At 36.9% G+C, this 128,663-nt stretch overlaps 11 protein-coding genes and 1 pseudogene across 11 annotated transcripts; 3 read left to right on the top strand and 9 right to left on the bottom strand.

Annotated features, from left to right (window-relative positions):
• Positions 1-13,591: 13,591 nt before the first annotated feature.
• LOC106401632 (probable polygalacturonase) lies at positions 13,592-16,722 on the top strand. Its single transcript, XM_013842173.3, has 5 exons — positions 13,592-14,109; positions 14,816-15,133; positions 15,213-15,333; positions 15,402-15,647; positions 15,799-16,722. The coding sequence occupies exons 1-5, from the start codon at positions 14,098-14,100 to the stop codon at positions 16,467-16,469; spliced, it is 1,368 nt and encodes a 455-aa protein (XP_013697627.2). The 5' UTR covers positions 13,592-14,097; the 3' UTR covers positions 16,470-16,722.
• A 5,078-nt stretch (positions 16,723-21,800) lies between these two features.
• On the bottom strand, positions 21,801-22,960 carry LOC125587313. Its single transcript, XM_048757560.1, has 2 exons — positions 22,415-22,960; positions 21,801-21,812 (listed from the first exon to the last, which is right to left on the bottom strand). The coding sequence occupies exons 1-2, from the start codon at positions 22,958-22,960 to the stop codon at positions 21,801-21,803; spliced, it is 558 nt and encodes a 185-aa protein (XP_048613517.1).
• Positions 22,961-29,055: 6,095 nt separating this feature from the next.
• Positions 29,056-32,956, top strand: LOC106401571 (two-component response regulator ARR1-like). The gene is made up of 6 exons (XM_022703347.2): positions 29,056-29,534; positions 30,017-30,169; positions 30,253-30,672; positions 30,761-30,837; positions 31,206-32,345; positions 32,669-32,956. Exons 1-6 carry the CDS (start codon positions 29,354-29,356, stop codon positions 32,738-32,740), a joined length of 2,043 nt encoding a protein of 680 aa, XP_022559068.2. The 5' UTR covers positions 29,056-29,353; the 3' UTR covers positions 32,741-32,956.
• Positions 32,957-32,974: 18 nt separating this feature from the next.
• On the bottom strand, positions 32,975-33,792 carry LOC106401572 (GATA transcription factor 17-like). The gene is made up of 2 exons (XM_013842111.3): positions 33,539-33,792; positions 32,975-33,450 (listed from the first exon to the last, which is right to left on the bottom strand). Exons 1-2 carry the CDS (start codon positions 33,722-33,724, stop codon positions 33,142-33,144), a joined length of 495 nt encoding a protein of 164 aa, XP_013697565.2. The 5' UTR covers positions 33,725-33,792; the 3' UTR covers positions 32,975-33,141.
• A 1,075-nt stretch (positions 33,793-34,867) lies between these two features.
• LOC106401277 (acetate/butyrate--CoA ligase AAE7, peroxisomal) lies at positions 34,868-37,847 on the bottom strand. The gene is made up of 3 exons (XM_013841762.3): positions 37,267-37,847; positions 36,033-36,623; positions 34,868-35,953 (listed from the first exon to the last, which is right to left on the bottom strand). Exons 1-3 carry the CDS (start codon positions 37,486-37,488, stop codon positions 35,057-35,059), a joined length of 1,710 nt encoding a protein of 569 aa, XP_013697216.2. The 5' UTR covers positions 37,489-37,847; the 3' UTR covers positions 34,868-35,056.
• On the bottom strand, positions 37,771-41,892 carry LOC125587312. Its single transcript, XM_048757559.1, has 4 exons — positions 41,208-41,892; positions 40,067-40,912; positions 38,600-39,968; positions 37,771-38,425 (listed from the first exon to the last, which is right to left on the bottom strand). Exons 1-4 carry the CDS (start codon positions 41,890-41,892, stop codon positions 37,771-37,773), a joined length of 3,555 nt encoding a protein of 1,184 aa, XP_048613516.1.
• Positions 41,893-45,004: 3,112 nt separating this feature from the next.
• Positions 45,005-47,082, bottom strand: LOC106398947 (annotated as a pseudogene).
• A 19,629-nt stretch (positions 47,083-66,711) lies between these two features.
• On the bottom strand, positions 66,712-69,173 carry LOC106398948 (zinc finger BED domain-containing protein DAYSLEEPER-like). The gene is made up of 4 exons (XM_048757558.1): positions 68,754-69,173; positions 68,339-68,666; positions 66,935-67,629; positions 66,712-66,858 (listed from the first exon to the last, which is right to left on the bottom strand). Exons 1-4 carry the CDS (start codon positions 69,171-69,173, stop codon positions 66,712-66,714), a joined length of 1,590 nt encoding a protein of 529 aa, XP_048613515.1.
• Positions 69,174-97,436: 28,263 nt separating this feature from the next.
• On the top strand, positions 97,437-102,181 carry LOC106401017 (calmodulin-binding transcription activator 6). The gene is made up of 12 exons (XM_013841435.3): positions 97,437-97,693; positions 97,967-98,092; positions 98,177-98,292; positions 98,392-98,480; positions 98,572-98,617; positions 98,765-98,870; positions 98,992-99,111; positions 99,192-99,511; positions 99,669-100,369; positions 100,911-101,460; positions 101,553-101,843; positions 101,942-102,181. The coding sequence occupies exons 1-12, from the start codon at positions 97,627-97,629 to the stop codon at positions 101,969-101,971; spliced, it is 2,562 nt and encodes an 853-aa protein (XP_013696889.2). The 5' UTR covers positions 97,437-97,626; the 3' UTR covers positions 101,972-102,181.
• A 1,047-nt stretch (positions 102,182-103,228) lies between these two features.
• Positions 103,229-105,127, bottom strand: LOC125587311. Its single transcript, XM_048757557.1, has 5 exons — positions 105,040-105,127; positions 104,773-104,858; positions 104,419-104,534; positions 103,515-104,349; positions 103,229-103,246 (listed from the first exon to the last, which is right to left on the bottom strand). Exons 1-5 carry the CDS (start codon positions 105,125-105,127, stop codon positions 103,229-103,231), a joined length of 1,143 nt encoding a protein of 380 aa, XP_048613514.1.
• A 1,831-nt stretch (positions 105,128-106,958) lies between these two features.
• On the bottom strand, positions 106,959-107,333 carry LOC125587310. The gene has a single exon (XM_048757555.1). The coding sequence runs from the start codon at positions 107,331-107,333 to the stop codon at positions 106,959-106,961; it is 375 nt and encodes a 124-aa protein (XP_048613512.1).
• Positions 107,334-114,357: 7,024 nt separating this feature from the next.
• On the bottom strand, positions 114,358-117,141 carry LOC106393753. Its single transcript, XM_048757554.1, has 4 exons — positions 116,279-117,141; positions 115,565-116,050; positions 115,211-115,495; positions 114,358-114,673 (listed from the first exon to the last, which is right to left on the bottom strand). Exons 1-4 carry the CDS (start codon positions 117,139-117,141, stop codon positions 114,358-114,360), a joined length of 1,950 nt encoding a protein of 649 aa, XP_048613511.1.
• Positions 117,142-128,663: the final 11,522 nt, after the last annotated feature.

The raw sequence follows: 128,663 nt of genomic DNA, 5'->3' as shown, positions 1-128,663 counted from the left end.
TTTGCATTGATTTTATAATTTTTGTTATAAAAAGATACAAATGATAAAAAAACAATATAAGTAGACAAAATTATTTAATAAATATCGATATTAAAATATACTATATATCTATGTTAATCTCATTTAATTTAGTTATAGAACATATAAAATAGAAAAAGTGTTTGTTAGGATAAATAAATTTTATTTATATGTTCACATCAATTTAATAATATACGCAATAGTTACTGATTTTATAAAATATTTATTATATATTTATTATTTCATAATATGTAAAAAAAATATATAACAAGTAAAAATAATGTATATATAATATTCATCTCGTGTAAGGCGCATGTCTTAACTTAGTGTATATATTTGTTACTGTTAAAAGCAGTGCTGTACTTCTACTTACCATGGGGACCCTTAATGCCATAAGCCAAAAATATAGTTTCATGTTAAACACTTTCTAATAAATAAATTATACATTTGGAACATTTTCAAAGCATTTTAAACTATTTAATAATAGTAAATTATAAAAATTCGAAGAAATTAATGTGTTAATTAAATTTTGATTGGCTAAAACTTATGATATATAGTTAAACACAAAATCATGTATTTATAACTAAAATTTAATTTATTTTATTAATATGTGTGAAAACTCAAAAACATACCTTGTTTACGGATGGAGTAAATTGTAAATATGCCATGTAAGTTTTATATGCCCTAAACCATGGTTTTTTTGGTTAATATGCACGGCTTGCTCAAATCCCTTAGACTGAAGAACTGATATCCATATTTTTCTTTTTACTTCAAGATTTCGAATGACAAGATTGCTCTGATTTTCAGTCTTTTCACATGCATTCCAAGGTTAGTTTGGTTATGAGTATAAAGTATTTATATTAGTATTGTATGCAAACGCCTTTCATAAAGCGTAAACGGTATTTAGAATGTCTTGTTTAAGTATTTTAGTTCAAGTATATTTGTTAATACTAGAGATGGATTCGGATACCGGTTCTTACATTTTTATGTATTGATAGTTTTTTCGTAATTAGTGTTATATATTTTAGATGGATCGTAATATAACTAATTGTATTCAAAAGACCTAGATTGAATCAGGTTTATTTTTGGTACAAATATCATAATCCGTTTCAGATACATTTGTTATTTAGATATTTTTTGGTTCCTATACATCAGAACCGAACTCATCCAGACCCAGAAAGACCAAACTCAAAACCTACACATAAATTTATAATATTCAACCGAGCCAAATTTCAAAACAAAAAAAAAACGATACCAGAAAAGAACAATTCATACCTAAATGGATAGCCAATATTTTGCCTAACTGATTTTATAAATTAATAAAAATGACTATTTATATGTGTTTGGCTAAATCAAATGAAATCGAAAGAGTTTTTTATTTAATAAAATAATTATATGAAGTGGAAAATTTAGTGACAATAAATATAATACATTTTTATTATTTTGATTAACTTATATTTTTTTACAAAACATGTATTTGAATTACGTTTTTGGCTGCGTAATTTTTCACCGATTGAAACTAAAATAAAAAAATAAAAAGTTTTAGTAAAACAAACTAAACCAAACGTTTAACCACATGCAAAATCCAGTTATTTTACATTTTTGATTATATAATTGGCACAAAGTTAATATTGTTTAACTAATAAATAAAAATATGCACTATTATTATTATGGTAATATAATTAATGATGTGATGTATTATTAAAGTAATATAATTAATGAAATTGTTAAACTGAGTTAAATATGAAAAGATAATTAATGTAATTATTTTAATAAAATTACAATATATTTTTTTATACTGTTATCTATGTTTTCAAAAAAATTTCGTTTATACTACTATTCATGTTTTCAAACATTACCAAAATATATTTTAATTTTAATAATATAGATAACTCTTTTTGGGCAGAAGAACATGTCATATTGTCATATGATATACTATCTCACACATTTGAGGCGTTAATTAATGCATGCAATTAGGACTGGACATTTTATCCGTTAAATTTGATTCGATTCGTTATTCGTTTCGATTCGATCCAAAAATTCTGGATATCCGTAAACCTTCGAAGCAAAGCAAATACTAAAAATTAATATCCGTTAAAATCGAAGCAAATCACAAATATTAAAATTTTGGGAAGCGGATATCTGATCCGATCCGACAATATATAAATACATGTATATCTTGATTATATTTAAAGTTTTAAATGTATAAATTATATAATTATTATTCTAACATATGATTTGACAAATTATATTCACATTATTACTTATATAAAAGTATTATATGAAAGGAAGTGAAAAAATTTATGACAACTATAACTTTTTTTTAAGTTTTGTCTTATTATAATTGTTAACTAAGTTTAAAAAATTTACAAAATATGTAGCTTCATTACTTCTTTTAATTTTTATATTATATATCATGCAAAAAAATATTTTACAAAACAAATTTGTATACAAATTTTTAAGATTATTTGTATAAATCAAAACATATGAGATATTCGTAAGTATTCGTAAATATCCGCAAATATCTATTTATTTTTCGGATATCCGTTTTTCCGAATATCCGTATTTTTCTGGAGCAAAGCAAATCGAAAAATTAGATATCCGTGACATACAAAGCAAATTACAAATACCTTCAAAAACCTGGATATCCGATATTTTTTGTATATGCAATGACTGAGTTTGTAAGAGTAAAGTCGGGAACAAGTGGTAAGAAAAAATATTACAGAAGTATTACATTATTGTTTTGAAATTTAGACAGCTAAGGTTGCATCCAAGAAGGCAAAAAGAATGATAAATTTATCAACTGATAATATCGGAAAATTAAAATTCCAAATTGTTATGGAAGCGCCGTATTGCAAACGGGGGAGGCGCAGAATTTGTTGACTTTAATATCATTATGGATCCCGCTGTCACTATGCATGCACAGTAACTTTACTTTTTCATTTCTATATAAACGATCGTTTCGATCGTTTGTAAAACACACCATCCTTCTCCTTCTAATAACACATCCTCTCTTCTTATCAGTGTTATCTTCTTCGTACGGGTATAAAATTTTGCCCTTATTTAAATTTCTGCGATACAATAAAATTCCAGTTCTTTTTATAACACGTTATCAGCACGATCACTCTGCGATTCGGTAAAATTTATTTGTATCATTTATATCCTGTTATAATGGTCGGTATACCGCCTCTACTATTATTTATATCATGTTATAATGGCCGGAATACCGCCTATATTATTTACTAGTAATTTAATTTATTTATTGGTCGGCCGAGCCGCCTTATATTCTGTTTATTATTTATTGGTCGGCCGAGCCGCCTTATATTCTGTTTATTATTTATTGGTCGGCCGAGCCGCCTTATATTCTGTTTTTTATTAATTGGTCGGCCGAGCCGCCGTATAATTTATTTATTACTCTGCATTGATCGGCTGAGCCGTCGCATGATTTGTTGTCATAACATAAATATTTCATTGCCATAATTTTTACTTTTATGAAATTTTATAGATTTGATTGACTGTTTAATACGATATTTTCAGACTGATTTTTAGTGCACTCGATTTAACCCCAACGGTCACAAAGAAATTTTTTCAAAATTTCTCCTTTCTCCAACGGTCATGAACAGTAATTTTCATCTATAAATACAACTCATTTTCACTCCATTTCATCATCCAAAACATTTCATCTTCTCTCAAAAAAAAAAAATTCAAATCGCTCTCCTCCGATTTCTCATTTCAAGAAAGATGATTCGCGCACTTTTGTTTTTATGTGCCATTTTTATTTGTGTTTCTATTTATGGTTTATTCGTTGGAGAATTTACTCCGAGTGAATTTAAGATGAATATCGGTTTAATTTTCTTTACATCGCTTCTCCTTGTAATTGCTTGCATGATTAATGTAAACGGTTCCTTTTAATATTAATAATATTCTAATAATTTTGTGCTTCAGAAATTCAAATGGCAAAAATCGAGAAACTTCAGTTTCCGGCATTGGAAGTGACTGGGACAAACTACACGGCATGGTTTACAAATATGGAGCTTCATCTAGATTCCGAGGAAATACTCGGAACAATAAAAGACGGCAATACATCAACCTCTCATGAAAAGGCTAAGGCCGTGATATTTCTGAGAAGGCATCTAGATGAAAATCTTACGCATGATTATGCGAGAACCAAAGATCCCTTAGATCTTTGGAAAGCTCTGAAGGAGAGGTTTGATAACCAAAAGAAAATTACTCTCCCCCATGCACTCGATGAGTGGAAAAATCTACGATTTCAAGATTTTGAAAAAGTGGAAACGTACAATTCCGCTATATTGAGAATAGCGGCGCAATTAGATTATTGCGGTAAGCCTGTCTCGGAAGCAGAAATGCTCGAGCAAACTTACCAAACGTTCCACAAAAATCATTATGTTCTACAAGAACAATATAGAAATTGTGGGTATACGAGGTTCTCTGAACTCGTTGTGGCGCTTATAATAGCGGAGAGAAATAATGAACTCCTCATCAAAAACCACAATGTCCGACCCACGGGAACCAAAGCATTTCCTGAGGTAAATGCAACGGATATAAAAAATCCGGAAAAAGGAAATTATTCCTATCGTGGGCGTGGTCGTGGCCGTGGTCACAATCGTGGTTTTGGTCGTGGTCGTGGTCGTGGTTATCGATTTAACCGCAACCATGAAAGGAGTAACAACCCAAGAGGAAGGGGATCCAACACATGGAATCGATCTGATCGGGTAAAAGGAAAAGAAACCCAAGAAAACTCTACTCATAAAAATGAGAACGTCTGTTACAGATGTGGATCGAAGGGACACTGGTCTCAAGTATGTCGAACTCCTCGGCATCTATGCCAATTGTACCAAGAATCTATTAAAGGCAAGGCAAAGGAAGTAAATCTCAATGAACACCTTGTGGGTACAACATCGACATACCTCGAATCCTCTGACTTTATGGGAGATTTCGACGAGGCCACTCATCAAAATAATTGAAGTGCTTGTACTGATCAAGCTTAATAATGCCTAGTGATGCCATAAAATATTATGTATTTCACTTTCAAAATAATGTTGTATTTCAAAATATCTAATGTATAATTATTGTGTACTTGTTATTGATGCATAATATGTTTACTTATGAAAGTTTATTTTCTTTATTGATATTAACTGTGTGTTACAGAAATGGATAAGAAAGCAAATGGAACAACAACTAAGCAAATTGGTAGAGAAGTTTGCATACCAGATAGTGGCACAACGCACACTATACTGAAGGATAAGAGATATTTCTCTACTTTAAAGTCAGTAAAAATGACTATAAACACAATATCAGGTCCTACAGACCTGATCGAAGGAATTGGCAAGGCGAACTTTATGTTGCCTAATGGAACAAAGTTTTCCATAGATAATGTCTTATATTCTCCAAATTCCAAGAGAAATTTGTTGAGTTTCAAAGATATGTTGAGTTTCAAAGATATATACCGTCAAGCGTATAACACTCAGTCTGCAACTGAGAATGGAAAGAAGTATTTGTATATAACTTCTGAAAAATCAGGCAAAGGCCTTGTACTGGAAAAATTTCCAGAGCTTCATTCTGGATTGCATCACACTTATATTGATGCTATAGAATCACATCTTGTGATAAAAAGAAATCCAGAAGATGTTACATTATGGCATGATCGCCTTGGTCATCCAGGCACTACAATGATGCGAAAAATCATTGAAAGCTCACATGGTCATTCAATAAAAACCCAAGATATATACCAAAGTAATAAAATGACATGTGATGCGTGTGCTCTTGGGAAATTAATCATAAGACCATCACCAACCAAAATTGACAAAGAATCACCAAAGTTTTTGGAAAGAATCCAAGGTGATATTTGTGGACCAATACATCCACCGTGTGGACCATTCTACTACTTTATGGTATTAATCGATGCATCGAGTAGATGGTCACATGTTTGTTTGTTATCATCTCGAAATATGGCATTTGCGAGATTTCTAACTCAGATAATCAAATTAAGAGCACAGTTCTCAGATTATCCAATTAAAAGAGTTAGATTAGATAACGCTGGTGAATTCACATCCCAAGCTTTTAATGATTATTGTATGGTATCAGGGATTGAAGTAGAGCATTCTGTTGCTCATGTTCATACACAAAATGGTTTGGCAGAATCATTAATTAAACGGCTGCAACTAATTGCAAGGCCATTGATCATGAGATCAAAACTCCCAACCTCTGTATGGGGACATGCTATTTTGCATGCAGAAGCACTAATTCGGATAAGACCAAGTGCATACCATAGATATTCCCCATTACAGTTAGCATTTGGAAAAGAACCAAATATCTCTCATCTAAAAATCTTTGGTTGTGCGGTTTATATTCCAATAGCACCACCGCAACGTACAAAGATGGGACCGCAAAGACGGTTGGAAATATATATTGGCTATGATTCTCCATCAATAATAAGATACCTAGAACCACAAACTGGTGATGTGTTTACGGCACGATTTGCCGATTGTCATTTCAATGAGAAAGAATTCCCAACTCTAGGGGGAGACAATAAACAAGTAGGAAAAGAGATCAAATGGAGTGTACCATCGTTATTACACCTTGATCCTCCTACGAAACAGTCAGAACTAGAAGTTCGACGTATCATGCATTTACAAAATATAGCAAATCAGCTACCTGATGCATTTGCTGATACCAAAATGGTAACTAAATCACATATACCCGCTGCAAATACTCCTGCTCGTATTGAAATACCACAAAATGGTGGAACGGCAGTTGATACACGTGAATCAGGAACACGTTTAAAGCGCGGTAGACCTATTGGTTCAAAGGATAAACTTCCTAGAAAACGTAAGGAATGTGAAAAGCATGATACTCCCAAAATAACAGAAAATATTTTGGACGAAGAAAATTGTGAATCTAACGACAATATAAAGCATCTTGAATCTGAAGGAAATCATGAGATTTCTATCAATTACATCCATAATGGAAAGATATGGAAACGAAATGAGATGGATGATATTGATGACGTTTTCTCATACCTTTTAGCAAAGGAAATAAATGAAGAAAACGAAGATCCAGAACCAAAGTCTGTATATGAATGTCAAAAGAGACATGACTGGATAAAATGGAAAGATGCAATTCAAGTCGAATTAGATTCGCTTAACAAACGAAATGTATTCGGACCTATTGTGCTCACACCCAAAGATGTAAAACCTGTTGGGTACAAATGGGTGTTTGTCCGAAAAAGAAATGAGAAAAACGAGATTACAAGATACAAAGCTCGTCTCGTAGCCCAAGGTTTCTCTCAAAGGCCAGGAATTGATTATGAGGAAACTTATTCTCCTGTCATGGACGCAATCACATTTAGATTCCTGATGAGCCTAGCGGCCAATGAAAATTTAGAAATGCGTCTCATGGATGTCGTTACGGCATATTTATATGGATCATTAGATACTGATATCTATATGAGAATCCCAGATGGATTTAAAATGCCAGAAACGTTAAGTTCCAAACCTAAAGAGTTATGTGCAATAAAATTGCAAAGATCATTATATGGGTTAAAACAATCTGGACGAATGTGGTATAATCGTCTCAGCGAACACTTAACAAAAGAAGGATACACGAATGATCCTATATGCCCTTGTGTTTTCATAAAAAAAACAACATCCGGATTTGTGATAATCGCGGTGTACGTTGATGATCTTAATATTATTGGAACTCAAAACGAAATCCAAAAGGCATCAAACTATCTGAAAGGAGAATTTGAGATGAAAGATCTCGGCCAGACAAAATATTGTCTAGGATTACAAATTGAGCATTCTCGAAAGGGTATATTTGTACACCAGTCTACATATACCAAACGAGTATTGAAACGCTTTAACATGGATAAAGCAACTCCTCTTAGCACCCCGATGGTCGTTAGATCACTTAATGTTGAAAATGATCCGTTTCGACCATCTGAGGAAAATGAAGAAATACTTGGTCCTGAAACTCCATACTTAAGTGCAATTGGAGCTCTTATGTATCTTGCAAATTGTACTCGACCTGACATATCTTTTGCCATTAATCTTTTAGCGAGATTCAGTTCGTCTCCTACGCGAAGACATTGGAATGGAATTAAACATGTCTTTCGTTACCTTCAAGGAACAACTGATTTAGGCTTGTTTTATCCTAAAAGTTCAAAAGGTCAAATGATTGGTTTTGCAGATGCAGGTTATTTGTCAGATCCACACAAAGCTCGATCCCAGACAGGATATGTTTTTACAATTGGAGGCACCGCCATATCTTGGCGTTCTCAGAAGCAGACACTTGTTGCTACTTCTTCAAATCACGCTGAGATCATTGCACTCCATGAAGCAAGTAGAGAATGTGTATGGCTAAGATCAATAAGCCGACACATCTGTTCAAGCAGTGGGATTGACGAAAATACGGAGCCAACTATTCTATATGAAGATAACGCGGCATGTGTTGCTCAAACGAAGGAAGGATATATCAAAAGCGATAGAACCAAACATATACCTCCGAAGTTCTTCTCATATACTCAAGAGCTCGAGAAGAATAAAGAGATTGAAGTAAGATATGTTCGATCATGCGACAATGCAGCCGACCTCTTCACAAAATCACTCCCTACCTCGGTATTCAGAAAACACATCCATAACATTGGAATGCGTCATCAGAAGGATCTATGACTGCTTATTCGAGGGGAAGCTTACGTAGTTGTACTCTTTTTACCTTACTATAGTTTTTCCCATTGGGTTTTCCTGGAAAGGTTTTTAACGAGGCAACAAAGACGTTAAGCGAGAGTGGATAGTGACACCGGTCCCCAAGGGGGAGTGTTATGGAAGCGCCGTATTGCAAACGGGGGAGGCGCAGAATTTGTTGACTTTAATATCATTATGGATTCCGCTGTCACTATGCATGCACAGTAACTTTACTTTTTCATTTCTATATAAACGATCGTTTCGATCGTTTGTAAAACACACCATCCTTCTCCTTCTAATAACACATCCTCTCTTCTTATCAGTGTTATCTTCTTCGTACGGATATAAAATTTTGCTCTTATTTAAATTTCTGCGATACAATAAAATTTCAGTTCCTTTTATAACACAAATTGATATTTAGTAATATTAGTTGCTTTTTTGGAACTTATTGATCACGGGAAAATGGCCTGGCACAATTATAGTGACCACACGACGTAAAACTAAAAGATAATAATTTTGTTTCTTAGATATTGACATAAGTATAACCCGGCATAAGTATATGACCCGCCTCGTTTCATAAGATTCCAACAAATATGACAGAGACCTTGTAACTGATTACTAATTGATAACTTATAATATATGATGAAGACGTGTTTTTGAACTTAAAAACTTTAAAATTCTACGTGGTTTAATTTGTAAATACTAAATAGAGTAAACGTGAAGACCATTATTTCATACTCGGGAAGATTCTCTATACCTTTTTTATAATCCAAATCAATTAAGAAAATATAACAACATACTATTAGTGATGTATATTTATAGTCAACAGAAAATCTAATCAAATCATATCTTAACAAGTGCAATTAATCTGGTATTCCCCTCGATTATTTTTGTTTCCTAAAAATAGAAAAATGTTTGTTTGATTTGATACAAATGTATTAAAATTTTAAATCTTGTAATAAAAATAGGTGTGGAAATTAAAATTAAAATGTGTGGAAGCAGCATTAGCATATGTGGTTTTGTGGAAAATGATCTGTCAAAACCAGGCTGGCACTTCCCTCCGATGATTGCTTGTGGGTCCCGTTGTCTCACTGTCTTAGTTAAAGCACATGCGCTACTGCTTACGTGTCTTCTTTACATAGTGAGATTCTTAAATTAAAAAATTGTTTCTTAATTTTTAATTAAAAAAATTAAGAAATTCATCCTAAGAATCTGAATTAATCATGCTCTTATATACTAAATCATAAGTTACCTATCAAATTAAATACCGACACATGAAATTTATTTACAAGAAAATAATGCCCATTTAAGAAAAAAAAATTCAGGTCTCGATTTTAAAAACCGCAAATACCTAAATTCCTAAATTTTCTCACAATATCACCACTATGTTTAAGATAAAATCACGATCAGAAACTGCTTTATTTTCTATTTACCTTTTAATTTTATTTATTTTACTTTTTTTTAACCTAGATTCTATTCTCTTCTTCATATCTTCATTCTCCTTCCGTCGACTTCTTTTCCTTCTCCTTCTCTACAGTTCTTCCTCTGAACAAAAACAAATTTCACACATATTTATTACTACACTTATTTTAATAATTTTTAAATAATTATTTTACATGTTTTCTTATAAAAGAGTGTATTAGAGGATTTTAAAAACTTTTGTAAGTCTATTATAAAAAAACAACTGTTTTATATACATGTTTAGTTTCATGGTTTTTATTACATTAATTTTAAGTAAATTTATTTTAAGAAGACTTAATTACAAAATAAACACATATAAAACTGATGAATCAGATATAATATTTCTAGGTGGTATGCAGCTCCAAAAAATGTGTTTAAATAAGTTCAATTATTATTAACCAAAAAATAAAACTATTACGATTTTTTAAAGATAAGTTAAATAGCAGAAAAGTTTTCCAATGCTTTAGCACAGGGTGATAATACTAGTTTACACTAAATCATAGTAATATAATTTTTGAATAAGCCTAACTGTTCTTCTTTTATATATAAAACAAAATTGATTAGTTTGTAGTGTAAACCCACATCTCCTTTTTACGAAAATAATAATTTTAATTTATTGTTAGGATAAATAACTAGAAAGTTTGGAAATACTTGTCTGTGCTTAACTTACTTACTCTCATGTCAGTGAATCTCATGTCTATTATTAATAGAAAAACATTTAAAAAGTTATAACACGTAATTTGTATTAATTAAAAAAATATTACGTTGAGTTAACACGTAACTAAAATGCTAATTTTTTTTACGTGGCGGCTTGAAAATCAATTGATAATTTTATTAGTCTAAAATTAAATTGCTAAGGAATGTTATATTATATAGTATGTCTATTATGGACCACTCATTTATCAAATTAAATTATCTCCTTAAATAAAACCTACGGAATTACCTAATGTGATTAAAATATATATGACAATTAATGATTTTAAATAATAAAAATTTGCTAACAATCTGTATACTTTCTATAATTCTTGTTTAATTATTTATTATTAAATAAATTACATAATTACATTAATCATATAATAAATGTTTAGATTTTTTTTATATGTTGTATTTTGAATTTTTCAAAACGAGTATAAATTACTAAAATTGTTAAAAGTCTCACATAAACTTTTGTGATCAATGTTTAATTTTTTTTCTATAATAAGATACAGTGATTATAAAATCATATGAATAAATAATTTTATTTTAATACGTGTTTATGTTAATATATATTTCATATCGTTTAAATTAAACGATATACATCATATGAAAATACATACTTATATTTTGATATATACGTTGAACATATATTGAAAAGTTTATATTTTAATTTTGAAATCTTCATTGTTTTTTAAATAATTATAAATTATTGAAACCACTAAACATTCCACACTAAAAAAAAATCATTGGGGTAAAATTTTATCACACAAATATGCAAATAATCATAAGATCATATAAGTAGAAACCTTATTTAATAAATATCCATATTAAAAGTATACTATATATCTAGGTTAATATCATTTTAATTTAATTATATATCATATACGATAGATAAGATTGATTGTTTTGATTTATTTACCCTAAAAAAATTGCGAATAGACAAGAGCGATCGTTTGATTTATATGGGCACGCCAATTTATTACATAATAGTAACTGTTTTCTTAGTTATTTAATATATAATTATTATTTTATTATTTCATAATACGCAGAAAAACATAATATAAGTAATAAATATAAAATATTTATTATGTTCAAGGAGCGGATCTTAACCTAAGTATGTATCTATTTAATAATTTTAAATCTGAAACATTTTCTAAATATCAAACTAAAACAAAATAACGAAATGGGAATAAACTCAAAAATCAATATTTATTTCGAGCAATAACCAAAATGAAAAAAACGACACAAAATTAGAAAATATTGAAGATATTTACGATATTTACGATTGACACGTGAACATAAACTTCTTATAACCATAATTAACTTTTAAATTGCTAAATCATGATATAAAACCGAACTCTTATATTTTCATTGTAATCTAATAGTAGGTCTGCGATTTTTCGGCCTAAATGTTAGGTTCTTATGCGATAAATGATTTTTTGACCTAAAATATTTTTAAAATGGAATGAGCTCATTAGTGAACAAATTATATAATTAACAAAAAAAAATTAAGGGCCAAGAATATTTATTCGATTAAGAATATAAATTTTATTTTTATATACGATATTTTTTAAATAATTTTTATATAAATTCGTCATGCGCAAGGCAAGGCAAGGCAATGCGAATGTAGTAACCTTTGTAAAACTAGATTAACAAGGTTTCGTATCTTGGTTGTAAACTAGTACTATTATATACTACGACTTCCTAATCCTTTATTACATGAACCAGCTTGCCAAATTATACTTATTTCAGTTGCCGTCTCTAATACAAAAATATACTTAATTTCTTATTTTTCTAAACAGTAAATCCAGACGGTTGTTTGCTCAAATCAAAACAGACCACATGAACTCCATGTGTCATTTTAACACATCATATACTTCTTCTTCTCTCCTCTTGTCTCTCTCCTTCTGATTAAATAATACTCTATTTATATTTATTTAATTTAAATTTTTGTTTATTTCAGTATTAACTATTCACACTTCATATTTTATCAAAGTCAAATAACATCAAAATTTTAAAAATATAAAAACTGAAACTGAAACATCAATCATTTAAATTGATAGAGAATATATTTTAATAATATTTTGAGAAAAAAAACTACTTAGAACATCTCCTTCAGCATCACTCTATTTTTCTAATTCCAAAATATAATTTGGATTATTTTTTTGAATTCTACTATATTTTTCCATAATAGAGAGAAATAAAATTATTCTAAAATCAGAAAATAAATTTAATCATAATCATTACTCTCTTTTAAACTATAAATTGGAATAAGGTTTGAGTGAAATTCAACTACAATATAGATTTGCTCTATTTTGGAAAAGTATATGAAAATGTTAGTAACATCTAAATTTACTTATTTTCTTATCAATTACTTGGTATTTTTCAAAAAAAAATCGTTAAATAAATCACAGTACGTATTCGTTATTTTAGTTTCTTAGCATTTAATAATGTGTATAGGTAGAGCAGAATCAAGACAAAACCAGTAATGTTTATAGACAATTGTACTAGCAATTCTTACTTTTCAACTAGTTTTAGACTTAAAATAGCCATTCAAAATGTAGAATAGTAGTGTCGGCAAGATATGCTGCTCCAATCGTTCAAGACAAAAAAAAAAAATACTCATCACTAGAAAATTTATGTAATTTACATAAGAAATTAGTTTAAATTATAATTATATAATAACGATTGGATTAGCTTCTTCTTATTTGGGCATGGATTGAACACGCTAGTAGAAGTGTCTTTTAGAATTTAGATCAACTGTAGTTGTAATTCCAAAGCTATATACAGTATCTTGGTTTGCTTTTTTTCTTTTGTTGTTGTTTCCTGACTCCCACATCTTAATTTGAATTTCTGGATCCTAAAAATTATAAATATAACAGTCATTCATGTATGTTATAACATTAATTAAATTTTACTTTAGGGGAAGAAGGCCGAAATATCAGTCCATGATTTTGGTGAATTATATTGTCTGGTCCTTTTATGTAAATATTAATGTTAAATACTCGGATCAATAACACTAATAAATGATTTATTATTATTACTAATATTGATTTGATAGCAATTCCAACAAACAGTGCGGTTAAACACATGTAAGTGCTTGGCTTCGGACTCTCTCTTGCTTCCTTCTCCTCTCATCTTCTCTGCTCTATTTTTTTGTTGGGTTCTGTCCTCGCCGAGACTTTTCTCCTTTCCTCAGGAACTTTAAGTTTCTGAGTTCATGAAGATGCCAGTAAGTACGTTTCTCCCTTTTCTTGTTGTCTTTTTTTTTTTTTTAAATTGAAACTCTTTTGCTTTTGTTTTAATTGTCCATCATCTCCAATTCCAAAAGTATGAATTTTTGCAGACGAATCTCTTACGGGTTGTACTTCAATCCTATGATTCTATCACTTGTCTCTATGAATCTTGGTTGTTTTTCTCCAACTCCAGCAAATGAAATTTAAATACTTTCTGAGCTTTTCTTCTTTCAGCAGAGCGAAATCTGGAAGCCTGTCTAGATTTTTCGATTTATTTCCTCTGTTTTCTACTAACTTGTTCTGTTTTCACCTGCTTGGATCTTCATATGAGTGATTTTCTGATTGATGCTTCTGTTTGTTTATATAGTTGCAAGTTTATGATCCTATTTTCCAAGAGAATTACATCTGATTTTCGCCATCAAATACTGATCAGAGAAGTTTAGTTTTTCTCGGAACTTCCTATGTTGTTGACACCAAGAAAGGAATAGAGTTCATGTTTTACATTCTTAGGATTATTTTTCTTACTTTCCCGGAATTTTCTCTAGACAAAACGTTTTTATTTGTCTCCCGTCACATAAAATTCTCGTTATTCAGCATCACATGAATCACATCCATGTTTTGCTAACATTTATTTGACAGTTTTCATCACTTTTCGATATTAATCAAAATTGTAAGCTGATTATCTCAAGTTGTATAATGCAGGTGGCATTGGTCTGGCTACTGGCATTCACCAATCTATTATTGATCAAAGTAGAAAGCAATAATGCCGTATGCAAGAAGACTTTCAATTTAGACCCTAGACCTCACAGCGTCTCCATCCTCGAGTTTGGAGCGGTTGGAGACGGCAAGTCCCTCAACACGATTGCTTTCCAAAACGCTATTTTCTACCTCAAGTCCTTTGCGGATAAAGGCGGTGCTCAGCTTTATGTTCCACCTGGGAAATGGCTCACCGGAAGCTTCAATCTCACTAGCCATCTCACACTCTTTTTAGAGAAAGGAGCTACCATTCTTGCTTCACCGGTATGAAGAGTGTTTAGCTTTAGCTTCTTTTGTTGGTTATAGTGGTGACATTGTTTCTATTTGTTCCTAACGTGGTTAGGATCCATCGCATTGGGACATTGTCAGTCCTCTACCGTCATATGGTCGTGGAATTGAACTTCCGGGGAAACGGTACAGAAGTTTGATCAACGGAGACAATCTACTAGACGTAGTCATCACTGGTAAATCACAATCATTACCTATTATTTGACTTGACGACATTGATACTTTAACTTTTTATATATGGCAGGTGATAACGGGACATTTGATGGTCAAGGTGCGGCCTGGTGGAAGTGGCTAGAGTCAGGAACTTTGAACTATAGCCGACCTCATATCATCGAATTCGTCTCATCCAAAAACATCCTTATATCGAACCTAACCTTCTTAAACGCACCATCCGTCAACATTCACCCTGTTTATTGCAGTCACGTTCATATCAAAAAAGTTTTGATCGAAACAAGCGTTGATTCTCCCTACGTTCTTGGAGTTGTCCCAGGTAAAAATCACTTCGGTCTGGAAGATTTACTAGTTTCGGCCTCGAACATCATGATATTCAAATAATAATAATAATAATATTCTTTTTATTTGCTAAAAAATAATAACAAAATTCACTAGCTAAGTTATTTTATTTTATTTTTTTCTTTCAGATTCTTCGGACAATGTTTGTATCGAGGACTCAACGATCAACGTTGGACACGACACGGTCTCTCTCAAAAGTGGTTGGGACCAATACGGCATAAACTACGGCCGTCCAACCACCACCGTTCACATCCGTAACCTCGTCTTAAAATCTCCCACCGGCGCCGGAATCTCCTTCGGGAGCGAGATGTCAAGCGGAATCTCCGACATCACCGTGGAGCGTCTCACCATACACAGCTCACGCGTAGGCGTCGCGTTCAGAACCACCAGAGGCAGAGGAGGGTATATCCGTAATATCACAATCTCCGGCGTTGTTCTCTCCGGTGTAGACACAGCCATCGTGGCCGACGGACACACCGGGGCGCACGCGGATGATAAATACGACCGGGACGCGCTCCCGGTCGTGACGCGTATCGTCCTGAGGAATTTCACCGGAGATGGTATAGGATTGGCTGGGAACTTCACCGGTATCGGAGAGTCTCCGTTCACGTCGATATGTCTAAAGGATATTCATTTACAAACGAGTTCAGAATCTTGGTTATGCTCCAACGTCTCTGGTTACGCGGAGGACGTTTCGCCGGAGCCTTGTAAAGAGCTCGTGAGTTTTCCCTCGTCGTGTTTAGCCGGTGGAAGGATATACGGCGGAGAAACGGCGGCAGAGTCGTACTACAGCTGGTAATGCTAGTAAATTCAATAAATGGTGATGAAGAAAAGAGTGGTGGTGGTGGTGGAGTTTGGTTTATGATACGATTGAATTTTCAATTTTTTTTGGTCAGTGAAGTCATAAAATTTGTTGTCAGAGCGAGCGAGAACGTGAGTATCAAGAAACAGAGTATATGTTGTATTATTTATGTACAGCTTCCCATTTCTTCATTCATGTTGTAAGATATAATTCATCTTTCTTTCTTGTTCTATCAAAGAATTGTGAAAAAGTGAGAATATCCAGATTTGACCAATGCAGTAACGTAGCAGTTAAAGAGAATGGTACTAATCTATTAGGGCTAACAATGAATCACCGATTCGTATTTGTAGTATTAGCTTCTCATTATATTCAGAAGTGAAGACAATCTAAAATAGTATTAGCTTGTCAGACTGTTATAGTAGTACTTAAATTTGGTCAATCATAATAGTGTTTGTGTCCGAGCCTTTTGTCCGTGTAGTAACTCATGTCTTTCTGGCTTTTAGACTTATAAATTATAGGATGATGCATACTGTAGATGCTCTGACTTCAACATGTTGTTCTCTACTATGGAAAATAATATTTGTTCAGATGACCAAAACACAAGTCTCAAATAAAGTAGCATTGGGATGTTAAAATCTATCTTTGTGTTTGAAGAAACTGTGCTGCCTGAGTGTGGAGACATTCTCATAGCTTTGGAAGATATATCCATCACTTGTCCACGAGTTTGAAGGCAAGTAATTATTTTTTACCAGACTATAACTTCCAATAACCTTGCTGTTATCTTTCCACCGAAGTGTATCATTTAGATAATCTGTCAGGGTTGAAAATGAAGATCTCGAACCTATCAATACAGTTGCCGGCTCTCTGTTACTGGATACAATCGATAACCATCCTCTCACTCTCACATGCAACAATGTTCCAAGTTTCTCCCTCTTTCTCATATATTCTCCAAAATGAACATACCCTCTCACACACAACAATCACTTTGCTGAATGCTAAGTGGTTCGACAGACGAGAGAGGAAATGACACGTGTCACAATATTACTCTAGTTCATTCATCATATCCCTATGGCCGCCAGCATCTTTTATTTGCCCAAACAGACACGTGGCTATTCTTTTGGCCGTTGACCTCCACTGTTCCCCATACTTTTTAGGTTGCTTCCACTCAATGTATTCATTACTCTTTTACACCCATCAGATGATATGTCTTTCTGGGTTGTTAAAAAAAAATGATATGTCTTTCTGTTTGATTTTTAAAAAATTGGTGAGGTTTTATATGATAATTAGTAAACAAAATTAGCTGAATAAAAAATTAATCGAACAAGTATATTTTAGATATATTCAATGCAATTCCCTGTTATATAGTTGTTCATATTTCAGATTCAATAACAAATTTGTACATCTTAAACATTAAAGAGTCAAATTTCAGCGACATGTAAAGTAATATTTTAGTATAAACTAATTTTTAACCATTGCACCCATGTGGCTTTTACCATTTTAAAATATTATCGTTTCGGTTCATTGTAATTTTTTCAACGTATTCATTGTACGTAGTCACGTGAAAATGGTCAATTTGAATGAAGATAAAAGAAATATTGATCAGTTGATAAATATTGGTAGTAAGATATAAAACTCCCTACCAAAAGTTATGGGCACAAGATAGGACAACTAGCAAGAAGATGAATACATAAGTTATGTGACATAACTCCAATTCATTTTTAGGTTTAAACATAAGTTCACATCCTATCGGCCGGGCCGCATAAATAAATATTTGGTTTTCAAATATAGTTTTAAAATCCATATGGATTCATTTTTGAACCGGAAAGAAACAATATTCAGCGGAGAGCGAGCGAGAAGTAATATATGATAAAACAATAACTGTTATAAATTAAGCATTGAAATGATCATCCACTTCTTTACCAAAACTCAAGCACTATGATCATCCACTCTTTTACCAACTCAAGCACTATGATCATCTACTCATCAAACACTATGATCACCCACTCATTTACCAAATTAAGCACTATCTTTGTTATTTTATGTATTGTTGTTCACTATAAATACCATCACTCATCTCACTCTTTTGTACACCATAAACAAGAACAAGAGTAATTCATCAAAAAATCATTACATTTTCTTCTTCCTTCTTATAATAAACTCTCTCCCTTATACTAGTGTTATTTGCTTCCTACGGGTATTAAATTCTACTATTATTTAAATTTCTTGATACTATAAATTATAAGTTATTTCATAACACGTTATCAGCACGATCACTCTGCGATTCGGTAAAATTTATTTGTATCATTTATACCCTGTTATAATGGTCGGCATACCGCCTCTACTATTATTTATATCATGTTATAATGGCCGGAATACCGCCTATATTATTTACTAGTAATTTAATTTATTTATTGGTCGGCCGAGCCGCCTTATATTTTGTTTATTATTAATTGGTCGGCCGAGCTGCCGTATAATTTATTTATTATTCTGCATTGATCGGCTGAGCCGTCGCATGATTTGTTGTCATATAACATAAATATTTCATTGTCATAATTTTTCACTTTTATGAAATTTTATAGATTTGATTGACCGTTTAATACGATGTTTTCAGACTAATTTTTGGTGCACTCGATTTAACCCCAACGGTCACAAAGAAATTTTTTCAAAAATTTCCCCTTTCTCCAACGGTCATGAACAGTAATTTTCATCTATAAATACAACTCATTTTCACTCCATTTCATCATCCAAAACATTTCATCTTCTCTCAAAAATTTCAAATCGCTCTCCTCCGATTTTTCATTTCAAGAAAGATGATTCGCGCACTTTTGTTTTTATGTGCCATTTTTATTTGTGTTTCTATTTATGGTTTATTCGTTGGAGAATTTACTCCGAGTGAATTTAAGATGAATATCGGTTTAATTTTATTTACATCGCTTCTCCTTGTAATTTCTTGTATGATTAATGTAAACGGTTTTTAAATTATGAAGTTCATAATAAATGATTCATTTTAAAATTGCGAAATTCTAAAAAAAAAACAAAATATATATATATATATAGTCATTTTAGACGATGATATATATATATATATATATATCAACGCTTGTCTATATGTAAGAATAATAGTTATTTATGAATTAAATTTTGCTTATTATACTTTAATATGCTTCATGATTTAATGGTATTAAGGAAACATACTTTATGATTCATGGTCTAACATCATAAAAGAAATTATTTGTAATCGGTTAGTTTTGTTGTCGATTAGTCTTTGGTCTAATATCATAAAAGAATTTGGATTATATGTTGATATTTACTAATGTAATGGCCATGTTTATATGAGCAAAAATTTAAAGTTTTCAGGATTGTGTATTCTCTCGGAAAGATATGTACAAGTTATCAGCCAATTCAGAAACGTGAACAGCTGAAACTTTCATCGCCGATATACTTATGTTTATAAGATAAGTATTTTTATGCTTTATATACAAGTTTAACAAACTTGATTAGATAAATCAATTTGCATGAAGTTGGCAGTGATATAAATTTGTTCATTAAATTGATTGATAGGTTAAACTTTGTTAAAAAGCATGAGAGTAATAATATAGTCTATATAATAATTACTATGAAAGTTTTATTTATTTTCTGATATAATAAGACACCTTTGTTAATACATATTTATATATATTTGAAATATTTTGATTTTATTACCATTTATATTGAAGATTTTAAGTTTAAAGCTTGACTCTAAAAGATCCATAAGTTTTGGAAGATAATATATATAAAAAAGGTATTATCACCTGAAGTGATTACCTAAAGCTCATTTTGTATTTTGCATTTAAAGATTACAAGACCTGAAGTCGGTAAATAAAGCCAACTATGTTGGATGTTAAGTTTAAAAGTAAAATTTCTTCAAGAAATTGTTTTATGATGCATATATATTGAAAAAATATCTATTGATAAATCACGTCTAGTTGATTATGATTCATTCTCCTGAAGAGAATATGACATTTAAAAACTCATAAATTGTGGTTTTAGACGTGAGCATAAATGAGGTCAAGGTCCAAAGAGTTTCTTTATAGAACTCATACTCTCACTTAAAGTTGAGAAAATAAACATGGTAATAAAGAAAAGAAATTATGAATTCATTTGAAGATGAAAGAAAATTTATTGTGTGTACAATACAAGGTAGTAAAACTTATAGAATGCTTAAAAAGAGGATATATATGATGCTCCAGAAGTATATATAGTGTTACTGCACATAAAAATTTAATTTAAAGTTCTTAAGAATGCAATTTAAAGTTCTTAAGGTATTGTACTTTTATAAGTATCAAAAGTTAAAAGGATCTACGAAAAATACATAACCCATGTAGGATATGTTGTTGATTAAGAAAATGAGATACATTCGAGATTGATAAACCTGTAGTATTATACTCTCGAGGGGAAGAGTTAAAGAATCTCACTTTTTATGATAAGTCAAACATCCAGAAGATTATGTTTACACTAAAACTAAGATTAATGAATTTTTCTCAAAGTAAATCCGTAAGATTTTGAGACACTTATGTTGAGACAATAAGCAAACGAAATGATATATACATTTCAATCAGAAATAATTCTCAAAGCAGTATAAGTATTTTAGAGAAAATATCTACAGCCTCTTATATATTGTACTACACAAAGAGTAGTATAATGAAGATAAATGTATAGTAAACTAGAAGTTTACATTTGGCATGAATCAGTTAGACCATTTTGGTTCATTAATAATGCGAATATATACTTAAAGGTCATATGCATAGTCATATAAGAACCAGAAGATTCTTCCAAATGATTTGACATATGTTGCTTACCCATAAGATAAAAGGGTAATATGGTTTTCACCAGCCAAAATAAGATATTGGCATAAATAACGAAGATGTTAGTGGACTGATCACCCACTATGCATTTTTATAATATTGGTGAATTCACTTCTTAAAGTCTTTAACGACTATAGCACATTCACTGAGATAAGTGCTAAACATTTTGAGCAACAATGGTTCGCATCAAGCCAATAAATATTCACTAGTTCTCCCCATCATTGGTATAGATTCAGAAACCAATCATTTTCATCTAAGAATGTTGGATGTTGCTCCGCCACAGAGCTTCAAATGAAGATGTGTTTTCAAATGAGGTTGGAAATATATGTTGGATATAAATCTCTATTGACACTTAAGAATCCAGAGCCATCCCCGAAAAATATAAGTAAGGCTATACATGAATTCTAAAAGTGAGTTAGTACTTCCAACATAAGGGAGAGAAAATAAACAGCTGGAAAAGAAAATAAGTTGAAATGAATTATCATTAATCCTCTGGCTAAACACAATGTGAAATACAAGTCCAAAAGATAATTCATTTCAAAACTTACTAAAGCAGTTGCCAGACACGACCCATATAAATATAGTGATCAAGTCACATATACCAGCTGTAAATGCTCCAATAAGAATAAATGTTCTACAAGAACAATATCAAACTGCTAGTCACGCCTGCAGCGTGGTAGACAGATTGGTTCCAAAGATAAATCCTCGTAAATGAAAAAGGAGCATATATTGATAATGGTCAAAACGAGGCAATATAGTTTTGTATGATCTCCAGAAGAGAAATTAAACATGACTGACGAAAATTCAGGTACCTGAGACAAATGAAGAGATTTCAATAAGTTATGTCATGTATGAAACAAAATGGAACCGATAAGAAAATTGACGTCGATGATATTATACATGCAAAGTAGCAGTTGATATAATAAATGAGAAAGAAGATCATGAAAGAAAGTCTATTGAAAAGTGTACACAAAGAAATGATTGGCCAAATCAGAAAGATGCAATATACAAAGATATAAACTTCTTGTGAAATAAAGAAGTATTTGGACCAGTAGTCCATACACTAAAAGGTGTAAAACAAGTGAGATGTAAATGAACCGTTGAAAAAGCTTCCTTTGCTATCCTATCTGCCGTTTTGTTACCGTCTCTAGAGAAAAACTCTACTCTGTAGCTCCGGTTCTTCTGAAGGGATTGGGTGATGTCTTGGATGATCGGTTGTATCTTTGGCCATGTCTCTGCTGAACCTTCGATCATCCTTGCCAGTACCTGCGAGTCTGTTTCGAATATCACCTGTGAGTAGCCCAAGCGGGCCATTGACCTTATTGCCCAGTTCAAAGCGGTTGCTTCAGTTTCCACAGGTGAGCTCAAACCTTCGAACCTTTGTGCTCCTGCCCACAACAGTCGTCCCGCATAGTCTCTAGAGACCCATCCAATACCTTGTTGTTGATGGTCTGTGTTGCATTTGATCCAGTTCTGAGTTGGTGGCGTCCATTTGAGATGTTGCGTACTGCTAGTGGGTTTTTTAACCTCTGTTTTATCTTCCTCTTGTCTCCTCATCCACTCTGCTGTGTCCTCTATAGCTTTATTGACTGTGTCTGGTGCTGGATAGTCTTTGCCTTGGAAGAGGAAGTTTACATTTGGCATGAATCAGTTAGACCATTTTGGTTCATTAATAATGCGAATATATACTTAAAGGTCATATGCATAGTCATATAAGAACCAGAAGATTCTTCCAAATGATTTGACATATGTTGCTTACCCATAAGATAAAAGGGTAATATGGTTTTCACCAGCCAAAATAAGATATTGGCATAAATAACGAAGATGTTAGTGGACTGATCACCCACTATGCATTTTTATAATATTGGTGAATTCACTTCTTAAAGTCTTTAACGACTATAGCACATTCACTGAGATAAGTGCTAAACATTTTGAGCAACAATGGTTCGCATCAAGCCAATAAATATTCACTAGTTCTCCCCATCATTGGTATAGATTCAGAAACCAATCATTTTCATCTAAGAATGTTGGATGTTGCTCCGCCACAGAGCTTCAAATGAAGATGTGTTTTCAAATGAGGTTGGAAATATATGTTGGATATAAATCTCTATTGACACTTAAGAATCCAGAGCCATCCCCGAAAAATATAAGTAAGGCTATACATGAATTCTAAAAGTGAGTTAGTACTTCCAACATAAGGGAGAGAAAATAAACAGCTGGAAAAGAAAATAAGTTGAAATGAATTATCATTAATCCTCTGGCTAAACACAATGTGAAATACAAGTCCAAAAGATAATTCATTTCAAAACTTACTAAAGCAGTTGCCAGACACGACCCATATAAATATAGTGATCAAGTCACATATACCAGCTGTAAATGCTCCAATAAGAATAAATGTTCTACAAGAACAATATCAAACTGCTAGTCACGCCTGCAGCGTGGTAGACAGATTGGTTCCAAAGATAAATCCTCGTAAATGAAAAAGGAGCATATATTGATAATGGTCAAAACGAGGCAATATAGTTTTGTATGATCTCCAGAAGAGAAATTAAACATGACTGACGAAAATTCAGGTACCTGAGACAAATGAAGAGATTTCAATAAGTTATGTCATGTATGAAACAAAATGGAACCGATAAGAAAATTGACGTCGATGATATTATACATGCAAAGTAGCAGTTGATATAATAAATGAGAAAGAGGATCATGAAAGAAAGTCTATTGAAAAGTGTACACAAAGAAATGATTGGCCAAATCAGAAAGATGCAATATACAAAGATATAAACTTCTTGTGAAATAAAGAAGTATTTGGACCAGTAGTCCATACACTAAAAGGTGTAAAACAAGTGAGATGTAAATGAACCGTTGCACACAAAGAAGGATCAATATGAAATTAATTGTGAAGAGACATAATTTCATGTGGTAGATGCAACTAGTTTCAAGTTCCTTATAGTCTGGTAATAAAGGAAGAACTTGAATGAAACAATCCACTTGAAAAATGTTAATCCCTGAAAGTATAATCCATGAAGGATTGATGATATCAAAATCATGTTCCCGGGAACTCTGCATATTCGATCGAATTGAAACAAACTATTTTATGGAATATATGAAATATTATAAGGTTAACAAATGTATCCATTTGTATTTATCAAGAGATTATAAATCAATAGAATCATGATTTGAATATAATCAAAACTCCTGAAGAGTTATAGAAAAACTATATTTTTGGAAGAAAACTCTTGACAATACTATATTGTTTTATGTATTCTAAACTGGAGATCTAAAAGTAAGATGTTATCATAAAGATCCTTAAAGTATTTTATTTAAGACGCTCGTATATGTTTGGTCCTGAAATACCATACGTAAGAGTGTTATTTAAGAAAATTATTAATCTTTTTCATTACTGAAAGATGTAATTTCATATGAAAAGAAAGAAAATCATAATAGTAACTTCTATAGTTACAAATGAATAATTCGTATGTACGAGACGAATTTCTATACAATTATATGTAAGAAATTTGGTTTGAAATCCAAATAGACCAATAAACTATTGTCTAAGTCAAAAGAGAATTATGGACAAGAAGTCTAAAGGCCCTAGATATCATAATAGAAATGAATAGAGTTTATTCTCTTAAGCTTAATTCTCTGAAGAGAGTTGATTGGAATGCATATCCTGAAGATATTATTTCCAGAGAAAGAAATATGATAGTAAGTGTGGTTGTACTCTTTTTCCTTATCATGGTTTTTTTTTTCCCATTGGGTTTTTCCATGACAAGGTTTTAACGAGGCAACAAAGAACATACAAAAGATAGACAACCAAAGAGAATGTTACAATTTGAGAGATGAAAATCTATCATTGTTCTAAAGGTTCTATGACTACTCATTCGAGGGGGAGCTTACGTAGTTGTACTCTTTTTACTTTTACTACAGTTTTTCCCATTGGGTTTTCCATGACTAGGTTTTTAACGAGGCACCACGTAATACAAGATGGATGATCAAGGGGGAGTGTTATAAATTAAGCATTGAAATGATCATCCACTTCTTTACCAAACTCAAGCACTATGATCATCCACTCCTTTACCAACTCAAGCACTATGATCATCTACTCATCAAACACTATGATCACCCACTCATTTACCAAATTAAGCACTATCTTTGTTATTTTATGTATTGTTGTTCACTATAAATACCATCACTCATCTCACTCTTTTGTACACCATAAATAAGAACAAGAGTAATTCATCAAAGAATCATTACATTTTCTTCTTCCTTCTTATAATAAACTCTCTCCCTTATACTAGTGTTATTTGCTTCCTACGGGTATTAAATTCTACTTTTATTTAAATTTCTCGATACTATAAATTATAAGCTATTTCATAACAATAACATATTTCTATTGGAAGCTATCCGTTTTGAAACATTCACATATGATGATGGTGGGTGCATTTTCCACCAAGAGCTTCAGCAACTTTTCAGTCGTTTTATATAATATATAAATCCCTTAATTAGTATAAAAGCTATTTGGGTGTGCATATTATAGTGATTTTAAAGTTTTTGGTTCTGCCTACAAAGCTGATACATTTGTGTTCTACAAAACCTTTTTCTGGTGACATGGACCTTAAGCTGATAAATATAAGTGACATGTCTGTCTAAGCAGCACGAAAGTAAGAAAATATACATTAAAAACGCAAAAAGCTCATCGTAAGAGTAAAAAGTTTTTAACAGAGAATATACGGTTCAGCGGGTTTCTTTCTTGGGAACTTCTCCATTTTAGCTTTTGGCGCAGTAAATTTTTGTTTTTTTTATAATCAGGCATTCTTGTTTTCTTAGTTATTAATATTTAATATAATAATATCATATGTACAGAATATAAACAAAAGAAAAAGAAAGCGATTGAAACTAGGCCTAATTGAAACACTCCATGACAATAGAGCATATATTTGCCTATTTTCTATTTAAAGCTAGATAGGATCACTTTTTAGATAAAAGGGTAGAACACTTATAAAACTATAAATCTACGATGCCAAGCTCTCGTAGTAACAAGTAATTTTGATGATAGAAAGCTAGATACTTTTACTTTTTTTTTTTTACCTTATAATAGTTTTATTAGGTCTGAGCACGGATCAGATATCCAGATTTTTGAAGGTATTTGTGATTTATTTCGTATGTCACAGATATCTAATTTTTCTATTTGTTTTGCTTCGTAAAAATATGGATATTCGGAAAAACGGATATCCGGAAAATAAATAAATATTTACGGATATTTACGAATACTTACGAATATCTCATATGTTTTGATTAATACAAATAATCTTAAAATTTTGATACAAATTTGTTTTGTAAAATATTATTTTGCATGATATATATGATAAAAATTAAAAGAAGCAGTAAATCTACATATTTTTTCATGATATGTCACAGATATCTAATTTTTCGATTTGTTTTGCTTCGTAAAAATATGGATATTCGGAAAAACGGATATCCGGAAAATAAATAAATATTTACGGATATTTACGAATACTTACGAATATCTCATATTATTTTGCATGATATGTCACAGATATCTAATTTTCGATTTGTTTTGCTTCGTAAAAATATGGATATTCGGAAAAACAAATATTCGGAAAATAAATAAATATTTATGGATATTTACGAATACTTACGAATATCTCATATGTTTTGATTAATACAAATAATCTTAAAATTTTGATACAAATTTGTTTTGTAAAATATTATTTTGCATGATATATATGATAAAAATTAAAAGAAGCAGTAAATCTACATATTTTGTAATTTTTTGAACTTAGTTAACAATTATAATAGCACAAAATTTGAGAAACAAATTAAAATTGTCATTTCCTTTTATGTAATACTTTTATATAATTAACAATGTGAATAGATTTTATCCAAGCATATGTTAGAATAATAATTATATAATTTTATACATTAAAAACTTTAAATATAATCAAGATATACATGTATTTACATATTTGACGGATCAGATCGGATATCCGTTTTCCGAAATTTTAATATTTGTGATTTGCTTCGATTTTAACGGATATTGATTTTAAGTATTTGCTTTGCTTCGAAAGTTTACGGATATCCGAAAATTTCGGATTAAATCAAAATAAATAACGAATCGAACCAAATTTAATGGTTAAAATGTTAAGTCCCAACTTGCTACCGGGGCGAAAGAGGGGGAAAACGAACGAAGACAACGATAGATGTTAGAGGTGAATGTAAAAGGTGCTAGTGATCTTATCCATTTCACGTGGACACGTGTCGCAGTGGGGAAAGCTTCTCGGTAACGTGATTTATATGTTTTTTTCATTAAATGCTTTTTTTTTCATTATCTATGTTTATAAGAAGAAAAATTAAATTCGACCAAGAGATTAGCCAAATAAGTTGTACTGATATAAATATATAACGCAAGGTATAAGTCGCTGCATATGAAATGTCTTATGAAACCAACTCTATACTTAGTTTTAAAATACGAGACATGTCGGCAGTGCTAAACACCTGTTTAAGCAAAGTATATACACTGAACTTGGATAACTTAAAAATATTTACGTTGAGGTTGACAAATTTGTACATTTATAGCAGACCAGAAATAAGCCAAAAGTAACTATTTGATAGAATAGTTACTGGTTTGTGCTGTTTTTATAACAGTACGTATAATACGACGCAGCACAATCGAATAGTCAAATGTGTGTTTGTCATCTGTACTATATTTAAAATTTTGTTTCGAGGTAATAGGCGATTGGTGGGTAGCATATGATGCTGTTAATCATTCAAACGAACCACTTGAGTTATTTATTTATTATCCAACGTTTTAATAGGTATGCATGTTATGTGTATACCAAATAAAACTGTAATTATCTTTTTGTTTTAAGAAAACTGACTTGTTTTTAAAATAATTAGAGCTTAGCTCAACATGTACGTAATGATAGAAAATGCTTAGGTGTATTTTGGTACCCTTAATCATATGCTTGAATGTGCGTAGATCGTATTGTTTTGTTTTATTTAATGATGTTTATATTTGTTTACCATTTAGTTTAATACATGTAGGCCCATAATACAGGAAGCATGGGTTCTCAATTACATAAATTTAAAGGGTAATTTTGTAAAAAAAATTGAACTAAGAAAATAAAGTAGTGTATATGCAGTTCTTTATTTTAGGCAATTTCATTTTCTTGAACTAATAGGGGATACAAAAATAAAGTTAAAAAACCGGGCAAATAACCCTGAGAATAGTTTTTGATCAAAAAAAAAAAAGAAAAAACCCTGAGAATAGTAAAGATAATCTGTTAAGGTTGAGTTTACAACTTTAGATAACGAGTTAATTAAACTTGTACATGCATGAGCTGGATCCACGCATCAAGGGTGTTTGGACCCACTTTCTTCCAATTATACTTTCATACCCAATATTTTCAAAAAATGAATCTCAAGCCCTTATATTTAACTACCTTACAAAATAGCCAGTAAGTTAGCTCAATTGGGGCAACATCCAAATGCTCATTACAATTGAAAAAAACTTTTATTTTATATATAATTTAGTTGTATTTTTTTAATTAAAACGTTGTTACCTCAAACCATAATTGATTAATATTTTAAAATGGGTCTAAGATTAACATTTATGTATAACTGATTTAAATGTAGAGAAAGAAGAAAAATAAAGGGCATGTAAGCTCCGCATACACAGACAGAAAGACATGTATGTATCTGATATCATATAAGACATGTTTTTTTTTTAATTTTATTCTTGGGTTCCATCTTTTGTAATAAGCTTTACTCTACTGATTAAAATAACGGAGAAGCTGCGAAGGTGAGACAAGCCTCATGTCTTCTTCTTCAACTCCCTAAGTCTCATCTCTCCTTCTCTCTCTCTCTCTCTACACTTTTTTACCTTCAAATTTATTTTCACTATCTCCAATTCTTATTCTCTTTTTTTTTCGTTTCAGCCGAAATCGAATAAATTTCCCTTATTTCTGGGTATATATTCCTTTGTTGCTTTTCTTTTTTTACTTTCCGAGAGAGATGATGAATCCGAGTCAGGGAAGAGGACTCGGATCGGGTGGTGGGTCGAGCTCCGGTAGAAACAAAGGAGGTGAAGCCGTGGTGGAGATGTTTCCGTCGGGACTTAGAGTACTAGTGGTTGACGATGACCCGACTTGTCTCATGATCTTGGAGAGGATGCTCAGAACTTGTCTCTACGAAGGTTCGAATTCACAAAAACAAAGACAAGATCTTCTCTTTTAGTTTAGTTTTTTTTGTTTTGGGTTTAGTAATTTTTGATGATTAATATCACGAGTTTATGTGTCTCTCTGTCCTAATGATTTATTGTGGTCCATTCTCGCAATAACAAAAAAAAAAGAAAAGATGTTATTTTGAGGGATAATTATGGTTTTGAGTTTAGGTTGTTGACTAACTCTGCTCTCCCAAATATAGAAACTTTTTAAGATTCACAATATTAATCTTCTTCACTTCCTTGGTTTATAGATCACATGTTTTTTCCTTAACTTAAGGTTTAAAAGGATTCAAATCTGAGTCTCTCATGTTGTTGAGCTTTTGACTTGAGTTTGGTTTAGATCATGTCAATTCAGGAGATCCTTGGAACACTTGTGTCTCTCTTCGATCTAAGTGTAATTAATAGAAGAGATCTCTCTTTTTTCTTTCTTGTGTGTGTTTGTGACAATTCAGTAACGAAGTGCAACAGAGCAGAGATGGCATTGTCTCTGCTCAGAAAGAACAAACACGGATTCGATATTGTCATCAGCGATGTTCATATGCCTGACATGGACGGCTTCAAGCTTCTTGAACATGTTGGTCTTGAGATGGACTTACCTGTTATCAGTACGTTTCATTAAAAATTCCAAAAGCTTGAATCTTTTATATATGGTTTCTAATTACTGATCTTTGTTTTAATTTAAACACAGTGATGTCTGCGGATGATTCAAAGAGTGTGGTTCTAAAAGGAGTCACTCACGGTGCGGTTGATTACCTCATCAAACCGGTGCGTATGGAGGCGCTCAAGAACATATGGCAGCACGTGGTTCGTAAGAGGAGGAGCGAGTGGAGCGTGCCTGAGCATTCTGGGAGCATTGAGGAGACCGGACAGCAGCAGCAACAGAGAGGTCCAGCTGTTTCTGAGGATGCGGCAGATGATAACGCTTCCTCTGTTAACAACGAAGGGAACAACTGGAGGAGCAGCAGCAATAACTCGCGGAAACGGAAAGAAGAGGAAGGGGATGAGCAAGGGGACGAAGATGCCTCCAATCTGAAGAAACCGCGTGTTGTCTGGTCTGTTGAGTTGCATCAGCAGTTTGTTGCTGCTGTTAATCAGCTCGGCGTTGAAAGTAAAGACTTTTAAAGCTTCTTTATTACATTTGCATTTGTGAGATATGTTTTGGGATCTAATTGTTTTTTTTTTTTTTTATGACGCAGAGGCGGTTCCAAAGAAGATCTTAGAGCTGATGAATGTTCCTGGTCTAACCCGTGAGAATGTAGCCAGTCACCTCCAGGTATAAACCGCAAACCGGAACGTATAACCGTATCTGAAATTTTGGGAGCTATAAACATTTCTTAAGAACTTTAATTATTATTAGAAAAAATATGTGTTTCTAAAAGATACAATTTTACATTTTAAATGCAGTTTTTATCAAGTAAATTGTGTTTATTGAATTTCTATTGGAAAATAGCATTTATGTGAAATTTTGAAACGAAGAGTATTTTGAAACAGAAAGTATATTTTTAATAATTTATGGGCTTTTACCACTTCAAAAAATTCGGGGTGAAAGTCAATGTTTCATTGGGATGTGTGCCATGCTGGAACGACCAGTTGTATTTTATCATACAGTATATTCTTAACCGGTGCTGTGTTGGCTTGCAGAAATACAGGATATATCTAAGACGCCTCGGGGGAGTCTCACAGCACCAAGGAAACTTAAACAACTCGTTTATGACGGGTCAGGACGCGAGCTTTGGACCTCTTTCTTCACTGAACGGGTTCGATCTTCAAGCGTTAGCAGTCACAGGCCAGCTCCCTGCTCAGAGCCTTGCGCAGCTTCAAGCCGCTGGTTTAGGCCGGCCTGCGATGGTCTCCAAGTCGGGGCTGCCTGTTTCCTCGGTGGTGGACGAGAGAAGCATCTTCAGCTTCGACAACTCGAAACCAAGATTCGGAGATGGGATTGGCGGTCTTCAAACACAACAACCGCAGATGAACTTGCTTCACGGTGTCCCCACGGGTATGGAACCGAGACAGCTCGCGGGGTTGCAACAGCAGCTTCCTGTTGGTGGTAATAGAATGAGCATTCAGCAACAGATTGCTGCTGTTCGAGCCGGACATAGCGGAATGCTGATGCCTCAGCAGCAGCCATTCCCGCGAGGGCCACCCTCCATCAGGCAGCCTATGTTACCAAACCGTATAACTGAGAGAAGCGGCTTCTCGGGAAGGAGCAGTGTCGCCGAGAGCAGCCGTGTGTTACCTACAAGCTACACCAACCTCGCAACGCAACAGCACTCATCAACTTCTGTAGCCTTCAACAGCTTCCAACAAGAGCTCCCCGTGAACAGCTTCCCGCTTCCGAGTGCACCAGGCTTATCAGTTCCGACTCAGGTTCGGAAACCACATTCTTCCTCTTCTTCTTACCAAGAAGAGGTTAACAGCTCGGAAGCGGGCTTCGCCACCCCAAGCTACGACATGTTCTCCAACAGACATAACGATTGGGATCTGCGGAGTATCGCTTTCGACGCGCATCAAGACGCGGAATCCGTAGCCTTCTCCAACTCAGAAGCCTACTCTTCTTCCTCCATGTCGAGAAACAACAACAACGCAACGGTTGCAGCCACCGATCTTGGCCGGAACCAGCAGCTAACACAGCCAATCATGGTACCGCATCATCAGGTTTATAGCAACGGAGGCGGTGGTGGCAGTTCAGTGAGGGTGAAGTCGGAGAGAGATACAGCAGCGATGGCGTTCCACGAGCAGTATAGTAATCAAGAAGATCTTATGAGTGCACTTCTTAAGCAGGTTTGATTTTTTTTTTGGTTTCTCTCTTATAAACGTTTAGCATTTAGAGTTTTGCGTTTTCAATATATAACGGTTTCAGACGCTTTCTCACCACTGGTTGCGTGTACCTTTCATGATTACGCAAACTACCACTAGCCAAAATAATGAATCTAGAATCTTTTTTCTTCCTCACGAGAAGTGGATAATAAGTTAACTTTAAAGAGCTTCTTGGGCACTTTTTGTAATAATGGTTGTGTTCAAATTCCGACAGAAGAGCAAATAGAAAGAAACGTTGACTTAATAACAGAAGTTGAACAAACAATCATGTGTTGTTGTTGATACAGGAAGGAGTGGCACCGGTTGTTGATACCGAGTTCGACTTTGACGCATATTCAATCGATGATATCCCGGTTTGATTGGATTAAACCGAAGGAGACAGATTTGTAATGTATCATTTAGACGACCATCTGCTAATTACGCAGTAACATCGTTGGTGAAAATTTGTTTGATATCTATTTATATAATAATCTGCGTGAAATTTTGAAAGGCAGATTATATTTGTTTGTATTATTGTAAAATTATTTTGTAGGAGTTACTCTCTCTTTAATGCATAGAAAAACGCCTTTGAATAATTTTGTATTGCTGCTCTCTTAAAAAAATAGAAATTCATTAGGCTAATGAATACATAACATTAGTGGAAACCAAACGTGTTCATACATATATATATATATATCTCTCTCTCTAGTTTAAACAAACCTAACTGTCACACAAAAAGAAAACGAAGAAGAAGAAAGCTTTTATTATTCTTCATCGTTTTTTAAGCATAAACGGAGGCACAAGAGAGAGCCATGAGAAGCAAGGCGGCTCTCTCTTCCTCGCCGAGTTTACTCCACAGCCTCTTCTTCTTCTCGACCGATGATCTCTTCATCACTGGAACCTTAAACCCTAAATCCAAAAACCTACTCATCCCTTTGCTGCTGCAAGTTTTGTGATCATCATCATCTTCCAGGCTTAGATCACTGGAATCACTGGTAATGATACTGTTTCTGATTTTCTTCTCTGGTTTGATTCCGAGAGCAGCTTGCGTCTTCTTCCTGCTCTTGATCCCACACGCATTGCACAACGACTGCGTAAAAAAAGAAACGTACATGCCGATCATGAGAGACTAGTGATCCAGAAGATTGAAAAGTTAATGAGTATAGAGTAGTTCTCACCTTAGGTCCGGCGGGGCCACCGCGCCAAAGGGGAGTTCGGAATGTTCCGCAATCAACGCAAGTCCGCTTCGTCTCGCCACTACTTCCACCTCCACTTCCACTGCTAATGCAGTTCTCGTTATCGACGTCCGATGACTCTCCGGCGGAATCAAGCTTTGTTTTCGTTTCTTCTGATCCCTCGGACATCTTTGATCGTTAGCTACTTTTGATGATAAGGAAGGGAGAGAGAGAGACGGCGAATGGTAAAGTAACGGATATTATTAACAAACTGAGAGTGCTTTTATAGTAGCTGAGGAACGCGGGGGCGGAAGCCCTAGTATTTCGGGGTTGTTACAATTACCAAATTACCCTCGGGCGGGGGATTTTATTACGTTTGAAACCACCACACGCTTAACCTCTTGGAAGATACTACAATTCACAAGAGGAGGGAATCAGGATATTAGAAGGTCTGAGCAGGCAATCTGGTGAAACTTGAGGTAAGCCAAGTCAAGGGAGTTAGACTTCACCAACGCATCGAAAGCCTCGTGCTTGGTTTCATCCAAAAGGAAAGATATATCTACGCAAAGACATGGTTACAGTATTTAGCTGCCTAAACCTAACATCAAAACGCACATCAACTCGTCGGTAATTCGATACCTTGAGTCCTCTAATATCTTTAAGAAGCTCCTTAGAGAGCAATAAAGGGCGTCTCTAGAACGGTTTTCAAAGACTGGTCGTTGGAGTAAACCGGGTTTGTGTTGGAGAACCAGGGGTGGAAATGGAATGTGTAGTGGGGTTCTGCAAAACACTGATATGATGAATCGAGGGTTTAGAGCGATTCGATGAGAAGTAAGCTCCTGTTTCAGGAGTAAGAATCACCAATCCTTTCTCTCCATGATTTGTGAAATGTGACGCTGGTCGATGGGATTGGTGGTTTTACCTGAGGAGAGTAGGTGTTTGAAGGTTTTGGAAGCTGAAGAAGGGGAGGAAGCCTCTCGTGTCACGAACTCACTCCAACGACGGAGCTGAGCGGAAGTGAAACTAAATGTTTTTTGTTCACTTTTTTTTTCTCATGTAAATTTCTTGGTGCTATGAATTGAAATTGCTCATGAATAAATAAAAGTTTATAAAAAGGGTTCAAAAAAAATCTTGGAGTTTATGTATTATTATCTATAGATTATAGGAAAATACTAACAAAACACATAAATTAAGAGAATTGCCCTATATAATATCAAATTAATAACGTTAGAAGCTGTAAACATAGTCTTAATAGTAAGTCCGGCTCACTAGAAATCTAACGCATTGTATTAATCCACCTGATAAACGAGTGAATGATTTTTTTCTTTCTAATTTGGTAGCAACAGCTCTTCTTTTTTCTTTCTTCATTCCATGTAAAAGTTTGAACGAGAATTACATGTATAGAAAGACCATACAAGATATTACAAAATGAAAATACCTTATCTGTTATCATTTGGAAACACAAGTTACACACAGGAACGTAGAAACGTATTATTTTTAAAACGATGCCACTTCGGCTTTCTACAACCTGCTTCTTGGTACTGGTCCCATCTCTTTCGCCTTAGTCCTCAATACATGCTTCTGAATCTTTCCAGTAGCCGTCTTCGGTAATGGCCCAAACACCACCGACTTTGGGACCCAGTACGCCGGCAGCTTCTCCTTGCAGAATTTCATTATATCCTGAGCCAACTTTTTCTGGTCTTGCTTCTCGTAACCGCTTTTGACCGTCACAAAAGCACACGGAGATTCCTGCCACCGCTCGTCTGGCCTGGCCACAACAGAGGCTTCAAGAACCGCCGGGTGATGGTAAACAACGTTTTCGACCTCCACGCTGCTGATGTTCTCACCGCCGGAGATTATAATGTCCTTCGACCTGTCCTTGATCTCGATGTAGTTGTCTGGATGTTTCACCGCGATATCCCCTGAATGGAACCACCCACCAGCGAAAGTCTCCTCGTTAGCTTTAGGATTCTTTAAGTATCCTTTCATCACCATGTTCCCTCGGAAAACAATCTCTCCGGCGGTTTTACCGTCTGCAGGAACAGGTTTTCCTGTCTGAGTGTCGATGACATCAAGCTGCTCCATGCAGATGTAGCGGACACCTTGGCGAGCATTGAGCTTGGCCTGCGTCTCAGGAGGGAGGGAGTCCCACTCGGGCTTCCAGGCGGCTACGGTGGAAGGACCGTACGTCTCGGATAGCCCATAGGTGTGAGTGACTCGGAAGCCCTTCTGGTTCATGGAGAAGAGAACAGAAGGTGGAGGAGCAGCTCCTGCGGTCATGACGTGGACAGTATGGGGAAGGGGGAGGATAGTGTCCTCTTGAGGAGCATTGACAATAGTGTTGAGGACCACAGGAGCCGCACAGAAATGGGTAACGTTATACTTGGCTATGCTCGAATACACTTCTTTCGCCGTGACCTGAAACAAACAGATTAACAAAATCATCTAAGTATGTCAACTTCTTCTAAAAGTGAAGATTAAAGCTCTCAAGCAGTACCTGACGGAGACAGATGTTAGTACCGGAGAGCGCAGCAAGAGCCCAAGTGAAACACCAACCATTGCAATGAAACATAGGGAGAGTCCACAAGTAAACAGAGCCTTCTTGCATCCCCCAAATAAGAGGATTGCTTAAAGCCATTAGATACGCTCCTCGATGATGAAGCACCACACCTTTCGGGCTAGCGGTTGTTCCCGAGGTGTAACCAAGAGCAATACTCTGCCACTCATCAGCTGGTGTCTCCCACGCATAGTTAGGATCTCCACTTCCAAGAAAATCCTCGTATTCTACAACTCCTTTCGACAAAGCCCGGTGAAGCGACTCTGGAGGACAGGTGTGATCACCTATGACGATTAGGAGCGGGCGTTTGAAGCTGCTCCCAGCTTTCTCCTCCATAAGTCTCAAAGACTCCTCTGCAAGAGTGAAGAACTCTTGATCCACCATGATAACAGCGCTCTGAGAGTGTCCGAGAAGGAAAGCGATAGTGGGGGCGTTGAGACGGATGTTGACGGCGTTCAAGACGGCTCCACACATTGGTATTCCGAAATGAGCTTCGTACATTGCTGGAGTGTTGGGTGCAATTACAGCCACCTGCAATGATAAAAATTGCAATGATTCAGATAACAATAAGAACCAAAGCAACCAGTTCTTGTTCATGAAAAAAGTAACATCAACACAACCACAGTGTATCCATGAACAAGATTCATGCGAGAGCAACCATACCTACGAACTATAGAAGTTAAGATACAGAACACTATGGTTATTCCATGATTCCATAAAATTATTATTAATATGAAAAAAATGCAATTATTCAGATTACAATAAGACCAAAGCTTCACATCCAAAGGTAAGATAGCAATCATAGGATCAAATCAGTGTATATCGTTTGAACAAGATTCATATGAGAGCAATCGTTAATCCGAACAGTTATGGTTTTAATCTGTAATTATTTTATGAAATCGTTTTGTTTTTTTTTGCCAACAACATATATTCTAACCAAACCAAAACGGTTAACCGGTGGTACAGAATTAATATCAATCGGCACGTTTTCGAACCGAGACAATAATAGAAATTCGATTTTAATTGGGGACGAAATAAAATGAATTAATGTTCCCATCAAAACTGGAGGAAACGAAAAAGAACTTTTCAGCCAGTCAACACGGATTCAGACGATATTCATGAAAATCAATTTTAATTAATGATTCTTTAAAAAGGGAAGATCAAGAGCGATTACCGTGGAACCAGGGCCAATCGAACGATCCGCGAGAGCGGAAGCGAGGCGGCGACATCGCTCGTAAGTCTGCCGCCACGTGTACTCCCGCGATCCGTGAATCAGCGATTTCCTCGTCGGATGAACCGCCGCAGCCCTGTCTAAGAACCAGAGCGGCGTCAACGCGGTGTAGTTCGCCTGAATTTTCGGAAGGTCGTCGATGTCACGAGACTTTGTCGCCGCCATCTCTCTCTCTCTCTTTGTCTCCTGTTTCTGAAGTGAGAGGAGGAACAATCACACGTTGGTGAAGTTGAAAAGGTGGGAGAGGAAGGCTTATATGGAGTGTGTGTGTGAGGTACAACTGCCACGTGGCGTTCTCTGAGTTTTCCGGTTTGATTTTGTTAGCGGACCGGGAAAATGGCCAAAATAATCTGAACCGAACAAATTTTGTAAGGTCGTCGATGCAAATTGAGGATCAGACTGTCACTGTATCTTTTTTTTTTTTTTTTCTCAACATCAAACTTTCCATTAACCAATATTGTTCAGACCTACATCATAGTTCAATCCTACAGAAGGCATATCAGCCTCTAACACTGGTTTCAACCAACTTGGCACCATAGAATACAACTTAAGAACATGATTCAAAAGAGAAAAAGCTTCCTTTGCTATCCTATCTGCCGTTTTGTTACCGTCTCTAGAGAAAAACTCTACTCTGTAGCTCCGGTTCTTCTGAAGGGATTGGGTGATGTCTTGGATGATCGGTTGTATCTTTGGCCATGTCTCTGCTGAACCTTCGATCATCCTTGCCAGTACCTGCGAGTCTGTTTCGAATATCACCTGTGAGTAGCCCAAGCGGGCCATTGACCTTATTGCCCAGTTCAAAGCGGTTGCTTCAGTTTCCACAGGTGAGCTCAAACCTTCGAACCTTTGTGCTCCTGCCCACAACAGTCGTCCCGCATAGTCTCTAGAGACCCATCCAATACCTTGTTGTTGATGGTCTGTGTTGCATTTGATCCAGTTCTGAGTTGGTGGCGTCCATTTGAGATGTTGCGTACTGCTAGTGGGTTTTTTAACCTCTGTTTTATCTTCCTCTTGTCTCCTCATCCACTCTGCTGTGTCCTCTATAGCTTTATTGACTGTGTCTGGTGCTGGATAGTCTTTGCCTTGGAAGAGGAAGTCATTCCTGTTTTTCCAAAGGCGTCAGAGTAGCCAAGGGACGAGCTCCGCGTGTGCCTCTTCTGAAGTGTATCTTTCTTGTAGATTCAGCACTCGGTGGAGATTTGAGTAGAGGGAATCAGACATTATACCATGGGGTGGTGCGTGAATGGGAGAGGTAGCCCATATCAGTCGTGCATACGGGCATTGGAATAGAATATGGTTGACTGTTTCGCTCTCCATACCGCAACGAGAGCAACTCCTATCTTTAGAGATATGTTTGCTTCTCATATTTGCTGCTGTTGGGAGGGAGTTGCTGATGCATCGCCAAAGGAAGTGGCGCACTTTTGGGCTGGTGTTGTACTTCCAAACCCGCTGATATAAGTCGTCGAGGCTTGGCTGATCTACTGTTCCTCGTTGGTTGGCCGCTGCGATGATGTTTGTCTGCACCCAGTACCCAGATTTTACACTATAGTGCCCTGATTTCGAGTATTCCCAGCTGCAGGTGTCCTCTCCTATGGGACCTTGTGGGTGTATGGAGAGGATTTTGCGTCGAGTTCCTTCGGGGAATATACTGTTGATCAGGTTACAATTCCACTCTCTTCTACATGGCATCATCAGATCTGCAACCTTCATATCCATAGAGAGTAGGTGCCTAATAGGCTCTGGAACTGTGCTTGTTTGGGTGATTGGTGACGCAGGTGAGCTTCCAAGCCATCTCTCTCTCCATATGTTTGTGTTTTCACCGTTTCCAATGATCACCTTAGCGCTTTGTTTGATCAGATGCTGAGCTGAGTGGATATTTCTCCTCGCATATGAGGGCCGGGATCCTAGTGGGGCATTGAGAGGGTCAGAGGATCTAAAGTATCTGCTTTTGAAGATTCTGGCTAGCAATGAGTCTGGTTGGGTGATAATGCGCCAGAGTTGCTTCCCAAGCAGAGCCGTGTTGAAAGCTTCTAGATCTTTAAAACTGAGTCCTCCTTTGTCCTTTGGGGAGCATAGGCTCTCCCAACTTCTCCAATGCATTCCTTTTGACGCCGTGTTGCTCTTCCACCAATAATCTGACATTATAGCCATAATTTTCTTGCATATCGTCTTTGGCACCAGGAAACACGACATTGTGTAGGTTGGAAGAGCTAAAGCAATTGCTTTGAGAAGCACTTCTTTGCCTGCTGGAGAAAGGAACCTATTTTGCCAGCCACCGATTCTTTGCTCGAGTCTTTCTTTGAGGAAGCTCAAAATGGATACTCTAGAGCCTCCAAAAGATTCAGGGAGGCCTAGGTATATACCATCACCCCCTTCCTGCTCCATTCCAAGTTTCAGCTTGATTTCTTCTCTCCTCTCGCTTGGAATGTTTTTGCCAAAGTAAATGCTTGACTTTTGGTAGTTTATTCTCTGACCAGAGGCAAGACTGTACTCTTGTAATATTGCAGTTAGGCGGCTGAGCTCTTCATCTGACTGTTTGCAGTAGAACATGCTATCGTCAGCATATAAGAGATGGGAGACTGCAGGAGCTCCACGGGCCACCTTTAGGCCTGTGATCTCTCCTGAGTTTTCAGCTTGGATTAGTTCTGGACCAGCATTTCAGTGCATATTACAAAGAGATATGGGGAGAGCGGGTCTCCTTGCCTAATGCCTCTCGTGGGTCTGATGTCTCCGTGAGGAGTACCGTTGATAAGCACCTGGTAGCTTACTGATGTGACGCATTCCATGATTGTTCTGCACCAGGCGTCTGAGAAGCCCAAAGCCCGCATCGCTTTCTCTAGGAACGACCATTCTACTCGGTCAAAGGCCTTGGAGAGGTCAGTTTTCACTGCAATGTACTCTCTGGAACAGCTGTTGTTGGAATTCAAAGCGTGCAATAACTCATGGGCAATCAAGATATTATCAGAGATGAGTCTGTCTTCGACAAAAGCTGCTTGAGTTTCTGTTATTATCCAAGGTAGTACAGACTTCAATCGCTTACTAAGTACTTTTGAGACAATCTTATAGGCGACATTACACAAACTTATGGGGCGAAATTCCACTAGCCTCTTTGCCTCCAGCTTTTTTGGAACCAAACAGATGTTTGTTTTGTTGATTCCCTCTTCAAGTTTCCCTGTTCTGAGGAATTCTTGCGCCATAGTTGTGAGATCATCTCCCATTGTGTCCCAAAATTGTTGAAAGAAGAACCCATTCATGCCGTCCGGGCCTGGGCACTTGTGTGGGTTGATATCGAACACTGCCTCTCTCACTTCCTCTCTGGATATCTGTGCCATTAGCTGAGCGTTCTGTTCTTCTGTGACTATCGCTGGTATGCTGTTCCAGTCTTCTAGGGTGATTCCCACGTCTTCTGAAGAATACAGTAGCTTGAAGTGAGAGTCTGCAAGTCTTCCAAGGTCTTCTCCCGCAAACCACTCCTTATCATCATCATCAATGAGACTGAGGATCCTGTTTTGTGCTCTACGGTTTTTTGTGACTGCGTGAAAGAATTTGGTGTTCCTGTCCCCGGACTGAGCCAATTGAGTCGGCTTTTCTGCATCCAGAAGATCTCTTCGTTATGGTACTCCTCATTTAGCTCAGATCTTAAGAGGCTCAGCTCCTCTCCCTTGTTGAAACAGCTTCGTGTTGCCTCGTCTATCTTGGAGTGGAGCTCATGGATTCTGAGAGGGAGTTTGGTTTTGCTGCTCTCTTCCAGATGGAGATGTCTTTCCTGCATTGAGAGATTTTGCGTAGGAGTCCCGTTTGTCCTGCACTGTGTCGCTTCCACGATTGAGAGACTGCAGTGATGAAACCATCGCGTTTTATCCAGCGCTGGTCGTACTTGAAACCTGCTTGCTGTCTCCACATTTGCTCAATGAGGTTAGTCATGACTGGACTGTGGTCTGAGCAGACTTTCTGTAAATAGGTTGCTGACGCTTGGGGGAACATATCTAGCCAGGCTTGATTTGCGACTATTCTGTCCAATCTACATTGGACATTTTCGTTATTCCTGGTTCCTGCCCATGAGAATTGGTAGCCGACATGTTTTATGTTCCAAAGCCCACAAGCATGCAACATTTTCCGAAAGTCTTTGCCTTCTTCTGCACTCCTTGCTGCTCCGCCTATCTTTTCTGAAGGATCAATAAGCTCATTGAAATCGCCAGTCATTACCCATGCTCCATTTCTGGTTGTACCAATTCTTGTGATCCTTTCCCAAACGTCACCTCTTTTGCCCTTGATTGGCTCTCCGTATACGCAGGTGAGAAAGAACATTTTGTCTTGCCACTGAATCTTTAAATCTATTACTCTGCGGCTGGCCTGCAGTACCTCAACCTTGCAACTTTCTTTCCACATTACTGCAAGACCACCGCCTTTTCCCACCGGTTCCACTGTTTTCAAGTTGCTGAAACCGAACTTTTCTACCAAACCTTCTATGTACCTTCTTCTGTTTTTGGTCTCACTGAGGAATAACAGCTCAGGATGATGCTGACCAAGCAACTCCTGTAGGTGTCGAACTGTCGGGGTATTCCCCATCCCCTGACAGTTCCAGCTGAGTATTCTCATATTGACTTTGAAGGATTGGAATTATCCATCAACCCTTCTTCCAAGATTTTGCCACTCCCCAATACTATCCTACGGACAGAATGGCGAGGGCGTGTAGCTGCTACTTGAGCAGAATGAACTGGAACTTCTACTGATTTCTCTCCAGATCCGCTTCCTGTTAACAAAATATGACAGTTCGACACTGTATCTGTTTAGCTAGATCGATGATAACAAAATATGACAAAATAAATATTCATAAATATATGGAATGTTGCTATTTTCTACTAATTATTTTCTCTAAGTTTTATGATTTATGAATTTTGCAATTGAGTAAAATAAAATAAATTTTCAAGAGTTATCGATTCTTACTAACCTTATCTAATCCTCAACTGCAAAAATAGTTGATTGTATAATTTAAAATCACTAAAACAAGATAAAAAGGATAAAAGTTCAATAAATAACACATCTTTCTAATAATATGAAAAAAGGTTTTTACCAAAAAAAAATATATATGAAAAAAGGTTAACAAGTGAAAGCAACTTTTTCTTCTTCTTAAGATTCCTATTTAACTAGGGTTAAGAATATTTAAGAGGATCGGAAGTTAAAACAAATTTACCTGGTGGTGTTCTTTATGACGGCAGCAACCTTTTTCAAGAATATTTCTCTCTGAACTTAATAGCAACACAAACTTTTTTTTTTTTTTTTTTTTTAAAGAATAGCAACACAAACTTGACAATTTATATTTGAATTTGTTTTCTGAATCTATGTTTTAATAGCAAAATGTGTCTTTTAAAAAATAGAAGACTACCCTGTTTTAGTAATTTGGCTGCGGTCTTTGCTGACTTGAACGTTTTCTTCTTCTTTTTTTGGTAAGAGATAACACAGATCTTCTTCTTTTTTCATCAAAAAGAGATAACACAGATCACAATCATAATGTTAGGAGATCAAATTCAAAACATAAATAGATTTTTTTTTATAAAATAACAAAAATATTATCCTACAAGTCAGAAAACCAAATAAGGAATCTATTTAAACTAAATAAGGAATCTATTTAAACTAAATAAAGCTTCCAATTCGATGTCAAAAAAAAAAAACAAAAAATAGAGCTTCCAATTAAATAATAAATTATTAGACAACCTTTAAAAGAAACTATCCAAATTATTTTCTCTCAAATGTTTAAAAAAGAACGTCAGGCTATAAATTACATTAGTTATTTTCTAATTTATTATGTGACATTTTCATCGTACTTTGGTTACAAAATTAACAGAAAACAACGATATTTTATAATTTACTATCAGTTTTATTGTTCATTAGATTAATGCATCTTCTAATCTATTAAAAGAGAAAGTATAAATTTAGATTATACCTTAGTTTTCCGCTATATTTATAATGACATGCCACTGAAGTTATTAATTAACCTATTTTTTAGGATCTTTGTTTTTTCTCTTCAATTAGTGCGTTTTCAAAATCAAATTTTAACTAAAAAATCATGGCAACAATAATTAATAAACATAGCTTTCAATATTCTTTGTTTTTCCTATTTAATATGTGTGTTTTAAAATAATTAATTTCATATATACATTTCACAATTAAATGCATACTTTATATGGTAATTATTTTACTAATTCCATATATACATAATAATTAATTCCATATTAACTAACCTACCTTATATGATTTTTTCTCTTATTAATTCTCTATCTAACTTTAAATAGTTAATGAAAAATATTGTTTTAAAATCTATATAATTGTATTTTTATTATTTATAAGTAATAACTAAAAAAAGTTACAAAAAAAACATTTATATAATATATAGATTAATATATAAATATATTATGCTACATATATTTTCATATAAATAATAGTCCAATGTAAATTCAGTATGATAAATGTTAAAAAGTAGAAAATATATAAGACCATATATTTTAAACAATATATACAACCATTTAGTTATGCATTATCATAAAATTTTGATTCATAAAAATAAAAATACATTTGTGTGGATATACATATCATATTTTTAGAATATGGATGATACAATTGATGGTTTACAAAATAAAACAAAATTACTCAATATAAACTATAAAATTATTGTGTTTAGAAATGTTATATTAAACCATTATTTTTTTTTTAACGCTGATTTATTACGATCTTACAATTATGATATAGGAAAGATTACATAGACGATTCGACAACCGACAATACTACCTGCCTTATGAAGACCTACGCCTAACTGCATCACATGAGCCGTCCTATGAAGATCCACGCCTGACCAGATTTACTTGCACCATGTTGAAGATCCCTTGCAAGTCTTTCCTCTGTAGTCTGCATAATTGTTTAATAAACCGCTCTCTCCGGGACTTGAAACCTGGATTTTCTACAATCTGCAATAAATTGCATAGTCTGGGATTCGAACCCCAGACCTGAGTGTAGAAGCCTTTAAACCTTAACCAATAGGTTACGGTGCTTCCACATATTAAACCATTATTTAAACGGGTAAATTTTAAAACATATTATCATTTATAAAAAATAAAAACAAACGTCCGCCCGATCAAGCTGTAGTTTACTATGGTTGAATGACCTCATTTTCTTCTTTATCATTATCCATCCCATTAAAGAGTTGTTTACACTCTGACCCGACGCGTAAATAAACTTACATAAATAATGACGTACGTTGACCAAACAATTTATTACTTGCTTATGACATGATCTATCTTATCCACCGATAACATGATTGCTCTTGACGCCTTCGAATGGTAATTTGGTGGTAAGTTCCTAGATAATCACAATTTGATTTTTTTTTTTGGAGCAAATCACTATTTAAAATTATGGCAGATTAGTTACCAAAACAAAAGCTATTACACTGATTTATTGATTATGGTTATTAGTGTTACAAGTTTAATGTGTCACACCATCAAGAACTGATATCAGTTGTTGTTCTTTTTTGTCAATTTTGTTATATATTAGTTATTTATGCACGTAGAAAATTTACGAAGTTCATGCATTACATAATATGATAATACATACCCATTACACAACTCACAGTTTTTTCTTAACATCAAAATCCACAAAACCCATACTCTTGCGCGGATATATCTCGCATTCAAGATGAGGATCGAGTGCTCGGAGGAGAAGATGAGGAGGAAGAAGAGAAAGGCTCTTGATCAGCGCACGATATCACGAGGACCAGCTCCTTCTCTTCCAACTCCCATAAGATCTAAATGATACAAGTAGTGAGAGATAATGTTATCATCTCATCGTTATCAAACCCCGTGTTGCACATCTGCTCGCCGTACAGGACGTTTATGGTGGTTCCAAAGCCAGGAGACCGATTTGCCGCCGTGTTATTCTTCTTCGTTTTCCATTTTCCGACGAACACATTATGCGCCGACAGTACATGCTTCCTCGGCGGCGTCATCCACCGCCAGATAGCAGCTTGAAACGCCAACGTTGAGTCGTTAAATCTCGTGATACTCTGGATGACTCCGTAGGTCCACTTTCAACGCCTCCCCGGTTTGACCAAATTGTAATTTCTAAACCAGACCAACAAAATCGAAATTGTGTTAAGAAATTAAAAGTTAGACTGAACCGGAAGTCGTTTTGATTGCCATAGTGGCGGATCTACAGCATGAGTAGGAGGGGCAACTGTCCACCATAAAATTTTAAAATTAGTGTATTTTGATACTGATTTTTATGATGTCCCGATTGATAATTCAAAATTATAAATGTATTAGACTGTATTTTATAGTTCTGCCCTGTAGTAGTAGACCGTGGTAGTACGAAACTCCAGGGGTACATGGATACGTTAATTTATAGTAGTCGTCACAATAAAATTGATCAGGACTCATCTCCTTGTTGTAACACAACCCCCAAGCCAATGGTCCACCCGTCGCAACACCGTACCCGCCTTTAAACCGAAATAACAATACCGGTTAATTACTAGCGGTTCAGTTACCCGATAACATTTAATAAAACGGTTTAGCTATAATTTTCATGAAGTTTTGCTTCCAACGTGACCAAGAAAGGCAGCGACTTCCTTCATTCCTTGAAGTTTATCACCGGCGGTATCCAAGCCAAGAGGCTGATACTCAGCAGCGGCGTTGATGAATGATCGGTAATCCCAAAAACCGACAGCGTGAGCGACTGCCGACAGGGCTGTTTTGTTTGGAGATTAGATTCTCGAACCGATATGTCTCAAAAAAGTCGAAGATTGTATGGTTACAACAAAACTCGGACCATCCTTTACATTCCCATCATTTGTCGCATAAATGTGTTCCTTCTACGATCTTTAATTTACTAGAGGCCTTTTAGATGAGCTCGAAGAATCGGAGTCTTCGGCATTGGCTAAGAAGCAGCAGGAATAGTTGGTTGATCAAAATTTTGTCTTTATCTTCTTATACTTCAGTCATTTAGATTCTCGTTTGTATAAATATAACAAAAAAGTTTATTTAGAGTGGTTTCGTGTTCGTTTTAGGTGGAACTGGGTTACGATCGAGAGTTTGGTGGTAGGAGAAGAGTTTCTTTTGGTGGGTTTTTTTTTGCTTGGTATAATTTGAAGTTTCTTAATTAGAGTGGAAGGTGAAGATGTAAGATGTCTGCTCTGAAGTAGTCGCTGACGTAGTTGCTGAAGCAGACGTCGGGTTAAGTGGTGAAGACCATGTGGAGTCAAGATGCTGAGCTGGAGTCGTGTAGACTTGGAGAGCAAGGGAGTATCTTGGAGATATGGAAAGAAGAATAAACTTGAGGAGCAAGTTTATGACTTAAAGAAAGATGAATAAGTGCATTCCAAGAAAAGGAAAGTTGCACTTATTGTTATGGAAGATGTCCATACATGTTGCCTTGGAGACTAGGGTTTCGGGAACATGGAGAATAACTATAAGATAGCGATGGGTCGTCTGTATAGAGACAGAGACACAGAGGCTGATCTTATAGAGAGAGAGAAGCTCTTGGAAGTGTTCTGGGTCGTGCTGAAGCAGTGGCTGAAGTACTTGACGGAGAAGAGACATAAGCGGGTAGCTTAGGATCTTTCAGTAGCGTGTGTTAGGGTGTTAACACTGACGTGTAAAAGCTGAATTAAGCAGATCTTGTAATAAATTGTTTAAGGAGATTCTAATAAAGCTTTGGTGTGCTTGTGTGATTTGTCTCTTGAGTTATCTTCTGCATTATCAATTGTGGTGTCATCTTTGCACTAACAAGTGGTATCAGAGCGGGACACCTAAGTTATCGGTGTAATCCTGAAGGTGAAGATGGACACGATTATTTCTGTGCAGAAGGCGACCGTGTTGAATGCGGACCAGTATGATCATTGGAAGGATCACATGAAGCAGATGATTCGAGGAATCAATGAAGATGCTTGGACAGCTGTGGAGATTGGTTGGGAGGAGCCTACCATAGTCACATGAGGTGAGAAGAAACCTAAGCCAAAAGAGGATTGGTCAGAGGCAGAACGCAATGCATCAAAATTTAATGCAAAGGCGTTGTCGGTGATTTTTGAAGCTGTTGGAGCAGAGCAGTTTCAGCTGATTCATGGGAGTACTTCGGCTAAAGAGGCGTGGGAGATCCTGCTGAATTCGTTTGAAGGAGATGAGAGTGTCAAGAGGACATATCTAGATCATCTTGGTTCGCAGTTTGAGAATCTCAGGTGGTCTGATAATGATTCTGTAGCGAGCTTCAGTGCCAAACTCAGTGCTATGGCGCATGAAGCATTTGTACTTGGGAAGAAGTACAAAGATAAGAAGCTTGTAAAGAAGTTACAACGCTGTCTTCCAACAAAATTTGGAGCTCACAAGGCAGTCTTACAGATGACTACAAACACGGATGAGCTCAAGTTTGACAAGCTTGTGGGTATGCTGAAGGCACAAGAGATGGAGACAGACAGTAGTTCAGTCTCTACATCAAGCAGTGCGCCAAGGAGTGTGGCACTTGTAGCTGACAAAGATACTAATAGGTTTCAGATGATTGAAGATGACATTGGTATGCTGGTCAGAAATTTTGGTAAGATGAATTCTTCTGGTGGGAGGAATCAGTATGGTCGCCAGGGAGGTGATCGTGACAATGACAGAAGGAGAGAAAATCTCAAGTGCTATGAGTGTGGAGGCGTTGGTCATATAAGGGCTGACTGTCCTGTAGCACAACAAAGAGAACTTAAGTGTTCTGAGTGCAAAGGTGTTGGACACACACGACGTGAATGTCCAAACTCAAAGAAGGAGAAAGGAGTTCCATTGTTGTCGTCTGATGATTCAGAGTCTGAAGAAGATGGAAAGGTGATAAAGAACCTTGTTGCATTTGGTGCACGCAAGGAGGGATCTATTAAGTCCTCTGATTCAGATCTCAGCACAGATGATGAGGAGTATCATGTGCTGCTTAACAAGTGGTTGAGGGTCAAGGATCAGAATCTGAGATTGGAGGATATGGCTCAGAAGCAGAACGAGTTGCTTGAAGAACTTCATGAAGAACTTGTGGCTGTGAATGAGAAGAATGAGTCTCTTGAGCAGGAAAATAACAAGCTGAGGAAAGTTGCTATTGGTGAACAAGAGAGAGCAAGGATGCTGGAACGTGATTTGGCTGACAATCACAAACAGATCAGGATGCTCAACAGTGGATCTAAGGAGTTGGATAAGATACTCTCGATGGGTCAACCAGCCAAGGCGAATTGGGGACTGAGATATCGAGGAGCTGAGAGTACTAAGGAAGTACAACAGAAGGGGCTATCACATTTCGTGCATGGGAGCACATCAAAAAGTGGAGCCAAAGGAGCTTGTCAGGAAGTACGTCGGGACGTACGACATGAAGTAAGGCAGAAAGTTCTACAGCGCGCAGCTGTGAGTAACAAGCCGAAAGTAGTACATCAGTGCAACAACATGAAGGTCAGACAGGAGGTTCTGAAGCATGGTTGTGCAGCTGGTACAAGGAAGGAGACTGATCGGTGCATCAGCAACTGTGTCAGGCCAAGCAAGAAGCAACATCAGATGTGCTGTTGGTTCTATGGGAAGGTTGGACACAAGAAGGTGAAGTGTTTTGCTCGTGAGAAGAGCATAAACATGGCCAAGAAGGTGAACAAGACGTTCACTAAGCCCATGAGGGTTGAAGAGGTGTCCTTAGCCAAGAGTGGCTTACTTGATGAGATCAAGGATGAGACATCAGAAGATGGATGCAGCTCTGTTAGGAGTGATCTTCAGGAAGATCAAGAAGCATCAAGCGTGGAGTCAGGACATGGAGTTGTCTGTGGCACAAAGGGGAAGGAGATCGAAGTGCGTCAGGAAGTGGTGCGAGATGATCTTCAGGGGTGTGAAATCACTCCAAGACAATATCAACGAGTGCAGAGGGCACTCGGTGCGGATGGGGAAGGGCTCATGGTCAAGGAGACGACACATGAAGGTAGCCAGGTCCTCAACAGAAGTGGGTCGAGAGGTAGCTCGACAGGTGCGTCAGATCGTGATGCAGTACTTGTTATTCCGCTACAGCAGGGGCTGTGTCATGATTATACATGAAGAAACAGATGGTAGCTCTGTAAAGCTTGACATCTAAGTATCTGTTTTAGCTTAGTATGCAATCAAGCAGGGGGAGAATGGTGATATTCTGATACAGAGGATGCATATCTCATGGGGGAGAAAAGCATGGTGTGGTGCACATCTCGTGGGGGAGAAAAGCACATTTGGTATGAAAGTTTCCAGGTGAGGAACGTGGTTGCTGAACCAGAAGAGTGTTGTGCTTGATCGGCACACAAAGCTAAAAGGGGGAGATTGAAGATGTAAGATGCCTGCCCTGAAGTAGTCGCTGACGTAGTTGCTGAAGCAGACGTTGGGTTAAGTGGTGAAGACCATGTGGAGTCAAGATGCTGAGCTGGAGTCGTGTAGACTTGAAGAGCAAGGGAGTATCTTGGAGATATGGAAAGAGGAATAAACTTGAGGAGCAAGTTTATGACTTAAAGAAAGAGGAATAAGTGCATTCCAAGAAAAGGAAAGTTGCACTTATTGTTATGGAAGATGTCCATACATGTTGCCTTGGAGACTAGGGTTTCGGAAACATGGAGAATAACTATAAGATAGCTATGGGGTCGTCTGTATAGAGACAGAGACACAGAGGCTGATCTTATAGAAAGAGAGAAGCTCTTGGAAGTGTTCTGGGTCGTGCTGAAGCAGTGGCTGAAGTACTTGACGGAGAAGAGACATAAGCGGGTAGCTTAGGATCTTTCAGTAGCGTATGTTAGGGTGTTAACATTGACGTGTAAAAGCTGAATTAAACAGATCTTGTAATAGATTGTTTAAGGAGATTCTAATAAAGCTTTGGTGTGGTTGTGTGATTTGTCTCTTGAGTTATCTTCTGTATTATCAATTGTGGTCTCATCTTTGCACTAACAGAAGGTACGCTGTGAGTGAAAGTTTTTAAAATATGCATATACTTCTCAATGTGCATATGTGCATATCTTAGCTTATTGCATTGGTCTCCATTTAAGTTCTCATTTTTCTATAAGGTAAAACCTTGATCTTGAATCAAATTAAGGGAGGCTATGTCTCTTCCTACTCTTTTGGTGATTATTATTAGTTTGGGGGCTTCTCTTCCGATAAGTTTGGGGACTCCACTTTGGCTGCTTGCTGATGTCACGCTTTGTTTCACTTGTCCGGCTAGAGTTAGGTAAGTAGTAGGTTTGGCTATAATAATATACCACAAACAAAAGTTGTACAAGTTGTAATTTCGATGGTTTTATAAAAGAGACAACAACTCAAGTGGTAACTCCCTCGTTGTCCCATGCATGTACTCAAGTTCAACCCAACTTCATCTATATTTCTTTTGTTATTTTATATGATTATGTCCCATGTGATAATATGTTTTAGGCCCAAATATGTTTAGATCCACCCATGCACGTACCTATGGTTTACTTATTGGAAGGTGTAAAATGATTTCCCACAGATGATGCATATATTTTAATATTCTATTTTGTATCCTCTCATTTTTAAAATACATAATTATACGTACTCGCAATACCAGATTTAATATGAGAAATTTTATTTTATGAGCATATATGTTATAACTATTTTTCTAACCAAAATGAAATAACAAATAATTTCCACTTTTTAAAAAAATATTAAATATTTATTCGAATGTATGTATACTTTTTTCATTTTGAAAAGTGTAGTTTGAGTGGAAGCCTCCACTACAAGAAAACAACAAGGATACTGAGGGAAAACATCGTCGGAATTTCGTCGGAATAACGTTATTCCGACGACATACCGACGAAACAAGTCCTCGGAAATAATTCCTCGGAATTTTTTCTTTCCTCGGAAATCCCTCGAAATTTTCCGACGGAATTCCGAGGAAACAAATTTCCGAGGAAATTCCGAGGATCACTAGTTTGTCGGAAATCTCCTCGGAATATACCGAGGGAGAACTTCGTCGGGATATTTCCTCGGAACTTCATCGATCGATGCTTTTTTGGACATATACTCATCGATCGATCCGTTTATAAAAAAACGTTCGGAATATACCGAGGGACATCTTCCTCGGAATATTCCGAGGAACATGTTCCTCGGTATATTCCGAGGAACGTGTCCCTCGGTATATTCCGAGGAAAAGTGTCCCTCGGTATATTCCGAGGAAGATGTCCCTCGGTATATTCCGAGGAAGATGTCCCTCGGTATATTCCGAACATTATTTTACAAACAGATCGATCGATGGATGTATGTTCAAAAACGCATCGATCGATCGAGTAAAAAATATAATTAATTTCCTCGGAATGCAAAAAATATTATTTTTTTTAAAAAAATAAAATTTTTGAAATTTAAATTCGAAAATATAAAATTAAAATTAAAATTGAAATCATATTAATTAATATACAAAGTTTCACAAATAAAAATAAAACATTCCGAGTTTTTGGAAAAAAAAAAAAACTACGGGTCTGGCACGTCCGGGAACACCTCGTTCGGGTACATCCTCTGCATCATCTCCATCATTTGCTGGTTCAGCCTCCTCTGTGCCTCATAGCCCGCCTGCTGAGCCGCCATCTGGGTCTCCAACAAAGATATGCGGTCATCCTTGTCCTTCAACTGAGCCGTAAGTACTTCTGGATCAACAAAGGGCGGTGGTGCAGAAGAAGGAGGAACCGACCGGGTGCGACGACCCAAACCGACCAAACGTCCCTTCTTCTTTGGAACCGACTGAATAGAAAATAGCCAAATTTACAAATTTAAACCAAAAAATAAATGAATTGAACTTTAAAAAAAAGAACTTAGGACCAGGACAAGTTGGTCGAAGCCGTCGAAGCGTCATCCTCGGTTTGAAGCTGAGACACTTTGTCTACCACCTGAGTTTGGACCAGGTCGACCACGTCACTCACAAGACCGTCATCAATCTGGCCGGTCTTCTTGTTGGTATAAGCCCTCCTCATTAGGGCGAGATCATCAACCGGCTCGCCATCATTTTCTTCCGCCTTGAAAAAAAAACATAAATTAAAGAAACATTAGAAATTAGAAGAAATGCACAATAAATTAAAATTCTGAAACTCAAATAATTGAAGAAAAAGCGGTTGAACTTACCATGCGATCTCCCAGAGTGGCAATAGATTGAGCACCCAAGTTATGCTTGTAGATGCCCTTCCCTTTACGGTCGCTCCTGCGGTTGGTGGAGTTGGTGGAAGAAGTTTCTTTCGTCTCTTCCTTATCCCAATGCGCACACAACTCCTTCCAGACCGTGTCGTTCATCGACTTTGGGACCTTTTAATAAAAAAGAAAAAAAAATAGTTTAATAAATAAAAAAATAGTTTAATAAATTAAAAAATTGTTTAATAACTTAAATCGAACCTTATTGATTTCCCACTTCTTCTTCCACTCGTGGATCTGTTTCCCATAGTTGTCCATAACTTTATGGACGAAATGATGATAGATAAAGAGCGTCTCATCGGAATTCCAGTTGAACTCTTGCTGGAAAAAAAACACAATTAGTAGAAAATTTATATTAAAGATTAAAAATATAAGTAAAAAATTAGAATACTTACCGCTAACTGACGAAACCACAGAACCTGTTTGTTGGTAGGGAAGTGAGTGAAAGTCGGATGTCCCCTGTCGAGGGCCGAGTACATCATACGGTTGATCCATGCGCTGATCCCGTTCCCGGATCGGTTGAACCTAATAAAAAGAACAAACGGTTAATAATGAATACAAATTTAAAGAAAAAAAAATTATTAATTACTATGTTTGACCCCGTCCATGTGGATACGGAGTGAGATACGGAAGATGGTCACGACCGGGCTGTTGATCCAACTCCGCAACACTCATCACTCCCGGAGGATCCGGAGGAACAGGAGCGGATGCAGCAGCGGGAGCAAGAGGAGCAGGAGCGGGTGCAGCAGAGGGAGATGTATGGTTGGAGCTGTGGGGCGAAGGGGATCCTGAAAATGGCTGGAATCCCGAGACTGGCTCCCCGTACCACCACGACCACGACGCTGTCGAGGCCGGGTCTGATCATCATGAGACCTGTAAATTAAAAATATATATTTAATAAATACAGAAATATATAAACTAATTTTTTTTAAAAAAAATCCCAAATAATAGTTTTTAATCACAAAAAAAGATTTATAGATATTAAAAATATTTAATAAATATATAAAAATAGTTCTAATAAACAAAAATAGTTTTAATAAATAAAAAATAGTTTAATAATTACAAAAAATAGTTTTAATAATATATATATATATATTTTTTTTTTTTTAAATCCCAAATAATAGTTTTTAATCACAAAAAAGTTTTATAGATATTAAAAATGTTTTGTAAAATCCAAAAAATCGAATTTATATACAAAAAAGATTTTGTAAAATCCAAAAAATCGAATTTATATACAAAAATTGTTTTGTAAAATACAAAAATCGATTTTATAAATACAAAAAAATAAAAAAATTATAAGAAAATTCTAAATCAATTCAACAAAACAAATTATTCAACCAAATCACAATTCTAAACCTATTATACAACCAAATCACAATCCTAACCAATCACCCTAACAAAAATCTATCAAAACTACACAAAAACCTAACAAATAGAACCTAAAAGAGTGAGATAGAGTCCTTACATGATTTGTGTATGAGAAGGGGGAGATCGCCGGAGATATCGTCGGATTTCAGGGGGAAATCGCCGGAGAGAAGAGAGGAGTCGCGCAGAGGAAGAAGAGAGAAATGGGGAAGAAGAAGCGGCTCGTGGTTATAAAACCTAGGGTCCGACGGACATTATCCGTCGGAATTCCGTCGGAATTCTAATTTCAATTTTCGCGAAATATTTGCCCGGTAAAATGAAAATATTCCGAGGAAATTCCGACGGATAGTAAAATATCCGTCGGAACTTCCTCGGAATATTCCGAGGAAATACCGAGGAACTAGTGTTTGGGGTTTCAAAACATCAATTTTTTTTGCCGTATTTCATTTCTTACACAATTGTAATGCATACCATTGAGGATTCTTTGTATAGATGAGCATAAACCATGAAATAACAAATTTCAAAACTAATTGAAAGTATTCCCTTTACCGTTCATTAAAAGGTATAAGTATTTCTCTTATGTTGTGGGATTTCGTTCATACAATCGGAAAATTATTAATTATACGGTAAGCTGAATGAATTTTTGACTTCATAATGAACGTAAAACACTTAATAAGGGTTATATAGGTGTTATTCAAACCGCAAAACGTTGTTTTCGGTTTAAAAACCCTATTTCCTCGGAATTTCCTCGGAATATTCCGAGGACATTCCGAGGAAACCCTTTGCTTCCTCGAAATTCCGTCGGAATATTCCGAGGAAATTCCGAGGAACTAGTGTTTGGGGTTTCAATACGTCAATTTTTTTTTAACAGATCGATTGATGGATATATGTAGAAAAACGCATCGATCGATAGAGTATATCAGGTGTTCCTCGGAATTTCCTCGGAATATTTCGAGGCTTTTCCGAGTAAACAGGGTTTGGGGTAACAAAATCTCGAACGTTTTTTTATAAACGGATCGATCGATGGATATATGTCCAAAAACGCATCGATCGATCACTAAGATGGACCTAATTAGCTAATCAACCAATCAGAATCTTCAAAGCTTAAGGGCCACTACAAGAAAACAGCAGTATTCTGACGGACATTCCGATATAGCATCATTATCCCTAAGATACACTTAGGGGCTCTTAAGCTTTTTTTAATAAATTTTAGTTGGAAAAGTGAGTTTAAGAGACTTTGTTAAGAGATGTGTATATTTGTGTGGTCCATTGCAAGTCTCTTATATAAGAGTTCTTAAAAAAAATATTTTTTATTAAACTTCAAATTTATTGATAAAATTATTAAACATAACATTTTAAACATAGATTTTTAAATAAAAACAAAAATAAAAAAATTATATTAAGGTATAGTTAAATAGGTTCAAAGTTAATTAAGTACATTTGTTTGAAGGGGAAAGTGAGCCAAAGAATCCTAATTAGCTAATCAACCAATCAGAATCTTCAAAGCTCCAACACTTGTTTGAGCTAATCAACCAATCAGAATCTTCAAATACTTAAAAGTTAAAGCTATCTTATAGCCTCAACAACAGATGCCACAAAGAACCATGCCTATACATATGAAACTACAATCTGAAACAAATCAGTTTCAACTACGTTTATAAACTATAATGAATCAAATCAATGTTGATACAATATCACAGAGAATCACAACAAGCAATGAGTGTAATCACAATACGTACTCCTCAGGTTGACCGAAACTATCTATGGAAGCAAACACACAGATGGCGAGAAACAGATAGAGAGAATCGAATCGAATCGATCAAAAGCCAATCTCACGAAGTCCACATGAATCAACAAAGAACGTTAGCTCGTTATCTAGATTGGAAGATGGGCCAATAGTATCACCGAAACGTTCACGGTCGATTGATAAACCCTAGCTGCTCCGTCGCCTCTCGATGATGGAATCACAATGATCAACACGTTCTTCTCCTTCTCCTGCAAGAAAGGTTTCAAACCACCACCGTCGCGACAACAACTACCAACACACCTCCTGCAACAAGTGTCGTCCTCATCAGTCCCACCGAGACAAATTCTCCGTCGTCCCTCTCGAAAGCCACCACAACAACAACCCTTCCTTCATCTCCAGCCCCAACCTCATAATCAAATTCATCTTCCAATCACTCACACGCAATGGCCCCAAACCCTGATCCTCAGCCGTGTCGTGAAGGATAGATAGGGAAACAGAGAGATCTACGAGGAAAACAGAGAGATGAGAAGGTTTGAAGAAGATAAGATGAAACCATGGGATATTGGAAAGATCGAGAGGATGGGATTCGTGAAGGAGGAGATGAGTCGGAGAGAGAGATGCAAGAGATGCTTCTTCTGAACCTTAATTTACAAACGTCTCTTAATTTAATAGCTAACTAGGTGTTTTCCTGCATAAATATTTTTTAAATCTAACTTATATTTAAAAATAAAATTTATTAAATATTATAGATTTTACTATTTTCTTACTAATATTTAATATAGATTTGATATATATTAAATCAATTTGTATAAAACTAATAAAAATAATATAAAATTGTATAATTATCAAATATTTAACCTAAACAATATTATAAAATTTGTAGATATATAAGACTAATGATCTTACGATTAGATATTTAAATTTTAAAAAAATTGTCGAAATTTTTGAAAACTTTAGTATTACAAATTGTATAAGTATACAAAATAATAATATTTCGAAATTTGAAATGTTATATATCAATATATTTATTTTATAGATGATGTATGAGCTATTACCATATTTTAAAAAAGTACCAAAAAAAAAATATCAATATTAAATGTAATATATGAATTATTACTATATTCTAATAAGTTTGCCAAAAATACAAATCAACATTAAATGAAATTATCCATGTCATATTTTTCCGGATCATTTTCAGTAGCCATGTCATATTTGTTTTGTGAAATTGACTGTAAAAAAGACATGTGGTAAAGATGGCCTTTGAGCAGCTCCTTTGATAAGTTCCAGATAAAATATCTAAGATAAAAAGAAAATCAAAAATACAGAAAACATAAAAGAAGAGAGAGGCAAGATCTGCGAGAAGCTCTTGCACACTTACAAGAAGAAAACATTTACACTCTAGGTCACTTTTCTAGTTTAATATTACACTATAAGACACTTCTTTCTACTAAAGTAGTTTTCTTTAACCAAAACCAAATAAGACAATGATTTGTTGGGCTGTCCATGGGCCTCCTACGCCCACTTAATGTAAACAACATTATTTCAGTTTTAGAGATGTAAAGTATCTTAAATTTTCAGTTTTAAAGATGTTATAGACTTCAACTTCATGTTTTAAACTTCATGTTTCAACACAAGTTTAAAAATGCAAAAATTCTTAAAGTTTCAATTTTGAAAATACATAGTCTCAAAGACAATCCTGTAATCTCATAAACAAACGTTTTGGATCTCTTTGAAAACGAAGCACACACTAACACAAACCCATAAAAACAATAGCAAGTTTGAAACAAACGATTATAAGTTCACAAGATAGACTTCATAGACTTCAACTTCACTTGGTCACCAGTAGTACAAGTTAAGTACTCACCACCTTCTTCCACCTTCTTCTTCTTCTTCTTCTTCTTCTTCTTCTTCATCTTCAGAATCACCTAGCACATCAAGAACTGATGTTAGCAAACAGACTCAATACATGATGAGCATATCAGACTCGATACAAAAGATGGGACTCAATACATAACAGACTCAATAAGACAATACATACCAGACTTAATAGAAACAAGCAAAGATCTCATAACCTAGGCATTTCACATAACATAAATAAGCAAAGATCTCATAACAGAAACAAGCAAAGATCTCATAACCTAGGTGTAAGACCCGATCCCGGCCGACTAGGCCGCGGTCGATGCCTCACGTCGCTCAGTCCATACCCAGACCGAACCTCTAAAAATTTTGCCCTTTATTTAAAATATCGCCCATTAGCGAGGGCTAACTCAGATCCTAGCTCAAGACTACCTTAGTCATTCCCTAGCTAGATCAATACAACACATACGCAGCGGAATAATATCTACTTAACCATTCTATCTAGATCTATGCAACATTGCTAGATCATACCTTTGCCACATCCACGGAGCTTGTTAGCTCATCGGCCCAGCTACACTAGCTGAATGAACTCATAAACCAGCTGATCGAGCTGCGAGGTAGCCTTGCCCAGCTCCCCGTCCACTCGTCCAACTCCCTTATACCTTCATAAACTCTTCTCTTGGGTACTTAGTCATTCAGCCAACCATCCCCACAGACATAAGTAACCCTTGAGAAGTCTTCAAACAGCTAAGGACATGCATCTGGCCCTTACCGGCTCATGCACTGTCCCACATCCTTTTTGCCTTATCAACTTATGATACCAATTCCAGCTCATGGACTAACAATGCCCATCAGAACCTGAGTCAATCAACCAACCACCCCACATGACTCAGAACTGATGAGTCTTCACACTTCCTAATCAGTCATGGAACCATGTCCCACTGAACCTGATTAGTGTTGCTCTTACCACCGGTGCATCCTTTGATCAATCAGATCAGACACCTTGATCCATCATCCAAGGATCAGGTCGTCCATCCTTACCCATGATCAGATCACACACGGCCTACCTTATCAACACCAAGGTTGATAACCAGCAATTCCTTATGATCAATATCATAAGTGACAATATGTTCCAGCACACAAACATATGATCAAATATCCTAACACAAGGATCTGACCCCAATATGCCCTCAGGTGCAATTTCGACCGCAAGCAAACCTGCTCCAAAAACATAGCCATTGCTTTGCACATAGCTTACCAACCCAAGGTTGATAACTAACATTCCTTATGATCAATAATCATAAGTGACAAACATTTCACAATACACAAGCATATGATCCGATAACCTAACACAAGGATCTATCATTGCATGGCTGGTTCCATAACTAACCGATCATTTTCTCATTAAACCCAAATCTGGCCGATTTCAAATGTGATCCAAAAATCAATTAAAATTCATGAAAATTCATAATAAATCATAACTAAGAGAATGGTCCAATCGGATTTCCCAGAACCGGCCTCCAGCCCCTAGATCTCGGCCAAGATCAGCCAAACCGGCCCAAGGGACCCTCTCTAAATCAATCCCTAAAAACTCATTAGGATTCATGATAATTCATGATAAATCTTAACTGAGAGAATGGTCAAGTCAGAATTCCAAGAACCGATCTCGATCCTATAGATCTTGACCTAGAACAGCCCCACCGGCCACCTTGACCATCTCGAAATCAATTAGATAAAAATCCCCAAATACCATGATAATTCATTATAAATACCCACTAAGAAGAATCAATCATCAGATCCCCTCAAGCCCTTCAGGAACTATGAGATCCGATCATACCTTCCAAACCAAGGCCATGGAGGATTTCTCCTAACCGGCCAAGGCCATGGTTTAGTGTCATCAAGTCTGATCCAACAGACTACACCATAATCATTCATAATATATATATTCCTCAAGGACGTGCCATACTTGGCCATGATCAATTTCTCAGTCAACAGAATTGGAATTCAAAAGGTAATCATAAAACCGGTTACCTTATGCATGATATGATTAGATCATGTGTCACTCCTTATTATGTTCGGCCATGCTCCTCCAGTGCATGCCTCTATCAATCCTTATCATATACTTCCAGTATTGATAAGTTCCATTCATGGGTCGCACCCATCAGTCATTCCATGGAACTTCCATGAAACCACTTTCTACACTGCATCTACCTTCAAGGCTGTCTTGGCCTGTAAGAGTGGAGTCTGGCCTTCTCCCTTCTCTCCTGGTTATCTGCGTGTGTTCCCAAGACACAGAGGAAGCCCAGGATGTGATCATCCATGATCAAACATCATCACAGGGTCGACCATCACTTCCCCTTTCAGTGCCCATGAAACTGCCTTTCTACACACATCTGCCCTTAAGGCTGTTCATGCCATTGAGAGTGGAGTCCGGCCTTCTCCCTTCCCTCCTGACCATTTGAGTGTGTTCCCAGGGCACAGAGGAAGCCTAGGACATGATCATCCATGATCAATCACCATCAAAGGGTCGTTCTCAACTCCCCTTGTGATTGCCCACAAAACTGCCTCTTTGCTGCCTTCACACCACTCTTGATCTTGGATGGAGCAATCCGACTCTCTCTCTCTTTTTCTCTGGTTTTCTTTGTGTTTCAGGGTGTAGAAGGAAGCCCCTGGTGTGCCTCCAAAGGCACGGACTTGCCTGCCTTCTATAGAAGAAGGGGTGGTTACTTTTTGGTGGTTACTTTTTAACCATCCCTTTGGTTTCAATCCTGGCCATTGATTTAATCAATGGTCCAGATCACAACATTTCGCCTCTGGCAGTTACCACACGCCCTGGAACTGCCAATCCACTCCTGGACAAGGCCAAACAAGGCCCAAACTGATTGCCCACGCCCCTGGTTCAATCCCAAGAGCCTACCAGCCCATCGGCACACACGGGTCACCCACATGGCCCGGCCACTGTCTAGACCCGGCCCAACTGCCCATGACTTGAACACTCAGTCCAGCTGAGTTGAGCTGATCCCCAGCTGTCCCAGCTGAGTGAGCTAGTCCATCTAGCTCAGGGAGCTAACACACTCTTCAGTGAGCTACACTGAGCTGCACTACACTTCACCTAGCTGGTCGAGCTTGCTTACTGCATCGCCCAGCTGTTATACATTGTGTCCAGCTTGTTTCCTTTATGTTCTTCAATCCTTCTAAGTCCATTGGTCAATTTCCAGACCTAGACTTAGTTTTCCCATGATCCATTCTGATCACTCACTTCATCGAGCTTCACCTGGATCTTGTCCAGCTACCAGCTCGCTTGTCCAGCTCCTTTGAGCTTGTCTCCTTCTTGGATTAGCTATGCCTTAGCTTCCTGATGCCCTTAACCTTACTTCCAGGCTATGACACGCTTGTCTTTGGGCCATATGACCATACTGGTGCATTTCTACGCACCGCAGTCCGTCCGGACGATCCTATCCAGAATCGGGGACATGACAAGTCTCCCCCACTCACGAAGGATTCGTCCTCGAATCCAGTGGTGTTAACCTCTTGTCTCATGACAAAGGTTCCATCCAAACTCCTTTGTACCTGGAACATGAAGCATGCTCGATTGGTTCTTTCTAACCAATTCGTTGCATCTCCCACCTTGTTCCTTCTCACTGACCATTTCCTGGTCATCATATACACAACAAGTCTCCCCCACATGACAGATATTTAACCCAAAATCTTATCAAGTGGTCCATCAAGCACCCATACAATACCTGACTTGTGTCTCAGACCCAACTCTCCAGGTTGCGGTCCTTGTAGACACCAAGTCTCTTACTCTCTGACCCTAGTCCATGACTAGATCATCTTCAGTCCCTAAAAACTTACTGCATACCCGAGTCTTAGTAGATCTACCCAATCTCCAAGCCACTCAATGTATCAGTGAAGTCTTAATGAACTCGTTCCAATCTTTAGGCCGCTTGTTGTACCACAAGTCCTAACAGATTGTTTTGTTTCCTTATGTCCTTACAGACATCAAGGGTTCATGATCCCAGCCTAATCGTACTGGATCATCCCTTAACCGACCACAGCCTTTTCCAGCTTGGCCATATTGCGATCTTAGTCCCTACTAGACTAAACCACCTTAACTTTACTTCTGTCCATCACTGGACTTTGTCATATTTCGATCCTGGTCCATTTAGGACGTGATCATATTCCGGTCCTGGTCCACTCAAGGACTCGACCGTGCATTCCGACCATAGGTCCATCTCCGAGTAGGTCGTGTCCTGATCCTCGTCCCTTACCGGACTTGATCATATTACGGTTCTGGTCCACTCAGGGACTCAACCGTCTCAATCAATACACAGCCTGAAGCTACCATCTTTCTGTTTCACAAAAAGAACTGGTGCTCCCCAAGGCAATACACTAGGGCGTATGAACCCCTTCTCAAGCAACTCCTCAAGTTGCTTCTTCAGCTCTGCCATCTGAGCTGGTGCCATTCTATATGGACTTTTAGATAATGGGGCCGTTCCAGGTTCCAATTCAATGATGAATGGGTCAGCCCTATCAGGGGGAATGCCCTGTAGTGCCCCAAACACATTCTGAAATTCCCGAACCAACGGTATACCCTCTGGGTCACAGGCCCCTACAACCTCATCAGTGTAAATGGTAGCCAAAAGGCCTCACAACCATTTCCAAGCATCCGTTCTATTGGACTGCTGAAACCACCAAACTACAAGAGGTTGGCTTGATTCCTTGGTACTTAATCGGGGTCCAAACTCGTTCTCAAGTTGCACCCTTCCCAGGTGACAATCTAGAGTTGCCCGATACTTTCCCAACCAGTCCATGCCCAAGATCACTCCATGATGCTTGAGGGGGGCCACAATCAGATCTATAGGCATCGGCCTATCCAAGATCACCACAATCAGATCTATAGGCATCGGCCTATCCAAGATCACCACAATCAGATCTATAGGCATCGGCCTATCCAAGATCACCACAATCAGATCTATAGGCATCGGCCTATCCAAGATCACCACAATCAGATCTATAGGCATCAGCCTATCCAAGATCACCACAATCAGATCTATAGGCATCGGCCTATCCAAGATCACCACCGATCATTAAGTACTTAGATGAGTAGGATCTCGGTTTGATCACACATTTGGAAAATGTCCCATACCATTCTCCAAAGCATCACACATTTGTGAACGTCCCATACCATTCACAAAAGTGTTTATAGTATACCTCAATCCTCATCATACTAAGATACTTAACATCGTGTTTCCAATTCCTCTTGGAATTGATCCATTCCATTCATTCAATCTTAAGGAATCCTACCTTGACTTACACTGAGTCCAAGCTGATCCATCTGATCACAAGCCCACTCATGTACTAGCCATGTAGCGTCTCCCTTAGACTAACATGAACATTGCATATGCTCACTTGTTTTGAACGGCCACCAAGGGATAACATTTACCTCCAAGAGAGTGCTGCACGTTTCTTTCAACCTAAGCCACTCTCTGGTCCATGTTACTTCCTTTGTCCAGGTCGTCCATACAAAGATCTTGCATTGCTCCATCATCCAATCCGTCCATTATTCCCAAATAACTAGATAAACTAACCTTTATGTTTTCAGGGTCTTGCCGTGGAAGAGTGTATCTTGGCTAAGCCGGCTCATCTTGGAACTTCCCCGTTCACAAGCATGAAACCCAAACTTACCTCAACTCTCACTTGGCTCACCACAACTAAGGTTCCAAGTCATCTCAGTTTTCAGAAATAATTTCGGTTTGGAACTCAACATCTTTGAGCACTGTCCGTAACAGGATCAAGCATGCTCTGATACCAACTTGTAAGACCCGATCCCGGCCGACTAGGCCGCGGTCGATGCCTCACGTCGCTCAGTCCATACCCAGACCGAACCTCTAAAAATTTTGCCCTTTATTTAAAATATCGCCCATTGGCGAGGGCTAACTCAGATCCTAGCTCAAGACTACCTTAGTCATTCCCTAGCTAGATCAATACAACACATACGCAGCGGAATAATATCTACGTAACCATTCTATCTAGATCTATGCAACATTGCTAGATCATACCTTTGCCACATCCACGGAGCTTGTTAGCTCATCGGCCCAGCTACACTAGCTGAATGAACTCATAAACCAGCTGATCGAGCTGCGAGGTAGCCTTGCCCAGCTCCCCGTCCACTCGTCCAACTCCCTTATACCTTCATAAACTCTTCTCTTGGGTACTTAGTCATTCAGCCAACCATCCCCACAGACATAAGTAACCCTTGAGAAGTCTTCAAACAGCTAAGGACATGCATCTGGCCCTTACCGGCTCATGCACTGTCCCACATCCTTTTTGCCTTATCAACTTATGATACCAAGTCCAGCTCATGGACTAACAATGCCCATCAGATCCTGAGTCAATCAACCAACCACCCCACATGACTCAGAACTGATGAGTCTTCACACTTCCTAATCAGTCATGGAACCATGTCCCACTGAACCTGATTAGTGTTGCTCTTACCACCGGTGCATCCTTTGATCAATCAGATCAGACACCTTGATCCATCATCCAAGGATCAGGTCGTCCATCCTTACCCATGATCAGATCACACACGGCCTGCCTTACCAACACCAAGGTTGATAACCAGCAATTCCTTATGATCAATATCATAAGTGACAATATGTTCCAGCACACAAACATATGATCAGATATCCTAACACAAGGATCTGACCCCAATATGCCCTCAGGTGCAATTTCGACCGCAAGCAAACCTGCTCCAAAAACATAGCCAATGCTTTGCACATAGCTTACCAACCCAAGGTTGATAACTAACATTCCTTATGATCAATAATCATAAGTGACAAACATTTCACAATACACAAGCATATGATCCGATAACCTAACACAAGGATCTATCATTGCATGGCTGGTTCCATAACTAACCGATCATTTTCTCATTAAACCCAAATCTGGCCGATTTCAAATGTGATCCAAAAATCAATTAAAATTCATGAAAATTCATGATAAATCATAACTAAGAGAATGGTCCAATCGGATTTCCCAGAACCGGCCTCCAGCCCCTAGATCTCGGCCAAGATCAGCCAAACCGGCCCAAGGGACCCTCTCTAAATCAATCCCTAAAAACTCATTAGGATTCATGATAATTCATGATAAATCTTAACTGAGAGAATGGTCAAGTCAGAATTCCAAGAACCGATCTCGATCCTATAGATCTTGACCTAGAACAGCCCCACCGGCCACCTTGACCATCTCGAAATCAATTAGATAAAAATCCCCAAATACCATGATAATTCATTATAAATACCCACTAAGAAGAATCAATCATCAGATCCCCTCAAGCCCTTCAGGAACTATGAGATCCGATCATACCTTCCAAACCAAGGCCATGGAGGATTTCTCCTAACCGGCCAAGGCCATGGTTTAGTGTCATCAAGTCTGATCCAACAGACTACACCATAATCATTCATAATATATATATTCCTCAAGGACGTGCCATACTTGGCCATGATCAATTTCTCAGTCAACAGAATTGGAATTCAAAAGGTAATCATAAAACCGGTTACCTTATACATGATCTGATTAGATCATGTGTCACTCCTTATTATGTTCGGCCATGCTCCTCCAGTGCATGCCTCTATCAATCCTTATCATATACTTCCAGTATTGATAAGTTCCATTCATGGGTCGCACCCATCAGTCATTCCATGGAACTTCCATGAAACCACTTTCTACACTGCATCTACCTTCAAGGCTGTCTTGGCCTGTAAGAGTGGAGTCTGGCCTTCTCCCTTCTCTCCTGGTTATCTGCGTGTGTTCCCAAGACACAGAGGAAGCCCAGGATGTGATCATCCATGATCAAACATCATCACAGGGTCGACCATCACTTCCCCCTTCAGTGCCCATGAAACTGCCTTTCTACACACATCTGCCCTTAAGGCTGTTCATGCCATTGAGAGTGGAGTCCGGCCTTCTCCCTTCCCTCCTGACCATTTGAGTGTGTTCCCAGGGCACAGAGGAAGCCTAGGACATGATCATCCATGATCAATCACCATCAAAGGGTCGTTCTCAACTCCCCTTGTGATTGCCCACAAAACTGCCTCTTTGCTGCCTTCACACCACTCTTGATCTTGGATGGAGCAATCCGACTCTCTCTCTCTTTTTCTCTGGTTTTCTTTGTGTTTCAGGGTGTAGAAGGAAGCCCCTGGTGTGCCTGCAAAGGCACGGACTTGCCTGCCTTCTATAGAAGAAGGGGTGGTTACTTTTTGGTGGTTACTTTTTAACCATCCCTTTGGTTTCAATCCTGGCCATTGATTTAATCAATGGTCCAGATCACACCCTTTCGCCTCTGGCAGTTACCACACGCCCTGGAACTGCCAATCCACTCCTGGACAAGGCCAAACAAGGCCCAACTGATTGCCCACGCCCCTGGCTCAATCCCAAGAGCCCACCAGCCCATCGGCACACACGGGTCACCCACATGGCCCGGCCACTGTCCAGACCCGGCCCAACTGCCCATGACTTGAACACTCAGTCCAGCTGAGTTGAGCTGATCCCCAGCTGTCCCAGCTGAGTGAGCTAGTCCATCTAGCTCAGGGAGCTGACACACTCTTCAGTGAGCTACACTGAGCTGCACTACACTTCACCTAGCTGGTCGAGCTTGCTTACTGCATCGCCCAGCTGTTATACATTGTGTCCAGCTTGTTTCCTTTATGTTCTTCAATCCTTCTAAGTCCATTGGTCAATTTCCAGACCTAGACTTAGTTTTCCCATGATCCATTCTGATCACTCACTTCATCGAGCTTCACCTGGATCTTGTCCAGCTACCAGCTCGCTTGTCCAGCTCCTTTGAGCTTGTCTCCTTCTTGGATTAGCTATGCCTTAGCTTCCTGATGCCCTTAACCTTACTTCCAGGCTATGACACGCTTGTCTTTGGGCCATATGACCATACTGGTGCATTTCCACGCACCGCAGTCCGTCCGGACGATCCTATCCAGAATCGGGGACATGACACTAGGCATTTCACATAACATAAACAAGCAAAGATCTCATAACAGAAGCAAGCAAAGACAACTTACTCATCGGTTCAAACCCACGAATCCAGTTTCTTGTACAGACGAGAGCTTGTACATTGGATGGTAGTAGTCGGCTTCTGTACCTGGTAAGGACCCGACTTCCAGCACTAAAAGAAGACTCTGAAGATACAGTTGTAATAGGGATACAAAGCACATCAAACGCCATACGAGACAACTACTTAAACCGGGATTTATTGTTTTTCCAGTATTTTAAGTCATCTAGCTTCGAAAAGGCAGAGTAATCCATGGGCGGTTCAGCCAAGTAGACATCTAAAGCTGATTTCCCTTCTCCTGCATTTTGAGTAATGAATGCATAAAACCCCTGCAATATAAACATTAAAAAAGTGATTAATAGCAAACCAATGAGCAAAACAAGTGACTATTGATTGACAACTTACACCATATCCGACTGGTAGACTGTTCTCCATTGTTGTTGCTGAAGCGGTTGTAGTAGTGGCCTTAGTATTCTTCTTATACACTCCAAACAGCTTTTCCATCTTCTTACGGATGTGATCCATTTTAGCTTTGCTTGTAGATGGGTTTAAAGTGGTATAGCAATATTCTAAGCACTTGAACTTCAACCTCGGATCCAAGACCGCAACAATTGCTAATATATCACTGTAGTCATCCCAGTATTTATCGAATTTTACCCTCATGATCTTCACTATCTCACATATTGTATCATCTTCTGAAGTCGCATGATGTCTCAGCCAACTCTCTATTTTCCACACCTGCATGAAGTAGAGGTTCGCTGTAGGGTATTTGGAGCCTGAAACCAGTTTTGTCATCTTAGCAAATGGAAACAAAAACTCTTTGATGAGTGCTCCTCTTGACCATTCCAAATCTGAAGGATTACACTTGTAGCTTGGCTCAACTTCAGAGAGATTGCGCAATGCATCCTTAAACTCAATAGCTCTAGACAACATGTTGAAGGTCGAGTTCCACCTCGTTGACACATCCAAAATAAGACCAGCCTTATTCTGATTCTGAATCCCAACAGTTTCCACACAAGTTTCAAACATCTTTTCCATAGTCTCTGAACTTTTTACAAACTTCACACTGTCCCTAATCTTCTCTAAAGCTTCACCAATCACTGATAATCCATCTTGAACAATAAGGTTCAAGATCAGGGGCGGACCTACGTTGAACAAGGTGGGGGCAGTTGCCACCAGAAAAAAATTACAAATATTTTTATTTGCACAAACAGTAGTGAAACTTCAGCGGCAAAATTGGTCCCATCCCTCATTATGCACCCACTAAACCACCGATCAAATTCCCATCAAAACGTTTTACCCGATTTTATTAGTTTTTTCTAATTTCCCTTTTTGGTTACTTATTATATTCTCTTTTTCCTTACCTTGCTTTCTTTTAGTTTTTTTTGTTCATCGATTTTACTGTTTTTAATTTATTTTTTTGATTCTTTGGGCCAGCTATCATATTATTATTACTTTTCTTACGTTGCATTCTTATAGTTTTTTTTAATTCATTGGTTCTTTGGTTCTTTTCAATTCAAAATCAGTTTTGTATTTAGTAATTTTTTACCAAATAGTTTTAGTAGCTTGATACATCATTTCTCTTCCTTTAATATATTTTTGTGTATCATTTTATTAGTTTCTTTTCTTATTTTGAAATATATAAAATTTATATAACATTATCAAATATAAAAAATATACACATATATATATTTTATTAAAAATATATTAATTAATTAATTATTTTTTGCCTCCATTCAAAATATTTTCTAGATCCGCCACTGTTCAAGATGTGTGCCACACATCTTATATGCATAAATTCACCATTACACGCCAGATTTTTGCGAAGCTGTCTCTTTAGAAACACTTGCATGTTATCATTGGCGGTAGCGTTGTCCACCGTTACTGTAAACGCCTTCTTTTCTAAGCCCCATTCTTTCAGTATCTCCATTAACTTCATAGCAATGCTTGCACCAGTGTGAGGTGGAGGAAACGCACAAAACTCCACTATCTTCGCGTGTAGCTTCCCGTTTGCATCAAGATAGTGAGCTGTCAGACACAAGTAACCCTCTACCGTGATTGCTCTCCAAAGATCAGTAGTGAAGCTGATCCTACCAGGAACTTCACTCAACACCTTCCTAAGATTGGCTTTCTCCTTCTAAAAAATCCTAAGCACATCAGTTACAACCGCGTTCCTACACCAGAATTCAATGCTTGAATTCGCATAAGCAAGAGCATCTCTCACCCTTCTATACTCAACAAACTGGCACGACAGATTATGCTCAACTATTGCAATCGTCATCATTTCACGGAAGGAAATCATATCCAGCTTCTTATTACTTCCAGGTGTACATCCAGGAGTCTTCGAACACCGTTTCGAATGTCGCAGCATAGTATTAGTTCCATTCCTACTTAGATCTAAGTTGTAGGGTTGATTGCAATGATTGCACTTAACATTATGAGTTCCATCCGGCAACCTATCTCCTACAATACTAAAATTCTTCCAACATGTCGAGTGTCTACGTTTGTTACCTCTGGTCTTAGCAGGACTGGTTACATAATCACCTTGTGCATCCTGAATCTCCTGATGATCTTCATTCTCAGCCATCATGTCTTCAACACTCAAATAGTCATCATCGTACAGGTTCAAAGTATTTGCTTCCATCTACACAAAAGAGAACAAAAGAGAAAACATCAGTTATCATCGTACATGTTCAAAGTATCCGTAAGAAGTGAATGACTTAAGGATGCATTACTCAATTGTTAAAGGAAACAAAGCTCATGACAAATAAGATAAAGGTAAATCACCACAACCCAAAACAGATATATACCAATCGAAGGCAGCAAAGCTATGAAAAAACGAAGGCATCAAAGCTATGAAAAAATAAAATACAGAGCATTTCTCATAACAATACAAGATGCTTGTCACAAAATTAATACACGAATGTACAGAATTATACAGCAAAGCAGTACACAAGACACCACAAGAACACTGACAAAAAACATAAAAGAAGAGAGAGTAAGATCTGCGAGAAGCTCTTACACACTTACAAGAAGGAAACATTTACATTCAAATATTGCAAATTTAAAATGTATAACAAATAAGAAGACTCACAGCTTGTCAGTTGTCATAGACTCAAATATATTCAACTGCAAAAAGCAACAAGAGGACTCACCTTGATTGTGTCAATCAGATGCAATAGGGAAGTGGAGGTGCAACAGGAACAACAGTAACAGCTTCAAACCAAAAGATCATCAAAGAGTACATTCACGAGAAGATCATCTAAACAGCAACAAATAACATTCACGAGCTTTCACCGATCTGTTTTATAATCAAAGGAGAAAGAGAAGATTTAGCATGAATCACCAACGTCCGAGAGGACCGAGACTCAACATCAACAATCCCTTTTTGCTTTCACCGATCCAATTGAGTATCTAACACAAAACACAAATCCATTGAATAAGTAGCTAATAATGAAAACCCACAACACAAATCAATGAAATCACAAATAAAAAGTCGAAGAAGTGAAAAAAATCATGACGAAATCAAACCTTCAAAGATGAAAAAATCAGAAGAATCGAAGAAGGAAGAGAGGAATCGAAGAAGGATCAACGAAGAATCGAAGAAGGAGGAGAAGAATCGAAGAAGGAGAACCAGAATCGAAGAAGGATCGTGTTTCCCCCAAATCGCAAAACCCTAGACATTTAAATATATTGGACCGTCCATTGTTCAAGTGGTTAAGCCCAAATTTGACCATTGATGTATTTGGGTTCGTCCGTTTGGACAAAATTTAATTGTGGTCCAATATGGGTCTGTCCATTTGGGTCTATATAGATTTGAACACGGACCACCCATTAATAGCTTGCCCAATTGACATGTCTACATGTGGACACCGAAATGTTTGTGTACACCATGACATGTAAATAAAGATATTCAAGAATAATTGTACGTGTTAAATAGTATTGTTGAATTCTGTCAAATGGTACGAAGATATCATGTCTATCATTGAATAGATTTTTTCTTTGTTCAATAAAGTTATATTTTCTAAATATTTACTGTATTTTTAATATGTGTAAATACTTTAGCGAATCCTTATTTTGGGAACAAATTAAGTATTTTCAGTTTTAGCTAAAATAAATATTTTTATTTTTTGAAGCAAAAATTAAGTTTCTGGTTAAGTTACAAAATAAAATTTATGGTTTTGAACCAAAAATACAATATATGGTTTTGATGATTTTTTTTTTTACAATGCGTACATGTGAATCCTTGCCAAATTAACTAATGTACATGTAATTTTTGTACATACGGGTAAAGAAAATTTGTGTACATAGTATCATGTACATATGACTATATACAAATATCATTAGAAACAATGTACACAAGAAATGATTTATACAGCGTTGATATGTTATCATTTTACAGATATTTATCATTTCATTTTGCTCATATTAATCATTATTAATCATTTTTATGATGCATGTAAACGTATATATATATATGCACATTTGGAATATGAGACCAAATAAAATGATTTATATGAAAATTAGAGACATCTATGGCAGAAACAAAATAAAACAAAATGGCAGGGACCAATGTTGTCAAATCAAAGTATTCTTTTGGTATGGATTGCAATTAAAAGTTTAAAGGCAAATTCGTGAACAAATTTAAGACAAATAAAAAAATAAACAAAAGTTGAAGGATAGATGTGCAAATAATCAAAAGTACACCATTGTTGCTCCTGTGAAGCTATCTCTTTCATCTACGACCAAAACGACGATGATTTCGGCGGCCACAACTCTGTTCCCGACTATGGCGACCTCGGTGAGGAGGAGACAATTTGAATTTGACACGGATTGTTGTAGAGATCTATAAGGGTGGAGCCGCAGTTTTAGGTTGCCGAGAACGGAGCTCTCCTGACTGCTCCATCACGTCGCTCCATCACGTCGCTCCTTATTCACGGATTAAGCTTGAGCATAGCTGAAGATTCAAGGATTAAATGTGTATCTATTTTGGAAGATTCTATAAATGAAGAAGTGAGAAACAAAAATTAAAAGAAAAAATGTGCATTTATGATTGAGAGAAACGTGTCAAGTGGGCATTTAATCTATAATTAGTGGGTCCTACTGGTTACCATTTAGTTCTGTTTTAGTTAGTAAATGAAGATAAAGTTAAAAGAAAGTATCTGAGGAGTTGAAAGTGTCTTAGAGTGTTATTAAAACTCATAAAGTGACTTATTATGTAAATCACTCTACAAGAAGCTCATATCCCACATGTCTTTCATCTATTGGATTAACTTTAACAAATAAAACAAAAATTAAACTTTAAATAAAAACAGAATAAACTAATAATACTTTTTGGTCGGAGATACCCAAATTCAAGATCAACCGATAAGACCACCATTAATGGGGGCTTTTAAAAGGGGTCCTTAGTGTGTTTTAAAGGTGTAGACCCCACAAATAGGAGAATAATCGGTCACATAAATGGTGAAATAAGGATCGCTTGTGGAGGGTTTTTTGTACTGTTCGCGGGCCCCACCGACACGTGGCAGTCCGCAATTGGTTCTCTTTTAAATTTATTTATTTTCATACTAAAAGAAAAAAAACAAAAAAAAGTTTTTTAAGAAATCCTACTGATAACCATGCTCTAAGGTTGCTAATGGTTACTTTAGTTCTATAGTTGACTAATGGTTACTTGATACTTTAGTTCTATACAAAAAATTAAACTTTAGTTCTATAGTTCACCAATGGTTACTTAATACTTCTATACCAAAAGGTTTTGGGTTAATAAAACGCAATGCAAATTAAAGAAGATAAAACTTATATAAAAGTTTTCATCATAGTACAATGTTATCGTTCATGAGGGGTAATCCACCTATCCACATATAGATTGTAGTTACTGTAGTCTTTTGTGGAGTTGATAAATTGCATCTCGAAATTTTTCCGTTATAAATGATTAAAAACGTAGTAAAAAGTATTTTAGACAGATCAAGGTATAGTTCAAATGCTAGAAGATTTAATGTTAAAAGCGCAATTAACATTTTTAGCCAAAACAATTGTTAACAAACATATCTAAAAATTAGTAAAATACATTTCTTCTTCACAAGATTTATATATCATAACTTAGAATGAAACCCACAAATCATTTAAAAATTTCATGGATATACTTTAACGCCTGTCAATAAATCTTGAGTGCGTTACCTTCTCAAGACACATTGTTCTCTTTTTTGACATGATAAGACACTTCCCACTAGAGGGATACATTGTCCTCTTCCATCCTATGTGGTTTTACAGCAGTACCCCTCACGCTTGATTAAGGGAAACTAGAGGATGGTTGCATTTTTTTATATTTTAAAATGTTGTCTATATTGTGGGGACCAATATTTACTTTAGTTAGTTTTTTTAGATGATTAAGTTTAATTCTAAGCCACTAGATGATATCTAAAACAAAAAAATCTAAAGATTGAAATATATATTAAAATTAAATATTTTTTGTTAAAAAATGGTTTTGTATTTACCAACATATTTTTTTTGGTCATTATTACAAATTATAATGTATGAAATCTATATTAATGTATAAAATAAGTTATAACTTTTTCTATATCAAAATGTATATATTTTTTTTGTAAATTTATAATAAATTTTGATGTCCATGTGAACGAGTTCTTGTGGACGAGGTTTTGTGGACACTATTTTGTGGATATACATATTTCTATATATCATATAGGATTGTGTGGACACCGTTTTATGGACATGCATATTTTTATAGAGCATTTCGTCGAACATCCACTACAAGAAAACATAATCTTAACGAGGGCGGTTTTCCTCGTGAGTTCGTCGTAAAAGAGGCTTTACGACGAATTAGCGAGGAACCACGTTTGCTCGTTACTTATCCGTCGTAACACATATTTCCTCGCTAATTCGTCGTAACTTAGCGAGGAATATATTTCGTCGTAAAGACGAAGTAGATAATTTCGTCGTAAAGACCACGTCAATATTCCACGTAAGGAGGTCGCTATATTTCCTCGTAAATACCTCTAAACGAGTTCCTCGTAAACTACACGTAAATACCTTGAAAGTGTTTCCTAGCTAAATACACGTAACGACCACGAAAGTATTTCCTCGTAAAATACTCGTTTATCTTTCCTCGTTATTTTCTCGTAAATGTTTTCTCGTAAAATACTCGTTTATTATTTCTCGTCATTTCCTCGTAAGTTTTCCAAGTAAATAGGTCGTACATTAGCTACGAATTTACTTCGTTTTTATTATTTTACATAATTTAAAAATATAAATAAAAAAATAATTAAAATTATTTAATTTATTAATAAAATAATAATTTAAAATAAAAATAAATCAATACGAAAATATTTTATATATAAATAAGTTTTGAATTTATAATACAACAACCGAAAAAAAAACTAAGGGTCGTTCATCGCCTGGTAGAATTCATCACTCCTCCTCGTAACATCCGCCTCGTTATGTACGTCGGATGACTCGCCTCGAATGGGATGTTGTTGTCGCATGTTCCTCAACATGGACTCCCATTCCGGATTTGTGGCCGCTATAACATCCAAGAAGCCCTCGACTCCACCCATACTAGATTTTGTCGCGGCCAACTCGTTACGCAGCTCAGTGACTTCATCATCCCGTCGCTGACCATAAGACGATGTCGCTCTCGGAACATCGTTGACGGAACCAATCCCCAACGTCCGTCCCTTTTTTTAGGGACAACCTTAAAAACAAAAAATAAATATTGTTAGTAAAAATTTAAAGTTATATTAAATGAATAATAAAAAATTAATTTTTTTGAAAATTTACCTCCTCGTAAATCTTATCCACTTCAAGTGTGGATAAGGTGACGGGTAATCCGTCGGTAGACTGCTGGGTCAGCTGGGTCTGGAGGTCTTCAACCCGAGCAACCACGTCGTTGTAGATTTGCTCGGACTTGCCATCTACAAATACGCCCGCCTTGTTCTTGTGGGTCCTCTCGTAAAGTTCCATAAGAGATGGGAGATGTCCCGTCTCTTTGTCCTAAAAAACATTTAAGAAAGTTAGAATAAAAATATATATATTAAAAAATTTATTTAATAAAATATTTAATTACCATTTCCAAACGGACACCGGCGTGGGGTTTTTGGCCCGTAGTGTGAAGCATCGGCCCGTTTCCGTGCTCATCGACCGTTTTACGGGAGTTAAAGCAAGTATGTGCGATTCTAATGGAATCAGGAAGGCGCCAATAACGGATGAGGCCATCCCACACATCCGTGGTGAGCTCAGCGGGTTTGCCACGCTCATACCCCTTCACGATCCAGTCACCCTTCCAGTTGGAGACCGTGTCCAACAAGCGAACTTTCGTCTTCGCATTAAACTTCTTCCTCACCCTCTCAGTGATCCCCAAGGCCAAATTATATTTTTGCTGCTGGAAAAAATAAATTAACAATTAGTTTTTTAGAAAGTATATATGTAAATCATGAAAAAAATTAAAGTATATATAATTAATTAATAGAAACTTACAGCGTAAATTTTGAACCACGTCTTTCTGGCGTAGTGAGGCGTCTTATTCCAGTTCGGATGTGCCATGGAGAAGTAACCTTTGATCGTGTCGGTTACGTCCGATGCAAGACATCCGTCAACCCCCCACCTGGAAAATACAAATTTAAAATATAAATTATTTTTAATGTTATAAAAGAATTTTAAACGAATTAAATTTTTTTTTAATGCAACATACCACAAAGTTCCGTCCGGTCGGTCGGGGTCGATGACTGGTAAACCTTCTCTGCCTGGGAGACGGAGAATGTCCTCTACAGTGTACTGCGAGTAAGGAGCACTCGGAGGCACCATCAAATCGGGATGAATATCGGCGGCCATCGGAGGTGCCATCGGAGGAGGCACAAGAGGAGGCATCGTCGGATGAGCCATCGGGGAAGGCACATGAGGAGCCGATGGTGCACTAGAAGAAGTATACCCAGAGACTCTCTGAGTGTACTGAGTCTCGGGGACAGTCTCCTGACCCGAAGAACCGGGAGCTGAAGAAGAGGCCGGGTCTAAACGACTACCCGGCTCACCGAAGATCTCTCTATAATGGGCAGTAAGTCTTCCTTTTCGAACCTGAGAAAAAAATTAAAATTCTAAAATTAACATCAACAGTATATTTCCCAACATTATGCACCTAATGAACACTAAATAACATAAAATCCGTAAACCTATCTAAATTCCCTATACTAACCACCTAATCTATCCTAAACTAACCAAATTAGAGAGGAATTAGAGAGGCTTACCATTGCTACGAAATGGAGAGGAAGTGGAGAGGAAGTGGAGAGGAAGTGGAGAGGAAGTAGAGAGGAAAGAAAGAGTGAGCGCTCGGGGGTATATATAAGATTACACATCGTCGCAAATTCCTCGTAAGGTTACGACGAAATAGCGAGCAGTTACAAAGGCCCGTGTTTTTCAATACGAGGAAATTGCGAGGAATCACAAAGGCCCGTATTTTTATATACGAGGTATTAACGACGATTTTGCTTACGTGGAATTAACGAGCCTTGCTTTCCTATAAATATACCCACAACTCTCATTCTCAAACCACACACAAACTCCCAAATCACACCCTATCTCAAATCATATTCCTCAACAAAATCCTATTCAAATTATAAATATTTGAAAAAAATAGGAAAAGAAGAAGATATTAGAATTCATGTGGGCGAGACTTACGTATTATAATTGCTGGAAGTCTTGCCACATGTTAATATGGTATTTTTCTCCTTTTGTTTTTTTTTTAGTTTTTACACTACGAGGTATTTACGACGATTTCTGCTTACGTGGTATTTACGACGATTTCATCCTACGTGGTCTTTACGACGATTTGAGATTACGTGGAATTAACGAGTGTTTTGTTTAAATCCTTTTACGTGGTGTTTACGACGATTTCTGCTTACGTGGAATTAACGAGTATTATGTTTAAATCCCTAAAATCCGAAACCTCTAAACCCCAAACGCCAAACCCCAAACCCCAAACCTGAAACCCCAAACCCCAAACTCCAAACCCCAAACCCCAAACCCCAAACCCCAAACCCCAAACCCCAAATCCCAAACCCCAAACCCGAAACCCCAAACCCCAAACCCCAAACCCCAAATCCCATATTCCTTATTTTCATATATTCCAAACCCCATCTTTATTTTTAAATTTCGTCGTTATTTCCTCGTTGGCTTACGAGGTATTTACGACGATTGCTCATACGTGGTATTTACGATGATTTCTTTTACGTGGTCTTTGCGACGATTTGTGCTTACGTGGAATTAACGAGCCCCGCGTTCTTTATTTTTATATTTCGTCGTTATTTCCTCGTTGGCTTACGAGTCCTTAACGACGATTTGTGCTTACGTGGAATTAACGAGTGTTATGTTTAAATCCCTAGAATCCGAAACCCCAAACCCCAAACCCATATTCCTTATTTTCTACTTCATATATTCCAAACCTCATCTTTATTTCCATTCCAAACCACAATTCCCACATTTACTTATTCATAAAACAAACTCGCACATTACCTTATTCATAAAACAAACCCCACATTATCTTATTCATAAAACAAACTCCCACATCTTATTCATAAAACAAATACATCAATCGGATACATCGACATTCTCGTCATCACTAGAAACATCATCATTTTCATTAAACTCGTCTTCAACAGCTTCGTCTGTGGCATCATCGGTAAGATCTTCGTACTCGTGATTATGCGGATCAATGAGAAGGATGTCATCAATTTCTAGTTTTATCTGTTTTTCTTGCAATGGTGGTTCTTCTCCACTGATGATTCGTCCTCGAGGTGTAACTTTGATCACTGCTAACCAATTTATACCTGAATCTCTCATCCGAGGGTATGGAAGGAAGCTAACTTGGTCTGCTTGTGAAGCTAAGATGAAAGGCTCGAATTTGTTGTACCTTCGTCCACCGTTGACATCAACTACACCGAATTTGTTAGACCGAACACCTCTGTTGACGACGGGGTCGAACCATTCACATTTGAAGAGGACGCATTTCAGCTTCAGTATCCCTGGAAATTCGACTTCAATAATCTCCGTCAAGATCCCGTAGAAATCTGTTTCCCCTTTCACACATATTCCATAGTTACTGGTCGCCCGCTGTCTACCATACTCATATGTATGAAAAGTATAGCCTCGTGTGAAATATATCTGTGATGTGGTGACCACTTAGGATAATCTGCATCGTCGTCATCATAATCAACCTGCAAAAATAAAGAGAATGTTAATGAAATACAGATCATGTATGAAAAAAGAGTTTGAGTTAATACCTGATTCCGCAACCACTTAATGAAGTGTTGATCTTTCCTTTTGTCTACGTCACTTGTGGATATACCAGGAAATGTTTCTTCGACTTGAGAAACAAATAGGCTGTAAAATCACATTTTATAGGAATGAATCTCTCGCAATTATACAATTAATTAGACTTATATGTGTTCCGAAGTGTCAATATATGTTACCTTTCAAAATAACGCATCAATGGATCTTCGCAATTGAGTAGAATATAGGTGTGTGCACTATGAGCGTCTTGTTCACTCGACCACCAAACCTCTTTAGACTTCCCACCGGGTCGCCCAATCTGGCTAAAGATGTCTGGAACACCAGCAACTGCATATGTTGGCGCAACTGCATAGTGGCTAAAGATGTCTGGAACACCAGCAACCACCATCATCATATCTTCTTGGAGCTCTTCTCCGGGTACGTACTTTTGACGCAAAGTAGTATGATGTGAAGTGAGAAACTTCTTCCGTCAAACTTCCAGCAATTATAGAACCTTCAACTTTGGCGAGGTTCTTTGCTTTTCCCTTCAAATATTTCATGGCTCGCTCATACTGATACATCCATCCGTAATGTACAGGTCCACGAAGCAATGCCTCATATGGGAGGTGGACAGCTAGATGCTCCATGACGTAAAAAAATCCGGGAGGAAATATCTTCTCCAAGTTGCACAATAAGATGAGAATGTTCTCCTGAAGCTGTTCCACAACTTCTTCTTTAAGAGTGCGTGTGCTCAGATCCCTGAAAAATGCTCCAACGCCTTTTATATTCCAAAAAAAATTAAACACATTGTTAGTCATATATTATTTTGTAAATTATTGTGATATAATACACTACGTACCTGCAAGTGCTTCATGTACGTTTGTTGGAAGTAGCTCCGTAAAAGCAAAGGGCAGTAGTCATTGCATAAAGACATGACAATCATGACTCTTCATCCCGGAGAACTTTTGACCCTTTTCAACACATCTAGAGAGATTCGAAACATACCCATCAGGGAACTTCACTTCTGATAACACCCAGTCGAACAACACCGACTTTTTTTCTGAAGATAATCTGAATATCGGAACGGGAACTTGTCCATTGCTTTTAATATGTAACTCGCTTCTTGAGCAAATATCCGGCAAGTCCAAGCTCGATTTTATGTTGTCTTTTGTCTTCCCTGGGACATTCAATATTGTATTCATGATGTTCTCAAAGAAATTCTTCTCTATATGCATCACATCGAGGTTGTGGCGCAGAAGAAGATCCTTCCAATATGGCAACTCCCAAAATATACTCTTCTTGTGCCAGTTGTGATGAACACCGTAAGAATCAGGCATATTTCGAGGGACATGCCAATTACCACCCCAACGAACTGTTTCGTTAGCTCCGTAGTAGTCGATTTGCGCTTCAATTTGTTCTCCAGTTAGATATGGAGGAGTGTCTCTCACAACCCTTTTGTGCCTAAAAAAATTCTTGTTTCTTCGGTAAGGATGGCCAATGGGAAGAAATCGACGGTGACAATCAAACCAACTTGTCTTCCTACCATTCTTCAGTTGAAACGCATCTGTCGTTCCATTACAATATGGACAAGCTAATCTCCCATGTGTAGTCCATCCAGACAACATCCCATAGGCAGGAAAATCACTTATGGTCCACAAAAGCATCGCTCGCATCGTAAAATTCGTCTTCGTTGAACAGTCATACGTCCTCACCCCTGTTGACCACAAATCCTTCAACTCTTTTATCAGTGGTTGTAGGAAAACATCCAGGGACCTTTTTAGATGGTTCGGACCAGGTATTAATATGGTCAAGAATAGCAACTCCCGTTGCATGCACATCTCCGGTGGCAGGTTGTATGGTGTAAGAAAGACTGGCCACAATGAATATTGTGTCATTGACATTCCGAACGGACTAAATCCATCTGTGCATAGTTCGAGATACACATTCCGGCTATTGCTAGCGAAATCCGGATGTACTTTGTTGAAATGTTTCCAGGTTCTTGCATCTGATGGATGAGTCATCTCACCATCCGTCTGAGTATGCTCGGCATGCCATCTCATCTTTCCAGCAGTCTGCTCTGATTGATACAATCTTTTCAATCTGTCTGTAATTGGTAGGTACCACATCCTTTGGTACGGTACCCTATTACGTCCCCGTCCTTGCGGCTTGAATCGTGGCTTCTTGCAGAATCGACATTCTTCTAGCTTCTCATCATCTCCCCAATAGATCATGCAGTTGTCGATGCAAACATCTATCATCTCCGAAGGCAACCCAAGACTATAAACCAGTTTCTGAATCTCATAATAAGAATCAGCAGACACATTGTCTTCCGACAAATACTCTTTAAACAAGTCCGCCCATTCGTTCATGCAACTTTCAGGTAGATTGTGATCAGTTTTAATATTCATCATTCTAGCAGCTAACGACAATTTAGAGAGACCTTCTCTACAACCACTGTAAAGTGGTTGATTCGCCGCGTTTAACATTTCGTAAAACTTTTTTGCATCTATATTAGGTTCTTCATCTTCATCATGAGCTACAAATGCATCAGCTACCATATCATGAACCCTATCATAATCTACCATCTCCTCCTGATGGTAACTATGTTCATTATGCAAATGATGATCAACCGGTTCTTTTTCCTGAAAATTGCTATTACTACTACTAGCTTCATTCTGATCATAATTAAAACCTTCTCCATGTTGAAACCAGATATAGTAATTTGGCGTGAAACCTCTATTTATTAAATGCTTCCAAACATTTTCAAGGTTTGCCAGTTTCGAATTGTTGCATTTCCGACAAGGACAGAACATCTTACCACTTTCTTGGGCGAGCGGTGTTGAATCTGTTTGATGCATAAATATCTCCAGGCCCGCAAGGTATTCTTTCATCACTCTCCCGTTAGCATCTCTATGCATATACATCCACTTCCGCAACTCGTAAATAGTCCCGGAGCCAGCCATTTTTTTTCTTTCACGTTTTTTGTTGTTGGTGTGTTTAAAATGATGTTCAAACATCCATATTTATAGGAAATTTCGAATATGGTAGTTGTAATTTTCCTATGAATTTACGATGAAAATTAATTAGGTGGCAAAAAAAAACGTGTAACACCTACAAAGTTGGTGGATTCAAAATTTCCTCGCTAAATACACGTAAACTATTTCCTCGTAAATAACACGCAAAGTTTACGTCGAAACACTTTTGTCGTTACGTTACGAGGAAATAACGATGACTTTAGTTTTCCACGTAAGTTCCTCGTAAAATCGACGTAAATTTACGAGGATTGTTTTTCCTCGTTAAATTTCCTCGTAAAGCATGTGTTTTCTTGTAGTGATCTTGAATGCGTTTTTTTGTGTTTTTCCATTTTGATGTTTTTGTCCATATAACATTCAAATTATTTTCTCAATAAATTAAGTTATTTTACACACTTTGTTTCAAAACTCAAAAGTGATTACATCAGCCAAACAATGAACAAAACCATCAAGGAACAAATATAAATTTAATCCACAAAAAAAGAAGACTTTGTACATAAGCAAGGAAACACACAAGCTTTTTTTAAAAAGAGGAAAAGTAAGAGTGAAGCACATACTTACTTCTCCAACGAAAGAAAAGAAACAATTAAGGTAACTATCATCCATCCACTTAAGCAAAATAATCGATCCAGTTCTCAACGTTTTTATGTTTGCCACCACGAGATTGGTGATGATGATACAAATAATTATAGTGGTGATAAGGAGAGTAAGGAGGCGGCGCATACATCATCTGGTGAGTCATCATGGTCGGTTTTGAAATCAAATGAAACGAGAGGTGAAAGAGAAACAGTGAGATTAAAATTCATGGATTTGGGAAAATGATTTTGAGATTCAGAATAAGAGAGAGAAGAAGTCTTTTGTTTACTTAAAATAAAGAAAGTATTGAGAAGAGAAGAGATAGAGATTTGAGTTAGTTAGTTTACTTAAGACGGTAAAAAGGACAAAGCACATAGAAAAAGTGTGCCAAAAGCAAGATGTGTTCTATTGTGTAATTGCAAAGACATAATGTGTCTTGGAGTGTAAATTTTTCATAAATCTTTCGAGTAAGAGACTAAAAGTCACATATTTTTCACTCTATTATGAGTCATAAGAAAATTTTTAATAGTACTAGTTTCGTGTCCGCGCTACGCGCGGATTACATCTTTACGATTAAAATTTTATTTTAATTACTTTGTAACATGATATGTTTGAATTTGTTTTAGAAATATATATTTTAGTATTTTTATTTTGTGATTAATTTAACTATATATATTACAGAAATAAATTAATTTGGAATAGTTTGTTGCATAAATTTTAGTAAACTTTTATGTAGGCCATCTTTTTAATTTTTGAATTCTTCTTATGAAAATGGTTATGAATAATGTATTCAAAATATTTTCTTCAGTATTTATGTAGTACTTTAAATAAAAGCAAACATATAATCTGATGATAAAACAAAAAATTAAAAGGATACTTGAGATAAAAAAAATATGAATGAAAAAAATACAGAGAATGGTAAGTAACAAACAAAGAGGCAGAATCACAAAGAATCATTTATCACACAACTATGATAAAATCAATTATGTGAGGCTGTGAGATATAGCGTTTGGCTAGACTACAGATAATAAAAATATAGACTTGATCTGTACGCAATAATCTCAATTGTTTTGGTACTAAAAAGAGGTCAAAAGATTTTCGAAGAGGCTTAGATGGATTCAACCTCATCTTTTGTTGTTTTTTCCCAATGCCTCAAATAATCTTTTAACTGTTTTATTCTTTTATGGATCAAATAAAACCAAACCAAGAGATATATATGTTTTTTTTAATTCAGTACTTTTGTATGCTTTAATGATGTCAGTGATGGTGAACATAAAATGTTATTTCACATATAGGTATGAAATATATGGGAATCTAGACATTAAAATTTTTTATATGAGTTAGCCTTAACCGAAATCGACATTGCATTATTTATCAAAAGGTTTTGTTGGTGTAGATAGGTTAAATAATTTTGCAAATTCGTCTTTGAAGTACATCTACAAAAAAAGTAAATATAATGTAGTCTTTTATTTTTTTATATAAAAATAGCTTTTTATTTTTGTTACAAATTCAAAATTTTACACCTCTTAAATAACGGCTATGGTATTCACCAAAATGTGTGTAGATATTTCTTTAGAAAATTCTGAATGCTTTTGTAGGCCAAGCAATGTAACAAATAAAATTATTTTAATTTTATATTTTATCAAAAAAGAGAAAATTTATTGTTGCAAAATCTTTTTGCTAATAAGCGATGTTTGTCGGTGCTCCGTAACAAAATTATCAATATTATTATTCTTAAGTTACAATAAAATAAGATTCTCATCGTAGTACATCACTTCTTTTCTGCTTTTTTAATATTTTTGGGTGTAACATACAATAGCTTTGGAGTTTGGGGGACCATATCACAAATTATTTTATCGTGTTTCTTTTTCCCAGCCAAAAAGATTTCAACTTTACGCAACACTTTGACCATCATCCAACAAATCTAGCTCTTTTCATGATCTCTTCTCTGCTATGTTAGACATGTTGTAAAGAACAAACCCGATACTTGAATGCACAAATTCCTTCTTCGCACGTGCACATGAACATACTTCTACTTTTATTTTCACGCACAAGAGAACGCTAATCTTGTCCGAGTCTCTTCGAACCCCTCACCAAAAATCCAATTTTGTCGGTTACCCTTATTCATGCCAGAATATTATGCCTCACAAAACATGTAACTTCCCATTATTTCTTCTTAAGACCTCTCCCTCTAGATATAATTGAATTCCCCAAATGCTAAGGTCCTACCATTAGCTTTTGATTTAAGAGAAAAGCTTACAAAACTAACATCTCTCTTACCTCAAATAGTTCACTTTCCTCTTACGAAAATCTAATTTTCATTTTACATAAGATAGATTTGAAGTAACCAAACCTTGTAGTTTGGTAATGTTGTGATGATTAAGTCCCAAGTATCACAATCTGTCTTACGATGGAGGACCAAACATTATCTGGTTCAAAATTGTCGAACCTAGCCTTCTTGGAAGCCACTATTCTTCATGTTTCAGGCTCTGTGCACCAAACACGCTGCTATACATCCCTTGTCCGATCTGCTAAGTCAGCAGAAAGAATAACATAGCAAATCATATCCTCAGAATTGAAAAAGAATCAGACCGACGACAGTTGATTGTGTGCATAACGAAACACATATTTTATGAAAGAAAACGTAAAGTAACAAAATATTAGCTGAGAATAGCAAAATACTACCCTTGTTCGAGTTGCCAGACGCTTGCGCCTACTTCTCCTATGTTTGAGAGAATCATTTTTTTTTGGAGCGAAGTTGAGAGAATCATAACAAAAAAGCAGAAGGAAAAACTCAGATTAGATCAATCAAGTCTTAAAGTTGTATATATCCACAAAAAAATTAAAAGTCTTACGGCGGTATGTGCTTTCTTCTCGCCCAGTTTCTTGTTGTTGCCGGAGAAGCAAATAAAGATAAATCAAGCAAAGGTCCATGGAGATGAAAATATCAGAGATAATTTTAGTTTGACACTATGAATGTCATAACCTTTATTAAGCTTTTCAAAAGCGTTTGATCCAAACTGGAACCAACCGTGGATAGCCTCACCGGCGACTTTGGTCAGCCACATAAGCCAGCCGGTGCCGACCTGCTGTGGGAAAAGCTTGGCTAGTGTCAAACTTTTAAGCATCTAATCCTATGAGAAGTCAGAGAAGCGATTTGTAAATTACCTCAAACGAAGGAACAATGGTTCAACAGAGATCAGAAGCCATGGAGATTTGGCGTCTTGGAAGTAACGACGGGTTGTGAGGATTCTATATGACTTGAACCTAGCCACTATTATATAGCGAGGATGGGGAGGGCACTACAAGAAAACACACCGAATTCCGACGGATCTTCCGACGGACACCAAGGTCGTCGGACATTTGCGACGGAATACTGACAAATTTCCGACCAAATCCAAAAAAATGAAGTCGTCGGAATTCCGTCGGCCATTTCCGACGGAATTCCGACGACATACGGTTCGTCGGAATTTTCCGACGACTTTTCGACGACATTCCGATAAAAAATGTATCCGTTGTAGTCGTCGGAAGTTCGTCGGTATATTCCGACGAAATTCCGACGACATTCCGATTAACAGCAAAGTCGTCGGAATTCCGTCGGTATTTTCCGACGGAATTCCGACGAACCATGTGACCGTTGCCGACAAATACATATGACCGTTGTATAGCCGTTTGGGATTGGACAATTCCGACGGAATTCCGACGGACTTCTTTACATCCGTCGGAATTTCGTCGGAAAGTCGTCGGAGGTCCGTAAGCAATTTCCTATAAATACAACCCCTCCTCATTCAACTCATTCACACTTCATTCTCTCTTCATTCTCTTTAGTCATAACAATTCCGTGAAAATCATGTCTTCAGAAGTTTATTATCGTTCGTGGATGGATAAACCTCATTTGGATCCGAACACCAATTTGCTTACGGAAGAATACGTTCAAGGGATTGGAGAATTCATGAGGCTTGTTCAACAGCAACCGGATGCAAAAAGTGGTATGTTAAGATGTCCCTGCTCTTCTTGCAATAATAATAAGGTTATAAAAGAATTTGATGTTTGGACTCATTTGTATATGAAAGGGTTTTCACGTAATTATAAAGTTTGGTACCTTCATGGGGAAACTGGTTATGAATATGGTAGTACTAGCGAACCTCAGCCTGTTAGTGAACCTCAGCCTGATATTAGGTTAGAAGAATCTAGAACGGATATAGATTATGGTGTAGGTACTGAGCAGATGGTACATGATCATTATAGAGGGGAAGAACCAAACCCCGAGTCTAGGAGATTTTTTGACATGTTGGATGCAGGAAAACAACCTTTGTATCAAAATTGTAGAGATGGTCATTCAGTCTTATCATCTGCAACTAGATTAATGGGTATTAAGACAGACTATAATTTGGCTGAAGAATGTATGGATGCGATTACTGATTTTGTCAAAGGTATTCTACCTGAGGATAACCTTGCACCGGGTTCATACTACGAGGTTCAGAAACTTGTTGCAGGTCTTCAACTACCGTATGAAGTGATAGATGTATGTATTGACAACTGCATGATCTACTGGAGAGCGGATGAGACACGGAATGTATGCAAATTTTGTGGGAAACCTCGTTATCAGGAGACGAGGGGAAGAGTTCCGATCCCATTCAAAAGAATGTGGTATTTGCCTTTGACGGAAAGATTGAAGAGGTTGTATCAGTGTGAGCGCACAGCAAAAGCAATGAGATGGCATGCAGAGCATTCCACAAATGGTGAGATTAGACATCCTTCAGATGCAAAGGCTTGGAAACATTTCCAGTCAACATATCCAGAATTTGCGGAAGAGAGAAGAAATGTTTATCTTGGATTATCTACTGATGGTTTCAGCCCATTTGGAAAGCATGGAAGGCAGTATTCTCTATGGCCAGTTATTGTGACACCGTACAACTTACGGCCGAGCTTGTGCATGCGACGAGAGTTTTTGTTTCTCTCAATTCTAGTCCCCGGGCCAGATCATCCTAAAAGATCACTAGATGTGTTTCTTCAACCACTAATATATGAGTTGCAACAACTATGGGCGCATGGTTTTGAGACATACGATGTTTCGCGCAAAGAAAACTTTCAGATGCGGGCAGTACTTATGTGGACAATAAGTGACTTTCCAGCATATGGTATGTTATCTGGATGGACAACACATGGGAAGCTATCATGTCCATATTGTCAAGATGACACAGATGCTTTCCAACTAAAGAACGGAAGGAAAACGTGTTGGTTTGACTGTCACAGACGATTTCTACCACCTGATCATCCATACCGCAGGAGTAAGACTTCGTTTACGAAGAACAAGCAGGTGTTTGATGGTCCACCTGAGGAAGTTAGTGGGAAAGATTTGTTGAAGCAGTTTAGGTATTTTGATGCAGAAAGGACGCCAGATGTAGGTGGACATGAAAACATTCGAGTCAATGCGGTTGGAGAGCTACATAACTGGCACAAAAAGAGTATTTTCTGGGATCTACCATATTGGGAGAGTCATCTATTGCGGCATAATTTAGATGTCATGCATATTGAGAAGAACTTCTTCGATAATCTGATGAACACAGTCCTTAACATCCAAGGTAAAACGAAGGATAATTTGAAGTCAAGGTTGGATTTAGTCGATATTTGTGATCGTTCTGAACTTCACGTTGATGAGAACGGTACGGCCCCTTTTCCCATTTATCGGCTAGATGGTGCTAGAAAAGAAGAGTTCTTTGATTGGATTACAGAGAAAGTGAAATTTCCTGACGGATATGCATCAAATTTGGGGAACTGCGTTGATAGAAGCGAAGGAAAGTTTACTGGCTTGAAGAGTCATGATTGTCATGTAATTATGCAGCGCCTCCTTCCGTTTGCCTTTTCAGCATTATTGCCACGTAATGTTCATGAAGCAATTGCAGGGATTAGTGTTTTTTTCCGTGACTTATGCAGCAGAGTATTGACTGAAGAGGGTATTAATAATTTGAAGACAAACGCACCAGTCAGCATGTGCAACCTTGAGAAGATATTTCCTCCATCATTCTTTGATGTAATGGAACATCTTGCTATTCATCTCGCAAGAGAATTGGAACTTGGTGGTCCTGTGCAGTACAGATGGATGTATATTTTTGAGCGTTATATGCATCATCTGAAGAAGATGGTCAAAAATCAAAGCAGGGTGGAAGGATCTATAGTGGCACAGGTGATCAATGAAGAAACTGCAATCTTTGCTGAAAATTATTTTCCACCAGAAGTGCAAACAAAACACCGAAGACCTGCTCGGCATGATGATAGAGGGGAGAGAGCAACATATCATGTTACTGTCCCAAGCATGTTCAAGGAAATAGGACGACTTAGTGGAAAATTCACGAAGCGGAGACTTACGGACACTGAGAACGCTCATTTGCAAACATATTTGCTCACCAACTGTGAAGATGTTCTACAATATGAGAGGTAAAAATATTTATTCATTTATTGTTAGATTAATATTCAATAAATTTATTTCATATTGATAATATTTTTGTATATAGTGTATATATGGCGGAGTTGCGTATGACTCACAGGCATGCAACAGAAGATGAGCTTCGACAACTTAGAGATAACGGATTTGCTGCGTGGCTTCGTAGTTATGTGAGTCATATATCCTATTACCCTATGCAAATGATTAGTTTAAATTTAATATATATAAACTAATTAATTTTGCAATCATATATGTTTTTTTTTATAGGTGAATGATGGTTTGGCCAGAGGTCTTGTGTTCGATGATTGGGTACGCGAATTTGTGCAGGGACCAAACTATGTGGTCAAATCATATCCTAAATTTTGTACGCGAGGATATGCATTCACAAGGAAAGGTCATTCTAAGACAACATATGATGCTGGTGTTTCATCTTCTTCTGGTGACGATGTCTACTACGGCAACATAAAAGAAATATTGGAAATCCAATTTCCTGGAATGGTTGGATTGCGTTGTGTAGTATTCTATTGTGATTGGTATGACACCACCCCAGATAGAGGAGTGAAGATTGATGCGTTTGGTGTTACATCAGTTCATTCGCGGCGGAAACTTCAATATTATGATCCCTTCATTCTTGGTTCGCAAGCTGATCAGGTATGTCAATATATTCATAATTTTTTACCAATATAATTAATTAATGTTATATATTGAACTAATACTTTGTATAATTGATATGTATAGGTGTGCTACATCAGTTACCCTCGGGTGACGTACAGAGACGATCCATGGGTTACTGTAACGCAAATCAACCCAAGAGGACGAGTGGATGGAACTTCTGATGATGATGAACCATTGCAACCAGAGTCTACCAGCAACGCCCAGGCAGTTGAAGATTTGGAAAATGTTCAACTCGTTGAGAATTTGACTGTGTTTGGACATGATGCTGTCGTACATTCAGAGCCGGAAGCCGAGGTTGGGGAGTTTGATGAAGATTCAGAAGATTCTGATTAGTTTTTTTTTTTTTTTTTTTTTTTTAATGGTCCGTCGGAAATCCCTCGCAATATACCGACGACATAGCGACGACAACGGGTTTCATTGAAAATTGGAAAGGTCGTCGGTATTTCGTCGGAAAATACCGACGACATGTTTTTCTATAAAGTTTCAATCATAAAAATCTATAAATTTAGATGCCAAAACTATGAAAATAACACATAATAAGTGTTTAGTATAGTATTAGATCGCAACCGTTCAAATATAACAACTCATTAAAATATTTATGTATGCATATCATTGTTTTCATAACATCTCATCTTAACATTATGTACTTATACAATCATATTTATATAAGCTTACACTACAAAAAATATTGTTGTGTAAAATCGTGTTATAAAACATTTTTATTGTTAAATCTTTATGCAAATACTATATATATTATCAAAGGTTTGGATTTTGCATTTAGAAACTTGAAAAGAACACCCTAAACACTAAGTCGTCGGAATTCCGTCGGAAAATACCGACGGAATGTGTCCGTCGGAAAATACTGACGGACACGTTCCGTCGGAATTTCAATTAGCCCGGGAGAACCAAACCGCTTGAAAATTTTCGCGAATCGGCATTTGGTATATTTTAAATATACCGACGGAATACCGACGAACCCGTGTCCGTCGGAATCCGCGGAAATAAAAATCCTTCTCCTTTCTTCTTCGTTATCTCCGCGGCCTCTCTCTCTCTCAAAACTCTCCGGCGATTTCGGCGATTTCGGCGACTCTCCGGCGATTCCGGCCTCTCTTCACCGGCGAATCCTCTCCTCACCCTCCTATCTCTTCCCCAAACCCCAAATCATGTAAGAATCATCCCAAACCTTTTTTTTTTCAATTGTTTAGGGTTTTGGAAGTTGATCTCGGATTTTAGGTTGTTTGATTGAACATTTTAGGATTGAATGGATAGTTTAGGATATATAAGTTAGGATTGTTGTTTTAGTTTTTTTTGGAACATTTTTTGATTTTTAAAAACGTTTTTTGATTTTTTAAAACGTTTTTTTTTATTTTAAAAACGTTTTTTGATTTTTAAAAACTTTTTTTGATTTTTAAAAACGTTTTTTGATTTTTAAAAACGTTTTTTGATTTTTAAAAACGTTTTTTGATTTTTAAAAACGTTTTTTGATTTTTAAAAACGTTTTTTTGAAAAAAATATAAATATTTAACACCATTTTTCTTCATTTATAAATTTTAACAACATTTTTCTATATTTATAAATTTTTTATAATTTTGTATACATATATATATATGTAAATCATGTATAGTAAAAATTTTAAAATTTTAAAATTTTTTATATTTTTTTTTAAGTTTCCACTAATAAATATTTAACAACATTTTTTTTTTAAAATATAAATATTTAACAACATTTTTCTTCATTTATAAATTTTTAACAACATTTTTCTATATTTATAAATTTTTTATAATTTTGTATACATATATATATATATATATATAAAAGGTTTAATAGTTTTTTTTAAAACGTTTATAAAACCTTTTGTAAATATATAAATGAAAATATGTTTGATGGGTTAATTTTTTTTTTTTAGGGCCGAGGATGAAGCCCGCCCCGCAGCCCGTCTTCGACGTAGTTCGGTGAGCGGTTCCCGTGCATCGGTATCGTCTCATGACTCGGTTCCCGCATATATTCCCGCTCCAGCTCCCTCTGCCCCTCACGCTGCCCCTCACGCTGCTGCTCAACAGGATCCGGGGGTCATGCCGGTTCATCTATTGGTTCAACAACCAGGTCGAGAGCATCTCCCGTTTCTCCAACTCAACCCACGACGAGGCCATAGCACTTGGTTAGTATTTTTTTTTATTTGTACCGTTATATTTTTTGCTTTAATTAACTTGCTAACTTGTATTTTTTTTTAAAGGTTCACCAAGTCGAAAAATGGCATTAGCCGGAGCATCAACCAGATGATGTACTCCATGCTCCGTTTTGGATATCCAAAGTGGAGTGTGATCCCTTCCGACGAACGAGAGTTGTGGTTTCGTCAGTTTGCGGTATAGTAACCCTTCATTTTTTTTAAAGTTTTTACATTTTTTTACATATATTTACTTATTAAATTGTGTTTGTTTTGTAGCAAGAGTTCAACTGGCACTCCGATCTTACGGAAACAGTCCGTAAGAAATTCAACGAAAAGGCCATGGACTCTTACACAAAGCAGATAAACGCGTGGAAGACAGTTTGGCAGAAGAACAAGAAGCCACGGTTCATCAACGGGGGGGTGTGGGAGCAGTTGATAGCTCATTGGGAGAGGGAAGACACTGCAGAGACGTCTTCTAGGAACTCCAGGAACCGGAAGAGCGATCGTGGCGGGAAAGGTATGTATGTGCACAACCTCGGCGCTTGCTCCATGTCTACTAAGGAGGATGAACTTGTAAGTTTTTTATTATTATTTATCTTTATATTTTTTAAATAAATATTTTATATATTTTTTGGCTAATAATGGCGGTTTTTTTAGATCGAAGCAAATGACGGTAATCCCGTTGATCGTCTCCAACTCATTAAGGTGGCTCACACTAACAAGACGACGGGTCAAATTCAGGACCCCGTGATCAGAGGTGTAGTTGATTTGGTGGAAGCTGAGATAGTTTCTCAATCTCAGCCTCTCTCTGATGACGGCGACTCCACGGGAGCTTCAACCAACCTGTCTCTATTGCAAATAAATGAGATGGTTGAAAAGGTAATTTTTTTTATTAATATATTTTTTTTATAATGTCGATTACTTACTTGTCCATATTTACTTACTTTAAATATTTTTGTAGGCGGTTCCTAAAAGGAAAGGAGGCCGTTTAGTTGGGTTGGCCCGTCGTGCTTCTTCGTATCCGGCATCTTCTTCGCAAGCTCCGTATGCCGATCCCATGATTCTCGAGGAGCTACATGACAAAGATGAACGGATTGGGGCATTGGAGGAGCAGAACACCACTATCCTTTCGGAGAATGCCACTATCCGTTCGGAGAATGCCACTATCCTTGCTGAGTTGGCATCCCAGAAGAAGTTCAACACCGAGATTATGCAGAAGCTAGATCGTTTGATGTCTTCGAGTTCTTCTTAGTTTATTTCGGCTTTATAAAACTTTCGGAATGTTTTTTTTTTCTATTTCGGTTTGTATGAATGTTTTTTTCCTATTTCGGTTTTTATGAATTTAAATTTTATAATATTATTAGTTTTAAATTTCCAATTTTTAAAATTTATTAATATCAAAAAATATATAAAAATGCAAAATTAATTTGTAAAAAAAAAAGGGTATATACCGACGGACAACGGTCGTCGGAATATACCGACGGACATATATCCGTCGGAATTTACCGACAAACTCATTTCCGTCGGAATATACCGACGAACGTGGTTCGTCGGTATATTCCGACGACCGATGTCCGTCGGTAAATTCCGACGGATACAGTTCGTCGGAATAAACCGAGGAACCACGTTCGTCGGAATTGTAGTTTTCCGATGAACTCTGGTCTCGTGTAGCCGCATCGTAATATCGTCGGAAGTTCGTCAGAATGACGTTTCTTGGTATTCGTCAGAAAGTCGTCGGAATTTCTGACGAAATTCCGACGAATTTTTTTTTTCCGACGAAACGATACCGACGGACGGGTTCGTCGGAAATTCGTCGGAATAGACCGATTCCGACGAATTACCGACGATTTCGGCCATCAGAATCCCCCTGTTTTCTTGTAGTGGGGTAAGGGAAGGTAAAGAGGTGTCGATCTGATGGCGTTAGTAAATTGAAGAAGCAGTAAATAATTTGTAACCGGTGAAAATTAATTCATCGAGAGGAAGATGAAGCAAAAGAAGACGACGAAAAAGAGATTGTATTAGTGACATGACAGTTTAATTGGCTCTATTTCTGCTGATGTGGCTTGTCTAAAATTGCTTCAATTTAGTTCTTTTTATATAGTAGAGATGAGATACATTTATTTCATCCGGTGAAATGTAACTTCCTTGTCTCTATAAAATTGACCAAGCGTGAAAGGGCCCAGGTTCAAAGAATCAGCAGCCGCCCTGATAATTTTGTTTCTTGGAAGATCAAATCAAAGATCGCAAAAAGAACCAACAATGATGATGTCCGTTCTTCTTTAGGAATAACTTTGCTGATACATTCATAATGGTTTCAGCTAAAACAAGCTTAATCGATTCCCGTCATAATTCAGAAGTTGATATTTCTGATATACTTTGCGATAGTTTATTTATGTTTTTTTGGTCTAATATTTCATTAATGTTACACATGACAAAAAGCAACTCTCATTGTTTGGAACCCACGCACAGGATACCAAAATGAAACAAATCCAGAAATGAAAACTATCATATATGTGTGATAGTTTATATGGTATGTATGATAAGCATGTTTTCTGAATCGTGAGTTTTGTTTGTGGCCACACATTTATGAGTTTAACTCTAGTAGTTCTTGGAAGATTCTTGATTTCAGTCCCAATGGCGAACGTACTTTTGAAAGGAAATATTTACGTGGTTGGTAAGAACTCAAAAGAAAGAACCAGGGTTCAGGTTAAGAACATCTTTAATGAAAATGCTTAAAAGAGTGTTTAGTGGTGGGACCCACCATAAAAAAAGGAAGAAGAAGGTACCAAAAACGCCAGATTTAGCGTTGATGTTTGTAATATTTCGCGGACTCCACTGACATGTGACGGTCCGCGTTTGGTTCGTTTTAAATTTTTTTTTAAATCAGAAAAAAAAACCAAAAAAAAAAAATTAAGCACTCTACTTGAGTTGCGAGGTTAACGGTGCTCTAATAAGTTTAAAAGTTATGAACTTATGACAGAGAGAATTGAGTGTTTGTGTCACCTACCAGTGAAATGAAATGATCGTAAAAAGATGGATCTATATGTTGTTAAAGATGAACAACTTTTTATTATATTATAAAATATTCTATCCATTTCAGGTAGGGATATGGGTGACAAATTAATGAGATTAAACCAAACTTTGTATCATGGAGTATTTTTTTCACAGTGAGTATGATCGGATTAAAATGTTAACGTACGTTTCTGTGTCATGATTTTTGTGAGAAAAAAGTCCTTGTGTGTTTGTGCCAAAAGGAGCAATTGGTACGACGTTATATGCCGTATTACAAGGATAATGCGGTATTATTCTGCCATGTTATCTTCTTGTATATATGGCTGCCATGCCATATAAAATTAAGATTCTATTTGATCGGGGAGGAGGATTGAGTCGCAAACGTCAACTTAGTAAGTTTTAATGATATTGATGTTCCCTTCAGAAAACGATTTACTAATAAAGTTCAAAAGCATGATCTGTACGTGTCGAGCTCAAATAATAAGAACTAGATCCTAATCCGCGCGCCAGCGCGGATAAGAATTTTCAGCTTTTAATTATTTATTTATTAAATAATGTATTTGTAAAATTCATTCATATTATATTCATTAAGTAAATTTTTTTTTTTTGCATATTAAACTATCTATTTTTTTACGAATGTGTGATATCATATAAAAAAATATAAAAAAATGAGTATACATAGTTAATTAGATAATTATAAAAACATAAATTTTTCTTTCGCTTGCGATATCATATAAATAATGATCCGTCCAGTTAACAAAAATTATGATTTTTTTTATGTGTAATTTTTTTTTTGACCATTTCCTTAAAACTATATTAAATTTTACATATTTTAATTAGAATATTTTTAATATCTTTACCTTTTTATTTGAAATGCAACTCAATATTTTTTTAAAAAATTATAACAAAAAATTTAAAAAATAGTTTTAGAATTTGTTTGAAAAATAGGAAAATTACATTTTAAATTAAAATTATCCTAAAATATGATAAGTTTTGATGTAAACGAAAACTCAAATTATGTCAAAAATAATTATATTCAATGATAATAACAATTTAAATTGATTATTTTTTAAAAAATATATTTACAAAAATATTGTTTAAAAGAAAATTCATTTCTCTTTCAAATATAAAATGAAAATATTATAATAAAATAATAAAAAATATAAATAAAAACCATAAATTTAGCAAATGACAACTGAGTTATATTATGATAAAATTTTATTTCTAACAATTTAGCAAATAACAAATGAGTTATGAGCAAATAATACCATATAGTTTTTAAAAACATAGCCATTCTTGAATTTTCAGTTTTTAATTATTTATTTTATTAAATGATGTATTTTTAATATTCATTCATATCATATTCATTAAGTAAATATTTTTTTTTTGCATCTTAAACTATCTATTTTTTTACGAATGTGTGATATCATATAAAAAAAAAGAGCATAGAGTTAATTAGATAATTTTAAAAACAGAAATTTTTCTTTCATGTGCGATATCATATAAATAATGATTCACCCAGTTAACAAAAATCATGATTATTTTATGTGTAATTTTTTTTTATTTTGAAAATTTCTTTAAAACTATATTTAATTTTACATATTTTAATTAGAATATTTTAAATATCTTTACCTTTTTATTTGAAATGCAACTCAATATCTTTTTTAACAATTATAACAAAATATTTAAAAAATATTTTTAGAATTTGTTTGAAAAATATGAAAATTACATTTTAAATTAAAATTATCTTAAAATGTGATAAGTTTTGTTGCAAACGAAAACTCAAATTATGTCAAAAATAATGATATTCAATGATAATAACAATTTTAATTGATTATTTTTAAAAAAAATACATTTACAAAAATATTGTTTGAAAGAAAATTCATTTATCTTTCAAATATAAAATGAAAATATTATAATTAAATAATAAAAAATATAAATAAAAACCATAAATTTAGCAAATGACAACTGAGTTATATTATGCTAAAATTTTCTTTCTAATAATTTATCAAATAACAAATGAGTTATGAGCAAATAATACCATATAATTTTTAAAAACATAGCCATTCTTAAATATTTTTTTTAATTTAATCAACTGAAAATAATATCCATACAATTGTGTGAGTCAAATTCTAGTTTTATTGATGCATGTTATATATTAGTGCTGCATGTTTTAGGTAACATTTTAATGATGCACGTTTTTAAAAATCTCCATTATTAAAATTATGCACGTAAGGATAACTCATGAGTTTTTTTGGTTGATTAAATGACATTATGTCCAAATTTATTTAAAGATATTTCATTAAGGTAACTGAAAAAGACAAATAATAAAATAGGAAGTTTAAATTCATTTAAGCATAAACTGAAAAGACAAGTAATAAATTAGGCAGTTTTATTCGTTTTAGGATATTTCATAAATGCAACTGAAAAAGACAAGAAAAAAAAGGGAGTTTAATTAACGAAGTAAGAACATTTTCAAATGAACACTTCTCTTTTAATAATATAGATTATTTTTGCGTAATAAATTTAGAATTTATGATTGGTAGGGTGTTTCACGTATTATAATTTGGCCCGACCGGTTTAGGAGACCGGTCATTTCATTAGCTTGACATCTCTGCTCTCCTGAGAGACTCAGATACAGGAGACTCAGATAATTATCGCGTAATTGTCATTTGTCAACTTTAATAATAAACGGGATGGAGATGAGAAAAGAAAAGTTAATACTCCCTCCGTTTGTGGTTCCAAGAGAAAAAAATTTGTTACAAAATAAATGTTGTTTTTGGTTTTCAATGCAAAATTTATAAATTTTATTCTATTATTTATTTTTTTATTGGTTGAAATATGGTTAGGTGTATAGGTAATTATGTTTTTATATAAAAAATATGTAAAATTAATTATTTTTTTAATTTGTGTGTGTACAAGTGTAAAATGACATTTAATATGAGTAATAAAGAAAGGGAGCGTGAGACCAAAAAAATTAGGACCCACAATAAATGAAGAACCATTATAAACACGCCACGTAGGTTCTGTTGGTACACCCGCGTGTGACAGCCAGTGATCGTTTTAAAGCTTTGGTCTGGATGCTATTTATTATTTCACCTTTATTAAACACTGTTTCTACCGCGGCCTGTTCACATTTTGGTCTTAACATACTTTTCCACGCTTCTTTACAGATATTTTATATTTGATCCATAATTTTTCACAAGTTTCAGTTTGGTACCTAATGTCATAAACAAATCAGGCGAAGATTCAATCGAAAAACAAGTTCTATAAAGGACAAGAGAGATGTGGAAATGGTAGTAGTTGAGGGTGTAAATTGTCAATTTATAAAATATTCCAACTTTAGTTTTTTTGGAGCAAAAAATATTCCAACTTTATGAAGAGCAAAAAAAAACCCTTCAAATATTTAGCTCGACATTCTGTTTTTAAAATTATTATTTTAATAATACTTCATCTGTTTGATATTAAGTATCATTTTGAATTTATGCACACAGATTAAGGAAACAATTAATTTTGTATATTTTCTATATAAAAACACAATTACCTATACACCTAACCATATTTTAACCAATAGAAAAATAAATTATCACATAAAATTAATAATTTTGCATTGAAAATCGAAAACCACATTTATTTTGTAACGAAAAAATTTCTCTACAACACTTAATATGAAACGGAGAGAGCATTTCATAAATTAGACCAAAAAAAAAAATAATAATATTTCATAAATAATTCCGGGGACCAGCAAAACTCTGCGTATTTTATCAATTTTCTTCGTCTTCTCCCCCGACGAAATATTGGACCAGATAAAACGCTCTCTACCTTTTCGTTTAAGACGTGTACTTCACTTTCTAAGGCTTCTTCGGCGGTGTGTTTACTTTCTCTGCTCGAGGGAGAGCGAATACTGTGAAGCAGGATGGATGGTGATGGTTCTTCCGGCAGGCTTATCGGCTCTGAGATTCATGGATTCCATACCTTACAAGGTAACCTCTTCATCTCTGTATTATTAGCCCGAGTTGTTGTTTCTTTTGACTTTTCTATTGCTTCTTGTTGGAATCCTCAATCGCATGGCTCTGGTTGGTTGGTTCTCAAGGCTTTCAGTGTTAATTTTATATGATTTTTTGGAATAAAAAAAACTTTTTTGGGAAGCCTATATTATATTGTGTAGGTGACGTGGCAATTTCGTTACAGCTTGAATGGAAATTTTGCAGTTTTTAAAACATGTTTTATGGTTGTTGTCTGGTGTTTTGTTGCAGATCTTGATGTACAGACAATGTTGGAGGAAGCAAGAAGCAGGTGGCTCCGTCCTAACGAGATTCACGCTGTCCTCTCTAATCCTAAATACTTCACCATCAATGTCAAACCTGTCAACTTACCTACCAGTAATATATCATACTCAGTATCTCTATTCAATTTATCATGACTTGTTAGTTCTTATAACACAACCCCATGTTATGTTCCTGTAGGTGGCAGAATCATACTGTTTGATCGTAAGATGTTGAGGAACTTCAGAAAAGATGGTCATAACTGGAAAAAGAAAAAAGATGGAAGGACTGTTAAAGAAGCTCACGAACACCTCAAAGTGAGTGTTCTTTTATTTCTTAGCTTAAATCTTAAGAGCTCATATCAATGATCTTCTCTCTCGTTTGTAAAGAACTAATGTCCTTCGATGATATGCTAGGTCGGTGACGAGGAAAGGATTCATGTATACTATGCACACGGTGAAGATAACACTACCTTTGTTCGGAGGTGTTATTGGTTACTAGATAAGTACGTATCAAGCAAAGACTTTTATTTACTATGTTTCTTTGGAAGGTTATGAAAATAAATCATCTCTTCTTTTTTTCTTTTTTAATGTCAGGGCTCGAGAGAACATTGTCCTTGTACATTACCGTGACACACAAGAGGTTTGTCTTTTGCTACCGGTTTTTTCAACTCTTGCTTATGTTTCTTGTGGACTTTATTTCTACATTTATGTAGTCACTGTCTTTGATTGGTAAGCTTATTTGCAGCCTTGTAAGAAAATTTTGACTGGTAAAAACTGATATGTTCAGGCAGCGACGACATCAGGGGACTCGAACTCTCCATCTGCTCATTCATCTTCAAATCTTGTGGCAGTTGAAGATATCGAATTGAACCCTAATGACTCACTTTTTCTAGGTGAGATATGATCTTGCCTCGTTTATAGTTTTTCTGCTTCTCATTTACATAACGCTGTAGCACTGCAGATTTGCTATTGCTATGGACACTTATCACGGGTTTTTGTTTTCGTGGCTCACAGCAATCAACAACACTCCAGTTGTAAAAACTCATGAGACTAGGCTTCATGATATCAATACGCTTGATTGGGATGAGCTGCTTGTACAAAGTGATCTTGACAACCAATCCGCACCAATCGTTGGTAAGTTATTTGAATATTAGTTTGTGAAGTAAGGAGGAGTTAAGGGACAGTGTTGAAAATACATTTTCTTTTGTGGCCAGATGATATGTCATACTTCACAGAACATCTCCAAAATGCCACAAAAGACACTGCAGAGCATCTGACAGTGGCTGATGAATCTCTTGACGCTTTGCTTAACAATGGTCCTCAAAGCCGAGAGAATTTTGGTAGGTGGATGGATTCCTTCATCGGCGACCCTAATGGTTCTTTGGAGGATCCGTCCTTTGAAGCCATGGTTACACTTTATCAGGATCCATTAGCTCCTCAAGCTACATATAATCCTCACTCCGACTTGCCTCAGCAAGTGTTCAACATAACTGAGGTTTCACCTGCTTGGGCCTATTCTTCGGAGAAAACAAAGGTATATATATATATATTGGTTCAACCAAACTGAATCATATGAATAGAAATACATGTACGAATGTCAAAATATAACTTGTATTTTTTTTTTTAACGTTGGTTAATTATGCTATTACAAATTATTAGAAATGTAACTTGTTTACATGTTGATTCTCCAGATTGTGGTAACTGGTATATTGCACAACAGTTATCAACATCTAGGAAGTTCAAACCTTTTCTGCATCTGTGGAGACTCGTGTGTCCCTGCAGAGTATGTCCAGGCGGGAGTCTACCGTTGTTTCATACCTCCTCACTCGCCTGGCATGGCAAACCTCTATCTTAGTGCAGATGGACACGAGCCAATAAGCCAGTGTTTCAACTTCGAACACCGCCCAGCCCCAGTTTCTGCCAAGCCCGTTCATGAAAACAATCAAGAATCCAAATGGGAAGAGTTTGAGCTCCAAGTCAGACTTGCTCATCTCCTATTTACCTCTTCCAACAAACTCAACGTTCTCTCCAGCAATATCTCACCTGAAAACTTTCTAGATGCTAAAAAACTCTCCAACAAGACTTCTCATCTCTTGAACAGTTGGGCTTATCTGATCAAGTCCGTTCAGGGGAGTAAGGTGTCTTTTGATCAAGCGAAAGACCAAATATTCGAGCTTACTCTGAAGAACAGGGTTAAGGAATGGCTGATGGAGAAAGTGCTTGAAGGTCGCAACGCACGGGACTATGACTCTAAAGGCCTCGGTGTGATCCACCTCTGTGCCATTCTTGGGTACACTTGGTCTATCCAGCTCTTCTCGTTGTCAGGTTTATCGTTAGACTTCCGTGATAAACAAGGATGGACTGCTCTTCATTGGGCTGCGTACTACGGAAGGTAAACAAACATCTCTCTTTTAAACAGTGTTTTAAAATCTGGACCCAATGATAGTCGGACCGGGTTAAACCGTGAACCAGAAATATATTCGGGTTGGATGAATAAAAACCGCGTTTATTTATAATTTACTATCAAAAATTAATTTATTAGTTAATTTTATATTTGAAGTCATAACTGTTTTTCTATTGAAAATTTTAATAACTAAACTTAATTATGTTGGTAAAATTTACGGTATTTAACTAACAAAACATTTAGATTTAATTCTACAGTATTTGTATTCTTTGATTGAACTTAATTAAACTTGGTTTAACCTGATTGAATCCGGTCGAACCAAAACTTTTCCAGTTTAGAGTATCTGTTAGTAGTTACTTGTTTCTACTAAGAGTAAGCCAAACTTAAAGTTGTATCTTGATTAATTAATGAAAGTTATGTACAAGGGGGTATTTATACCCGTATATAGAATGAGTATAGTAACACCCTATACTCGTATGTATATACACTAATAGTTTCTGGTTTACTTACTTTCTTTGGGGGTTTGAAGGGAGAAAATGGTGGCTGCTCTTCTCACTGCTGGGGCTAAACCAAACTTGGTTACAGACTCAAGAAAGGATAATCTTGGCGGATGCACTCCCGCTGATCTGGCACAGCAAAACGGGTTTGATGGTATAGCTGCTTACCTTGCTGAGAAATGTTTGGTAGCTCAGTTTGTAGCCATGAAGCTTGCTGGAAACATTAGTGGAACCCTGGAGACTTGCAAGGGGGAGATGTCAAACCAAGGTCCTCTCCCAGATGATGAGCAGAATCTTAAGGACGCTTTGGCGGCATACAGAACAGCTGCAGAAGCAGCGGCTAGGATTCAGGGAGCGTTTAGGGAGAAGGCTTTGAAGACAGCACGGTCAAAAGTGATCCAGTTTGACAACAAGGAAGAAGAGGCTAAGAGCATAATCGCGGCGATGAAGATTCAGAACGCTTTCCGCAAGTACGATACGCGTAGGAAGATAGAAGCTGCTTACAGGATCCAGTGTAGGTTCCAAACATGGAAAATGCGAAAAGAGTTCTTAAATATTAGGCGTCAAGCAATTAGGATCCAGGTATGCAGTGGGATAAGACTTGAGTTCATAAGTCTTGTCTGAAGTTTGCAACTCATGAGTGTATCTTAAAGCCTGTTTCTTTTGTTTTGTAGGCGGCATTCAGGGGGTTACAAGCAAGGAAGCAGTACAGCAAGATCTTATGGTCGGTAGGAGTGTTGGAGAAGGCAATAATCAGGTGGAGACAAAAGAGAAAATTGTTTGTAGGACTCCAAGTGAGCGAAGCTGAAGCAGAGGAAAAAGCAGAGGAAGATTTCTACAAGGCGAGTCAGAAACAAGCCGAGGAGAGGCTCGAGAGATCTGTGGTGCGGGTTCAAGCCATGTTCAGGTCTAAGAAAGCTCAAGAGGATTACAGGAGGATGAAACTCACTCATGAAGAAACTCAGGTCAAATTATGTTTTGCTTTTTGAATATCTCATTTTAGAGAACAGACACTAAACGATACTTGAATTAACGGAGAGTATTTGTTGATGGTGTGATGCAGTTGGAGTATGAGTTCCTGCATGATATTTGATAGAAGTGATGGCTATGGAGAGGTGAGTCCAAGAGAGGTCGGTGTGGAGTATTGATGCTCTTGATCTGTAAACTACTTTCCACCTTCCCCAAAACTGGTTTAAAATAAAATATTACATAACTAAGCCAATATATGTTGTTGGTGGTTTTATGTGAAATGATAAAACAAATTTAACAAATACTAGTATAATTGAGTTCGTTTGGGACTGTAGTCTAAATCTAGGACTTGTACATTTGTAGAATGCAAATAGCTGTGTAGTAATTCCTAAATTGGAAGCCATGTAGGTCATGATTGCATCTCTTATCAGGTACATAATGGCCAGCAAGTGGATTTAATTACTAGTAACCACTAACCATAGAAGAAATATATATTGGAGCTAAATTTATTTATTCATTGATGTGAGATAAAATGATCACGTAGACGAACACCGAATCTTTTATCTTAGTTAAATTTGCAAGGCCCGTTTTTGCGAATGCTTCATCGGCTTCTTATGCATCCAAACTTTTCAATTACTCTACCTCTCTTATATTTGTAGATAATACGGCTGTTCGTTTCATTGACGCAGTTTCCTGCGGCTGCGTCTGCAGCTGAGTTTGAGTCTGCGGCTGTGGCCATTCGTTTGGTTGTTGTTCGTTTCGCAGCCGCAGACGCAGCCGCAACTTGTTGTTCGTTTCAAAAACGCAGGACATTGCCGCAGCCGCAGACGCAGAAAGTAAATTTAATTATGTTCGTTTGGTTGTCGCAGACGCAATTTTCATTTATTTCATATTTTAATTTTATGAATTTGTAAAATTGTATTTTAAATAAATAAAATATTATAAAATTTTAAAATATTGTAAAATTTCATATTTTAATTTTATGAATTTTATGAATTTGTAAAATTGTATTTTAAATAAATAAAATATTATAAATTGTAAAATATTGTAAAATTTCATATTTTAATTTTATGAATTTTATGAAGTATAAATCTTGTTTAAGTAACCCTTTAACAAAAACAAAATTCAGCTTTAATCTCCATTCTCATTCGTGATATCTTATAACTCATCTCCTTTTCTTGTTCTAGTTCTATGGAAGTAGCTGCAGGTTTTCAAAATCATATCCTATTCTAGTGAACATGACCAGCCTAAATCATGTGTTTCACAATCGAATTCTATAATCAAAATTGAAGATGTACTATATTAGAGACAAGGACGTTGCAACTAACACCATATATTATTTGAACACAAAGTGAGTATTAAAGTTTCCAGTGTTATTGTTTTAGACAGCCATTGGTTTCTACAACATGATAATCAAAGTTATAAGAAAAAAAAGTCATTAACTAAAACATTTAATACGGTAAACGACCTCTACCATATTCATCTGTGATGCTCTTACGCAAAGCTTCCATCGCTCTATCACCGGTCGGCTCATATACAATATGTCCACCACCACCACCACCACCATCATCATCATCATCATCACCTTCTTCTCCTTCTTCTTCATCACCATCAGCTCCTTCTGCTTCTTCTTCTCCTTCTCCATCATCATCACTTTGCCATTGTACAAAATCTTGATCTTCCCGATGTGAATCGCGTATGAAGTTGTGTAGAGCCATCGTCGCTGTCACAAGCTTAATCCACTTGACCAGACCATACTTTGGATGCTTACGATCCAAAATCCTCCATTTTGCTTTCCATACTCCAAATGTCCTCTCAATCACCGATCGCAATCCTGAATGCTTTCGGTTGAACAACTCTCGTGCACTAACGGGTGGTCCTCCTCTAGCAAACTGACCAAGATGATATCGCATACTCCGATGCGGACCAAGATACCCCGTCCAAGTCGGATATCCGGAGTCAACTAGATAATACTTTCCAGGAGGAGGATGTGGGAAAGAAGCCACATTCCTCGCACAATGAGTCAAGACCTTCGTATCATGTGCTCTACCAGATACACCGAGATATGCGTATATGAACTTCATGTCGAAGTTACATATAGCAAGAACATTCATTGTAGGATCTTGCTTTCTACCTTTATATGCTTCTGCATTGTGACTTGGAGGGCGAACCGGCACATGAGTTCCATCGAGTGCTCCAACACAATCTCTGAAATGAGGCCAATACCGATCATCATTCCTCAAAACCGGACTCACTCTTCCAAACTCGCCTTCTTGTGGTCTTAATGTATCCTCCGCAAACTTCAGAATAGCACTCAAAACATCATCAAGCTTCCGTTGGACCGTATCCAATGATCTTTGATACCTTGCAGCAATATCCCGCTTCGTCTTATCTTGACCAACAGTCTCGAGAAACATCGCCACAGATTCCTCAAGGTAGACATGGTGAGTCTCTTTCAATCCATATCGCTCAGCTAGCATCTTGCACAAAGCTTCAAAAGTCCTTTGATTCATTCGAAGAATGTCATAACATTGCTGATCAGATTCATACATAAGTTGTTGAACATGTCACCATCCTGTTCCTCGATCTGTTCTATGACTCAATCTCTCAGCGATAGGAACATCAAACAAACCAAGCTCATCATCATAATCACCATCCTCATCTTCTAATATCCATCTGTCAAGCATCTACAAAACCATATTGAATAAAACCATAAGTTCCAGCAAAGACATAATGCATATCTCAGAACCATATATATAATTATATAATCACACAGACTTATGTTTAATAATTCAATGATTAATAATATTTTGTATCTTTGGAAGTAACAAAAAACTTATGTTTAAACTGTAACAAGACATCCAAGTTCATAACGATCAGACCAAGACACAATCTGAACAAGAATTTAAACTGTAACGATCAGACCAAGACACGATCAGACCAAGACACAATCATAACGATCAGATCAGACCAAGACACAATCTGAACCTGCTTAAACTGTAACATATAAACTGTAACAGGAATTTAAATGTATAAGTTCAGCTAAGTCATCTGTTCCCAAATATATAAAGACAGAAATCTAATGGCAAGACAGAAACAATACCAAGATTTTTTATTAACACAGAACAAAGGCAATTTCATACAAAGATCAGACCAAAAGCAAAAGTTCCATACTAGTTCTAAGTTTCATACTAGTCCTAAGTTCCATAATAGTCCTAAGCTCCATACTAGTTCTAAGTTTCATACTAGTCCTAAGTTCCATAATAGTCCTAAGCTCCATACTAGTTCTAAGTTCCATAATAGTCCTAAGCTTCACGTTTTATCTTAGTCCTAAGCTCTAGAAACTTAATCAATCAAAGAACTGTAATCCGAGCTAGTAAGCAAACACACAAACACAAGCGATATAAGGAACCTAAACAAAACACCATCGCAATTAAGTATCAAGCGATATAAGGAACTCAACACCTTGAGATTGGTCGAGTTATCATACCTCCAGAGAGAGAGCTCGGAAAAGAGAGGGAGCTCGTGAGAGAGAGCTCGGAGAAGATAGAGCTCGTGAGAGAGAGCTGGAGAGGCGTCGGTGTATCTGCAAGTAAAACAATCAATCAAAGAACTGTAATCCGAGCTAGTAAGCAAACACACAAACACAAGCGATATAAGGAACCTAAACAATGATATAATGATCACAGTTATCATACCTCCAGAGAGTGAGCTTGAGAGGGTCTGGAGAGAGTGAGCTTGAGAGAAGAGTGAGCTTGAGAGAAGAGACAGAGCTCGCGTCGGAGATAGCTTGCGTCGGAGATAGCTTGAGAGAGAGAGCTCGAGATCGAGAGAGAGCTATGGAGATGGGTTTCTCGCGTCGGAGATAGAGAGAGAGCTCTGGAGATGGGTTTCGTCGGAGATCGAGAGAGATGGAAGAGATGGGTTTCTCGCGTCGGAGATAGATAGAGAGCTCTGGAGATGGGTTTCGTCGGAGATCGAGAGAGATGGAAGAGATGGGTTTCTCGCGTCGGAGATAGAGATGCGTCGGAGATAGAGAGCTCGAGATCGAGAGAGATGGAAGATCGTTTTCTCGCGTCGGAGATAGAGAGCTCGAGATCGAGAGAGCTATGGAGATGGGTTTCTCGCGTCGGAGATAGAGAGAGAGCTCTGGAGATGGGTTTCGTCGGAGATCGAGAGAGATGGAAGAGATGGGTTTCTCGCGTCGGAGATTGAGAGAGAGATGGAGAGCTCGAGATCGAGAGAGATGGAAGAGATGGGTTTGGTCGAGTTCGAGCTGCGTCGGAGAAGAGAGACAAGCACTGGTTTGCGTCAGAGATTGAGCGAGAGAGAGTTGGGTTCGAGGTCGAGAGAGAGAGAGAGCTGCGTCAATGGGTTGCGTCTGCGGCCATTAGATCTAGGTATTTTGGTAGTTAGTGAATTAGGTTAAGGGAAAAACTGTAAATAGGTTAAGCAGACGCGGTATTTAAATCGCGGCCGCTGATTTTTTCTGCGTCTGACGCGCGACGCTGCGTTCGGCCGCAGCCGCAGACGCAGGTACCCGCGTCAATGAAACGAACAAACTTACAGGAAAATCATAGCCGGAGCTGCAGCCGCCGTACCTGCGGCGACGAAACGAACAGCCCTAAAAATAATGCAACTCATTATCTTAACTAAAACTGCGAGGGAGAAATGTACTTCCAAAAAAACTTACGTTTAAATTGAGACGACCACGATCCACATGGTTCCAAAATTTGATCTCCAAGATATCATCTTTTGATTTACAAGGATGTTGTAACATCATTTGATTTACAATAATACTGTAAGAACATATCAGTTCCAAGATCATTTTAGTAATGGTCTTAAAGGGATAAACATAACTTATATGATATCCCTATCTTTATGGGACTAGATATATATGTAACCTTTATCTATCTAGATTAGGATCTTCTTATGTTGTATATATACACACCTTCTTGTATCAATAAGACTATGTTTTCACAATATATTTCATGGTATCAAAACCATGTTTAGACCCAAGAACCAGTTCACACTTGCTACGCTTTCACAATATATTTCAAGTCTTTTTTTTTTTTTGTCCAACCAATGATTTCATTAAAAGGATCAGAAACCTAAACGTTCAAGCCACACAAAGCAGATTTTGCTAAAGCATCTGCAACAGGATTCAAAGTCCTACAGATGTAAGAAAACGAAACAGAAGAAAACGATGAAGATAGGTTCTCGATATCCAAGTTGATTCTGTAGATTTCCACCGGATGTTGCTTCGAGGTTAGTGCTTTAACAAGCACCTGATTATCTGATTTAAGGCAGATATTGGAGAGATGGAGGGACCTAGCATGAAGCAGTGCTTCCTGGACTGCTAGAGCTTCCGCCATCAAAGGTGATGCGACACAGAGTTCTGTCGATGTGCCGTGACTCTCTCTCTTGTGGATTGTGGATGATCCAACCACAGCCTGCAGTTCTATCTTGTGCTTTCCATGCCGCATCAGTGAAAAGAGATGAAGCAGTCGTCGATGGATTCTCCGGTCTGGTGGTGTTGCTCCCTGTTAGGTTTCACATCTGTTGGGGTTTGATCAACTGGGCCTCCTGCCATTCTCTTGCCAGCTTAATGGAAATGCAGATGACATCTTTTGAATCGAGGGTTCTGTTCTCAAAGACCAGGTGGTTCCTCGCTGTCCATATGCACCAACACACCCAAGAGAAGATGTTCCCCGATACACCCGTGGGAGGTAGGCACACTAGATCATGCGTGCTGTCAAAGCTTGGTCGAAAGTAGTGTTCACCCCGATGGCAAGTGGTCGCATGATAGGAAGGTTCTCCCAGATTTGCCTAGCGAACCTGCAGTGTAGGAACAAATGCTCTGCTGATTCCTGAGCTCCACATCGCGATGTGTCAAGACTCCTCTGCGTTGCAGGGCCATCCCTAAGGGTAATGCATCTTGCACAATCTTCCAAAGAAAGACCTGTATTTTTGGTGCTGTTTTCACTGACCAAATGTGCTTATTCCAGTTGAAATTATGCAGCCGGTGTTGTTGGACGTTCTGTTATATATCGCGCATATCGTCCTCCTGGTTTTGCTGTTTAACGGCCTCAAAGTATCCAGACTTTGTTAAGTAAGATCCTGAGTTGTTAAGCTTCCACACCCACTTGTCTGCAGCACCTAAGCGGCTTGGTCTCATACAAAAGATAGTTTCCACATAATCTGGGAGTATTTGTCTTATCTTTAGTTTATCCCATCCGCAAGATCCTCGAAGTAACAAGTCAGAGACAAACAGGTCAAGACCATCCTCTCCCACTGGTCCCATTGGGCAGCTGAGAGTGTCAGCTCTGATCCAAGCATCCTTCCACACTCTAGTGGAGTTCCCGTCACCTATCGCCCTTCCCAAGTTAGGTGCTAGTAGGTCTCGCCCGTGTATGATCCCCCTCCAACCATGAGAGCAAGCTGTCGGGACTTTGACAGTGAGGAAAGGGGCCTTGTGACAGTATTTGCCTCTCAACACTCTAGAGAGGAGGCAGTCAGGGTTGGTGAGAACTCGCCAAGCCTGTTTCGCTAGGAGAGCTTTGTTGAAGAGTTGTATGTCGCGAAAGCCCAGCCCTCCAAGCTTCTTTGGTTTTGAGAGTTTCGCCCAAGATGTCATGCACATCTTCTTCTTGTTATCATTCCCGTCCCACCAAAACCGTGTGAGACATTGTTGCATCTATGAACATATCATTAAGATATCATCGAGTCTTTTTAAAGAACTCATTCTTTATTTCTTGCAATATGATAATGTTGTATGTGGATAACCTATTTTAATTAATGATTTTTGTTAATTAATTAAAATAAATTAACCTTTGATTATATATTAGTTACATGTTAAACTACTTTAGTCTTTTTCTTTTAAACGTAATGTCACAAAATGTTTATTTAATAAAAAATCTTATCTACTCTATTCCTATTTAAATTCTATGATGGCATATTTTAAATTTGAACCTAATAAATATGTTGTGACTAAATATAAAATCAAAATTTTATATCTATCTTATATGTTGACCTATATACTTAAATTTGTTGTGAAAGTAATGGAAAAGTCTATCTTTATTCATAACATAGATGTTCCTTATATAGGAGATTACACCGTCATAGATAAACGAAAATAGTACAAATCATAATCCAACTAGGAAAAAAGAAAACATAAAGACATAAGGAAAATGAAAAGGTGGCCGACTCTCTCTTTCCTGGGCCGCTGATGGTATAATCTCTTGGTTATGAGCCATCCACAATCTGGTTCATAACACTTCCCCTTGGATGCCATAACCATTTAAAGCTTGTAATGTGCTTTAATGTTGCCTCATTAAAACCTTACCAGGAAAACCCAATTGGGACAAAACCATGGTGAAGGAAAAAAAGTACAATACACATTACTCCCCCTGATTTGGACATTACTGAAGGTCCCTTGGACCTCTCCAATTTTCTGCAATCCGTGGGTGATGAAGATCTTGGGCAGAATATGTTTCGTCCTCGAACATGATAGTTGGTTCTTCTTTACCATCGGCCATGCCACAATCTGATCGAACATATTGAGTCATCGACCTCAAATACACTCACACGAAATCTTGGATGATGTTGCTGTGATATACGTGTACCACCATGTGTAAAACATAACCTGTCTGAAAAACAAATCAACAAAACCAAATAACCCCTCTTTGGGCTGGTTAGTATAAAATAAACCAAAATCAAAGGCTTTTTCATCGTCCTTCTTATGGACCAAACAGATCAGTATCTAAAACAAGACTTATGCATCGTCCATCTGAGGACTAAATGAACTTCTTTATCGTCCACCTTTGGACTGAATAGACCAGTGTCCAAAACAAGTGATCTTACGCCCATGTACTAGATAATGGGTGAGACTGGTCCATATTAAATCTCTTGAGTACCATTTTCTGTATATACTATTTGATGCACAAGGATTTCATTGTTAATGTACTCAAGCTGTAATCCTAAACAAAACTTTGTTTTCCAAGATCTTTCATCTCAAACTCTTTCTTGAGATATTCAACTGTTTGGGAAATTGTATCCAGAGGTTCCTAGGATATTCAGATCATATACTTTGATGATTATCAATATTGTTCTCGAGAACTTGTTGTACTTTCAGCTCAATACCCTCTAGTACTTTCATTATCCAGTGGACCATATAAATATGCAGTCACTACATCAGTTTGCTGCAAGTCTAATTTTCTCTCTTATATAGTTAGACTTATGAGAAATCTAAAAGTAGTTGCATCCACCACATGAGAGTATGTCTCCTCATAATCTATTACTAGTCTTTGTGAGAATCCTTGTGCAACATCAGCTTTATATCTCACGATTTCTATTCCTCACAAGAACCATTTATATCCACTGGTTTTAACATCATATGGCGTCTTAATCATATGACCAAATACGTCTTTCTTCCTTAAACTATTTAACCCCACGTTTCCATTCAATCCAATCTGTTCTACGAGTGCGCACTCTTATATTGACGTGGGTTCATGATCCTCGCTTATATTCATAAATTCAAGTGTTACCTTGTATGCAAATAAATCATCTTATGTCGACATTCCTTATTGGTTCCATTATGTTCCAGACATGATATAATCGATGGAGATTCATTATTATCAGGACCTTTAATACTTTGCAGCTTGGCGTCCCAAGCTACATTGTTTGGTACATGTACCTTAGAGCCGGCCGGCCTTATCTCCATGTCTGGGATGGTTTCCTTAGTAACCTCGGATTTGGATTTTGATTATCATTCTCTGCACCTTTCTTTTGTTTCCGAGGATTCTTATCTTTTGGAACCTATTTGGTCTACCACGTTTTCATACGTTGTCTAGAATCTGTAGCAGCTTGACTCACTACAAGAAAAATGGCCTTTCTTAGCGTAAGGAAGCAGCTATTAAATGTCTTTGTTAGCGTTATTGAAACCGCTATGTCTGCCCGAGCTATAATAGGTCCCCCTATATTATAGCATTTTTTGACATGCTATCGTAGTTTTACAATATGATAGCCTTTTTTATGGATTGCTATTACTGAGTGATATTTATAATAGCATGTATATAGGATGCTATATATTCTATACGATAGCAAATTTTACAAGTTATTATATATATTTTTATCGCACAATTCACCATTGTGGTTTGCAATATGATAGCAATTTTGTTAGTGCTATATTTTCGATATCGTAGCAGTAATTTTGTGTCATAGTATTTGTTGTTATTTATGTGGTAACCTGTTCCTATTCGATTGAAAATCTTATAACCTGCCACATTCATTGATGCAGACACAAGTTCCAAAATACAAAGTCTTAATCCAAACAACAACAAGTTAGCTAGAACATAACCCAGACAACAAGTCTCAATCCAAACTAGAACACAATAACATCCAAGTAGAGTGAGTAGAATAGTACATTACACATGATAGACGTCTTAACACAAGATCACCTTCTCCTTTGGCCATGCAATGCATGAGCCAATTGCATCTCCCAAACACTCGATCTCAGAAAATAGACGCCAAACCTCTGCGAAAGTCACCTTCACCACATCAATCCAGACTTTAACTGCATTTGGTCCCAAGGGAACAAAATGAACAGTCTGTTCTGGGTTGTCTGATGCCCAACGTCCTTCTGCAACCACCTGCTTGTTCCCGCCAATGGACATCAACTTGCACTTCTGGTTCTCTTTTGGAGCAGCATCGTTTTGACAATAACGCTACAATGTATTCAAGACAAACTATTTTATGTCAATGAAATATATAACAACAAACGGACAGCTACTATGAACTTTACCTGAGATCTTCGAAGAGGAGATGCAACTTGAGTTTTCTTCGGAGTAGCTTTTGGAGGTTGTTGCACTGGAGACTTAGAAACTGGTGACGAACCAGAAAATGTGTGCCCTGGAGATTTGCTTGTAGCAGTCGATGCTTTAGGAGATGTGGGTCGTGTTGAATTTGTTGTGTTTTCAAACACACACTTACTTACAGGCCATGCTACAAAGTGCTTGACAGAGTCCCGAAGGTATGTCATTTCTTGTCTAGGTCTCCACAGAAATGTGTCAGGTTCATGCACCACATCTACAAATACTTTCACTGCATTTGGTCCGAGAGGGAGACGATTAACCAATGCTTTTGGTTCTTGACACTGCCAACGGCCTTCAGCAACAACTTCGCCAGTAGTTGTCCAAGGTGATAGGAGTTTTCATTTGTTCACAGAATACGCCGTTGGGCTCTAGCAGACACAAGCATATGTTAATGATCACAACAACTCAGACAAAGAACAACAAAGTAAACTGTAAAAACTTGCTTCTTGATTACACATCTTACCCTAAGAGGAATATCTTCAGAATACATCGACTGGTCTGAAATAATGCAGTTATTGGCAGGCCATGCAACCATCTCGCCAACCGCTTGCTCAACGATACACATACCGGTTGCAGGCCTCCATAAAAAAGCATCAGACTTGATTGCAGTTTCAACCAATACTTTAACAGCAAGAGGACCTAAGGGGATGTCATTCACAAAGTCTTCCGGTTCAGATGAAATAACACGACCCTCAACAACTTTTTCATCTGAACCAGACCAATCAACCAACACACACTTAGGGTGTGCGCTTTTGTTAACACTCTACATAAATATATTTTAAAACATGTCAGTGCATTACTTACTTCACAATTACTAACCAATTATTGTGAAGATGTAAATTACTTACTCTTGCTCTTGCAGTAGCTGAGTTTTCACCTATCTCAGGTTCTTGCTGTAACATAAATGCATAAGTAATCAGCTCATAACTAACGCCCAAGAATATAATCATGCTTAGTATAACTAACCTGTCTCTTCATCCTAGCAAGTTCAGATTGCAACTCGTTAACCTGGTTCATCAAACCAAGGTGCTTCTCTTCCATTTCAGCCATAAATTGTTTCTTCACTTGAAAACAAGCTAACTTCGTCTTCCCAATGTTTCTTCCCATCGCCCTCAAGTGACCAGGATTGTCAGGTCCTAATAGTACTGAAAGCGGATCCACACTAAGGTTTGTTGAATTAGAATTAGCACCGTGATCAACGATCTCAGCTGCCTTTTTCTGTCAACAGAAAATATGTTACTAAGCATATAGTAATATCTTTGAAGCACCAAAAAAAAACTACTTACAAACTTCTCCGCAGCTAGCATATTGACTAGTGTTCCATCTTTTTTTGTACGTGACTTGACCCACACTTTAAGCCTACTCACTTTCGATACTCCACCACTCTCTTGTTTCTGATGAAAACATGACATCAGATGTGAAAAAGGTAGTAAGTGAAGAAAAAGTAAATAGATAAGGTGAAGAAATGTACCATATCCTCCGCTAGCCTAACCATTCCTCTACGGCTACAAGTGTGAGGAATTTGTTTGGTCCTCCTCTCCTTGTATTTATCACTCAATACCTTGAAGTCTGAACTGGTTTTGCACTTGACAAATTTTCGCCACTCCACTGGATTAACATTCTTTGGTCTCAAATTCATCCTCTCTTGGTTAGTAGATTTGCCCCTTATCTGCGTGACAAGTCTTGATTTTGACGCCCTCCATAAACATCCCATTTGCTTCAAAACAACATTCTTCTGATAGTCTTCATCAAGCTCAAACCTTGCCTACAATCACAAATATACCAAATTAATTACAGATATCGATACAGAACCATCAAATGTGAAAATGTAATAGGAGAAAGTCATCTGAACAGATTTCCAAAGAACAGTTTTAACTTCTTCACTGATTTTCCTCCAATCATCAAATGTGACAGGTACATGTTCCCGCACTAGTGGACCTAGGTATGAAGACAGCTTCACTGATCCTTCACCAACAGGATCTCCAAAATCATTGAACTCCACTCTTTCTCTAGCATTTGGATCTCTGGCGATGTGCTTCATCTTGGTTTGACCTCAGTGCTTCTTCTACTTAGGCTGAACTTCACTCAATTCCACCTGTCCTTTAGGCTCTTCTTCCTGCTCGTTAACGTCAGTCTCCACAGCTCTGTTAGCCTCTTCCGGCTCTTCTTGCTCGTTAATGTCAGTCTCCACAGCCCTGTTAGCCTCTTCCGGCTCTTCCTGTTCGTTAGTAGCTGCAATTTCTTCATTTTCTCGAAGCTCTTCATGCTCCTTCTCAGCGACAGGCTCCTGATCTTTTTCAGAATCATGCTGCGGTTGACATTCTACAGTACCAATAAATTCTACTTCCACATCAGACTTCTTCTTCCTGCCCTTCTTTGTGATCTTCGTGTCTTTGTTGGTGACCTTACTAGTAGGCGCATTCTTTTTCATTCCTGTAGTCTTTGGACGACCCATTTAATTCACCTAAAACAAATTACACATTAGTTAGTACAAGATACAAAAAGAACTATGAAACTACATCAGTCATCACAAAAAAGAATACACAAGAGTCAAGCATCAAACAAGACACATATCACAGAAGACCTCACAAAAGAACACAAAACAGTCAAGCATCAAACAAGACACATATCACATGTATCACACATATATGCCTTCACAATCAACTCGGGCATTGTGAGCTTCATCTATTTCAACATCCATATCAATGATTGATGGCAATGGTCCAATATCTATGTTGACATCTTCTTCTTCTGTTTCATTGTATCTTCTTGATGGACCTCTTAGGACAACATACCAGTAGGATGTATCATCCTCCCTTGAGTAAAACACTTGTTTTGCCTGAGAAGCTAATATGTATGGATCCCTATTAATGGAAACTTGAGACTGATTCAAGTTAACAAGTGTGTACCCATCTTCCACCTTAACTCCGTTTCCTCGTACTGCCCATTGACACCTGAATAGAGGGACATGAAAGACATTATAGTCCAACAAGATAATCTCTGTAACTCTCCCATAGTATGATACCAAATCGACGACTTGTGAAGTGTCTTTTGCACTCGCTCTACACATTGCAGTAGCCTCATAAAATACTCAATTGTTTTGGCTCAGCCTCTGAACTGAGTGCGTGTGAAAGCGCTGTCCGTTCACTATGTAGCCTGTATATGACCTTGCAGTACTACATGGACCATATGCCAACCATTTTAGAGTCTCTCCATGTGTTTCAGAATCCACTTTTATCTAGCAAAAAGTATAAGCAATTGTCAGAATAGACGAACAATTAATTCAGAAACGCAACAACTGTTATAAACTTGCCTGCTCTTTTAACCAAGAAGTAAAATTCAGGGTATGTGTACTCCATATGTTGCATCACGTCTAAATCTTGCATTTGTGTCTTATAGAAATTGTAGATGCATGCTTGTGACACAAAAAACAAATGTTTCAGTTCCTACGTAGCTTATAGGTTACGAAGTTAAAAAATGCAGTCACTTACTCAACATAAGGGTCAACAACAGATGTGTTCTGTAGGACAGCAAGGTGGGCTGTTTTCTTCTCCATTTCAGAGAGGTTAATTGATTTTGGTGCCGATATTGGACGTCCCTCCAGGATTGTCTGGCTCTCATAGTCAGCATTCCTATCTAATTTCTCCTCCACATTGGTTGTCTTTTTAAGAAACGCACTGCAGAACTGCATGCACTCTTCTGCAAGATAGGACTCAGCAATACAACCCTCTGGCCTCGCAGTGTTTCTAACATAGTCTTTTAGGATCTTCATGTGTCTACATAGAGTAAAAAAAAGTTTTAGTCACAGTCTAGAGATTTTAAAATTTAAATATAGTATAAGTTACCTCTCAAATGGATACATCCAGCGAAAATGGACTGGACCACATAGTTTAGCTTTCCTTCCAAGATGAACTGTCAAATGAACCATTATGTCGAAGAAGCTTGGAGGAAAAAATCTCTCAAACATACAGAGAGTTTCCACAACTTCTGCTTCCATTTTTGAAATCTGCTCTACATCTATTACTCGCTGGCATAACCGGTTGAAGAATGCACACATCCGTAATATTGCTAGTCTCGGGCCTTTAGGTAATAATCCTCTAACTGCAACCGGGAGTAACTGTTGCATCAGCACATGATAGTCGTGTGATTTGAGACCTGATACCTTAAACTCTTCTACTGAAACACCCCTAGATATGTTTGAACAATATCCATCAGGTCCTTTAAAATCAGAAAGTCGCTTGCAGAATACTTTCTTCTCACTCTTCAACAAAGACCAAGGTGCTGCTGGCAGGTAAGTCCTTTTCCCTTTGGCCCTCGGGTGCAGATCCTTTCTAATACCAAGATGTTCCAGATCCTTACGTGTATTGAGACCATCCTTCGAATTCCCACAGTGAAGTAACGTTGAGACAATGCTCTTTACCACATTTCACTCAATGTGCATTACGTCCAAATTATGCCTCACGGGTAGTTCCTAAATATCAATACAAAAGAAGCAAAACTGTGAGAGTTTAAAAAAAAATAATATACAAGGAATATTATGTGTTCAATATAAGACTTACCTCCCAATAAGAAAGTTGAAAGAAGATTGATCTTTTTTTCCATCTTGACAACTCCTCCTCATCAACTTCATCTTCTTCCTCTGCCTCAGATTCACTGGAACGTCCTCAATATCACAGTCTTCTTCAACACTCACTGTTCTTTTCCTCTTCGTTCTACCTTCTCTAAAATTCCCAAAGTTGTTAACAAAGTGCAGGTTATTGGAAATGTCATGACCAGATAGTATCCTAGACTTTCTCCCGTGTTCAGCGTGTCCATCAAACCAAGCCTTCTTCGACCTATATCTATGCATTGGTGGGAGACCCTTTCTATGAGACATATACACATGCTTCCTACAGAACTTCAGCCACATACTATCAGTGTGTTTCCCGCACACAGGACAACCCATTTTTCCTTTCACTTTGCATCCAGCTAAATTTCCATAGGCTGGGAAATCACTAATAGTCCAGAGCAGCATTGCCTTCATTGTAAATGCAGTGTTACTCACAACATCATATGTTGACTCTCCTTTGCTCCACAACTGATTTAAATCATTTATTAATGGCTCTAAGTAGACATCAATACTATTACCAGGCTGTTGTGGACCAGGAATGAGCAGTGTTAGCATGATATTCTCCTTCTTCATACATAGGTTAGGAGGCAAATTGTAGTTAACTAACAGCACAGGCCAACAACTGTACTTACTGCTCTGCATGTTGAAAGGATTAAATCTATCCGTAGAGAGTCCCAGCCGTATATTCCTTTCCTCAGCGGCAAATGTGGGATACTTCTCATTCATCTGTTTCCATGTCACAGAATCTACGGGATGCCTTAGTTTCTCATCGCTGCTCTGGTTAGTAGAATGCCACCTTAGGTTTCTGGCCATTTCTTCAGACCTAAACATCCTCTTTAGCCGTGAGATTATTGGAAAGTATCTTAATACTTTCTGTGGGACACCTTTCTTGATCTCACCAGTGTGCTGGTTAATCTTCCATCTTGAGGCCTTACATTTAGGACAACTGTCGAGCTTCTTCAACTTCTTTCTGAACAGTCAGCAATCATTAACACACGCCTGAATCTTCTCATAACCCATATCAAAAGACTTCAAGAACTTCTTAACTTCGTACAGTGATGTATGCAACACGTTATCCTCTGGTAACATCTCCGGCAACGTCTCAAGTAGATCATCGAAGCTCTTGTCTGACCAGCCATTCTTAGTCTTCAGCCTAAACAATGACACGATGGCTGATAACTTGCTATGGTTTGCGCAGCTTGGATATAATGGGGTTTCAGCATCTGCAATCTCTGCCAAGAACTCATCTTCTTTCATGTCTTCTTCCTCTGCCATCTCACAGAAGTCACGTTCAGTAGCTAACTCTTCATCTAAATTCTCAACAGATCTGTACAACCCAACAATCTCTTCATTCCACTGCTTCTCTTTCATCTCGCCTTCAGCCACAGAGTATACTTCTCCATGATGATACCAGTCCTTACGCTGCTTGTACACCTCATCCATTCCCCTTCTAACCAGATGATCGACTATATCTGCAGCTGAATGCCGATCTACATTCCGACAGTCTGTGCAAGGGCAGATAATGAACTTATCAGCTCCATCATCCACAGACACAGCTTGGACAAAGTCCCATGCACCCTTCTCATAAGCAGGATCAACTCTGCAGTTATAACATAACAAAACAGAACAATTCATTAAACACTCAAATCCCCTACTGAGTACTGACATGGATCAATATATGTTGATTTCTTACCTTGACAGATGAACCCACGCCTTCTCCAACATTGTTTGATCTATACTTCTTTAAAACCATTAGAACAAGTAAAATGGTCACAGAATACACAAATTCTAAATAACCAACAAGTAAAATGGTCACAGAAAATAAAAACCAACGAGAGTAAAGTAGCCAACGAGAGTCAAACAAATGAAGCTAAATTCTGAAAAAAATTAACAACACTCAGTAAAGTAGTCAACGAGAGTCAAACAAATGAGAATCATGTTATGACTAAGCAAAGACTAAAACAAATCAGAAGCATGTAATGACTAAACCGAGACTAAAACAAACCATAAACATGTACTAAAGCCACGAGAATTAGACAATTTAAATCAGAATCAAACATATCAGAATCAAACATATCATAATAAAAGAAATGAGAATCAAGGGAAACTGAGATATCGAAGAAAATAAACCTCTTCGGTTCGAATCGACTTGAGCTGGAGAGTACCACAGGTTACAGACCACAAAATCGAGCTTCAAGGTCTCGACGGAGAGTTACGGTTGTGGGAGAGAGGGGTTAAGGTTTTCGAAGAGAGAGAGAGAGCTGGAGAGTATCACAAGTTACAGAACACGAAATCGAGCTTCAAGGTGTCGACGGAGAGTTTCGGTTGTGGGAGAAAGGGGTTAGATTTTTCGAGAGAGAGAGAGAGAGAGCTGGAGAGTATCACAGGTTACAGAACACGGAATCGAGCTTCAAGGTGTCGACGGAGAGATTTGGGTGTGGGAGAAAGGGGTAGGGTTTTCTCGACTGAGAGAGAGAGTTACTCATTTTTTTTTTAATTTAGTTGTCGACAATCATTTTTGTATCCTTATGTATCCTAAGTGTTACAGTAAAGAGGGAATAGATTTAGTATTTCGCGGTTCTCAAATTTTCACTAAGTATAAGCGGTACGCGTGCTTTTCTATTCCCGCTTTGTGAATTTTTCCCGACAGCATTAAGTTAATGCTATGAATATGTCCCGAAATCGAAAAAATTATCTACCATAGCAGTTTGAAAATCCGTGCTATCCCGCTATGCTATAAAAGGCCATATTTCTTGTAGTGACTGTGTCTCTTCTTGGACTTAGTCATTCTTTTTCGGGTCAGCAAATGTGTCTGGCATTTGATCAGCTAGCTTTGAAAATGTATAATCTTTGGACGTCTATTTCACATTCTTTAGTCTGAGGATCTTGCCAAGAAATTGATGGTTGATTTCATTCTATTTCTTTTAGCATTCTTTTACCAGCTTTATTATTTTTTCTCCTCCTGGTCTTAAAATAATTTGTGTACCTGGCCTCAAATATAATCACCCATAGTTGGCTCTAAGTACTTTATTATTGTGGGAGAATCATATCCAACATATATCCCCATCCTCCTTTTGAGGTCACATCTTAGTTCTCTGTGGTGGAGCAATTAGTACATAGACATCACATCCAAATGTCTTATGATGGGGTATGTCTGGCTCTTGAACCGTTAATAATTGTGATAGGGGATATCTATGCTCACTAAATGGCCTGATGCGTATTAACTTAGGTGCATGTAAATTTCGTGTGGCCCAAGCTGTGAATGAGAGTTTTGACCTCATAAGTTATGGTCTATTAATCAGCTATTTACGTTTTAAAAGATTTCGGCCAAGCCGTTTTTGGTATGGACATGTATCACATAATTGTCCACAATTACCCCTATGGACATACCATAATCATTTAAACGCTTGGGACAAGTATTCACCAGTATTATCTAGACATATAGTCTTTATTATGAAAAAAGGGCTCGTAGCCGTTTTACTGGTGATGGCCTAATGAGTTTCCCTTGTGTACATACTACACACGTGAGATTTTTTGGGATAACTCTTCCTATCTTTTAATGTGTGCCTTTTGAATATCAATTTTCGCATCATGTTTGGACCAGGATGGCCAATCCGGTCGTGCCATTAAGTGTATATTTTCGCAGGCTTTTAGCCTCTATCATACTGATCTACGCATAGTCTAGGTCAGTAGAGAATGCATGTATAGTCTTTAGGACTTATTATGGCCTTGGGCGATTTTATACATATATCTGAAGGAACTCTTTGTTTCATTCCCCCATTGTTTCAATATGGAAACCATTCATTCTTATATCTTTAAAACTCAATAGGCTGCTCTTGCTCTTAGAGCTGGGTGAATATAAGACATCACTTATTTCTAGATGCATACCCTTAGGCAATAATATATTAACCTAGCCATAGTATTCTTTCAGACTGGCGATACCTACTTTAGTACTTATATTGGCGTTTTTCAGTGTACTCATATAGAAAAATCATTCATTCATTTAATCTAAGCAGACAATGTAATAGAAATAAATTCAAGGAGATAAAAATCAGAGAAAGCATACAAGTAAAACAATCACACAAGTTTGATGTCAAAATCAGATTATCAACTTGATTCTTTTAGGCAATAATAAGTCTCATATTCCATAAGATCATCTTGATCATGTTCGAAATTATTTTCACCATGTTTTTAGACCAAGTGGTTTCAGGATTCTTCCCTTTCAGACTCTCTTTGGGAGTCCTTCATATCTTAGCCCAATGGTTCCCCATTCCACATTATGGCACACTGATTTAGTCGAGATTTGTGGTTTAAAGGATGTACCACGGACACCGCCTTGACCATGGCTCAAATTGGGTTGATACCCACGGCCTCTGCCATAGTGATTCTCACGGCCAAATGTGTTATAGTAGCCATGGCCACGTCTTTTCCACCCTCCACGGCCATGGCCGTGTGGTCTATCATTCTGGACGTAGTTACCTTTCTTTTTTTTCTGCGGCCTTATTGGTATCATGTAATGGGGTTAATCCAGGAGGTCTCAATTCACTGTTTCTCATCAGTAATCCATTATTTTGCTCATCTAGCAACAGACTCATCCACGGACTTATAGTCCTGGATTCTGGGATTCCTTCAATCAAATAGGGCATTTGGTAATAACACCGTTCTTTGGTGATCATATCTCTATTTTTTAACTTTGTCCAAAGGTCTAGAGGATTCTCTATAGTTAGATACTGATTTTTGAGACTCTTAATAGGATGATGGCTAATAATTAATATTTGCCCTATGTCAATTTTTTTCATTTGGCATTATCGCCTTTTTTGATTCATTCACCAAGTCCTTTGACTTTAGGATAAACTCAGTATCCAGTGCCCATTTCAAATAATTATCTCATGAGAGATTTAGGGCAGCAAAATCCAAGTTGATTTTCGACATCTCAAATTATATCAATCAATTTTAGATCTCATAAAATATTTAACATACGGCCATAAACAAGACATGCTATCAATTCAATACATTTCTAATAAGCAAACAAGTCACACGGCCAAAGGTGATATAATGCAATAAGGCCACACGGCCAAAGTGATATATGATGCATAATAAGTCACATAGATTTATCAAGCAAGGGTATCGACCAAACAAGCAATTTCTATATGTTTTCATGCGGCCATATGGTTATAATGCAAACCTAGCATACTGATTCTATATGTACAGAAGTAGAATTATGGAACCTCAATTTAAAACAATCAGATCATGCAAAGGTGATAATAATCAGATCATGCGCATAACATAAACATGTTGGTCAGGATGATATATGATGCAAACTGGCCACACGGCCAAGTAGATATAATGCACTCATTCTTAGCAATCGGATTCTATATGTGCAAGGGTAACTTGTTAAGACCAAAAAAAGCTCTTAACAAGTTTTCCTCTATTTAACATGTGGCAAAGATAAGCTCTTTACAAATTCTCCTCTACTTCTTCTGGTAACTATGAAACTAATTAGTTTATAATTCAGCTTATATATTTTGAGGAAGTATGTTGGATATTTTGTATATTGTTCTTAGCTTATCACTATTTACCATATGCCCTGACCATTATATTTTCACATAGGAAAACTGTATTGGATGAAACTTTGTTTTTTGTTTATATACTTTATTATTTATGTTTAAATATTTAGTTTAATGAGGCCTATAAACTGTATAATTGATAAACTCATCCAAACTTTACTAACAATCTCATCCAAAATATCTAGAATTTTTGGATGGATTATACTTTGCATTTGATTACTTAATCCAGCTCATGCAAGTCATCAAATCAAACTTTTACATCCATTGCTAGAACAATACAGACCAGCTATTCAAGGATTTTTTACTGGGAGTTACATCATGAATGATCTTCATTATTGTTAGATATATGAAGACAAAAAATGTAAATGGTTTGTTTATATTACATTTGATGTTCTATATAAATGTAAATGAGCACCTTATGACAGGCATTGTACAATAATGATTATATATATATATATATCAAGTTTCCAGTCTTAATTGATGTGATTCAGAACCTACGTTGGTCTGAGTTTATCACTTGGTTGGCATGTCTATCATATGTTGCAGGAGCCTACATTTTTTGTTTTATGTATTTTAGGAACCAAACACAAGGGACATATTTAAGCTCCGTATACACAAGCTGGTTATCGACTTCTTCAGCTCTTTGGATGTAGTGAAGCAGATCACTTCCATCACTATTGAGCCTGGTATTGAAGACAAGTTCAACATATCTGATTCTTAGTGCATGTGGTTTAGTTTATAAATTGTCTTTGAATTCCTACGACTTTGTCTTTTTTTTTGTTACAAGGTTCAGACTTCGTCTTCACTTCATAAAACCAATAAGTGGGTGGATCTTTAAGCCATAGCCAAAAAAGTAAAAAAAAAATATTATGTAATATTCAGTACAACTTATAACTAGATGATTGACCAACCCAAAGATTAACATAATAAAAACAATTTTGAGTTGAACTTATTCTTAGTAATATTAAAAGAACTAAATTCCTTGATTTTTAAGCATTCCACGATTATATAAAAATAAATAATAAACATAATTATAATGTCAAATTTATTGCTAAAATTTGCTACAAATAAAACTCTTAGTAGCACAATAAAACATAATAGTTCATGTACCAATACTCTACTATGACAAACTCGAAAACAATTTATACTATCTAAGAATGATTCCTTATAGTATCCAAACAAGAAATCTCATTTAGAAGTCTTATAGGGGACATTGGTTGTGGCTGTAGATGCTCTAAAAAGCAAAAATTTGGTTTAAAGCCATACATGTCTACCAATCATGTTTTTTTTTTCTTTTAAAAAGCTACAGCAAAAATATCTCTGAAAAATAAAAAGAAGACTGTAGAAAACTTTATTTCTAGAGCAAAAAAAATAGTGCTTTACAAAGGTACAACAAAAATAGTTACAGCAAATAAATGTACGGCTACTATTATAAAGCAAAAAAAATAAAAAACACAGCACTTACCAATCACCCCATAGTAAACTATTTACTTATTTTCTTTCATTATTAAAGATAAAATTTTCTTTATAACAACACTAAGAACTTGCTTCTACTTTGACACCAACAACACCGACATCATACAAGCACTACAAGAAAACAGGGGGATTCTGATGGCCGAAATCGTCAGAAATTCGTCGGAATAGACCGATTTCGACGAATTTCTGACGAACCAATTCGTCGGTATCTTTTTGTCGGAAAAAAGTATTCGTCGGAATTTCGTCAGACCTTCCGAAGACTTTCTGACGAATACCGAGAAACGTCATTCTGACGAACTTCCGACGATATTCCGATGCGGACACACGAGACCAGAGTTCATCGGAAAAACTATATACCGACGGAGAATGTTCCTCGGACTATTCCGACGAACGTAGTCCTCGGAAAATACCAACGGACTATGGTTCGTCGGAAGATACCGACGGACTATGGTTCGTCGAAAGATACCGACGGAATATGGTTCGTCGGAAGATACCGACGGACAATGGTTCGTCGAAATTTTTCGAGGAATCCTCTCCGTCGGTATTTTCCGACGAACCATAGTCCGTCAGTATATTCTAACTCCCACAATTCGTCGGAATATATCAATTTTAAAAACAAATTAATTTTGCATTTTTATCTATTTTTTTATATTAAAAATTAATAAATAAATAAATAAAATATGAAATTTAAATTTAATAATATTATAGAATTTAAACTCATACAAACCGAAATAGAAAAAAAACATTCAGAAAGTTTAAAATTCATACAAACCGAAATAGAAAAAAAAAACATTCAGAAAGTTTTAAAAAGCAGAAAAAAACTAAGAACTCGAAGACATCAAACGATTTAGCTTCTGCATTATCTCAGCGTTGAACTTCTTCTGGGATGCCAGCTCAGCAAGGATAGTGGCATTCTCCGAACGGATAGTGGTATTCTCAGAAAGGATAGTGGTGTTTTGCTCCTCCAATGCCCCAATCCGTTCATCTTTGTCATGTAGCTCCTCGAGAATCATGGGATCGGCATACGGAGCTTGCGAAGAAGATGACGGATACGAAGAAGCACAGCGGGGCAACCCAACTAAATGGCCTCCTTTCCTTTTAGGAACCGCCTACAAAAATATTTAAAGTTAGTAAATAGGGACAAGTTAGTAATCGACATTATAAAAAAATATATTAATAAAAAAAATTACCTTTTGAACCATCTCATTTATTTGCAATAGAGACAAGTTGGTTGAAGCTCCCGTAGAATCGCCGTCATCAGAGAGAGACTGAGATTGAGATGCTATTTCAGCTTCCACCAAATCAACGACACCTTTGATCACGAGGTCCTGAATTTGACCCGTCTTCTTGTTAGTGTGAGCCACCTTAATGAGTTGGAGACGATCAACGGGATTACCGTCATTTGCTTCGATCTAAAAACCGCCATTATTAGCCAAGGAATATATAGAATATTTATTTAAAAAATGTAAAGATAAATAATAATAAAAAAACTTACAAGTTCATCCTCCTTAGTAGACATAGAGCAAGCACCGAGGTTGTGCACATACATACCTTTCCCACCACGATCGCTCTTCCGGTTCTTGGAGTTCCTAGAAGACGTCTCTGCAGTTTCTTCCTTCTCCCAATGAGCTATCAACTGCTCCCACACCGTCCCGTTGATGAACCGTGGCCTCTTGTTCTTCTGTCAAACTATCTTCCACGCGTTCATCTGCTTCGTATAAGAGTCCATGGCCTTTTCGTTGAATTTCTTACGGACTGTTTCCGTGAGATCGAAGTGCTAGTTGAACTCTTGCTACAAAACAAACATAATTTAATAAGTAAATATATTAAAAAAATGTAAATACTTTAAAAAAATGAAGAGTTACTACTGCAAACTGACGAAACCACAACTCTCGTTCGTCAGAAGGGATCACACTCCACTTTGAATATCCAAAATGGAGCATGGAGTACATCATCAAGTTGATGCTCCTGCTAATGCCATTTCTCGACATGGTGAACCTTTAAAAAAAATACAAGTTAGCAAGTTAATAAATAGAAAAAAACATAATGCTACAAATAAAATAAATACTAACCAAGTGCTATGTCCTCGTCGTGGGTTGGGTTGGAGAACCGGGAGATGCTCTCGACCTGGTTGTTGAACCAATAGTTCAACTGGCGGTTGGGTTGGAGAACCGGGAGATGCTCTCGACCTGGTTGTTGAACCAATAGTTCAACTGGCATGACCCCCGGATCCTGGAAAGTCACTTATTGTCCACATAAGTACTACCCGCATCTGAAAGTTTTCTTTGCACGAAACATCGTATGTCTCAAAAACTATGCGCCCATAGTTGTTGCAACTCATATATCAGTGGTTGAAGAAACACATCTAGTGATGTTTTAGGATGATCTGGCCCGGGGACAAGAATTGAGAGAAACAGGAACTCTCGTCGCATGCACAAGCTCGGCCGTAAGTTGTACGGTGTCACAATAACTGGCCATAGAGAATACTGTCTTCCATGCTTTCCAAATGGGCTGAAACCATCAGTAGATAATCCAAGATAAACATTTCTTCTCTCTTCCGCAAATTCTGGATATGTTGACTGGAAATATTTCCAAGCCTTCGCATCTGAAGGATGTCTAATCTCACCATTTGTGGAATGCTCTGCATGCCATCTCATTGCTTTTGATGTGCGCTCACACTGATACAACCTCTTCAATCTTTCCGTCAAAGGCAAATACCACATTCTTTTGAACGGGATCGGAACTCTTTCCCTCGTCTCCTGATAACGAGGTTTCCCACAAAATTTGCATACATTCCGTGTCTCATCCGCTCTCCAGTAGATCATGCAGTTGTCAATACATACATCTATCACTTCGTACGGTAGTTGAAGACCGGCAACAAGTTTCTGAACCTCGTAGTATGAACCCGGTGCAAGGTTATCTTCAGGTAGAATACCTTTGACAAAATCAGTAATCGCATCCATACATTTTTCAGCCAAATTATAGTCTGTCTTAATACCCATTAATCTAGTTGCAAATGATAAGGCTGGATGACCATCTCTACAATTTTGATACAAAGGCTATTTTCCTGCATCCAACACGTAAAAAAATCTCCTAGATTCGGGATTTGGTTCTTCCCCTCTATAATGATCATGTACCATCTGCTCAGTACCTACACCATAATCTATATCCGTTCTAGATTCTTCTAACCTAATATCAGGCTGAAGTTCACTAACAGGCTGAGGTTCGCTACTACTACCATATTCATAACCAGTTTTCCCATGAAGGTACCAAAATTTATAATTACGTGAAAACCCTTTTATATACAATTGAGTCCAAACATCAAATTCTTTTATAACCTTGTTATTATTGCAAGTAGAGCAGGGACATCTTAACATACCACTTTTTGCATCTGGGTGCTGTTGAACAAGCCTCATGAATTCTCCAATCTGTTGAACATATTCTTTCGTAAGCAAATTGGTGTTGGGATCCAAATGAGGTTTATCCATCCCCGAACGATAATAAGCTCCTTAAGACATGATTTTCACGGAATTGTTATGACTAAAGAGAATGCAGAGAGAATGAAGTGTGAATGAGTTGAATGAGGTGGGGTTGCATTTATAGGAAATTGCTTACAGCCATCCGACGACTTTCCGACGAAATTCCGACGGATGTAAAGCAGTCCGTTGGAATACCGTCAGTATTTTCCAATCTCAAACAGCTATACAACAGTCATATATATTTGTCGGCAACGGTCACATGGTTCGTCGGAAATTCGTCGGAAAATTCCGACGGAATACCGACGACGGTAACGGTTATATCTGTTAATCGGAATGTCGTCGGAAGTTCGTCGGTATTTTCCGACGAATTTCCGACGACTACAACGGTTACATGTTTTATCGGAATGTCGTCGAAAAGTCGTCGAAAAATTCCTACGAGCCATGTTTCGTCGGAATTCCGTCGGAAATGGCCGACGAAATTCCGACGACTTCAAATTTTTGGTTTTCGTCATAAATTGATCGGAAATCCATCACAAACGTCCGACGATATTGAAGTCCGTCGGAACCTCCGTCGGAATTCGGCGTGTTTTCTTGTAGTGAAGGATTTATGTGGAGTAACAAACTAAGCTCCCATATATGAAGTCATCGCTCTACTTTCGGTCCAACGAAGATAACTTTCAAAAACACTCAAAATAAAAACAATATATTATGTTCGTGTAATCATCATGTACTATGAAAAAACATATTGTATGTTTTATAAAGTCTATTTCATAATTTTTGGTATTCGGACAACAAAATTTAGTTGCAACAAAACTTTATAACCAATTCTCCCGCGTAGCGCGGTCAACGAACTAATTTGTTTAATGATTGTTATTTCTAATCGTTTAATGATTGTTATTTCTGTTGTGAAACTTCTCAGGAAACAGACAAACCTGGAACACCGACACTAGGTGAAATCATGCAATTCGGATTTGAGTAATGGATGTTTATAATTCAAAATCGATTTAGGGTTCATTGAATTTTTTCGATTTTAAGCTTTTCCTTAAAGGTATTTTTCTAAATTAAACAGAAATCATATATCCTTCCATCCTTATTTTGATATTTAAAAGATCATCATGGAATTGAGTACTGGAGTGAGCGTTAGAGATTGCAAGGTTTTAGAGAAGATAGCAGAGACAGTTTGCTAATATACGGCGAAAACGACGGTGGTGGACCCAGCGGCATTGAGACAGGCACGACGATAAGAGGTATCGGAGAACATCGTCTCTCCACAATCCCGAGATCATATTTGGCTTCTCTTAGCGGCGCTAGAGATTTCGTGGAGTAGTGAAATTCGGGTCAATTTGGTCAGGACAACGGGTTGTCCCTGAAAGGACGATTCTAAACATGAATTTACAGGTAATTGGAATTTTGCATTTTCGTCGTATTCTCCAGGTGATTTAGGGTCTCTTAATGTTGTGATAAATTTTCTGAAAAGTTTCATTTTGATCTTAATATTGTTTTAGAAGTTTCACGTCTGTAGGTTTGTAAATTGGCACTTACACTACAAGAAAACATCGTAATTCTGACGGATATTCTGACGGAAAATGAGTTCCTCGGAATATTCCGACGAATTTCTGAGGATTTGGGTTTCCTCGGAATTTCCTCGGAATATACCGATGAAATACAGAGGAAATCATTTTCCTCGAAAAACACCGACGAATATCCGAGGATATATTATAGCCGTTAGAGAGCCGTTGGGGATTTTAAAAATTCCGAGGAAATTCCGAAGGAAGAGCCTTTGCCATCGAGATTCCGTCGGAATTTTCTCGGT

This window comes from Brassica napus, chromosome C5 (genome assembly GCF_020379485.1).
Source record: "Brassica napus cultivar Da-Ae chromosome C5, Da-Ae, whole genome shotgun sequence".
NCBI lineage: Eukaryota > Viridiplantae > Streptophyta > Magnoliopsida > Brassicales > Brassicaceae > Brassica > Brassica napus.
Note: the sequence above shows the minus strand (reverse complement) of the source record. Positions and strands in the feature narration are given on the sequence as shown.

Bases quoted from the DNA above. Each gene is read 5' to 3' on its own strand.
- LOC106401632 (XM_013842173.3), top strand. The intron at 15,334-15,401 runs GTAAATCACAAT...TATATATGGCAG, and splicing joins ACTAGACGTAGTCATCACTG to GTGATAACGGGACATTTGAT. The intron at 15,648-15,798 runs GTAAAAATCACT...TTTTTCTTTCAG, and splicing joins CGTTCTTGGAGTTGTCCCAG to ATTCTTCGGACAATGTTTGT.
- LOC125587313 (XM_048757560.1), bottom strand. From the start codon at position 22,960: ATGCCAAATGTAAACTTCCTCTTCCAAGGCAAAGACTATCCAGCACCA.
- LOC106401571 (XM_022703347.2), top strand. From the start codon at position 29,354: ATGATGAATCCGAGTCAGGGAAGAGGACTCGGATCGGGTGGTGGGTCG. The intron at 30,170-30,252 runs GTACGTTTCATT...ATTTAAACACAG, and splicing joins GATGGACTTACCTGTTATCA to TGATGTCTGCGGATGATTCA. The intron at 32,346-32,668 runs GTTTGATTTTTT...TTGTTGATACAG, and splicing joins TGAGTGCACTTCTTAAGCAG to GAAGGAGTGGCACCGGTTGT.
- LOC106401572 (XM_013842111.3), bottom strand. From the start codon at position 33,724: ATGTCCGAGGGATCAGAAGAAACGAAAACAAAGCTTGATTCCGCCGGA. The intron at 33,451-33,538 runs GTGAGAACTACT...TTTTTTACGCAG, and splicing joins GTGGCCCCGCCGGACCTAAG to TCGTTGTGCAATGCGTGTGG.
- LOC106401277 (XM_013841762.3), bottom strand. From the start codon at position 37,488: ATGGCGGCGACAAAGTCTCGTGACATCGACGACCTTCCGAAAATTCAG. The intron at 36,624-37,266 runs GTAATCGCTCTT...TTATCATTGCAG, and splicing joins CGATTGGCCCTGGTTCCACG to GTGGCTGTAATTGCACCCAA. The intron at 35,954-36,032 runs GTACTGCTTGAG...TGTTTGTTTCAG, and splicing joins CTAACATCTGTCTCCGTCAG to GTCACGGCGAAAGAAGTGTA.
- LOC125587312 (XM_048757559.1), bottom strand. From the start codon at position 41,892: ATGGGGAATACCCCGACAGTTCGACACCTACAGGAGTTGCTTGGTCAG. The intron at 40,913-41,207 runs GTTTCAAGTACG...TTCTGGATGCAG, and splicing joins AATGTGGAGACAGCAAGCAG to AAAAGCCGACTCAATTGGCT. The intron at 38,426-38,599 runs GTATGCACGACT...TTGGAAAAACAG, and splicing joins CATATTCTATTCCAATGCCC to GAATGACTTCCTCTTCCAAG.
- LOC106398948 (XM_048757558.1), bottom strand. From the start codon at position 69,173: ATGGAAGCAAATACTTTGAACCTGTACGATGATGACTATTTGAGTGTT. The intron at 68,667-68,753 runs GTGAGAGATGCT...AGGATTTTTTAG, and splicing joins AGTTTGTTGAGTATAGAAGG to AAGGAGAAAGCCAATCTTAG. The intron at 67,630-68,338 runs GTAATGGTGAAT...ATGGATTATCAG, and splicing joins GCTTCGCAAAAATCTGGCGT to TGATTGGTGAAGCTTTAGAG.
- LOC106401017 (XM_013841435.3), top strand. From the start codon at position 97,627: ATGGATGGTGATGGTTCTTCCGGCAGGCTTATCGGCTCTGAGATTCAT. The intron at 98,618-98,764 runs GTTTGTCTTTTG...TGATATGTTCAG, and splicing joins ATTACCGTGACACACAAGAG to GCAGCGACGACATCAGGGGA. The intron at 99,512-99,668 runs GTATATATATAT...TTGATTCTCCAG, and splicing joins ATTCTTCGGAGAAAACAAAG to ATTGTGGTAACTGGTATATT.
- LOC125587311 (XM_048757557.1), bottom strand. From the start codon at position 105,127: ATGGAGCTTAGGACTATTATGGAACTTAGGACTAGTATGAAACTTAGA. The intron at 104,859-105,039 runs GTATGAAACTTA...TTCCTGTTACAG, and splicing joins TATTATGGAACTTAGGACTA to TTTATATGTTACAGTTTAAG. The intron at 104,535-104,772 runs GTCTGATCGTTA...ATGGTTTTGTAG, and splicing joins CTTGGTCTGATCGTGTCTTG to ATGCTTGACAGATGGATATT.
- LOC125587310 (XM_048757555.1), bottom strand. From the start codon at position 107,333: ATGCGGCATGGAAAGCACAAGATAGAACTGCAGGCTGTGGTTGGATCA.
- LOC106393753 (XM_048757554.1), bottom strand. From the start codon at position 117,141: ATGGCCAGAAACCTAAGGTGGCATTCTACTAACCAGAGCAGCGATGAG. The intron at 116,051-116,278 runs GTAAGTCTTATA...TCTTGGTATTAG, and splicing joins TTCAACTTTCTTATTGGGAG to AAAGGATCTGCACCCGAGGG. The intron at 114,674-115,210 runs GTAAGTGACTGC...CCCTCTATTCAG, and splicing joins GTTGTTGACCCTTATGTTGA to GTGTCAATGGGCAGTACGAG.